The sequence below is a fragment of the Mirounga angustirostris genome, unplaced genomic scaffold (assembly GCF_029215605.1).
Source record: "Mirounga angustirostris isolate CCGP_5_RB_7025 unplaced genomic scaffold, mMirAng1.0.hap1 SCAF_11, whole genome shotgun sequence".
Taxonomy (NCBI): domain Eukaryota; kingdom Metazoa; phylum Chordata; class Mammalia; order Carnivora; family Phocidae; genus Mirounga; species Mirounga angustirostris.
In genome coordinates, this window is record NW_026991719.1 from 26,050,475 (window position 1) to 26,194,653 (window position 144,179).

The 144,179-nt window shown below is 41.2% G+C and overlaps 1 protein-coding gene across 4 annotated transcripts; it reads left to right on the top strand.

Moving 5' to 3' along the window:
* Positions 1–12,730: 12,730 nt before the first annotated feature.
* Positions 12,731–90,080, top strand: GK (glycerol kinase). 4 transcript variants are annotated; one of them, XM_045876057.3, is made up of 21 exons: positions 12,731–12,971; positions 23,782–23,855; positions 25,959–26,065; positions 35,495–35,572; positions 49,081–49,157; positions 51,103–51,240; positions 53,857–53,966; positions 54,418–54,484; positions 55,554–55,571; positions 57,269–57,304; positions 57,683–57,750; positions 62,732–62,774; positions 63,248–63,328; positions 76,867–76,945; positions 77,745–77,841; positions 78,373–78,457; positions 79,441–79,561; positions 79,673–79,816; positions 82,156–82,236; positions 86,054–86,140; positions 88,018–90,080. In XM_045876057.3, the coding sequence occupies exons 1-21, from the start codon at positions 12,894–12,896 to the stop codon at positions 88,026–88,028; spliced, it is 1,680 nt and encodes a 559-aa protein (XP_045732013.1). In that variant the 5' UTR covers positions 12,731–12,893; the 3' UTR covers positions 88,029–90,080. The 4 variants fall into 4 exon arrangements, with proteins under 4 accessions (XP_045732013.1, XP_045732026.1, XP_045732018.1 ...); XM_045876070.3 differs by lacking the exon at positions 86,054–86,140; XM_045876062.3 differs by lacking the exon at positions 55,554–55,571.
* Positions 90,081–144,179: the final 54,099 nt, after the last annotated feature.

The following is a 144,179-nucleotide window of genomic DNA, read 5'->3' on the forward strand; positions in this document are numbered from 1 at the left end:
ATTTTTACATTTATATAAATTTGAGTTTTCAGACTGCAGCTAGGGTTTGAAGGGTTGAGAAAGAGCAGGCAGATGGGAGTAATTCCAACTGGGTGAGAGGAAACAGGACTAGGAGGTTCAGAGTACATATTTAAGGTGTGGAGATTAGATAAAGCAAGCGAGACTCTTCTGTTCAAGAGCCTTGCCTTTGCCCTTCCCTGATCTCCAAGAGCGAGCTTAGATGTGTGTGACTCCTGAAACCTTAAATCATCTTTTGGCCTCTCAGTTTTGTTTTGGTGAAAGTAATTGGGATGTGAAATACAGATTGTTGTGGGAACCACAGGATCAATATATTTAAGAATCTCTCACGTACATCTAACCCCACTTATTCTGAAATGTTTGAATTCGGATCCCACTATACTGGTAAGCAAATAATTTGCTGTCCTCTTAGAATCTGAGAGTCAAAAGTGTGTGAGAGTTGGAACATGGTCACTTTTTTTTTGTTTTGTTTAAATGGATCGATGTGGCAGGTCTGGTGGCTTTCTTTTTACTGCCTTCTAGAATCAAGGAAATCCTTATCTATATCATTTAATTAATGCCTTTCATGGTGTTTAGAGGCAAGTTAGCCTACTTCCTTTACATTTGCCAGAATGCCTGTCTGTGTCTTCTTCCAGGAAATTCAGAAATACTGATTCATCTGCCCTTCTCTCCTAAGCAGGCCAGTTTATCAGCAGTTATTAAGTCCAGCATTTCTATAAGCAGGCCTCATGGGGAACACCAGAGTCTGCTATCTACAGAGTATAGGAAAATTTCCTTCCGGAGCAAGTATGGTTAAACTATAAACACAGAGATGGTGTAGAATAAGGACTAGAAGGGAAAAAATAGAAATGATGTCCCAGAACCCTGAGAGATTAGGGAAAAGGATGGAAGGAAATGAGAGATTGACAATAGTAGGGTGCTTTTGAAATGGACAGACAGCATGGTGGTTTACGTAATTAGTGATTTTCAATCAGCATCTTTTAAAAATTGGGGAATTGTGCACAATTTCTAGACACAAGAGACTCCCTTTTGAGGCTCCATTTTTCTGTCCAACTAAGGAACTATCGAACTGGGCCAGAGGCAATAATTCTTTTACAAGCAATTGCTCATAAAATTTCAACAGAACAAGTGGCATTCAGATTATATGAGGCCAGTCAAGCGAATTAATACACACCAGGGACAGCACCAATACAATAATCAATAGTATAGTAATCAGAAGCAGCTCCACCAGTCAGCACCAAATTAGCAGGGGTTTTTTTTTCTTTGTCTAAATCATGTAATTACCGCTTGCTTCTTTCTCATAAAAACTCCTTGCTTTCCCTACATGAACAGGACACTTTTCCCACTCCTCTGGAATCTGTGCACCCGAATTGCAATTCTGAGATCACAAAGGCCTGTCTTCTTTTTCAGTTTTGCCTCCTTTTCTCAGTTGACATAAATGGTGTGAGAATAGCATGGAATCCGAAGTGATGCACCCCTCTGACTCTGGACTCGAACATGGTACCTGCCTGAGCAGGCGGCTCGGGGTTCTGTTGGCGAGTTCTCTTGGTTCTAAACCTCACTGTTTTCATAATTTCGTTTTAAGTAAGCTCTATGCCCAACATGGGGCTCGAACTCACAACCCCAAGATCAAGAGTCACATGCTCTACCGATTGAGTCAGCCGGGAGCGCCACCCCCCGCCAAACTTCCTCTTTTTGGTTGAGGCTCAGGCCCAGGTTTGGGGTGTCTTTCCCGTGTGGGCTTTTGTCTGTCTATGTGTCTGCACTACAGAGTTACTCTCTTCTGTCTGGTGAATACTCAGTGGGGCTTTTGGTTTGGAAAATTGCTGCTCGACAACAGCCCCTGCCTGGCACCACAGCTGGGTGCGTGTTATGGGTCCATTTCGTGTAAGTTTCTGTCTTGTTGGCTCAATCTTACTTGTCATTACAGTGGTCACTCTGGGGATCTTTGGAGATTCCAAAATTAGTTTATTTGCATGCACAACTGGAAAAAGAAAAGAGAACCAAGCAGCTTGAGTAGGAAGCATAGTTCACTTAGTATTTGGAGGCCTCTGAGAAATTAAATCATTCTAAACTTGCTTCCTTACACAAAAATAACTAAACTTTCTAAAGCCGACTCTGACCTCCCTCAGAGATGATCTAAACCAAAAAAATTTATCAGAAACTGCTACAGCTGTTGCTCTTCTCTACCTTCCCCCTCCTGCTCTTCACCTGTATATCCTAGGATTTTCTTAAAGATATATTGCTTTATTTATTTTGAGAGAAAGAGAGAGAGCATGAGTGGGAGAGGCAGAGGGAAAGAATCTCAAGCAGACTCCCCGCTGAGCATGGAGCCTGACACAGGGCTTGATGCAGGGCTCCATCTCAGGACCTCAAGATCATGACCTGAACTGAAACCAAGAGTCAGAGAGTTACCCCACTGTAACACCCAGGCTGTCCTGTATATCCTAGTTTCACAAAACTTCCAGCCTATAATATCAACCTGGAGGTTCCTCTGGACCCTCCAGTCATCCAAACTCCTTCTAAACTTGAACCTAATGAAGGAGGTTCTAAGACTTCATCAGTCATTTATACTCCTTGAACCAAGGCAGGATTGTGAGCTGCTACCAAGGACCTTCCCAGCGCCCTTGAAGACCCTCTAGGGTTCACTAAGGAATTCATTTTAGTTATTCAGACCTGTAAACCTAGTAATTTTGACCTTTATCAACTTATACACATGCTTATAAGTGAGGAGAATATAGAGGGATGAATGGGCAAAGTAGGCTGGACAAAGCCTTTTGATGATTTTTCCAAGTGAAAAGCTATAGGTAAAACAGAAGCTTTTAAGCTAGCTAAAGATTTACATAAAACTATCCCTAAGATTTTTCAAAAGACTATAGATTGGAGAAGCAAATCAACAATGTACTCAATGGCCAAAAGCATCTGGTTTTGATTATTATGATAGGTTAGAGAAAAATTTTTTTATTTTTATTTTTTTAAAGATTTTATTTATTTATTTGACAGAGAGAGACAGAGTGAGAGAAGGAACACAAGCAGGGGGAGAGGGAGAGGGAGAAGCAGGCTTCCTGCCAAGCAGGGAGCCCGATGCGGGGCTCGATCCCAGGACCCTGGGATCATGACCTGAGCCGAAGGCAGATGCTTAACGACTGAGCCACCCAGGTGCCCCAGATTAAAACTTTTAAACAATACTTTGGGGTATTGACAAAATTAATTGTGAAAACCCTTTTTAAAAAAATTTAATTCCACCTTTGTTACCTAAAAGACAAAGTTGGCTCAAACAGCCTAAGAGCACTTTCCCCTCTAAGGACGTGAACAATGGGGGGAGCAAATGCTCATATAACAGAATAGGGCAGCTGGGAGGACAACAGGGGATCTTCCCGTTACTTCTACCCATACCTTAGGGGAAGTGGAGGTTAGTGGGAATGGGGTGAGATGAGGTCTCTCTCTTTTTTTTTTTTTTTTTTTGAGTGAAGTTGACACACAATGTCACTTTAGTTTCAGGCATACAACATAGTGACTCAAGTTTAGAGATGATGCTGTGCTTCCCACACATATAGCCACCACCTGTCACCATGAAAGACTGTATTCCCTTCGCTGTGCCTTTCATTCCCCTGTCTTATTCATTCCATACCTGGAAGCCCGTATCTCCTTGTCCCCTGCACCCTATAGACACGGGAGCAACAGTGGCAGTGTTAAGCCCCACCAACCTTCCTTTCCCCCTTCCTCGGAACACAGAAACCCCGTAAGTGGTGGGAGTGTCTAATAACCCATGGCAGTTTTGAAATTCTTAACTATCCCTTTTCAGCTGGGGCCCTTGCAAGGCACTCATCCATTCCTTCTGGTCCCTTCAGACCCCGTTCACCCGTTAGGCTGCAGTTTTCTTGAGATGTATCAGGCACACATCTCTTGCCCTCAGAAGGGGCAAATGTTTTTGGCAATAGCAGAACAGCACAGAGAAAATTCAACTTAGCTTCTGGATTATGACACTTCTTTAAGACTGAAGGGGGGCCGAGGGGGCTCAGAGCAAGTTTCCCCAGGGTGGGCCACTTCAGCATGTGAATTATTTTGAGCTGAAGGCAATTGAGACCCTGTGAGCTCAAGAGAGAGAGCTGTTACCTTCCTGCTCCAATCGTTTTGTCTGCCTTTCTGCGACATGCAGATTGTCAGTTCTTTCCTTTGGCTGTCTTTGGGGGTGACTCGGGCTCTTGGGAAGGTAGTATGTTTGCACGCTCTCTGGGGACGTCTTACACTCAAAGGGTAATTGTTTAATACTGTCAGAAATACTTACTGTTTGTCCCAGCTGAAAACTGGCAAGAATTTTAGAAAAAGTAGCTCTGTAGTCAAAAGTTGGCCAGATTAGAAGCTGATATTCAGCATCTGATAGGAATGTTTTTAAGTCCTCTCCCCTAAGTTAAAATTAGAACTAAATACCCACAGGGAAAGAAGCAAACTGAGGATAACATAGCCAGATGGGTAGATCAACCTATGATATCATTTAAGTTGCAACCCAATTCCTTGAGGGATTAAAAGCTACTGTCTTTATCCTACAAATCTTTGCAAAACTAGAAATAAAGCCCCAGAAACAACTGAAAATCCTTCAACCTCTCCTTTTCACCAGTCCCCAAACATCCACTCTTAATTTTTTTAAATTTTTTAAATTTTATATGTTATGTTAGTCACCATACAATACATCATTAGTTTTTTTTTTTTTTAAGATTTTTATTTATTTATTTATTTATTTGACAGAGAGAGAGAGAGCACAAGTAGGCGGAGCGGCAGGCAGAGGGATAGGGAGAAGCAGGCTCTCCACCAAGCAGGGAGCCCGACATGGGGCTTGATCCCAGGACCCTGGGATCATGACCTGAGCCGAAGGCAGACACTTAACCGACTGAGCCACCCAGGCGCCCCACATCATTAGTTTTTGATGTGGTGATCCATGATCCATTGTTTTCGTATAACACCCAGTGCTCCATGCAATACGTGCCCTCCTTAGTACCCATCACCGGGCTACCCAAACATCCACTCTTCATCTCAAAAGTCTTATAATGTCTCTGGGAACTCAGATGTAGATCAGCCTCTATTCCTAAAATTTGGGTGGGGGGGCAGGGGGGAGTTTTTTAAAATTACAAATGGCTATAGAAGCACCCTGGCCCAAAATCTAACCCACAGCTTCCATAACATTACTTGTCAAGGATAGATACAAATGATAAGTGCCTTCTCCACAAATATTAGTAGAAGAAGTTTTAGTTATCTGAGCAGGAAGTGTTAACTGATTCCATTTGCCAGAAAAACACTATGGTTCCAATTGTTCTTTTATAAACTAGTGAGTTCTGAATTATCCTACTTGTCTCATTGCTAAAAAATTTATTCTATGTTTTTAAAAGATTTTATTTTTAAGTAATCTCTACCCCCAACGTGGAGCTCAAACTCACAATCCCAAGATCAAGAGTCCCACACTCTTCTGAATGAGCCAGCCAGGTGCCCCTCATGGCTAAAAAAAAAAAAAAAAAAAAATTTTAAAACAGTAGCTTTAAGGTTACCATTTATGTCTGTCTTTATGTTCATAGGTGTTATACATGTATGGGATTTACTACCTCTGAATGTTATTGCCAGAATTAATTTTAAAAAGAGCTCTGTTTAATTGGCTTAAAGAAAATTAGTGCTTATATAAATTAAATTCTCAGAGATATAATAGAAATGAACCCAAATATGTTTCAAATTCATGTGATCTAAGATTAATCCTTAATATATAAAAGCTAATTGAAGTTGGTTGGTTTAATTAAAACAGGCATGTTTTTAGAGTTGCTAGCATTAAATATAAAACTTTTATTCTACCTAGGTTTGCTAAAAGTCAAATTAGCTCATGTTATCTCTGTTACAGAATTTGTCAGCAACGAATATAACTTAAAAGTGATGGCTAGCTGTTTAGTGTCTTGTGAAATTTTCATGACTAATCTAAACATAATTATTAAGAACAAGTGAATTAAATAGATGTAAGTAAGATAAAAGTTTGTAAATAAACTTTTCAGCAATATTTATGTCTACTTAAATAGTTTCCCCAAATCCTTTTTGGTAACTTAAAACCTTAGAGTTTTGTTAAGTTAAATTACATGATAGATAGTCTTTAAATATCTAGATCATTTCCAAATCAGATAAAATACTAAAACATTAATTACTAAAACATAAGCTTATTTAATTTTGACTTCCTGTTACAGAGAAACTAAAGATATTTAGGTCTACTGGTAAACATGTTTTGTGCCATTCTGAGAAATTTACTATAAGAAGGCATATGTTTCTAAAACTTATGAAATGTATTCATAAATGTACCAGTCTAAAGAATGCTAGTAGAGAGGCGCCTGGCTGGCCCAGTCAGTGGAGTGTGCAACTCTTGATCTCGGGGGTTGTGATTTCAAGCCTCACACTGGGTGCAGAGATTGCTTAAAAATAAGATCTTTAAAAAAAAAAGAGGGGCACTTGGCTGGATCAGTTGGTAGAGCACTTGACTCTTGATCTCAGGGTCATGAGTTCGAGCCCCACATTGAGGGTAGAGATTGCTTTAGAAAATAAAGAATAAATAAAATCTTAAAAAAAAAAGAATGCTAGTATAACAGTTCACAATTGCTTACTTCTTAGTTTTCATTAGAAATTGAGGTTTCCAGGGGCACCTGGGTGGCTCAGTTAAGTGTCTGACTCCTGATTTCAGCTCAGGTCATGATCTCAGGGTTGTGAGATAGAGTCCTACGTCCAGTTCTGCACTGGGTGTGGAACCTACTTAAGGTTCTCTTTCTTGGGGTGCCTGGGTGGTGCAGTCATTAAGCATCTGCCTTTGGCTCAGGTCGTCATCCCAGAGTCCTGGGATGGAGCCCGCATCGGGCTCCCTGCTCGAAGAGTGCTTCTCCCTCTCCCACTCCCCCTGTTTGTGTTCCCTCTCTCGCTGTCTCTCTTTCTGTCAAATAAATAAATAAAAAATCTTTAAAAAAAAAAAAAAGGATTCTCTCTCTCCTCTCCCTCTGCCCCCCACCCCCTGCACACCCCTCACTCGCACACTCTCTCTAAAAAAAAAAAAAAGAGGGTGCCTGGGTGGCTCAGTCGTTAAGCATCTGCCTTTGGCTCAGGTCATGATCCCAGGGTTCTGGGATCAAGCCCCTCATCGGGCTCCCTGTTCCTTGGGAAGCCTGCTTCTCCCTCTCCCACTCCCCCTGCTTGTGTTCCCTCTCTTGCTGTGTCTCTCTCTGTCAAATAAATAAATAAAATATTTTTTAAAAAGAAGAAGAAAAGAAATTAAGGTTTCCTGGGGTGCCTAGCTGGCTCAGTTGGTAGAGCATGTGACTCTTGATCTTGGGATCATTTGTTTGAGCCCCATGTTGGGTGTAGAGTTCACTTAAAAAAGAAAAATAAGGTTTTTAAAGGTTAGGAATTCTACTAAACATAATTAAGCTACTAGAAATAATAAGGAAACATTTTCGTATGCCAAGAAAGTAGGATGTTAATGTGTTCGGTAAGAAAAGATAAGAGAAATAGAGATGTGTTTCTTGTTGAGGGAAAAGAAAGTTTTGTCCTAAAGCAAGTCCGGTTATTTAAAGAGGGAAAACATAGACAAAATCTGAATGTAAGAATGAATGTTGTAGAAAGTTTGTGAAAGGGAATCTTTGAAAAAAATTTTATGCGTGGTCAGGACTACAATTGGAATGAATGAATCTTTTTCAGGACCCTGAGATAGAGAGTCGCATGCTCTACTGACTGAGCCAGCCAGGTTCCCCTAGAATAAATGAGTTTTAATGTCATAGGTTCACTGGTCAAGATTAGAATTGGTTTCCTCTCACTGTTAAAACAACAAAGTTTTCTTAGATTATTGGTCCACTCTTAATAAGAAATTATAAACAAAGATTTTTGTCTTTACCATACTCCAGGTAAGAAAACCGAAGTTTTGAGATGTTTTGTCTTTATCAGGTCTTTGATTACTTAAGGAAACTGAATCTCCCCATAACTAAAGAGCTAAGTTTTGCTAACGACTATGTAACCTTCTATATTTGCCTTTAGAATCTTTTGTCACCTTGAATAATAAATGAAGGTATTAAGTTTTGTAATTATCTGTGATCCTATTTAGACATGTGCTTTAAAAACTTCTGATATTTTTAACAAACTTCCCCCGACTCAAATTCTAAATGAAGTCTTTTTGAATAAATTGTCAAATTACCAAAGCACTGTCAGGTTAAGTGACGATAAACCTTCTTAGGTTATATTGTATGGGTGAATTGCTATTAATATAACTGCTCTAGAAATAATAGGAAATTCCTAAAGTTTTAATATGTTCTGGTATAATGTTATCACTTGTAATTCAAATTATTGAAGTGTTGTGTGTCACAGAAATAACCACATTTCTTTGTCAGTTGCATTGTAATGAACTCTCATCGGATCTTGAACCATGGCCATTTTGAGTCTTTTGTCATTTACAGTTCTTGTTTTATACTTAATGCTCTTGCAAATGTGTTTCAGCTTCAAGGAGATTCATGGAAAGGACTTTTGACAAATAGAGGTTTCTGATAACCTTAAGATCAGAAAACTGAACCGAATAAGAATGTTTGTAACTAGTGAGAAACCTGGATTCCAACAACAAGAATTAATAACATGGGCCCGAATAAACTGAGGAAGATGATCATAGTTTTTATGACTCTTGTTTGAAATGTTGCTGGTTTTCTAATGTTTGCTCTTCCAGATTTAAGGAAACTTTTTCTCTTAAGCTATCTATGACTTACAGAAATTTGATAAAATATTCCTTTGTGAATAAATATGAAACATTTGTCTTTTTTTTCCCTACCTGACCCCTCCAGAGTTTAGAAACTCTCGGTGAATATTCCTATTTTCATGGCAATTATAGTTATTTGCAAAATTTATTAAGAATCTGCTCTCCTTGTAACAGAACACCATTGCAAACGTTGGTTATATTACCAAGGCTTCGACTGGAATGTTATATTTGAGAGAGAAGTGCATAGACTAGATATGACCAAATAGCTTTAGGGAACTAAGGTTGACTTCATGGAGCCAATGAAGCCCCTTGGAACAGTAAGCCCGATACCTTGCTTACAGGGTTCCCAGCAGCCTTACCAGATGAGTAAGGAAGGTCACTTCCCTGGCACGGGCAGGAACCTCAGGATATTTGGGGGACCTCAAGAAGGGAGGATTCACCCAAATCCATAACTATTAATTACACAAAATTCTGATGGCAAGTATTTGGGTTGGCTTCTTAGCCTGAGGAAGCTGTTGAAAGTTCAATCTAAAATTCCTTACGAAAAGTTTCAGCAAAGCAGATTTAAAAGAAGCTATAGAATCAATCACTCTTCTTGCTACACTTTTGAAAATAATCAGGCCAAGGTGTTGAAATTGGACTTATTTCACAAACAAATTAGTATTCATTTGGCTATCTTTGGTGGAAATGAGGGTGATTTTAGAGAGTGTTAAAAAACAAAACCTAATTGAATAAATCTAAAGATATAATTGGTTTTATTAGCTGATTCGTGAATCAAGCAGCATCCCACCTAGCAAATAGAGGGAAGCTTTGAGAAATTGTACAAAATGGAAGGTGTTTATAGGAAAGAGGGTGGGGCCTGAAAGATATTAGTAAAAGAAAAGGATTGTTCTAGGCAAGGTCACTTTCCCTTCGGGGAAGAAGCAGGGGGTCTTATAATGCAGATTACTTCATCTTCCTTTGGGGGATGGAGAGGCCCCCTGTGACAGACTCTGGCGCTGATGAGGAAAATTCCTGACTGACCAGTTAAGATTACATTTCTGGATTTGCAACGAGGCGGATAGAACTAGAGGCTATTTTGCTAAGCAAAATCAGTCAGTCAGAGAAAGACAATTATCATATGATCTCACTCATATGTGGAATTTAAGAAACAAAACAGGATCATATGGAAAGAGGAAAAAAAAGACGAAATCAGAGAGGGAGACAAATGGTAAGAGACTCTTAATCATAGGAAACAAACTGAGGGTTGCTGGAGGGAAGGGGGGTAGGGGGATGGGGATAACTGGGTGATGGAAATTAAGGAGGGCAGGTGATATAATGAGCACTGGGTATTATATAAGATGAATGAATCACTGACCCCTACCTCTGAAACTAATAATATATATTAATTAACTGAATTTAAATTTTAAATACTACATTTCTGGGGGAGATTGAAACTGAAATTAAATTAGGTACTAAGTTCCAGTTTGAGAACTCGGCCTAAGTAACACCATTTCGGGCCTGTGGTTTTCTTTTTAAAAAGAGAAAAAAAATTATATTTCATAACACACAGTGTGGATGTTAGATTCTAGTTCTGATTGAGGGTTTCCCTATAAAACTAGCCTGGATCCTAAATTCTGGTATCCTCAAATATCTGGCTGTGACTCTCCAACTAAGGTTTCTAATTTTCTTTCCTTCTTTTGACTTGGAGTCACTCAGAACTAAAATTGCTGTTTTGGGGATGCCTGGTGGCTCAGTCGCTTAAGCGTCTGCCTTCAGCTCAGGTCATGATCTCTGGGTCCTGGGATCCAGCCCTGCATCGGGCTCCCTGCTCGGCGGGGAGTCTGCTTCTCCCTCTGCCCTTCCCCGCCATGTGCTTTCTCTGTCGCTGTCAAATAAATAAATAAAATCTTTTTTAAAAAATTGCCGTTTTTCCTGAAGCCCTGCACACTGAAGCTAGACAACTTGAGATAAACTTCAGAGAAATTGCCACAACAGCCCATGTCTAAACAATCTTCGTGCCTTTTGCTGTATGGGCCACTCAGAAAGATCACCAGAGATAGTCAGACTGCAAACCAGGAAAATTTATCAGATTACCACTGCCTGCTCGCACTCTCTCTGAAGATGCTATGAGCCTGACATCTAGAAATCTCAGTGGCTGCACTCAGGACCACACTGGGTTTATAATTTGCTCCAACCAATAACATTTGTTCCCTTTGTTTTTCTTTTTTTTCCCCGTAGAGATGCTTCTTTTTAATTACCTGATTGCTTGCACAATATGGGCCTAACTTTGGGAACCTCGTTGCAAGACCATCTCCTGAAATGAGACACAACTGTTTAACTGAATTGACCTATTTTCAAAAGACTAGTTCCTGAGATATGGAGCAGACCTCTTAAGATCCAGAACAGAACATTAAAACTCCGGTTAGCAGGGAATAATATTGATCTCTGACATTTTTCTAAAAAAAAAAATCTTGATCAAAAGGGGGGATTGTATAAAATTTCTGGACATAAGGTTCTCAATTTTAAGCTCCATTTTTCTTTCCAATTCATGAACTCTTGAACTAGGCCAGGAGCAGCAATCGTTTTAGAAACAGTTGGTCATAAAGTTTAAACAGAGGAACTAGCGTTCAGATCCTACGCGGCCAGTCAAGTGAATTAATACATACCAGAGACAGGTTTGTTTGATGGCACCAATCAAATAATAAGATAGTAATCAGAAGTAGCTCCACTGGTCAGCACCGAAGTAGCAGTTTTTTTCACTTCTTTATCTAAAGAATGTAATCACCCCTTCCTTCTTGCTCATAAAAACCCCTTGCTTTCCCTACATGACCAAGACCCTTTTCTGATTTCTCCAGAGTCTGTGCACCTGAATTGCAATTCTGAGACCCCAAATAAAGGCCTTTGTTCTTTTTAATTTTTTCCTCCTTTACTCAGTTGATAAAATGATATGCAATACAATAAGACAATGCAGAATGCATAGCATGGAAAGAAATTGTTTTGGAAATACTTTTCAATAATGTAAATATGCATAAAATATATTTATGTATAAATATATGTATTAAATATAAAATAAATGTATGCGCGTGCGCACAGACACCCACACCCACACCTGGAGTTGTCAACTGTTTCTCGCAGTGGGTCTTGATTCAAAGTTTGAAAAGCCCCTGAAACATAGGACTCAAAAGGATCCTGGCAAGGTAAATTCAAGGTCAAATGAGAACCCCTTTCCTCGTAGAGCAGTTAATGGAGGGAGAGGAAATTGCGTGGAAGGGAGGGGACACCCGAGTGAGGTCAAGCGAGGAGGAAGGGTGCATCAGGACAGGGAGGTGCCGGATGCCTAATTGTCAACTGAGGAACCCGGGAAGGTTGATTCTGCACCCTTCCCTTAAATGCTAAACCGAAAGAACTTCCGCGTTCCTCGTCCCTGAAAAGCATACAAAGATGGGGATTCGCCGTGCTCCCGGAGGTCACACTACATTGGACCAGTTCCCGCACAGGGAATTATTATCCAGGGCAAGGAGAGGGGAGGTGGGCGGGGCGTGGGAAGCGCGGGAAGGCCTGACCAGGTCAGTCTTAAGAGCGATTCACGTCGTGCTCTGCACAGCCCACCAGAGGAAACAGTTCTGGACTCTGGGACCCATTCGCGGGAGGGAGCCCCAGGGCGCGGGTTGGGAGTTGTGCCCTTTCCACGGACAAGCGGCGTTTCCAGCCAAAGGACAGCACCCGCCTCCGCCCCTGGCCCTGCAGCTGGATGGCTCGGCCGCCGGGTCGCAGGAGCCCACGTGACCTGCTGCGCGGGCCACCGCCTCCGCCGCGCCCAGGTCCCGCCCCCGTGACGTCACACCGCCCTCTGATTGTCGGAACGTTCCGCCTCTTTCCGCGTTCGCTAGTTGGCTGGCCCGGCAGGCAGCCACCGCCCCCCCGCCACGCCCCCGTAGTCGTGGGGGACGCGTTTGGGGGCGGGGCCTGGGTCGGAGGGGCGGGGTGAGAAGGTTCCGCGCGGGTAAAGGGGCTGCCTGGAGCGCGGTCCGAGCGTTCTGCCCTCGCACGCCGTCTCGCCTTCCCGGCTCGCCGCCTGCCCCTCCCCCTCCCGCCGCCGTCACCCGGGAAACGGGCCGCGATAGCCCGCTGACCCGAAGCTGGTTTCATGGCAGCCGCGAAGAAAGCAGTTTTGGGGCCATTGGTGGGGGCAGTGGACCAGGGCACCAGCTCAACGCGCTTTTTGGTGAGCCCAGGGTGACATTTGAGGAGGCGCTGAGCCGAGGCGGGAGCCCAGGGACTTCGGGGCTGGCTGTCGAGTCCCCATCCTGCGCCTTCTCCGACCCCGGGCCCCCGGTCGCTAGGCAAAGGGTGGAGGCCAAGGCCCCCAGAGCGGGACCTGCCACGCTGGAGCTGTCCTGCGTGGGCCTGGGGGACCTCGGCCTCTCGGGACCCCCGCGGCCGAGTTGAGCAGCCCCGGCCTTGGTGGTGGAGCCGGGTCACCTACTAATAGGGGACTCCACCGCCAAAGGGAGCTGGGACTCGCCTAGCATCCGTGCAGAGCGGCCCGCCTGCAGCCAGGGACAGGTGGCCACATTGACCGCTACTGCGGGCTTCCCCAGGAGCATTTGGCCTGCGGGGCGCAGGACGTCCTTGGATGGGGCGAAAGCTGTGTCAGGGCTTTGGTAGCCTAACACAGCGTCCTTTGGAGCAGTAGAACGAATATGAATATAGTATTGGCGTGATGATGCGTTGTCATCCTCTCCCACAGAAATTGCAGAAGGTGAAATGCCGGCATGGGGGGGTGGGGGGGGCACTGAACACATTAGGAAAAAGTCACACTACACTGCCTTTACCAGCATCTTTACTTAATTTCAGAGACTCGAAAATTTCAGTTCTGGATACTTTGCGGGTTACAAACAGATGGTTTTCTCCGTGCTTCACAGCATAAAGTGACGGGAAAATTCTGTTTCTCTTTTTATTTACCATGGATGACAGCAGTTTTATCACAACGGAGTGCTATTTAAGGGACTCTGCTTATTAGTATGTTTTGTGCAATTAGGAAACTTGCTCTTAAACTGATACACACCGAGTTTAGTAAGATTTAATTTACAAGTAATTTAAATAAGTGGTTAAGAACTCAAGCTTTCAGTGGACATTTGACTCATTTGACAGGTTGATGTAATTATTGAATGATTATTTAGCTCTGTCTTTACTTCAAATCATTTTTTCGTGCGCTATTTTGTATGTGTATATATATATGTACATATATGTATACATTATCTATAAAGTTTATATGTTTTTTCCAAGTCCTGTTGAGCTGACCACTTGACTAAAACCTGCATTTGTGCCTTCATTTTGATACTTGTCTCTCTTGTCTAAAGTGAAAAGCTTTCAGTCCAATTTTAGTTTGAATCTTCTTTAATGACTTACCCTGGTTTGAGCTGCCAAGATGTAGTTCTACTGTCTCTTACATTGCTTATCTTTTGATCACCCAGGGCAGGTTTCACTTTGTCTTATTTTCATATAAATGTTTGTAAAGTAATCCTGAATCATAAGATAGTCTAACTGGATTTGATTAATATATAAAATACACAGTCATCATTACCATCTCCCCAAATTAAGAAAGACCATTAAGACATGTGTGTTAACTGTGGGTTAATTTTTGAAATCCTATTAAAGAATTGCCCACACAAATGCCCGCAGGGGCCAGCCAGGTAGAAGTTGGAGAGCAGACTCAGGCCAAGGGGACAGCCTACCGTTGCCAAGCAGGAACACCAGCCCGGTGTTGCCAGATCTTCCAATTCCTTAAGAAAAGCTGATAGTCTAGAGTTTTCAGTGAAATCCTTCTATTCTTAAATGTTGGCAACTAGTTCATAAAGCACGGTGGGGGCCAAACTCAACATGGCGATTGTTCTCAAGTTTATACGGCTTTTGCCCTCTGTGAATATGGGTAAAATATTTCATAACTTTGTAGGCTTCCTTTTTAGGAGCCAGCCTTACTGTGCTTGTCTTTTGACTCTTCACTCTTGCTGTCCATGTAGCCCGCAATCTTCTTCATCTACTGCAGGTTGTTCCTCAGATTCTTCTGCCCAAGAGGCATCTTTCTGCATTGGTAGGGGAAGAATTCATCAACTTCATGTTACCACACTCATTTGTTCAGTGTGTGACATGAACAACACAAGCCCCCCGAAGTTGGGTTCTCTTTACTGGGCTCTGTATGGCATGATCTCATTGAGTAAGCTAAGGTGGCAAATTCAGAAGATTCCCATCCTGCTTAAAGAATGATGCATAAAAGTTGATCAATTAAGTTTTCTGTTTCTTGAGAAACAACTATGAAAGCATACCTCACAGGTACATAAAAGACTTAAAGATCATGTGTGAAGTCGAACAGAACTTAGGAACAGTTTAGCGAGGTGTTTTTCTTCTTTGGTTATAAGGAAAGCGGTTGCTAAACCACTCCCTGCAAAATGCAGGTAATAGATTTGCTGAATAAGTGCTTCAATCCCAAGGTGATTCCCAAGAATTGTTCCAGTCGTTTTGTTCCGTGTTATAATTATGACTCAAAACTCATTGCTTACCTTCTCAGGAAAGAATACAGGGATATGAACTGTCATAAGGAACCTTATAAAGTGAAAGGTGTTTGAATAATTTCCTGACCATTCATTAAATTTGCATACCTCATTCGACTTTTACAAGACCCATAACCTCTGCAAGCTTTCTTCTTCCTTTTTCTGTACTAACAATGTTAGCTTTCTCCCATGATGGACACAAGATTTTTTTATTCGTGCTCTTTCATCTGAGTGAATTGCCTCCTCCCCTGTTCCCCAGATCTGCTGCTTGAAATTCCAAATAATGCCTCAGCTGCCATCTCCTAGCAGGTCTTCTTCAAACCCTTGGAATTTCCACCCCTTCCTATACTACTTTTCTTACACCTCTAGTCCTAGCTCTTATCACTGCTCTGTATTATAATTACATACCTGTACTTTGGAGCAGGGACCTCTTTTGAAGTCTAGGTCTCTATTCCTTAAAACATCTTGGTCAACACCGCAAATGAATGCATGTTTTGTCTGCAGGGAGCACTTGATACATATTTATCGAATAGATGTTTATTTCTCTTTAATAGGTTAACTGAATTTTGATTCCAGGTTGTTGTTGTTTTTTTTTTAACCTTGCCAAAAAATCTTAAAACTTCCTGACTTGGGTATGTTTAATTATTTAAATTCTTCTATTTTAGTAGTAGACCTGCCATTTTAGAACATGTTCACTTCTAGTTGTCAGAGAGTACCCCCTGCGACCCTATACATAGGCTTTGTGCCAAAGGAAAAATTTCATACTTGTCTGATAGGAAAGTGAACTGGGGTTGGCACATGATTACTCAGATTACAGAATAGGAACTTCTTGGAAAAAGAATCAGTGTAACAGGTTTTAAGGATGGGCCGTTTCTTTAGATGCTGGAAGTTTCAGTTGAAACAGTCAACTTCCTTCTTTAATTTGGTAACTTTGTTTTCCCCCCATTAAGCTGGATGTTACAAAAAGCAAAGGCTTGGAATGTGTTGTGACTTGAAATGTGTTGGATGCAGCAGTTGAGGATTTTTTCCAGCATTATCTCATTTAATCCTCCTAACAACCGTGATGTAGGTAGTATTATTAAGCACCTTCCCCCAGGTGATTGGACTGTGCTGAAGATGGTGTCCAAGGTCACAGAGTAACCAGTGGAACTAGGATTCAAGGCCAGGTCTGTGACATTTCAGAAGCCTGTCCTCCTAATTCCTGCCCTAGGCTTCCTGGCTGGGGAAGGCCACTTACCCACCTTTCAGGTGTCTGTTCTGATTACAATCACAGATGAATCTTCACCAAGGCAAACATATGCAAACGTTGGTTTCGCAATACGTTAAAAAAAATTGCCTTTGAATAAGTCTTGCTGGTTTTGATCTTGTGACTCAGATTCAATGGGTCCTGGGCAGGGCTCAGGTGTAGTCACCATGGATAATGGTTGCACAACCATTTTGTTCCAATAGCCAGCATCTCCAAAGCATGGCTCGAACACAGCTGCCGGCTGTGCTTGCTTTGGCCGGAACCATTGTCTTGGCCCCACTTGTTCCATCATACTTCGAGATCTCATAAGGCTTAGGGACGGATTTCTGCTTTCCTTCTTTTATTCGACACATATTCATTAAGCACCCATGAGGGGCCAGGAACTAATGAACAGTAAATTTGGTAAAAACTAATCTGGCTCCTAGGTAGAATGAGGCCACTGTTGTGATCACTGCAGTTGTATTTCTTTTGTGTTTTCTTTTTTCCACTAGGTTGGCTTTTTTTCTAGCCCATCACCTTACACAAATGGCAAGAACACTATCTCATCATAGGCTGCCACCCCCCTATACTACTAGTTCTCTTGTCTCCCATAAACATTGCATGTTAAGAGCTTTCAGTTTTGAGCTCCTTAGAAGGCAGGACAGTATTTGTTTTTTCCTCCCCAAAGCCTAACACAGCACCTCGCATGTAGTGGGTGCTCATTACATGATGACAGCCGAGCCCTTCAGATGTGTTGACTAGAACTCTAGGATTGGAAGACTTAGGAAGGGTAAAATTTGTGGAGTCTTGGAAAAAGTCTAATTTGGGAACTATAGCTGTGTTAGATATAGTATATGCTATTTAATATGGTTTCATTTTTTAAGAAAAATATAATGTCATTTGCCATGTTTTCCTTCCTTTTGTAGCTTGTTGGAAGATGCCAGTATGCCTTTTGTGGTCAAGTTGGCAATATATTTGTAGCTAGTATTTTTATTTTAGGTCATTCAAATTTATGTAGTATCATAGAGTTCTAGAGAGGGAGTTTACATTCCTGAAAAATGTTTTATCACATAGTGAAGCTGAGTGGTGTAAAAGCGTAGGCTAGTGGGGAAATCACGTGAGGAGGGAAATGAATGTGCATGTTTATGATGGGCTGGCTGAATTAGTCATAGGATGAGTGAGCAAGGATAAGTGAATTCATTTTGGAACCCCAAGGGACAGTTTCTTAGTAAGGACAGCATGTCGTCCCTTTACTGGTCTCCTTCTAAGACAAGGAAGGACTGCAATGTTTCAGAAAGTCCTTAAATATTTTTTTATACAGATAATTTTCCTTGTGTCTTTGCTTTTTAAGCCATCCCTCTCCCTAAAGCTGGAACTGAGTCATGAATTAGGCTTAGCGGTGACTATAGAGCTGGTGACTATTCTACCACTTGAAGGTAATAGTAGTAGTAGCCCTAATAATAATAATAATAATAATAATAATAATAATAATAATAATAAGCATTAGTAGTAGCAGCAGCACTAGTGATGACATTTTTGGGGTGTATGCTATGTGCCTGCACTGCTAAATTCCTTTCCTGCATTCACTTCTTTCTTCAGCTTTTTTTATTGTTAAGATTTTATTTCTTGAGAGAGAGCGTGCACGCGCATGCACACGCATGCGTGCACAAAGGAGGAGGGGGAGGAGCAGAGGGGGAGGGAGAGGGAGGCAGAAAGAATCTCAAGCAGACTCCCTGCGAAACAGGGAGCCCGTTGCAATGGGCTCCATCCCAGGACCCTCAGATCATGACTTGAGCTGAAAACAAGAGTCCAACGCTTAACTGAGCCACCCAGGTGTCCCTTCAGTATCGTTCAGGACTTAGATGGTCACGATTCCCCTTTTTTTTTTTTTTGCCCTCTCTTCAGTTTGTAATTGCCCTCCCCATAAAACAACCTAGAACTGATCAGTGATTTGCGCTTAGAGATGAGCATAGCACGGGTGGCTTTGAACCCTCACTCCCACCAGTCAGTTGTGCTGCCGGCTGGTGGTGGTAGTAACAGCAGTAACGGGGGCGCCTGGGTGGCTCAGTCCTTAAGTGTCTGCCCTCGGCTCAGGTCATGATCCCAGTGTCCTGGGGTCCAGCCCCGCATCGGGCTCCCTGCTCGGCGGGGAGCCTGCTTCTCCCTCTCCCACTGCCTGCCATGCCCCCCCTGCTTGTGCTTACTTTCTCTGTGTCAAAAAAATAAATAAAATCTTGAAAAACAAACAAACAACCACAGCAGTAACAGTAATGAAAATAGTCATGGCAGCACCAGCAGTGGCCTCGTCATTTGGATGCATACTATGTGCCTGCCCTGTGTGAAATACTTTCCATAAATTCTTCCATTTAATCCTTTGACAGCTGGAAAAGTCGAGGTTCAGAGAAGTTAAAGTCAAACCGCTGATGCGAGCAGGACTGGAGCTTGACCCCGCACCCCCAGCTCTGTGTGCTTCCCAGGCCAGTGCTCTTTGCCTCCGTGTTACACCAGGCGTGAAGTTCTCATCCGCCTCTCTGCCCAACACAAAATTCTGTGAACAGATCTTTCTCTCTCTCTCTCTTTTTTAAATTAAAATATAACCAACATATAACATAGCATAAGTTTAAGGTATACAAGGTGTTGTTTTGATCCATATGTATTGTAATACAATGACCACAGTCGCGTTAATGCCTCTGTCATGTCACAGAGTTATCATTTCTTTTTTGTGGTGGGAACAATTAAGATCTAGTCTCTTGGCAACTTTGAAGTTTATAATACGATGTTGTTGGCTCTAATCACTACGCTCTGTGTTAGATCTCCAGGACTTACCTATCTACTAGTTCCAGGTTTGCAACCTGAACAGATCTCCTCCTTTAAGCTTATGACCTACAACATAAGCAACTGCCCACTGGCCATCTCTACATCTATGCCTGAATAACACCCCAAACAACACATTATCTAAAATGAGCTCTGCGATCTCCTTAACCCCTTTGTGTGCCACACGACTATTCCCACCCTGTCCTGTGTCTTGTAAACACTGCCTCTGCTAACCTGTCCCGTCATCCATGAATGTCCCTCCTTTTCCTTTACTCCTCCCCCTCCAAGCCCTTGATGCATCTAATTGCTTATATCCTAAATTAAATCTCTCTCAGCAATGCACTTAAGTTTCTTTGGATCCCCACTGCTGCTCCCCCTCTGACTGCAGCCCTCAGCTTTCTCACATGGATCCCCCCACACACGTGGTAGCTGCTCTCCCCGCCTCAGCCTGGGCTCCCATCCCTTCCCAGGCCCACACGCACTCCCTTCCAGTCCATCTTAAGTCTTAGCCTAGAACTTTCCTCTTTTGATAGCCCCTCCCTCTGACTCCCACGAGTCTGGGTGAGGTGTCCTTTCTCCTTTTATGTCCTAAAACTCCGTATTTGCTGCCACTTAATGGAGGATGAAAAGATCATAATTCGTATTAGCATGATTTTGTACTGGAAAAGCACGGAACTGGCATTTAGAAAACTTAGAGTTTAGTCCTATTTGTGAGTATTATCCAATCTTCTGGAGTTCACTTTGGAATGTATGAAAGCATTACATTAGGGCCATGGGTTTCAGTTTGTGTAATCATTTGTTTTTTGCCTTAGGACTCCATTGTTAAGCTCTTTTCTGAAAGGGCCTAAATCTGGAAGCTAAAGTCAATAAAGTGTGAACTCTGAGGTATGGCGTGGCCCAGAGGCTCAGCTGGAGCTCCCTGTCCTTCCTTCCCAGCTTCTGAAGGGTCCTGGAGATGCAAGGAGCACATTTTGAAAATGCTGACCCACAGGATCTCAAAGATATCTTCCAAGAAGCATAGACTCCTCGTGCCTTCAAATATGCCTTTTAATTAACTTTCTTAAAGAGAGCCTTCGACTCTGTGCTGTTGTGCATCTGAAGTTTTAACTGACTTTTAAATTTGGTGAATTTCAAATCTGAAAAGGGAGAAAAAAGTGAGGAACCTCTGTGTAATTTTGAGGTCTTCCTCCTTTGCCACCTAATGAGTTTTAAACAATGAGCATGCTAGAACTTTTTTTTTTCAATATTTTATTTATTTATTTGAGAGAGAATGAGATAGAGAGAACATGAGAGGGGGGAGGGTCAGAGGGAGAAGCAGACCCCCCACTGAGCAGGGAGCCCGATGCGGGACTCGATCCTGGGACTCCAGGATCATGACCTGAGCCGAAGGCAGTCGCTTAACCAACTGAGCCACCCAGGTGCCCGCATGCTAGAACTTTTATAAAACTATATAGCCACCGCCATCTTGAGTTGACAGTGGCTTTTGAAATCTGCTGGAAAACATCAGACTAGCATTCTCGCTACTGGGCACTGTGCTCTCATATAGAGTTCATAACCCTCCAGGCAGAAAGTATTGTGGAAGCATCATTAGCCTTCTTTGTACATTTGTCCATCTGCAGACAAATGGACAGCCATTAAAACTCTTCCCAGGAACCTAGATGTACGAGAAAAACAGTACTGCAGAACTTCACTGTCCTGTACAATAGCCACTAGCCACATGTGTCTATTGACCATTTTTGATGTGGTTAGTCCAAATTGAGATGGACCGTAAGCATAAAACATATACCAGATTTCAAAGACTTACTTCGAAAAAAAGTAGCAGGTCTCATTAATAGTTTTTGCTGTTGATCACATGTCAGAATGATAATTTTTTTAGATATATTGGCCTAAATAAAAGTTAATAAAATTAATTTCACCTGCCCCTTTTTACTGGTTTTTTTTTTTTTTTTTTTTTTTATGAAAAAACTTAGGGGCGCCTGGGTATCTCAGTCGTTAGGCGTCTGCCTTCGGCTCAGGTCATGATCCCAGGGTCCTGGGATCAAGCCCTGCATTGGGCTCCCTGCTCGGCAGGAAGCCTGCTTCTCCGTCTCCTGCTCCCTCTGCTTGTGTTCCCTCTCTTGCTGTGTCTCTCTCTGTCAAATAAATAAATAAAATCTTTTTAAAAAAAAAAGAAAAGAAAAAACTTAAAATTACATAAGTGGTTTGCATTGTGTTGGACAGTGCTGCAGTAAGAAAGTTGATGATTCTAAAAATACCTAGAAAGTGTCCCATAAACTTGAAAGTGTTGCACAGGGTCAGCTCCTAAAACTCTAAAGGTGGTGTCTATATTCTGCACAGTTTCAGAACTCTGAAAAAGTAAGGAGGTCCAGGCTCCATCCTGTTACATCCAAATGCTGTGTGATCACCAGCATCATGGTCTGATAAGCCAAACGGAATTCACCAAACTTCTTGCCTTTTCTCTGCCTATTCCAAAGGCCTACAAATCCATTATTAGTATAAGGGTCCTGAAGTTAGCCTAGTAAAAACTACCAGATGATGGAACAGGGATCCTACTCCATTCAGAGCCCCATAGGTCTGCTACTGAGGTGTTTATGAATCCAGCCGACCAGAAGGGACACCTTACCTCTTAACTCAGAGTCCTTTGGGGATTTGTGAGTAGACCCTGGAAGCAGAAGTAGTATGGATAAAAGTAAGACAACTGTGGTTTCCTATTAGAGATTTTCTGTCACATAACCATTTCTCATTTGATTTGACTTTTTCTCCCAATAAGTATCTGGTAGACCATATTTTTTTCAGACATTCAACATATTTATTGTCAGCCCTATGCCAGGCATTATTCTAGGCCCTAGCGATAATTAAAAATAGGACAAATGGCGTGAACATCCTAGAGATACACCCCAATGCTAAGTTGTAAATTGCGGGGGGGGGGCGCCTGGGTGGCTCAGTCCTTAAGTGTCTGCCTTCAGCTCAGGTCATGGTCCCAGGATCCTGGGATTGAGCCCCGCATTGGGCTCTGCTCAGCTGGAAGCCTGCTTCTCCCTCTCCCTCTCCCCCTGCTTGTGTTCCCTCTCTAGCTGTGTCTCTCTCTGTCAAATAAATAAAATCTTTAAAAGAAATAAATAAATAAATTAGGGGGATATTATTTGGGGTTCTGTCAAGTGCCTTTTATTTATGACATGTCAAGTTAACCTTTGACTTGTAAGATATTTTATCTCCTCCAAGGACTTGAGACTTTACCTTCTTCCTTTCATTATATTTATCACTTCCTCCGGAAAGGGAGATAGTGTGCTGGGGAGGGAGGGCGGCAGCTGCTCATGGTGTGTTTTCTCTTCGTACTTTCCCTTTCACAGACCGCATTGAGCAGGTAATTTTCTCCCACAGGAAACCTAGCCATGGACACACTTTCTTACCTAATTGGATGTAACTTTACCACTGTAATTACAGTGATTTCGGAAGTTGAGTTTAATTAAAATATGAATCCTGACTCTGAAAGCCTAAGGACTTTTGTACTCAAGTGTAGGTACACACAGGTGAAAAAGAATGTCTATGAGAAAAAGTGGCTAAGTTTTTTTTTTAAGATTTTATTTATTTATTCATGAGAAACAGAGAGAGAGAGGCAGAGGCAGAGGGAGAGGCAGAGGCAGAGGGAGAAGCAGGCTCCCCGCTGAGCAGGGAGCCCCATGCGGGGCTTCATCCCAGGACCCTGGGATCATGACCTGAGCCGAAGGCAGATGCTTAACCGACTGAGCCACCCAGGCGCCCTGTTTTTTTGTTTTTTTTTTTAAGTATTGTTTTAGTAGTATTAAAATTGTGGAGGATTGTACAGCACTTCTTTGGTAGCTGTCATCCATTGGTTTAAATGTTTTATACCAAAGGTCAACAATCCATGACACTATATGTCACAGGGAGCACACTCAGCCGGATGGATGGCAGGAAACACTTTCCCCTTGTTGATAGGGCTCTGCTTACCTTTAAAAGAGCTAGATGCATTGCTGCACTTCCCTCTGAAGGAATTTATGCAGGGCCCTTCTCTGCCTGGGCATCTATGACTCTTTGTGTCTCTATATCCAAGATGGGAGCAGAACGGAACCTTACACCATTATCATCAGCATTTTGCCGCCTCTCTCTCATTCTTGGTTTTCCTTTCTCTCTTGAGATCCGTGCTATTAATTGCTTGGTGTATTCAATTTTCTACACCTGGAGCCAGTCGTTTGTTGTTTTGTTTTGTTTTTTTTTAAAGAATAAGGAATTGTCCCTTTAGCTTCATGTTCAATAGATTTCTCTTTATCATGATTCTATGAGAAGAGAAGGTAGAACATCCTGTGTGGCATTTCATCTGATCGGACTTTTTCTGTCAGTGACTGAGAACTTAAGTTGCTGAATAGCTTTGAACACCTTTGCTCTCTACGTGCATTTTCACCCTAACGTTGCAATATGTTTTTCAGGTTTTCAATTCAAAAACAGCCGAACTACTTAGTCATCATCAAGTGGAAATAAAACAAGAGTTTCCAAGAGAAGGGTACGTTTCCTGATTTAATATGTAAAAGATACCTCATGTTTATTAATCCATCTCCCCTTACCAGCCCTCTGGCCTTGTAAAGCAAACTTCACCAAACCCCTCCTGAGAAGACTTGAGAGATAGGTTTTTAGTCAAGGAAAGAGGCAATACTTTGGTGGCTCAGCAAAAACGCGTGGGTGATTGATGGCTTGGGAATTCGGTGACAGGAAAGGAAGGGATAAGAAAGTAGTAAGGCAAAGGAGTATTAAATATCGGAAATTCCACATTGACTTTGAAGGCATTTAGTTCTGTGTCCATCCTTGGTGAACACTGCTTTGCTGATTGGAGTATAAGCATTCACATCTCTTACCATCTAATGCTAAAGTCATCCTTCTTGGGAATAATGTGCATATGTAGTAGTTGTAATTAAATAGGATGTTAAGTATATCATTTAAAATTTAATGACGTTTATGATACACCCACTTTGAAAAACTGTGGCAGTTTCTTAGGAAATCAGCCATGTATCTGCAGGTTCTGCTCTTAGGAATTTATCCAAGAGAAATGAAAGAAGAAAGCATATGGCTATAGAAAGACACACATGAATGTTTATAGCAGCTTTATTCATAATAGCCCAAACTGGAAACAACCCAAATGTCTGTCATCGTAGAATGAATAACCGTGAAATACCATGAGGCAGATTTTAAAACATGAACTGATGCATGCAACAACATGGTTGATTCGTATTAATACCATGAAATATGAAAAAAGCTGAACACAAAGGAGTACATACTACATGGCTGTGTCTGCGATATAAGAAGAGACGAAAGTAATCTAAGATGATAGAAACCCAAAAATTGGTTGTCTGTGGAGTATTTGATTCATTTGGAAAGAGGCATGAAAGAGCTTTCAGGAGTGACAGGAATAATACTACATCTTGAGTTGGGTGTTGGTTAGATGGATACATACATTTGTTAAAATTCAACAAATTGTATACTTTTGATCTGTTTATTTTACTTTAAAATTTAATTCAATTTAAGAAAGAGAAAAAAAAAAAAAACTTGATGCCCTACCAAGTTTTGGTATTGAAAAATGTTCTCCTGCATTTTAGAGAATTACTTTAATAATAAAAGCTATTGATGTGGTACTAGCATTAGAATGACTGTCCACAGGCCTAATCCCAGTGCAGTTTGGAGAGAAAGCACCTGGGTCTTGAAGGGACAGAAGTTAGAAATACGTGGAAGGAGGTTAGGTTTTTAGAAAAAGAATTTAGAGACAACTCAAAGCTCAGGAAAGCCAGTCAGGCTCAAGGAAGGCCGAGAAGAAAGGCATTTGGAATTCCCTTGTACTTGCAGATTGTAGGGTAGGACTTTTAAAATTTGGGTCCTTTCTACTTGTGGTTTTCTTCAGTTGCCATTTGTTTTTTCCACATTTCTCTTCCTTGTCATTTATTATGAGCCTTTGATCTTTCTGAGGTCCTTGTACCTTACCAAAATGGCATCAGGATTGGGTCTGAAAACTGGAAGCAATCCCTTGTCTACATGAAATAATTACTGGAAGAAATTTAAATTTTTTCCCTAAATTCTCACAAAAGAGTTTGGGAGAAAAATGGCAAAAGAGATTAGTATACTTCTTTGACTTTTCAGAATTCATTTTGCTTCATAAATAAGTACATACACAAATAAGTAAATAAGTAGATCAATCAGTCCATCCATCCCAAGAATAATATATATATTTCAGTCTACTTAGAAATAGCTAGTGACTAGTGAAGGCATGTGGATGGTTTATCAAAATTCATCAAAGCCACAGGATATAAAGAATTGGGGAACTAATTTCTTACTGAATTTGAAAAAATTATTTTAAAGTAGGTAGAGTATCTGCTACTTGTGGTCATTACTTGCCTTCTTTCAAATGATTAATTACTATATGAAGAATAAGAAAAATGTAAGGAAAATGGGCTTTTGTTTAAATCATTTGTTTAGAATATTGGCGATGCTTTCCTTTACTAATATAATTTTCTTTGATTTATGCACCAGCCACACCCTCATAAGTGCACATTTCTAGAGAAATAAATTACATTTGTACTGCTTTCTTGTGGACTAACCAGATACATTCTTTTGTTCAAAGATGGGTGGAACAAGACCCTAAGGAGATTCTGCAGTCTGTCTATGAGTGTATAGAGAAAACATGTGAGAAACTTGGACAGCTCAATATTGATATTTCCAACATAAAAGGTATTTTTAATAGAATATTTTTCTCCATGTATGATTATCTCAATCAAATTCACTCATTCCTTCATTCAGCACATAACCGAGTGCCTGTGCGGTGGCAAGCAATTCTATGTGAACCGAGGATGTGACAATAAATGGGAAGATTAGGTCCCTGTTCTCATGAAGCATTTATTCCGGTGGGTGTGAGCCCAACAATAAGAGCAGACAAATACAAGCTGATCTGAGATACTGAGAAGTACCATGCAGAAGCTAAAACTGAGTGATACAGTAGGGTGTGCCTAGAGAGGCTTACTTTAGTTTAGATGGCTAGAGAAGGCCTCTCTGAGGAGGTGACACTTTTGCTGAGGTCTCACAAGCCAAAGGGGGCCAGCCATGCAAATAGCTGGGAGAAGAATGTTTGAGGAAAAGGAAGCAGCATGTGCAACGGTCCTGAGGTGGGAATAAGCTTGGCCTATTTCTGGGTCAGAAAAAGGCCAGCATGTCAAAAGTGGAGTAAAAGAAGGGTGAGGGCGGGGGTGCATCAGGGGTTTCAGTAGGAGCAGAAATCAGGGAAACGGATAGGGCTTTGTCAGCCATAGTTAGGAGTTTGGGTGTTACTATTTTTAGTATTACAGGGGGCCGGCCGTGAGAAGGTTTTAAGCAAGGTGACAGGATGACAGGGTCTGACTTGCAGTTTGAAGACAACTTCCTCACTACGGTGTGGTAAAGTCGTGAAGGTCTGAGTGTGGACACAGGGAGACCAGTGTAGAGGCTGCCGTGGAAGTCCTGAGAAAGAGAATGGTGACTTGACTGACAGTGGTAGCGGGGGAGGTGAGGAGAGGGGGCAGAAGTTGATAGATTGGAAGTCAGGGTAATAGAGTAGTGCTGTCAGGGGAAGTGATGGGTCAAAGATGATGCTTGGGGTTTTTGCTGGAGCTCCCAGATAGACTGGGGAACAGCTGGGGGAGGGCGGTTGGAATCAAGGCGTTTCACTAAGAGAATCTCCCCCAAAATAATTGAGAGTGTTAGATTATTACAGATCTCTATTAATTCCAAGTAGTTTTATTGTTTTTAAAGATTTATTTATTTGAGAGTGAGAGCATGAGCAGGGAGAGGGGCAGAGGGAGAGGGAGAATCTCAAGCAGACTTCACCCACTGAGCCACCCAGGCGCCCCCTTAGCTAGTTTGACTCTACATAAGGGCAGCCATCAGTTGGTGGTGATGGTGCCTTGATTCACATCATAATTGGCTCTGAGATTTACCAACACTCCTGAGTTGAAACTTTGATTATTTATTTATTTTGGTGGAGATGCTGAGGAGAACCTTTGAACTTGTTTTCAGACTTTCCTCTATTTGTATAAATAAAACTTACTTAAAAAAGACTGGACCAGGGGCACGTGGGTCACAGTTGTTTAAGCGTCGGACTCTTGGTTTCAGCTCGGGTCGTGGTCTCAGGGTCGTGGGATCGAGCCCTGCTTCGGGCTCCGTGCTCAGCAGGGAATCTGCTTCGGATTCTCTCTCCCTCTGCCGCTCCTGCTTGTGCTCTCTCTCTCTCTCTCAAATAAATGGATACATCTTCAAAAAAAAAAAAAAGACTGAATGTTATCAAAACCTTTCATTCAGCAGACTTCACGTGCTGGGTATGCTGGGGAAACAATGGAGCACAAATAGGGTTGTGCAACTAACAGCCAAGTGAGGGAGACATGTGATAATGCAATGACAAATGAATGGAATATCCTACCCTTGTTTGTCCCTACATCTATGTGGAAGTGCTTCAGACTTCTTTTAGAGCTGCATTCATCAAGTTTTAGATGAGTCATGCATCAAAGTGGTGGTTGGTTGTGTCCTTGAATTGTTCTCACGGCTTTTGCAGCCTAAACCTAGCTGCAAATGAGGGAAAAGCACTTATTGGAGGTCAGGTAGCTATCTGTTTTTGGATAACATTAAAGCACAGCTCCCTGTCTTCTGGGCCAGTGTTCATTTTCCTGAGCCACACTGGTAACTTCACAAACCACTTCACTTCTTGTTTTTCAAACCACCTCACTTTTTACTTCCCGTGTAGCAAATAAATCAGATTTTCCAGCTGAAGAGCAATTTATTTATAGTCTTATCTGTTAATCATAAAGAGTTTAGGGGCACCTGGGTGACTCAGTCGGTTAAGCGTGTGCCTTCGGCTCAGGTCATGATGAGCCCCGCGTCGGGCTCCCTGATCAGCCAGGAGGCTGCTTCTCCCTCTGCCTCTCCTTGCTTGTGCGCGCGCACTCTCTCTCTCCCCCCCCCCTCAAGTAAATAAATAAAATCTTTTAAAAAAATCATTAAGAGTTTATCATAGCTGGTTGTATTTTTTTAAGATTTTATTTATTTATTTTTAAAGATTTTATTTGTCAGAGAGAGAACGTGCACAAGCAGGGGGAGCAGCAGGGAGAGGGAGAAGCAGGCTTCCCGCTGAGCAGGGAGCCTGATGCGGGGCTCGATCCCAGGACCCTGGGATCATGACCTGAGCCAAAGGCAGACGCTTGACTGAGCCACCCAGGTGTCCCTTATTTGTTTATTTTTTTAAAGATTTTATTTTCATTTTTAAGCAATCTCTACACCTCTCTGCACCCAGCATGGGGCTCCAACTCACAACCCTGAGATCAAGAGTCGCATGCTTCCCTGATTGAGCCAGCCAGGTGCCCCTAGCTGGTTGTATTTCTTTTGCAAATTCTAGTTTGATTGGTATTAGTTGTCCTGCACAAGAAGCTTTGTGGATTTCAGGTCTGGATGAACAGTGTCACCAAAACTAAAGTTCACTCTCCAGCTCAACCGCACACAGGAGTCCCAAGACAAGTAAATAGGCTGCTTCTTTCCTTAAAGAGTTGGGAAGCTTGGGGCGCCTGGGTGGCTCAGTCGTTAAGCGTCTGCCTTCGGCTCAGGTCATGATCCCAGGGTCTTGGGATCGAGCCCTGCACCGGGCTCCCTGCTCAGCGGGAGGCCTGCTTCTCCCTCTCCCCCTGCTTGTGTTCCCTCTCTCACTATCTCTCTGTCAAATAAATAAATAAAATCTTTAAAAAAAAAAAAAAAGTTGGGAAGCTGTGTTTGCCTGTGACTGGGCTGAAGGAGCTACAGAGTATATAAAGAATTAAAGTACCGGATACTCTTATTCATCCTCATGTGATAGAAGCAAAACATAACATACACCGCTATAATCCTGAGAACATAGGTGCGCCTGGCTGGCTTAGTTGGTAGAGCATGCAACTCTTAATCTTGGGGTCGTGAGTTCGAGCCTCAGGTTGAGTATGGAGATTACTTTAAAAAATAAATTTAAAAAACCCAAGAGCATAAAATTTTCAGTGATTAAATTCTCTTGTATCAAAAGTAGTTACCACACTGTTAGAGAAAAGGGAAACCCCCCACATCCACTACCTTGCCCTGCCAAACATATCCACACATATTTCTGTCTTCTGTCTACTCTCAGGGGGTCTCAGAAAGACACCTTGTTCTCCAGAATAGCTTCCCAGCTGTGGTGCATCTCATTTCCAATTGTTATAAGATTCCTCAAGCACACATTTTCCAGAGACTGTTTTTCTTACAAAGCTTTAGACCTCTTTCCACGTGGCATTTTTAATAGCCCCAGAGCCTCCCCACGGGGCTCTTATTATTTCGCTTTGGGTGATTTTAGGGTTGGGTTTTTTTTTTCCCCTAAAAACGTGTTCCAATTATAAGCTACGATTTTAATTTTTTAAGTGGCTCTAGGCCCAACATGGGGCTTGAACTCACGACCCCAAGATCAAAGAGTTGCACGCTCTACTTACTGAGCCAGCCAGGTGCTCCTGATTTTATTTTTAAATAAGGATACCTACCATCCATAATTCTACCAACAACAGTTATAACACCCTGCAGTATTTCCAAAGGCTTTTTCTGAGTATATTTTCTTAACTGCCATTATAACTTTTCACAGGCCATGTTAAGCAAAATTGAACCAGAGATTTTGAAGTTAGCATTTAACTAGTTAATTTTACTGGAAGTGCTCACTGCTGAGAAAAATACCTCTTGAGAAGGAATGTACAGGTGAAGCATGAACCTCCTAGATACAGTGTACTAAATTGGGTTTTATATATGTCAATGATGATAGTATCTATAACTAAAAGACTGTGGGGCCAGGAAATCATATATACTTTATGCATGTAACTCTCATATGCTCCTAAATGGGAGATAAACCCAGGGTGGAGAATTACAGAACCTCAATGTGTAATTCTGAGAAAGAGGGAATGAAAATTAGGCACTATTAAGAGAAGCATGTGTGCTGGAATCAGCAGTCAGAAAAGTTTTGTTTTTGTTTTGTTTTGTTTTTATCTTTTATTTAAATTCAACTTAACATATATTGTATTACTAGTTTCAGAGGTAGAATTTGGTAAAATTTTGTTTTTGTTTTTTTTTTAAGCACGAGCGGGGGGAGGAGCAGAGGGAGAGGGAGAGAAGCAGACTCCCTGCTGAGCAGGGAGCCCAACATGGGGCTCGATCTCACAACCCTGAGATCATGACCTGAACCAAAATCGGATGCTCAACTGACTGAGCCACTCAGGTGCCCTAGAAAAGTTTTCTTTAAAAACAAAACACAGGGGTACCTGGCTGGCTCAGTAGGTAGAGCATGTGACTCATGATCTCAGGGCTGTGAGTTCAAGCTCCACATTAAAAAAAAAAAAAGAAAATCTTAAAAAAATACAGAGGATTTTAGGGTAAAAATGACAAGAAGTTGGAACACTGAAAAAGTTCAGAGGTACCGCATAAGGCCTGTGTGCCCTGAGGAGAAACCAGTAATGGAAATACGTTTATGGCTGCAGGAGAACCCGGAGAAACTCTCTCGCTGGACTTTGTCTGCAAAAAAAGCAATTTACTTGGCACAAAGGAATCAAATTAAGATAGACGGGAAAGAAGGAGTGGTCAGGGAGGAACCTGTGACCAACGAGTCAGCTAGAAAATAGTCCTAGATTATATTCTGAATAGAAGTTAAAATGAGCCAATAAAGAAGGGAGCCCAAAGGGCAGAGGAGAGTGACTCCGAGACTGTAGCTAAGCGAGCAGCCGGTCTGTTTATGGAAAATTAATGTAGTGGGGAAGAATAGGAGATTTTACTGGACCATGAATTCATTGTGATCCCCCAGTGTGAAGTTGTCACTAAAACTATCATGTTCATGGTATTCCAATTTAGCAGTCCATTGCTGAGGTCCCACTGAGTTCTCTGGCCTCTGTTGTGCGCCCAGTACTGCTGGGCAATTCCTTTATGTGTCCTGCTTAGCTCAGTCCCATTCTCTGCAACTATTAGTCCACTCTGTCCTCAATAATATTGATGACAATGAGGGGCACCTGAGTGGTGCAGTCGGTTAAGTGACCGACTCTTAGTTCCGGCTCAGGTCATGATCTCATGGTCGTGGGATTGACCCTGAGTTGGGTTCCGCACTCAGTGTGGAGTCTGCTCTAGAGTCTCTCTCTCTCTCTCTCTCTGCCCCTCCTGCTTGTGTTTTCTCTCTCTCTAAAATAAATTAATTACTTAGAAATAATAATATTGATGACAATGAATGGAAGCAGAAAGGAACATTTATTAAGCAGTTACTATGTGCCGGGCACTGTCGTAGTACACATTAACTCAGGGATTCCTCATTGTAACCCTGTTAGGTGGGAACTATTACCTCCATTTTACAGAAGATAAAACAGATTGAGATCCAGGATCATGCTGCTAGGAAACAGGAATTCGAATTTGAACCCTAACAGTCTGGCTTCAGAGCCTGAGCTCTAATTGAATAGTGCCCCAAACTCATGATCCTATTTTGCTTGAGCCCATTTGAGCAGATAACCTTATGTGCTACTTCACAGAGAACGTTGAGGCTCTGAGGGCTTAATTCCTCATTTCCTCTTCCTGTACTTAATACCTAGAACTCTTACCCACTTCCCCACATCACAAGGAAAGCAATAGCCTTCTGTCCTTCTGGAGGCTCCTCCCTCCACCTGTGCATTAATCTCATCCCCTCTTGTCACTACAAGAATCAAGACCATGTCCCATTGATTTCCAGCTCCCCTGCCCCCTCTGCACATTCTCCTTGGTCTTGCATCTTTATTCCTACAAACATTAGTGTCTTCTGTTTTTAAGGAAATGCCCCCAAATCTCTTCCTTTTACCCTGTGTCTCTTAAGTTTCTTGAAGTAGACCATCAGTCATCTTTATACCTTTAGAAAAGGTGTTCTAGTAAGTAAATTTGCATTTGATAAAGGTTATTTAGATAAACTGTTAGACTCCCTAAGAAAAAAAAGGGCTCAAATAAATAAGAAATGAAAGGGAGGAAGTTACAACGGATACCAAAGAAATACAAAGCATCGTTAAGAGAACGCTATGAACAATTCTAGGTCAGTAAGTTGGACAACCTAGATGAAACTGATACATTCCTGGAAACCTACAATCTTCCCAGACTGAATCATGAAGAAATAGAAAATCTGAATAGGCCGAACATTAGCAAAAAGTTTGAATCAGTAATCAAAAACTAAACTAAAAAGCCTTGGCACAGCACAGGAAACCATCAACAAAATAGGCAGCCTACTAAATGGGAAAATGTATTTGTAAATCCTACATCTGATAAGGGGTTAATATCCAAAATTAAAAGAACTCCTACAACTCAATAGCAAACAGTCTGATTAAAAAATGATCACAGGACCCAAATGTCATTTTTCCAGAGAAGTCCTACAGATGGCCAACAGGCATATGAAAAGATGCTCATCATCACGCATTATCAGGGAAATACAAATCCAAACCACAATGAAATATCCCAGCACACCTGTCAGAATGGCTATTCTCAAAAAGACCGTGACAACTGTTGGCAAGGATGTGGAGGAAAGGGGAACCCTCGTGCACTGTCAGTGGGAATGCAAACTGGTGCAGCCACTGGGGAAAAAAACAGTATGCAGGTTCCTTAGGAAAGGAGAAACAGAACTACCACATGATCCAGCAAGTCCATGTTTGGGTATTTATCCAAAGAAAATGAAAACACTAATTCGAAAAGATAGATACACCCCTATGTTCATTGCAGTTATTCACAATAGCCAAGATAGGAGCAACCAAAGTGTCCATTGACGGATATCCGAGTGGAATATACAATGGAATATTATTCAGCCATTAAAAAATGAAATCTTGTCATTTGTGACAACATGGATGGGCCTTAAGCATATGCTAAGTGCAATGTCAGACAGGAAGACAAACACTGTAGGACTTTACTTTTATGTGGAATTTTAAAAAACAACACAAACAAAACTCATAGGTGCAGAGAACAGAGCCGTGTTTGTGGGTGGGAGGGGGGCAAAATGGGAGAAAGGGGATGAGGCACAAGCTCCAGTCATAAAATAGATAAGTCATGGGGATATACTGTACAGCATGGTGACTATAGTCAACAATATTGTATTGCATAGTGTGTAACTTTGTACGGTGACAGGAGAATACTAGATTTACTGTGATTACAGAGATCGTGTTATATACCTGAAACTAATGTCAATTATCGACCTCAAAAAAAAATACATATTGCTCATTTTCCATAGGCCAGTTTTCATTGTTCTCTATTACACATAAAATCTCCTTAAAGTAAAATCTTAAGTAATTATGTTTTTTATTTAGATTTTAATATATTGTTTTAAAAATAAACTGTTGTTTTGAGCTTTAAAAAGAAGATTATTTAGAACAAGGGAACTATTGGTCCCCCTCAGCTCTGTGCTGGTCAGAACATTCCTATTGTGTTTTATTCTGGGTGTACAATTTGAACAGTATGGACAAAGTTGCGTGTTCCTAGGAGGGGTGGTGAAGGGATTTTAAATCATGCCACATGGAAGGGTGCCTGGCTGGCTCAGTCGGGAGAGCATCTGACTCTTGATCTTGGGGTTGTGAACTTGAGCCCCATGCTGGGCATAGGGATTACTTAAAATAAAAATAAATAAACCATGCCATATGGTGGGAGTAGTGGAAGGAAACTGGACTGTTTAGCTTACACAGGGAAAGAGAAGACCCGGGGGACAATGTAGCTGCCTCAAGTTTGTGAAAGGCTCGCATGTAGAAGTATTAACCTTCTTCCGTGTATCTCCAAAGACTACAGCTAAGATCTGTAGGTGAAAGCTACAAGGAAGAGGATTTTTTTTTAAATAACAAAGTTGTGAATAAAGATTGGTCTGCCTCAAGAGAGGTAGTGAGTATTTTGTCACTAGAAGCGCTGTCTGAATGGTCATGTGATGAATGGTTTTGGGGGAAATTAAGTGGAAGACCTGTTATTGATTATATAGCCTTTAAAGTCAGTCCTCACCTTACATTCTGAGAGAAGAGAGTTCTATCCTTCAGGCAGGCCAGTGTGCTTGACCCAGGCTGCACGGTAGAATCACTTGGGGAGTTTTAAAGAAAAATACTAACGTTCAGATCCTACCTACCCCTGTCTGTTAAATTGGAATGTTTGGGTCATGGCCTGGGCACGGATACTTTTTTTAAAAGCTCTCCAGTTGCTTCGAAGGTACAGCCAAGTCTGAGAACCTCTGATTTAGCTGAATCAAGCTGTTGAATAAAATGGAATGGATTAGTATTTTTACCTAAAATAACTGTAACTACAGCGTTTGAGTCGTGTGAAGGTCAGTATAATGTAAATGCCATCACATATTGTATTTATGCCTTATTCAAATTCATATGTCTTAGAACATATTCCAATATGGAAACAAAACAATTTTTTTTTTTAAGATTTTATTTATTTATTTGAGAGAGAGAGAGAATGAGAGACAGCATGAGAGGGAGGAGGGTCAGAGGGAGAAGCAGACTCCCTGCCGAGCAGGGAGCCCGATGCAGGACTTGATCCTGTGACTCCAGGATCATGACCTGAGCCGAAGGCAGTCGCTTAACCAACTGAGCCACCCAGGCGCCCGAAACAAAACCATTTCTAAAGAACCACAGTAGGAGGTTGCCCAGCGTGAAGGATTTTATCTGTAGCTGTTTTCTTAAAATGCAGGCGCGCGTGTGTGCCCCCAGATGGAAATTGCCTATAGCAATTCGTAAATAAATGGATGAGGTGATTATTGGTCTCCAAAGAATTATAAATTGGGTATTGTAAATTTGGAACTAGTGCATTCCCTTTTTTATAAGGTAACCTGGGAGCCTTTCATTTGGGAGATATTGATCTGAATCCATGTTGTCCGTGTGCTCATAGTGAAGTGGGAAGCAGTCTTGCAGAAATAAAAAGAAGCACTCGACAGTGGGTATTTCGACAGTGGGTATTTACTTTTCCTGGAGCCACTCACAGACAGTATATTCAATACCACTATAAAAGTGCCAGATGTTTTTTCGAATTGTTATGTTTAGTTATGCCTGTAAAAAACAAACAAAAAAAACCATGAGAATTATTCTCCTGAAGTAGTTTTCTACTTGTTTGACTTGTATTCCCTTCTGTTTAATCTTCTCTTTCAAGCTATTGGTGTCAGTAACCAGAGGGAAACCACTGTAGTCTGGGACAAGTTAACTGGAGAGCCTCTCTACAATGCTGTGGGTAAGCTGTTGTTTGTGTATGTCAAATGCAAGGCCTTTCTCCACTTGCAAACATTGTCACCCTGAAATGTCTGGCTGAGAAAGCATGTAGTCGTGTTTCCTATACTCAGATGGGATGGCCAGAATAGTCCTCTAAGAAATTAGTTGTTCTGTATTTACCATCCTCATGTATTTATTCACATATTGAATTAAGTTTTTCCCTTGCTTTTTCCTTTTCCTGATTATTTGTATTATACAAATGGTTCAGTGTTGCCACAATTGTTTCATAGTCCCTGCTGTTTCTGACACCTAAAAGAGATCTCGCCGCCTCCCCTCAAAAATCAAAATTACTCGTGTGCACAGTCATCTCTCTATAAAGTACCTGGGTAGTTGTTCTTCCCATCTAGTAATTTGAATTGACTCATCTGAGGTTATGAAAATAAAATCTCAACATTTTAGCTCCTTCTGCTACACATTTGGCTATTTCAGCAGGGGTTCAAAATCTCAAATATACCAACATTAGGTATCACATCTTACTTAAATGTAAATGACCATGAGTATAATGTAGCATAGTCTTCGCACATGATATTTGGGCACTAAATGACACTGTCAGTTGCTAAAATATACAGTCACTAAAATGCATTGTTCTATTCACAAATGGCAAAACACAAGTTTTTGTCAATAAAATACCAGGTTGTGAGATGGGGAATGGAGGCAGAAATTGTCAGAGATGGGATGATTTCTAGAGTGAGCTATTTTTACTTGATAGTTATTTTAGTAGTATAGTTGCTTTAGTATTGATTGGAAGAAAGTGATATTCAAGCAGAAAATATACCAAAACGGTGCCTTGTAAGAGTAGCATGAAACCTTTGGAAATAATCTTTATAAAAAATTAAGGTAGTTAAAGTTACTGTGTTATCAGAGACCATTTAGTATGTCTTTTGTACTTGTGATAAAAAAAATTAAAGACTCAAAAAATGTCAAAGAATTGCAACCATAGGTCCTGTTACACAAAAGTACGTGTTTTAAATATTTATTTTGTTCTCATTTTCATGAGCAAATCATTTTGAATACAAGTAATGCAGGATATTACAGTTTTAATGACTGATACCTAGGGGGTATTCTTTCATGGATCACTATTTGCCAACTTCTTGAACTAGTTAAGGTTTTACATTTTTTTCCCCCTTAGGGAAAAGGAAGGACCTTCTCAAAGGAACCAAAAAGTTCCTGTTAAACTCTAACCTTTGAATTGTAAAAATGCAACTTTGGACTTTGAGTTGTCATTTTAAAATAATGCAACTAGGTTAGTTGAAGTTATACTTAAAGTAGAAGATTTAAGTTAATATTTTACCAGAAATACTTTCCTTTCTGATGTGCTTATATACTCATTTCCTTTTCTTCTACCTTTGTCCCTCTGTGCCCCATCCTATGTGCTTTCCAGTATTAATTTCTACTGCATCTATGGGATATGAAGAACTTTTTTCAATACTGAACCATGCACATGTCTTGAGAAGCTCTTATGTGTTTGGTGCTGTACTGAGTGTGTTATGGAGGATATGAGTTATTGGCCAGTTTTATAAACACTTTGTAATCTACTTTTGGTAAGAGACTAACACAGAATTAGGGAATCGTTGATAAACTATGCTGCTAAAATGAATAGGAATTAGAGCAAGTACATGTTAGTATGGATTTTGAATTTTGGGCATACCTTTGGGGGAGCTTGAACTCCATCTTAGGGCTTGAAGAATGTATTGGATTACATTAGGAAAAGGGAAAAATGAAGGCTAGTGTGAACAAGCTATGAAGGTGAAAATGTCTACACATCTTTCACCAAAGAGTGAAGAGACTGATCAGATTCGCAGATAGGGTGACTTATTTATTAGTTTTAATAGAACTAGCAGTGATAATAATGCTCAATAAGGGCTAACATTACTATGTGCTATGGATTGTGCTAAACACGTTGCTCATATTATTTAATCTCAATGATCCTGAAGCAGGTTTTACTTGCCTTATCTTACGAATGAATTATGGGGGGAACAGCTACATAACTTGTCCAACGCCATAGAGCTGTAAGTAGAGGTAAAGCCACAGTTTGAACATAAACCTCTCCAACCCCAAAGCCTATGTTCTTGTTTGGATAAAAAGGGGTTGGTGCGGATATAGAGAGCGCTGAAAGCTGTACACTGGGTAACATGGGACAAAGTGAGTAATAAAGGAGAGTTTACTTTCCCATATGGCGGAATGGATTGTTTCAAATGCACCTGTCTACTAAGAACAGCTCAAAAATTACAAAACAAAATAAAACTGTCTGAGGGACTAGAAGGCTACCAAGGCAGTGAAGAATTATGGGACCAAGATCCAGGAGAGAAGGAAAGCCCAGAGAAGTAAGCCTGGCATTCGGTGCTGCTTATTCCCTAGAAATACTCGTAGATTCTATGAGGAGTATCTGAGGCTAAGCAGCATTTTCATAGGTCCATGGAAATAGGGAGGCAAAAGGTAGTCAGGCTGCCAGGGGTAGAGATGAATATGGGCAAAATCCTAGACTTTTGATCGCGACTGTGTAGGGCCAACCCTAGAAGTGAGGTAAACTGAGACTACACTACCCATCACAGGAGTTAAAGCCCAGATTCAAGTAATTGAAAGCACTGAGTGGATTATGGCGATCTAAGATTGCTAATGCTCCTAGCCTGACTTTCTTTCAGAAATAAAAATGAACCCTTTCTGGAGGAAAATTATCTCTAGAGTTCTTCATATACGATTTCTAGTTTTCTATAAAAAAATAATCAAGCATACAAAACAAGACATGACTAAAAACCAACAGAAACAAATAACCTTAGAAACCAACCCATAGGAAATCCTGATATTAGAGTTATCAGACTTTAAAGTAATCATGATCAACATGTTCAAGGAATGCCTTGACAAGTTTGGTCACCTTAGCCAAGAGTTGGGAATTTAAAAATAGAAATTCTGGAACTGTATTAAAAACTCAGTTGATGAGGGCGCCTGGGTGGCTCAGTCGTTAAGCGTCTGCCTTCGGCTCAGGTCAGGATCCCAGGGTCCTGGGATCGAGCCCCACATCGGGCTCCCTGCTCGGCGGGAAGCCTGCTTCTCCCTCTCCCACTCCCCCTGCTTGTGTTCCCTCTCTCGCTGTGTCTCTCTGTCAAATAAATAAATAAAATCTTTAAAAAAAAAAAAACCTCAGTTGATGAGTTTTACATCAGATTAGACACAGCTGAAAATGAATTAGTGAACTGGAAGAGAGATCAGAAGTAAATACCAGACTGGAGCACAGAGAGACAAAGGTTTAGAAAACAGAAAAGAATCTGGGAGAAAGATGGGGTAACGTGAGGAGGTCTAACATATTTATAATTGGAGCCCCAGGAGAAAAGGAAAGAGAAATGATACGGTTTTTCAAAACTGATGAAAGATATCACAGATTCAAGAAGCACTGTGATTCCCAGGCAAGATAAATACACAAAAAGCCATATGTAAACACATGTGGAGACCCGAAGATAAAAAGAAAAATTTTTACGTAGCCGGAGGATATGACCTTCAAGAGAGCCACACTGACTTCCAGTTGATTTTTCAATGGAAACAAAGTAAGTCAGAATACAATACAATGAAATCTCTAAAGTGTTAAATGAATGTAACTTCCATCTAGGATTCTATACCCGTGAAAATATTCTTAAGTAATTAAGGTGAAATATAAAGGCAAAGACAGACAAAAACTGAGTTTTGATGGCATAAAACAACATCTTACGATGTTCAAAATTTATTAAGAATTAAAATACACGGGCGCCTGGGTGGCTCAGTTGGTTAAGCAACTGCCTTCGGCTCAGGTCATGATCCTGGAGTCCCTGGATCGAGTCCTGGATCGAGTCCCGCATCGGGCTCGCTGCTCAGCAGGGAGTCTGCTTCTCCCTCTGACCCTCCCGACCCTCTCCCCTCTCATGCTCTCTCTCTCTCTCAGTCTCTCTCTCAAATAAATAAATAAAATCTTAAAAAAAAAAAAAAGAATTAAAATATACAACAGCAGTTGTACATGAAACGAATTTAGAGTAGATGAGTCTAAACTGTTTTGAGGTCCTTGTATTGTCAAGGATGCATGTTGTAATAATCTCCAAGCAATGAGAGTAAAATAATGTATAATTAACAAGCTTATAAAGGGGGAATATTGAATGATTTAAGAAAAAAAAAAGGCAAGAAAGGAAAGAAAAAGGAATGTGAAACAGGAAGGAAGGACAAATAGAAGGCATTTAAATCCAAATATGTAAGTAAGTATATTAAAAGGGACGAGATTCATTTCTCTGCAGTAAAATCTGGCAAAGGTGTTGAGACTACTAATCAGTGGGTGGGATTAGTGCCAAGACAGTGGAGAGAAGGCAAACCGGAGAGACCTTTCAGAGGAAAGTCACAACCTGTATGTTTGTGAATCAGATAGGACATAAAGATAAATGGGGGTGGGAGGGGCGGAAACAGGGCTGCAAGATTTTTAGCCTCCAAGAACAGAAGGAAATTAAGATTTAAGGGGTGTCAGCCTGCTTCTTCGAACAAGGTGAGTATTGGACTTGTAATCAAAGCTCATTTCTGGGCAATTAGGCTTGTGGCTCTTGTATAAAGAGATTGTTCAAATGTAAGATGGAGACTTAAAGTTGGCACCAGAGAGGTGAGTCTCTCAGTTTATTATAGATGACTTCACTGTAGAATGAATGTAAATTATTCAACAAAAGTTCAAGTGCCCATCTGGGTACAGGTTCTGTGATGAGCCCTGGGCAGCTAGTGACGAACCAGGCAGGCACCGTGCTTGTCTTTGTGACTCAGAAGGCTAAGGAGAGGAATCTGGAAGTAAGAAGGAGGAAGGCGAATAGAAAAGTAGTAGAGAGAAGGACTAATTAGCTGAAAAGGGAAGCCACTTGGTCATGACAAGGATAGATTCTGCCTCCAATTTTATGTCACCCAGGAAAAGGCTCAGGTGTCATATCTCCATGCAAGTCGCAATTGAGACTATCAACATAATATTAAATCTTCAGCAGCTTTCTCTTAACACAGGGTAGGACTGGTGGAAACAATTAGATTTTCACTTACCTTTGTCTTTGAGCTTCTTTGTTTATGTCAAAGAATAAATCAAACCCATCAGTCTGTGGGTTTGATTCTCTCTCTCTCTCCACTTTGTCTCTTTCTCTTATAAATCTATCACTGTAGGCCTGTCCTCTTCATCTCTCTCTTTACTTACTCAATTATGTAACTAATTAGCAGCGTTTGTTATAGACAAGCCAATGAGAGAAGCAGTCTACACTTCTCTTTTTTTAAAATTGCTTTTTTATGTGGCCTGCTGGTTTATGGCCCAGGGGTCCTTAATAAGTAATCAGCTTACTCACCCCCCAGTACCCGTCTTGTTAGTGGACCTGAAATCCATTTGATGTAGAAGTTGAAGACTGAGAAAGGCAATTTTTTTCTTGCTTGCAATAAAGGTGTGTGTGTTTACTGATGTCTTTTGTAACACATACAATTACAAGCACAGAAAAAAAGTTTAAATCGGTCCATTGAGGCACAGATGGCCTGTTTCTTTTTTTTTATTCTTATGTTAATCCCCATACATTACATCATTAGTTTTAGATGTAGTGTTCCATGATTCATTGTTTGTGCATAACACCCAGTGCTCCATGCAGAATGTGCCCTCCTCAATACCCATCACCAGGCTAACCCATCCTCCCACCCCCCTCCCGTCTAGAACCCTCAGTTTGTTTTTCAGAGTCCATCGTCTCTCATGGTTCGTCTACCCCTCCGATTTCCCCCGCTTCGTTCTTCCCCTCCTGCTACCTTCTTCTTCTTTTTTTCTTAACATATATTGCATTATTTGTTTCAGAGGTACAGGTCTGAGATTCAACAGTCTTGCACAATTCACAGCGCTTACCAGAGCACATACCCTCCCCAGTGTCTATCACCCAGTCACCCCATCCCTCCCACCCCACCCCCCACTCCAGCAACCCTCAGTTTGTTTCCTGTGATTAAGAATTCCTCATATCAGTGAGGTCATATGATACATGTCTTTCTCTGTTTGACTTATTTCGCTCAACATAATACCCTCCAGTTCCATCCACGTCGTGGCAAATGCAGATGGCCTGTTTCATATAGTTTGAGAATGTATGTGTTGTATGGTGAGTGAGGTAAACATTGGTGTGGTACCTAAAATAGAGCAGTGTCACTTGGCATCACCACTTTGCTGTCACTGGGCCCTGATGTAGCCATTGACTCAGATGGGCCTCCCAACTGGATTGCAAGAACTCTGTGGCCCTGGGTTGTTTGGCTTCTCTCGCCTGGCTTCACTCATCCTTACCCCCGTGATGGTGCTTTTCTCTCCCCCTCTTAGTGTTCCCTTCATCAGTATTCTTTTTTTTTTTTTTTAAGATTGATTGATTGATTGATTGATTTGTCGAGAGAGAGACCACAAGCAGGGGGAGATGCAGGCTCCCCACTGAGCAAGCAGCCCGACGCGGGACTTGATCCCAGGATCGTGACCTGAGCCGAAAGGCAGATGCTTAACCGACTGAGCCACCCAGGCGCCCCTCCACGGACTTCCCTGTACCCCCAACTGCTGCCATTTTTCTAAGTCTTTTCCTTCTAAAACCAACTTTTATTATTAGTTAAGGTCTACACACCTTGCGGTCTCCTAAGTATTGAGTGAGAGAAAGGTTGAGGTTTACAAATACACCACAGAGGAAACCGAGCACAACTACAATGGCACAACCAAGGCCAAAGCACTGAAGTGGGAGGGAAAGGCTTGATTCCGTGATGTTTAAGATCTTCATGTTCACGTTTCACTGACAACACCAGTAGAACATTCTGGCCTAACGACAATGGCCCAACTGTTGCCCTCCTTCTTGGACAGGTTTTGTCACTCTCTGTTACAGTTGATGGGTGTGCGTGGCAAGCCTAGTGCCATATGACCCTTGCTCCAATAGCTTTCTATAGAGCACAATTCATGCTTTACTATAAAAATATTATTCATATTAAAGATTAATATCCAGGGAGGCAAGAGTCACTGATTTAAGACCTCTAGTATATGTAAGAAAACCACCAACAAAAATCATTTGTCTTCGATCCATTTTTCTTTATTTAAATGGTATGGCAAACATTTTTTTCTAAGATGTTGGATTTAAGGTTTCCTGTGGGGCTCCTCGCTGGCTCAGTCGGTGACTCTTGATCTTGGGGTTGTAAGTTCGAGCCCCACTTGAGTGTAGAGATTAGTTCAAATAAAATATTAAAAAAATAAAAATAAAAATAGGGGTGCCTGGATGGCTCATTTGGTTGAGCGTCCGACTCTTGATTTCGGCTCAGGTCATGATCTCAGGATCGTACTCAGCACAGTCTGCTTGTCCCTCTCTGTCTCTGCTCCTCTTCTCTCTCTCTCTCTCTCCCCCTCCTCGAATAAATAAATAAAATCTTCAAAAAAATATAGTTCCCTATGACATATAATTGTTTACGCACAGTATTGAAGTTGTAAACATTAATCATCCTCTTCGCCTTTTTTACTTTTTATGTACTGGTTAAACCCTGAGCCAGTGACTAAGCCTGTGTAATAATTTATCAAGATCTGAAGGAACCTTGAGCTCAATTTTTTTAACCTTTTCTGGGACTGGATTATATTTCAGAGTATCAGCACGAAAGAAAACCGTAAATGACAAGCTACCTAAAACTTGGAAGCACAATTGTCTTTAAACAACAAAAGTGTGGTTTTGTTTTTATTGTTTTGCTTTGGACGGGAGCAGGGTTGTTTTTTTTTTTTTTTACTTTTGTAAGATCTAGAATATTCAGCTTGATCCAGATATACTTAATTTCTCCTTATTTCAAGTCCTTTATTACAAGATTCTTTGAATGTCTTACATTTCCTTCAATCCGGGGTAAAAAAATTCTGTGTAGCTTGCAATTAATGAATTCTTCAACTCTGGCCAATTTAAAAAGAAACTGATTTTGATTTCAACTTTGAGGTTTCTGATCTTCAGTATTTCTTTATATTCCGTTTAAGACTTTGAATTCATCCTGGCTTACCTGTGTTGTAGGGGTTTCATGCTGGATTCAGACTCTGGGTTCAAATCATGGCTTTTCCACTTAACTACCATTCTGTGCCTGTTCCCTCAACAGTTAAATTGGAGAAATTAAAAGTGTGGACCTCTTAGGCATGAGGTAAAAATGAGTGAGTTAATACATGTAGAATACTTGGAGTGCCTAGCAGATTAGAAGGCTTCAGTAGTGTTAGCCATGGCCAGTGTTCTGAATGGGCTGATAGTCTTTTTTAATCCAGGAATGCCAGATGGAATGATTGATTTATACATGACAAGTGTTCTTAGGAGAAATGCAGAGCTTACCTGGGTCACACACACTCATGTGAATCATTGGCATTCTGGCATTTATACACCTAAGAGCTGAAATAGTTTTCGGCCCCCACATTGGGGCATATGTATGTTTTAAATCACCCCCCTCCCTAACTCTCCATTTTTCCTTTGGCCCCGTGTGATTTCTGAAAATGTCATCAGGTGAGGGACAGTCATCAATTATAGCCTCTTCTCCTTTGCCTCTTGACTCATTTGCAAGTGACCTCTTACCCAGCTTAATTAATAGCTTAACTTTTGGCAAGTGATAACACATAGCAGTGCAATCTGGTTGACTATTATTCTATCTCTTGTGGAGGAAGCAACCTGATAACACTTTGTGTAACTGTCAGCAGTCCTTGCTTAGGGTGTGCTTCGGAACCTGGGGCCTCGCTTTCACCTCCCTGCCAGCCCTGTAGCTGCTCACAATCAGCCCTCCCAGAGGAGATGTATTATTTGCCTTTGCTTCTAGTCCATTGAAAATAATTCTGATTATTTCTAGTTATTTTTAAATTTTTTTCTTAGGTACTTTTCCCTTCTGTTGTTCTGACTAACCAAAAATGATACAAATTTCTAAATATTCTCAAAATCATCTCCTCCTCTGGACTGTAACTACGTCACCAAACTGGCCCTGGTCTGTGGGCATTGAGGTAACCGCATTTCTCTTCACTCTTAAGACTTTGTTTTTTAGACCAGACCAAATCTAATGGACCTACATTGGATGTGACTTTATTTAATACAAATGAAAGTTTATCGCATCATCCAACTGGGTTTTTTTAAACTTACTTACTTCATGGTTTGAACCATTTAAATCAGATTTACTGGGTCTAAATAAGGGGCATGCCTTATAAAAGCAGGCTGTATAGTGTTCTGGACTCCCGAGCATCTGTTTTCCTTCTTCTTTTTTTTTTTTCCAAATGACTCTGGAACTTAGCAATCCCCTGTTCCCTCAGGACATGCTTCTCCCGTCTGTGGTGGTGGGCTTCACTTCCTGCCACCCTATCAGGAAAGTGCTTTCTTGGGGCCATGCCTTCCCAGAGCAGCCTTTTCCCGTCTTCCTGTAAATTGCCACAACAGAGACTGTGGCATGCTCCTTCGCATCCCTCTCTAGGGAAGGCTCACTCTCTACAGCGCACAGCCTTTTTCGATTCACGGGTTGGGTGAGCAGTCAGTAACCAGCTGAGCCACTTCTCTAAGCAGGGCGCGGATACGTGGCAAGGTAGGGAAGAGTCATCCTGAAGTAGAAGCATGTATTTCCCTGGCCTTTGTCCACATGGATGAAGTCCACCAAACCAGAGCCTGCCCTGTCTTCGTTTCCTGTCCACTCCATGTCTCTTCCTTTGCTCTTTCTGTGCTCACATGCGTAGAAAATGTTCGTTCTGGGGAACTTGCCCAAGTGGTCTCCCATTTTCCCAGTGGTCCACGAGAGAACACAGACCTTGAATCGGGCCACCTCTAGCATGAATTGCCATTATTTCTCCTAATGCTCCAGCCGCTCCAGTCTCTCCAGTCTCTCCTGGCCCTTCAGATCCAGTTGCCGTTGTTCCCTCTGGCTCTTCAGTTCCAGCTGCTGGCACTTCCTCAGGTATTGGTGCTCCGGCTCCTGCTCACTTCTCGGCCTTCCGACTCAGACACGATGGGGGAAATTGACCACCGCTGCTGGATGTGGATCTGGCACTTCTTTTGATTGTTCTCGGAAATTACCTCCGCAAGGGGCTCGTCCTCCAGCTTGGGGTCTTCTCTTTGGCTTTTGGTCTCTATTCCTGCAAATCTAATTCTGCCATCTTAGCTTCTTTAATGAGTTTTCTAATGTTTTTGTTCTTAATTCAATTAATTTTGAGCATTTGTGAATTGTTTGGTAGTGTATCAACCACTGACATTTTTCTCTTTGGCAGTTATACTAATTCCATTCCATGTATTCTAATTGCTTTAGTCTCTTGGGCTGTAAAAACAAAGTGAATCTGCCAGCCTTCTGTGATCATGGAATAATGGCAGGAGAGGGACTACAGAGACCATCTAGTCCAACTGCCTTATTTTATAGTCAGGAAATCTAAGCCACGAGGGGTGAAATGACTTGCTTGAGTCATATAGCTTGTTGGTGGCAAAATTGGAAGATCTAGAACTTTGGTCATCCCAATTTCACGTCTGGTGTCTTGACTCATTTTACTGAGGGGTTGATTCTGTGGATTCCACTGTGGATACTTGCAAGCTCTCAAGTGAGGAGGGAAGTGCCCAGTTATGTAAGTGGTCACTGTCCAGGAGCAATCGAGTCACAGAGCCACTGGGACTCAGGGGAGCCACCTGGTCATCAGTTTGTCTGTCATTTGGTTTTTAAAGAAATGATTGGAACAAATTGCATATCCTAAAGATCATGCCCTAGAAAAGAGCTTCTCAAGTTCTAGAATATGAATAACTTGGGATGCTTATAGCAAAAGTAGAAAGACTCGGGCCTTCCTTGCCTAGACCTGCAACCAGAATCCTGCAAGGTAGGGCTTGGAATGTGTGATTTCAGATTTTTCCAGGGGATTCTCATTGTGCTTTCTGGATAAGGACCACTGCTGTGGAGTATAGCAGTGTTTCTTAAAAGGCAGGCACCTATTTAATAGGTGTATTTCTGGGCTCCCTCCCTGGACCTTCTTAGTATTCTAGAATTTCAGGGAATGGGGTCCATCTTTAAGCTCCCTAGGGATTATTTACATTAAAATACAGAAAAGCCATGATCTAGGAGGCTTTGAGTCATTAAACAGCCCAGAACAATGACTTTCAGGTCCTTTGTTCATGTCCCTTGATGAGAAATATATTTTCCATCATGATTCATCAAACTCACATAACTAAAAAGTTTCACAAGTCTGTACTTACCTTACTGAGTTCAGTGAACTCTGTTATTTTCCATTCTAATCCATCCTATTTCATTTTTTAAGAGTAGGTAGTCAAAACACACTCAACTGATTTTTAACCCCCAGCCCAGTGTAGCTCGAAACACTGAGAATTGAGACGTGTTTGTTAATTCTACCTGTCACCGACTCAAAACTTCTCTCTTGAATTCCTCTGCTTTTCCCAATTACTGCTGTTAACACCTGCTGGGATTGCCTATGAGGAAGGTCTACTTTGATCACAGTCTTGCAGTACGCTCCTCTGTGAGAAGTGGACTGCCTTGGCGCCCTGGACAGGGGAGTTCTTGCCAACTCCATGCTGCTGCTGCTAATGGCTTATATCAGTCACAGTGCAAGAAACAGAAAACTCAGCCCTAATTAAATAAAGTGCAAGTTTTTTAAAAAAGTAATTATTTTGTTCATGGAACCAGCAATGCAACAATAGCTTAGTTCAGATGCTGTTTCACTCTAGACTTGGACAATATGACCTGGATTCCTCGCAAGTCTTCTGGGATGGCTCCAGATGTGGCCAGTTCAGCTCTCTCTCTTCGTGGGGGCAGCAGGCCCAGCCACACACTGCCTAGTGGTGCTGAGGAGAGGGGCTCTGGCAGATTGAGCACAAATCTCCGTTGGGCTGATTAGACCACACTGTCTCCTGAACCAGTCATGGGGATGGGGACGTGATCCTGGAGCTGGGGGTAGGGTCGAATCTCCGGCAAGCCACATGGCTGAGAATGAGGGAGGGACGATTTCCTGAAGAGAATTTGAGATACTGTTCCCAGGAGCACGAAGAATATGTGGCGGGCAGCAAATGCAGATGTGTGCTATGGGCCACGGATTCCCCTGCTGTTCCTCCCTGCCTCCTCTTCCCTCAGTTGTGATGAGCCTTTTCTTGCTGCTTTTCACACCTGCAGAAACCAGTCCATTGTCCTGAAGTAGCCACTGTCAAAATCAAGCTCAGGCAGCCCTCAGGAGAAATGACAGTTTAAGTAATTAGAAAAAACTGATTAAAATTCACTACCGAAAAGAACTGGTTTTTATTTTATTTTATTTTTTGAAGGATTTCATTTATTTTTTGACAGAGAGATAGACAGCACGAGAGAGGGAACACAAGCAGGGAGAGCGGGAGAGGGAGAAGCAGGCTTCCCGCCGAGCAGGGAGCCCGATACGGGGCTCGATCCCAGGACCCTGGGACCATGACCTGAGCCGAAGGCAGATGCTTAACGACTGAGCCACCCAGGCGCCCCAAGAACTGGTTTTTAAATGAACAGAAAGGAATAGTCTAAAGGGTGAACCAAACTTTGCAATGAAGTGGCCAGCATTCTCGTGTGTAGTGGACAAGCCTGTTTAATCTTCCCTGGTGCCCTTTAAATAAACGATGGGCCTGAAGCTTTTCAGGAGGCCTCTGAGCGCAGTCAGTGCCTAAAAATACCAAGTGACCACTAACAGATTAAAAGTGATAGAAGTTAAGCACAGAACTTAAAGCTGACACATAAAACTCAGCTGACCTATTGGTTACCTTTCGCAGTTGCTTTATGTACTATGTGATACCTTCTCTTTCTCAGGCCTTCTGTCCTGAAGCAGAACAGAAATATTTTCTACTAGAGGATCAGAAAGTGGACAAAACTTACTTAGTGTAAATAATGTTGATCTCTTAAAATAGATTTTTTACAGTCCAGCAGGGAGCAAGAATGGTGACCTTTAAACAATTCTTTTAACAATTCTGGCTTCTAGCCTGCTTTTGAAATGGAAGAGTTTAATGTACATAAGCATTTCATACATGAGAGGCTGAATCTTACTTTTTCCTTCAATAAATAGTACCAGGTTCTCTGCTTTGTCACAAATTGCTCCCAAGTTTTGTAAGGTACCTGCTTTATACCCAGTACGGTGATCCTGAGCGGTGTGTTCTGCCCTTGGCAACTGGCCTGCCGAGCACGTAGATTTTCTCTGTACTCATGTATTCTGAGAAACTTCTTATCCCAAACATTTTTTCATGGTTTTTTTTTTCTATAAAAAGGTTACAAATTAAGTGCCCTCAGGTTTGTATTGTTCTCCTAACTTGGTCTATAATTTTGCATAAAAGCTTTAAATTCTTCCTCATAAATTTATTCTTTTTTCTAACAATATGCCCATTCATTTCTAATTTTCTAATTTCAATCTTTTGAAAGCTCTAGCATTTTAATTGCTTATGGAAACTAATCAGTCTCCTATACTTGACAGTGATTTCATTAAGATCTGATTTTTTAAAATGAAGTTTTTCATATATGTTATTATATTTTGGTCTATAGTGTGGCTTGATCTGAGAACCCAGTCTACCGTTGAGAATCTTAGTAAAAGAATTCCAGGAAATAATAACTTTGTCAAGGTAAGAGATCTCTTCAAAAGTATACTGTAAGAATGCTTGTTTTTAAAAAAGGTTTAGAGATTTCACCTGAAAGACTATTCGGGCCTTCCATCCTATTGCACAATAGTTATTTGATATGTTTGATAGACTATTTCTCTGCAGACAACTGAGGACAACTCAAGTATTTACCTTTCTGTCAGAATTCTTGCCCTGTAGTGGATTAGAGGATTCATATTCTGAGGTTGATAGGCTGGAGGGGATTATAAAGTGTCCCAAAAAACCATACTCCCTCTTGTTTTCTCCTATCTGTCAAAGAAAGTTCTGGATGCTTTTGAGTTTTTAGGCATCTGGATTTAGGGAGAGAAATTAAAAGTCACTCCAGCTCCTCACTGAACTCTTTCTTCATATGAAGGAGGCTGATAAAAAGTGCCTAAATTTCAGTCCATATGTAGAGCTAGCTCTCTTGAGTTAAATGAAGGGAGACAGAGAATTTTTGAAACAGGCAAGGTATTTTTCTTATCAAGGTCAAGGCCCACTTCTCCTAGCATCCAAAGGAAGTTCTGTTTTTTTGGCATATCCCCTTTGTATTTGTCAGTGGGACTCTTAAAACAGTGGTTCTTGGTTCTGAAACTAGGGTTCAAATCCCATTAACTGTAGCAGTTTAACAAACCATTCCCTACCCTCACCCCCCAAATAACTTCTGGCTAGTCCTAAATATACCCTTACCCATTTCCTATTCTGTTCCTCTTTGTCGCCATGCACAACCCTCACCCCCACCTCCAGCTGCACTTTGCTTCAAGTGATGCATGTTTTTCTCTTCAGGGCCATTTTAGGCAACTTTCACACTTGCTACCTAAATCATTAAAATGAGATATTATCGACTACCTCACTGCTGGCTTTATGGGATGACCCTTGGTCCTTCAAATCAAAGAGGAATAATCCCATAAATTATTTCCTCTCATTATTTTTGAGTATTGATCTTACTTTTATTCTAAGAAAGCTAGAAAACCATGGGTTAGTCATAACTTACAGGGTGCAGTAAAGTATTAAATGGTTTGGTTTGAATTTTTTTACCAAACATATCCATAGCAGATAAGAAGGAAAAAGGTATCACTCTCTGTAGGGTAGGTGGTAAGTCAGGAAACTAAGGATTAGGGGAGGGGAAAGATAGTTGCATTATTTTGATGTATATATCATCTTAACCACTTTCATCAGCCCTTATAAATATATTTGGTATTTAATATACTAACAAAAATAGGAGTTGGATCTGATCCATTCTCAAGGAAGATTGATAAGCCCATATGTGTTTTATATTTAGCATTTATCCTTTATTCAGTACACCCTTTGTTTAATGTACTCACTGAGTTCTTAGGCAACTACTTTCTTAATATGGAGCAACTCCGTGTTGCTTCCTTCTGGCATGTCCTTGAGCTCTACTTTATTCTCCACTTATGTTATTTGAATATGTATGTGTGTATGTACATATTTATAGTATATTTTTTACACATATAAGTATATTGTTATTAAGTCTTACATGTTTTAAAACCTAAAATTTTCTGGTTATAGTTTGATATACTCTCTGATTTTTAATAGTTTAAAATATCACTTTCATGAAATATAAAGTGAAAAGGCAGAGTTTCAGACTAGGTTCTGCATGTAATACTCATCACAAAAGCTAACGCCTGCGTGTTCACCATCCAGATTACAGGATGTTGTGTCATTTAATTTTCTCTTTACCTTGCAACGTGGATGCTCTTTGAACTGCAAACATATCACGCTGATCTTTGTTCATGAACATGCCTTCCTGTGCCATGAGATAGGAAAATTATTTTTATCCATAATACCATGGGGTTGACTTTAGGGCCATTGAATATTTTGTGATTTATTGAGTTTCTCAGTTTGGTGTTTTATTTTTTAGACTAGTTGGTAACTTAATTTGCTGGCTGAATTTCATAACTGTGTTTAGTCCAAGACAGGCCTTCCACTTAGCACTTACTTCAGTGCCGTGAAACTTCGTTGGCTCCTTGACAATGTGAGGAAAGTTCAGAGGGCTGTTGAAGAAGATAGAGCTCTTTTTGGGACCATTGATTCATGGCTTATTTGGGTACGTTTAAATATAATGTATGAACGGAGAAAGTTTTTCAGAATTTTTTTAGACTGGCTTGCCTGCTCTCTATTTTCTACCAAGAGTTCCAACTTTTTTTTAAAGGTTTTATTTATTTATTTGAGAGAGCAAGAGAGCGCGTGTGTGTGCATGTGTGAGCTGGGAGAGGGTTGGAGGGCGAGGGAGAGAGAGAATCTTAAGCAGGCTCCATGCCCAGCACAGAGCTGATGTGGGTTCGATCTCATAACCCTGGGATCATGACCTGAGCCAAAATCAAAGTTTGTCACTCAACCAGCTGAGCCATCCAGGCACCCCGAGTTGAAACTTGTTAGTTGGCAAAATTATTAAGAAAACCCACTCGAGACAGCAGAACATTTCAGCCTCCCATGTAAGAGGCATTTTTGCCTACTTCCTCCTTATTTTTCTTGCTTTATTTCAATAAAAATGGAGGGTGATTACCAAAACCACATCTCATATTTATTATCTTTCGAATAAGTAATTTAGGTAATTTAATTAGTAATTAGTAATTTAGGTAGTCTTTTTCTCTTGCTTATCACATGCTCTTTTCCAGTGGTCATTTCTTAAAAGAAGTAACTATTTAACCTAATAGAACACCTGTGTGACTTTTAGCATGTGCTTTCAGCATGACACAGCTGTCTCTTATTAAGCCATAATATGAAAAAATCATAGTGGAATTTCGATGGATAATCTCTTTGCCTAAGCTGAACACAGATGAGTAGAAACTAACATTTTTGACATTTCCCGGAGTTATCTTAAAAGTACATGTTCTCTCTCCCCCTTTCTCTTTTTTGTTCTCTGTTATTTTTCTTATGGGCATTTTCAAATATACCCAGAAGGAGAGGGCCTAGTGTAATGAACCTCGGCAACAACATGCCAGCTACAGCAATCAACTGTGGCCAATCTTGTTTCAGCTAAACTCACATGCCCTTTCTCCCCACAGATAATTGTAAAGCAAATCCCCATACATACAATTTCATTTGTAATTACTTCAGTAAGTATGTGATTATCTTTTTCAACATTCAAGAGAGCTTCAGAGGAATGTTGCCCCATTCTCACTTGCCAGATCCACAGAGCAGATCTTCCAGAACCAGTACCAGGAAGCAGTACTTTCTTCACCCCTCCCTGTGCTTGGCCAGGGCACGCTGTGCTTGGTGCTCTCTTGGCCCGCAGTTTTCATACCTGTCACAGTTGAAATAGTTCTGACAGTAGTTCTGACAGGGTGTGGCACCTGTGAGCTGCAGGAGGGAGCTCAGTTAGCTGCGGGGTTGGGGACCTACTCCCCGGATGCTGAGATGCCTTTCCTCCACTGTTGTTCCTTTCTTACCTCTTATCACTCCCACACAAAAGAAAGCAGCAGTGCCCGAGGGTATTAACACGGGAGAATTGAAAACTCTGCTTTCAGGATAGTGCTTGGGTAGGCACAAGCCAAGGAGAATTGTTACTCCAAAAAACTAAATCACAAACAGAGAAACAGCTGCACAGAGTTCTGTAAGATCCTGAAGAGGCAGACATGTTGATATATTTCACTTTGCCAAATGTAATTAAGACTGCCTTTTCCAAAGATAACGGATGAAAACAAAACTGATTTTTGTTTGTTTGGTTAACGACCAGTTTACTAGAATTCTGTCTAATATGGTAGCCACTTAAGCACGTGTGGCTGAGCACTTCGAATATGGCTAGTGTGAATCAAGATATGCTGTAAGTGTAAAATATATACTGTACTTAAGTAGGTAAAATGTTGGGGTGCCTGGCTGGCTCAGTCAGTAGAATATGCGACTCTTGATCTGAGGGTTGTGAGTTCAAGCCCACGTTGGGTGTAGAGATTACTTACAAATTAAATAAATAAATACATAGGTAAGATGTCTCAGTAGTAATTTTTTATATTAAAAGATATTTTGGGGGTGCCTGGTTGGCTCAGCCAGTGGAGCATACGACTATTGATCTCGGGGTTGTAAGTTCAAATCCCATGTTGGGTGTAAAGATTACTTGAAAAGTTTTTAAAAAATAAATCTTTAATAAATAAATAAAAGGATATTTTGGATATATTGGGCTAAATAAAATATATAGTGTTATTAAAATTAATTTCAAGAGTAAAGAGTTTTACTCTTTACCAAAATTTACTAAAATTAATTTCAAGAGTTTTACTCTTTACCTGCTTTATACTTTTTAAATGTAGCTATTAGAAAATTTAAAATTATGCGTGTAGCTAGCATTGTATTTCTATTAGACACTGCTGAAAACTAGAAAATTAAGTGATTGACACATTCCATTCTCCTGCTTTATGTACTCTGCTACTGATTATGGCCCTTGACAACATGTAAATTAAATTGCAAATTAGGGGGTGCCTCGGTTGAGCATCTGACTTTTGATTTTGGCTCACCTCATGATCCCAGGGTCCTGAGATCGAGCCTGCATTGGGCTCTGCGCTTAGCAGGGAGTCTGCTTGAGGATTCTCTCCCTTTCCTCCTGCCCCTCCCCCTACTCACATACACTTTCTCCTTCTCTTTCTCGCTCAACTAAATTAAATCTTTTTTAAAAATAAAAATAAATAAATAGCAAATTAGTACAAATCTAACGTCCTTTTATTCCGTCTAGAGTTTGACAGGAGGGGCCAATGGAGGTGTCCACTGTACAGATGTAACAAATGCAAGTAGGACAATGCTTTTCAACATTCATTCTCTGGAATGGGATAAAGAGCTCTGCGAGTGAGTTGTGTTTTCCCCTAAAAAGCACTTCCCAATACGTTAGCTATTCATCACCTAAATCTTACTATTTTCAGATGTTGGTGGAGCACCAAACTTTTAATAGTTGATATTTCAACTATAGTATACAAGTCTATACTGTGTATTCAAAGAAGAGACTATTGTTGGATATGTAGCAAACAGGCCAAATTAATTGTCTTGATTAGGAAGATTAGGTCTCTTTAGAAAAGTACTTTGTTTTCTGTGTGCTTCTTATTTTTTATCGGCTTGTATAAAGTTAGAATGATAAATACCCAAACACACAACTATGTTCTGCTGGCTTATTTAACTCTGCACTCAAATACGTCCATTTTTTAATTGCTATTTACAATTTTGTCTTTAAATACATATAAATATTTCTAGATATTTATTTAAAATAGTGTTATATACCCAATATTGTCATACTGTTTTTCAGATTTTTTGAAATTCCGATGAAAATTCTTCCAAATGTCCGGAGTTCTTCTGAGATCTATGGCCTAATGGTAAAAAAAAAAAAATTCATTTTTGAAAAAAGCTTTACTATTCAGAATTCAAAAGTCAGTTGTGTTACATTTTCTAGTTTGAGAATTGACTTTTCTGTAAGTATTGGTAGTATATAAAATAAGAAATTAGTGCTGTTTAAATAGTTTTATAACTTAAATTTTAGAATCCTTCTTACCAGTTGGTTTTATATTTTATAAACTTTCATTGGCTGTTCTTTGAGTATTCTACTTTTAAGGTATTTATGCAATAATCTAACTACAGAAGGTGGCATGGGAATGTTTGAGCCTGTTTATTCTTTTAATTGAAATAACTTTAGTAGTTGTGGTATGTGCTTATAATTTATGGGAAGGACTCTTCACATGTTAGTGTTCTTTTTCCTGTTGAATCTCTTTTAATGGCTAAACCACGTTTTTATATTAGATTCTTTGTCAGCCTGAGCAAAACTTTAGCAAAGAAACTGAAAACAAAGAGTCTGTTTCTGATTTGTGATTGCTAATTAAATTGGTTTCCATAATGGACATTTTACTGTTGCTTTCACTGAAACGGAGAGAAAAAGTACTTTCAGCAAAAAGTGTGATTAGCATCACTGAGTATCTCTGATTACGCATCAGGGATGAAAACCTCCAGGAGGATTTGAACTGGTATTTGAGCACAAAAATCTAGAATTTATGATAAAATTTAAAAATACATCTAAGGTCAATTGCAAAAAAAAAAATATATTGTTTAGACATTTCATGACAAATATTAGAAACTACTTACAGAGTTAGTAATAACAGAGTTGAATACTAAGTGCTCTGGATAAAGCTTGAGCAGAGTCCTTAAATATTTCATTTATAATAAAGCCTTCTAAAGCATCATGGAAATTTTTAAGGGAAGCGCGGCTCATCTACAATGAATGTGCTTGGATGACTTCATAGCTGTCTACAGACTGCCTTGGGTCAGAGAAAAAAACTTATCCTTGAGAAACAGTTTTAGAGAATGGTTGAAAAAGCATTTACTGGCCTAGTTTTTTTCTTGCGTTTAAAATATTATGCTTCTGTCCTCCTTTTTCCCCCTTGCTGACTATAGAAAATCTCTCATAGTCTGGTGAGTAGGTTGCCCACCAATTATGCTACCCATTCATTTGGAAAAGATACAGTGCATTTCCATTTAGTTTTAGACAAGCAGAAGTCCATTTACTAAGCAGATTTGTCTAGAATCTCCATGACCCTCCAAATTGCTATAAGCTCTAGACAAGCTCTAGGTTTTCTTTAAACTCAGTCATGTCTGTTTGTTTTTAAGTTTCCCATAAGACTGAAAATGGTATTTCAAAATAAAAGACTAAACTAGTTTTCTGGAATGAGAAATTCTGATGTTCCCCATGACAAAGTACAGTTGTGATGTGCTTTGGGCTTTGGCGTAACAGGGAAATTAGGCGTAGTTTTTAAATGTCCTAAACACCTATCTTAAATGATACTTGACCAACCTTTCAGACTAGTTAGTTGGAAATGCACTGTCACTTTTTCTGCATGCTTCACCAGAGGACATTGCCAGGAATCCTCCAGAGACCCCTCCCTGTGAAGGAAAAGGAGCGCTTTATGTGCCTGAATGCACATTAGTAGATCCTGCTGGTAGTTTGATAAAACCTTCAATAGTGTCAGCAAAGGCTTCTTCTCATACTTAAGTATATGAAGATAGCTTCTCGGTTACCTACGGATTCACTTTCAGTTCCTTATGAAGTGTACCCTTCACTTATTATCCAGGTTCAGGTTTCCTAAGAGTATATCCAGTAAATAAAAAAGGCAGGTCTTGAATTAAGCAGAAAGCATGAAAGAAATAAAATAATATCCACCATCTAGAAGATGTTTTCTGTTTTGTACAGGGTTTCCACATATATGCTATTACTTCCTTTTCATTGTAGCCATGTGAGGCAGCTTCTATTCTTTCCCTTACTCTTCTAGATAGGGAACCTGAAGCTCCTAGAGGATCACAAATGGGAGACCAAGGGGGCACTCAGTGGAAAGCTTTTGTTTGGCCCTGTTCCTAGCACATCACACTACTTCACGGATCACGTTCCTTCCCCCTAATTCCTTAATACCAGTACAAATTGCTCTGTATTAGAGTATTTTTTTAATGAAGTTTGGTAAAATACACAGCCACTTAAATCTCGTTTTTCTCCCTAGAATGCTAGCCATATTCGTGACCTAAATTAACTCTTGCTTATCTAAACTTGAAGAATGATGTCAGCTATGAACAAGTAATACCCAGTACCCAAACGCTCTTGGGTTTCTTACTTCTCTTAAAAGCAGTTTGGGTAAGGAAGGATAGATGGTAAAATACCGCCTTCCAAAATGAGGCTGTTCCATGCCGGTTTGATAGCTATTGATATGTTTGTTTTAAAGGATGTGTTAGTTTTCCTTATTAATGGCACCGATAACAAAGAGCTATTAGACCTAGGCATTCATGTTACCTGGACTCCGTTTTATACATCAGGAAATTGAGGCATAGAGAAGTTTCAGCAGCCTGCTCAGTGGCTTAACACGAACTAACCAAGAGTAGACCCCTTGTCTCCCGATTCCCAGTCCAGTGTTTGATGTCCATTCTCCAATACCATGTGTCGTCTTGTCATTCTAGAAATATGTCTAGTATCTGTCTCTGAATCACATATGTAGTTGAAACACTTGCTTTGTCTTGTCTGCCCACATGCTCTGGCATGTTGCTATTCGTGTTCATTCCTGTTGCAGTTGTGTTAGTAGAAACAATAGTTGGTGATTACTCATAATCCTTTTTTAAAATTTTATTAGAAAGCTGGGGCCTTGGAAGGTGTGCCAATATCTGGGGTAAGTTTCATCTCCTTGCTACCTCCCCAGCCCTACCCGGTTCCATGTGAGGGGTTTCTTCCTCTATCTTAATCAGCCTGCCCCTTCCAAAACTATGGAAGAAAGGTAAAAGCAGCAAAATTGGCTGATTCTTGTTCTTAGGTGACACAGTGTGGGCCATTGAGAACCTTTTGACCAAATTCTAACTCTTCCTTCCCATACCTACTATCTTGTAGGGGATATTAAGAAATGGGGAAGTGGCCAAATGGAAGCAATGCAAAAATCAAGATAGTTCTTTCCTTGATAAATGAAAGAAAGGAAAAATAAATCCTATGGCTGTTCAAAAAGGGAAATTAATAACATTGTCTTAGTGTTCTTTATTGTCACTTGTGCTTTCAGTGTTTGGGGGACCAGTCTGCTGCATTGGTGGGACAAATGTGCTTCCAGGATGGACAAGCCAAAAATACGTGAGTTTAAGAAACAGACCCAAAAAACAATGGTGTTTTATTTGTTTCTCCCTTTGGTGCTTTGAATGAGGAAAATCTGTTGAAGTTCATCCAGGCTGAAAATCAATAGCTTAAGAGTTCCAATAAGTTTTTTGCCATTTAGTTTTCTTTCTCTCCTTCAAATAAATGTAAACACAATGCTAAGGCTTGTAAAGACCTTAATTTATAAAATTCAATACCTTTTCCATCCAGAAACTAAATTTTGGTTTGAAGTGTTAATGGTTTTGTTTGGGGGGGGGGGGAGTGGAGGAGGGCAGAGCAGATGGGAGGAAGAGCCATGATTTAAATTATGTTTCAGGGGCACCTGGCTGGCTCAGTCCATAGAGCATGCGACTCATGATCTCAGGTCATGAGTTCGAGCCCCAGGTTGGGTGTAGAGAATACTTTAAAAAATGTTTGGGGGTGCCTGGGTGGCGCAGTCGGTTAAGCATCTGCCTTCAGCTCAAGTCATGATCCCAGAGTCCTGGGATCGAGCCCCACATCGACTCCCTGCTCAGCGTGGGGGGTGGTCTGTGTCTCCCTCTGCCTCTGGCCCTCAAACCCCACTGCCCCCCCCCACCCAGCTCGTGCTCTCTTTCACTCACTGTCTCTCTCAAATAAATAAATAAAATCTTTAAAAAAATATTTCTTAATTGAAAATTTTTAAAAATGAGCTATATTTCTCAACATACTGTTCCTGCCTTAGACTTTCTCACTGTAACTGTAAAGTTATATTTTTGTGGGATTTCCAGTGCTGTTTTCCTGGCATTGTGCTTTCTCCTCATTATCTGGCATTTCTCCTTGGACAAGAAGTAGAAGGAATGATGAAAGTAGAGGTTTGGTGCATTTGTTTCCTAATCTTGTCTCCTTACTACTCAGACCTGGGGCATCTGTAACAAGCCCCATATCTAAGAGTGATGAGATTTCTTGCATTTTCAGATAAGAAAACAGATGTCAGAGTGGTGAAGCTAGTTAAGTGAAAGGAGCAGTCTTTGCCCCCAGATGCATCTGATTCCACTTAGCCGGGGCTCTGAAAATCTCTGCGTTACTATACCCTGTGTAGGAAGGAGTCCCATCCACCAAGTGGGAGACTATCTACATTTATTCTTTTCTAGAGGATTTCCTAATTCTCTCATCAGTGTTAACCTCAGTGATTAAATTCTTCTTTTGTGGATAATAGAATGTCTCCCATTTTCAATGACATGTTCTTGTGGCCCAGCATGGTCCACGGTCCTCATGCAAGAGTGTGACATCATCTGTGTGAGAGCAGGGGAGATATGTAATCTTTGGAGGTCATGGTATCCTGAGGTTATGACCAAGCGAGCTTGAGTGAGCATGGGTCTGGAAACAGACTCTTTGAATTCTAGCTTCCAGACAGCTGCACCAGGAGTCAAGAGAAATAATGGAAAACTAGGCTATTTCCCCTCCACCTTTCCTCCTCTGCCAGGCATGGTAGTGCTAGTAAATCAGAGGCTCTCTCTCTCTATTCGTCAAGTACCTAACACAGTGTAGAGCACATGGGACATTTCCAATAAAATTGTCGGCTTTTCCTTCTCTTTCGACTCCCTTCCCGCTTAAGCATTATCAGCCAAGTCCTGGAATGGTGAATTTAAGCCAAGCCGCTGTAGGTTGGAGGAGGGAAATAGAAAATCATAAGTTCTTTGGGCTTGTATTTCTCTTCCTGAGGGGAGAGAAGACAAATACACACTTAATCATCTGAGAAGTCAGAACTTATGTGCCATAAGAAACTTTGAAATACTGCTCTTGGGTTTCAAAGGATGGGGAGAAAAATCGCAAAAGATTATGTTAATAACGAGGTGTTTTGAAGAAGGAGCTATATTGGTGAGTGCACGGAACACTGAAAAACTCGCAAAGAGCGAAATGAAGACTTTGTTTAGAGAATGTAGAGAACATTCAGGTAGGGCAGTAGTAGGAAGTAAGGCTAGGATCATATCGTGAAGCCCTAAATTTCAGACTGAGGAGTTTTTTTCTTGATTCGGCAGTGGGACACTTCTGCGGGTTTATGAGCTGGTGTTCAGAGTGACTAGAACTGTTCATTAATAATACTGAAGTCCTTGGCCAGAGTGAGGAGAGACTAGAGGCAAAAACGCCATGCAGGCATCCTGGTCACAAGGACAAGGACTAAAAAGGATGGGGACAGAGAGGGAGGCTGTAGGGGGGTATTCATGGCACTGTGGAGGGACAAGAGACAGAAAGTAGGTATGGAGTCTAGTCACCTCAGCCCAGTGTGTAGGCTTAGCCCACTATCAGGAACAGGTCTGAATAGTATACTTTCTGTTTGGGACATGTTTGTGGTTCTGATAAGCTGTGTATTGCACACATTTGAAATATGGAATGAGTTCAGTATGAAAGTAGAGATTTTGCATTTCCTTATTTAGAGGTGATTTTTGAAGCAATAGGAATAGACACAATTACCAAGAAAAAGTTAGGAGAAGTAAGAGACACAGGGATGGGAAATTCATAAAAATGGACTGCAATTATTCATTCATGTGGAAATCCGGGGTAGAGACACTTAAGAGAGGGGGGCTTGGTCAGAGGTGCAAACTGCTACAAAAAGGTTATGGAGGCTGAGAATGAGAAGAGACCATTGTACACAGAAAGTAGGCCTTCAGTGGTAACTTCTCAGAATGAAGCTTTAGGAGAATGCTCAAGATGAAAGCCGGGTTGCAAATGGCCAAAAGAGATGTGAGCAGATAGAAAACAGAGACAGCGAGACAGAATGTACTTTGCAAAAATGGCCATCCAGAAATGGTGAGCCAAGTAGGCAGTTTGTTAAGTTGACAGGATCATGCCAAGTGTGGGGGATTTTGTTTGTGCTTTTAAGTTACAACAAGAGCAGAGAATGTTTCTTTGGAGTCCGAGCAGAGACCAGATGGGAGTTGTACAATGAATGAGAGAGAAGTGATGGGCCGGATGAAGTCCTAAGAGGTTGGAGAGGGTGGGACTGAGAATTGGTCAGTCTCTTCAAAGCTCAGCAGGGAGCACATGAGGGCCAGCTCAGAATTCAGCGGAAAGCCCGGCTCTGTTTTGGTGCCGAGGAACAGATTATGGGTGATTCTCATTTTTCTTTCAGCTTTTCTATATTTTCTGATTTTTCTTGAATGAACATGGATTATTTGAGCATTTAATTTTGCTTTTAAGGACGAGAACCTAAGATAGATGCCCTCTCTCCCCAGAGGCATGAGGTATTCTAAAGGAGGCCTTGACCTTCACGGCTTCGGCCGGGGCCACTCACACTCCTCCATGTGGGATAGTGGGCAGCCTTCACCTTCACTGAGATTAGAAAAGTCCGGCAACCTTCCGCGATGTTCAAACACAGTGCAGTCTTGAGAAAGGATAGGTCGACCATATAAACGCTGAAAGCCCCATATATGTTTGATGTATGGGAAGAAAAAATAATAAAATTTCAGAGGAAAATAACTGCCTGTATACTGCTTTGAAAGTTGTGGCCTGTAGGTAGCAAGAGTCACTTCATACATTGATAATGCTCATTAATTACTTGTGAAGTATACTCACTTAAGAATTCACTTTTATTAAATGCCTTGAGCCTCTGTGTCAGTTTGCTACTTTTAAGATTCGTACACTACTCTTCGGTATGCAGGGTGTTTATATGGGGGCTAAATTGGTACAGATTTCTCCTTTAAAAAGCGGTGAAACGGGTAATAATTAACTTTTTAAAGCATGAAACAGGTAATCCATTTTTAAGAATATTTATTAAAGGAGATTAACATAAAATATATAGCTTTTTCAGCATTGTGAAAGTAAAAGGGTATAGTGATTTATGTGTTTTCATTCATAAATGTGTTATTACCTGTACCTAGTGTTAGTTGACTGTTATCTTTAAAAACGTAGATATTCGTTAATCACGTGCTCCCTGAATGTGTTGGCTGTTTGGCTACAGGCAGAGAATATATATTTGAGTGAAGAGAGATAGGATGTCTTGGGTTAATTCTTATTCACAACAGTGGTGCCTGGAAAAATGTTTGCTAGAGGAAAAAATTGCCCTCGGTTTCTATTTGCTTCACACCCACATGATGGGGCTTGCTGCCTTCGTGCTTACTGGTAGTGGCTTCTGCTGGGATCCTTCTGCCTGCCCCTGAACTGAGTGCTCCCTGTTCTCCCACCTGCCAGAATATCAAAGAGCACAGCAGCAAGGCCCGTGGGGAGGGAATCCCAAGCTTGGGCAGAACGGTTTGTAGAGAGCCAAGGGGGACAGTCACAGCTCACAGTGGAAAACTGTTTCCCTGTGACCCTTACTGGTATCACTTTGGATTACTTCTCTGCCTGGCACATGTCAAAACTCCTCACTCATGTCCAGACTTGTTGCAAAGTCCAAAGCTTATACTTTTAAGGCTGCCGTAAAATAAATCCAGGTCTTCTGTGGAGGCCATGTTCCATTCTCGCTCTGACTCTCCCACCTGGTAGAATAGCCTAGCCTGCAGAGAGAACAGGAAAGCGAGGCCTTCAGTAGCTTTCCCCTCGCCAAGGTCCATCTCCAGTTTCCCGCATTCTGGACCGAGCCTCCCCTCCATGCCAGAAGATAGCAGTGTTTCTCAGTTCATGATTGGACTAATGATAGAGCTAAGCAGCCTGCCCCATCAGTGAAGTGCTTCATTCCATGTGGGTTAGTAGCAATGTGACTGGACGTAGAATTTGTTGTCATTTGGTGGTACTTTATAAACACAGTCCTGGGCTGTGACTAGGCACTAAATACCATGCTTGCATTTTTCCTTTAGGATTGCACTAAGTACGTTTTCTTCTAGACTTAGTCTTTAAAACGTTATTCCAAAAGGAGTGTGTGATGCTTGTTAACTTTTGGAACTTTTCTAAAACTTTAAGATAATGACTTATTGTATGTCAGTTTAAATGACTTGTATTATTGATGTTTCGTGATTTATTTTTAATAAAATTGTCACACTGTTCATTCTTCCCCCAACTATAGGTATGGAACAGGCTGTTTCTTACTATGTAATACAGGCCGCAAGGTTGGTTTTTCCTAATTAAAAGATTGAAAGTCGTCTTTAACTTCATATAAATAATGCTTGAGCATAATTTGCTATTAAGTTACTTATGATTCTATAGATTTTATTTAATCTTTATTAGGGTTTAATTTAGAGCTCACCAAAAATGATGAAGATCACTAAATTTAAGTGGCTCTAGTAAGAACTATTTTAGGTTCTTTGAATTTTTTCATGTGTGATTTTGATAGCTGGTGGGATATCTATGCTAGGACCATGTCAGATTCTTAATGCAAATCTAATTTGGAACAAGGGATAAACATTTTGTACTGTTTAAATGTATTGTCCTTAATACTGGTAATTTTGACTTAAGATTTATTTTTTAATTGTTACATATTTATTGAATTATTTTTGTACCTAGGTCATCTTAGCTTTAAAAAATATTCTTCCGCTATCTTTTCATTTTCCTGGCTACTGAAATATTTTTGTCTTTCCTACAGTGTGTATTTTCTGAGCATGGCCTTCTGACCACAGTGGCTTACAAGCTTGGCAGAGACAAACCAGTGTATTATGCATTGGAAGTAAGTACTTTTCAATCATTATGGGTAGTATGGCAAACAATCAAAGCCAGTGAAAATCGTGGTGCTTTCTAACACCTTTTCTGGTAAATCTTAATACATAGGACTGAAAAAACTCAGTTTTTTTCTTGGCATTTGGTTGAGTGGAAGGAATCCGGGACTGAGCTGGGGTCAGGACTCCTAGGAGATCTTGAGTGTATGGGCTCCTTGGCTCTTTACCAGTCCCTTGTGGCACCTTGTAGTCGCTTGGCAGTGTAAGGTTTTCTATCTCTGAAGTTTAATGAAGGTGTTGACTTGCTCTCCCAAGTATTTCTGTCAGCTGGAAAATTGTGTTTTTATAACTACAGTACCCCAGTGTTCCAAAGAGAACCACTGGGCACAAAAGCAGAGGAACTCTCTTCACGTGTCTCCCCTTAAAAATAAATTTTGTGTCCAATTTTGGTGTGGGGAAGAAAGTGAGGAGATTTATGCCTTTTTTCAGCAGAAGTATTTGTTTCAAACACATTTGTAAATTCTAGTAGGAATATATCAGTCTAAGTCTGTAGGGCATGGTGAATTTATATTAGAAACATTACTAACTTTTATTGGTAAGATCAAAGAAGCAGTATTCTTTTTATCAAATCAGATACATCCTTTTTTTTTAAAGATTTTATTTTTAAGTAATCTCTACACCCAATGTGGGGCTCAAACTCAACCCCAAGTCACATGCTTTACTGACTGAGCCAGCCAGGCCCCCCGCATTCTTTTTGTTGTTGTTGTCGAGTATAGTAGACACACAATGTTACATTAGATTCAGGTATACAGCTTAGTGATTTAGCAAGCTTACACATTGGACTCTGCTCACCACAAATGCAGCTCCCATGTGTCCCATACAGAGCTATTACAGTATCGTTAACTGTATTCCTTATGCTGTGCCTCTTATTCCTGTGACTTATTGATTCCATAACTAGAAGCCTGTGTCTCCTTCTCCCCTTCATGCATTTTGCCCATTCCCTACCCCTCCCCTTAGATACATTTCTTAAAGGCATCTCTTTACAATTCATTTTAAATGGTTCCCTTCGATCTGAAGGCTTACTGAGGCTTGTTTCCTAAAGTATCGAGAATAATTTGGTCATAAGTATTAGACTTCTGTTTATAGTTCAGACATTTTATTAGTTGCTCTGCCTAGAGTATGAAGAATTTATTTCCATTTTTTTCTTGACCCCTCCTGACATAAGCACTGTGTTCTCTCTCCCCCAACCCCTTCTCTATGGATAATAGAAGCATTTGGGAAACACTTGGTCTGTGTAATAATGGTATCATATCATTTCTCAAAAGGTGAATTCCTATAAGCCCTGTCCTGCTCTCTTTCCCCCTGTGGAAAGTGCTTAGTACAGAGCTGGGCACGTCGAATATGTACCGTCTGTTAAAAGTTACCTATAGCAATTGAGGAAGCAGCTCTCTTTTTTCCTTATACTGGAGACAGTCAGTCGTTTAGAATTAGAGATGCCTTAGACCTGGAAAGGGCTTCTGGGATTGGGCTTACCAGGTCTTAACTTCCCTCCCAGTACAAAGAGCCTTCTCTTTCCTTCACCGATAGCCCTACAACTTCTGTTTGAAGATAGCACCAAAAACTGCTTCTTAACACCTCTACCACTAGACCTGGATCAGCTGTCAAGAGCATTCAAATACTAGGAGGCGGCTATCACTTTTTTTTTTTTTTTGAAGATTTTATTTATTTATTTCACAGAGAGAGATTCAGCGAGAGAGGGAACACAAGCAGGGGAGTGGGAGAGGGAGAAGCAGGCTTCCCGCGGAGCATGGAGCCCGATGCAGGGCGCGATCCCAGGACCCTGGGATCATGACCTGAGCCGAAGGCAGACGCTTAACGACTGAGCCACCCAGGCGCCCCGCGGCTGTCACTTTTTCTGGGTCTTTCTACTCCAGGAAAAACTTCCCCAGGGCGCCTGGGTGGCTCAGATGGTTAAGCGTCTGCCTTCGGCTCAGGTCATGATCCCAGGGTCCTGGGATCGAGTCCCGCATCAGGCTCCCTGCTCCGTGGGAAGCCTGCTTCTCCCTCAGCCTCTCTCTCTCTCTCTCTCTGTCTCTCATGAATAAATAAATAAATAAAATCTTTAAAAAAAAAAAAAAACTTCCCCAGTGCCCTGATGTCATATGGTTTCTGGATGCTTTCTAGTTCTGGACTCCCTTCATTAGATGCATTCCAATTTGTCAGACTCTTCCAGAATGGAATAGAATATTCTACATGTAATCTGACTTGTACTTACTAGTGTGATTTATTCCTCTCTGACCACAAACACTGCTTCTGCTACTCTAGCCTGAGAGTTCATTAATTAGTCTAATAACCCCATCATATCATTGGCTCTAGAAGCAGATGTTAAAATATCTGGCTGTTTTTCAAATGACTCACTGTCATGCCATGTCCTCTCCGCTCCGTATTTGTGCAGATCTTTTTTTTTTTTCCTCTTAAGTAATCTCTACACTCAAGCTGGGGCTTAAACTCATGACCCCGAGATCAAGGATCAAGAGTCACATGCTTTACCAACTGAGCCAGCCAGGTGCCCCTGCAGATCTTTTGTTAATCTATATTCAGGTCTTTGCTTCTTCCTGTCAAATTTCATGATAGTGATTTCAACCTACAGTGACACAGTCTAGATTCTTTTTCACGCTTTACTCTGTTACTTTTCCAGTTTTGCCTCATCTGGAAACTTAACAAGCATATGCTTTAAGATTTTGTTTCAGTTCATGTAATTTTTTAAAAGATTCATAGAATTTAAAAAAAAATGTAAAAATAAAAAAAATAAAAATAAATAAAAGATTCATAGAATTTTAAAGCTGAGAGGGACAGTAGATAAGACTGACAGTTTTCGCTATGTCCTCACAAGGCATTTGAGAGTAGGAAGTGAAATTGGAGTCACTTGGCCATGGTAACTTTTGACAGCTAGTTAGTAGCAGATCCAGGATGCAAATTCAGGTTATTGGACATCAAAATCTAGACACCTGGCCACCCCTCTGCCATCTCCAGTCTCCCGAGTCCATTTCTTTTCAGTGCATCTCAGATTTGTCCCTTGCTTCTTCGTCTGCTAACCTAACAGCCTGCCTGAGTCACAACATACACACTTATACACACACACACACACACACGTTCACAGTAGATGAGATTCTTTATTTTTTTCTGTATCTTCTCACTTTCTGTTTCAATTAATAGACATGTAAAAAACTTGAACCAAACCAAAAAAGAGGGCAAAGCATAAAGCTACATTGGTAAAACTTTTTCTCAGTCAATTCCTGGTAATCCCACATGGTCACACCACTTCCATTTTTTGTAAGTGCTTACAAAGTGTATATTTAATAATCATTTCTTTAATTTGACAAATTGTTAGGATTGGCAATCTGAGGTATTAAAAATTTACTCTCCATTTTTTAAAAACTGAAACTGTAGCAGCACATCTTAAGTCTTAATTTTGCATTCTCCCTCTGCTGATTTGGAAGCAAAATCATGCATTTCCTGTTGTTGTTGTTGTTGTTGTTGTTGTTGTTGTTGTTGTTTTGGGCTTCTTTTCTTTTCTGGGTACCTTTAAGTTTTGAAGATACTATTTTAACCGTAGGGCGCCTGGGTGGCTCAGTTGGTAGAGTATCCGACTCGATCCCAGGGTCATGAGTTCAAGCCCCACATTGGGTGTGGAGCCTACTTTAAAAAAATATATTATTTAACTATATATTTTCTTAGCACTGTTGATAGTTGTTTAGTAATTTGAATGTCCCACCCATGATGATAACCTCAAATACTTTTCCTCTATGACCTCCACCAGCAATCCTGTCATTGAGTTTAAAGTTTTCGTTTCCCCTTTTTCTTTTTCTTTTTTTTTTTTAAAGTGGGCTCCTTGCCCAGCGGGGAGCCCGCAGGGTTCAAACTCCACCCTGAGATCAAGATCTGAGCTGAGATCAGGAGTCTCAGCATAAGACGCACAAGACACTTAACTGCCTGAGCCACCCAGGTGCCCCTCCCCTTTTTCTTAAGCAGGTGGTAATTAGTTCTGTTTTCTTATCAGTAGATAGTAAATCATACTTAATGGCTTATTTTATCATTTTTTGTGTCCAGTATCATTTCTTTGGGGTCAAACCTTTTATGGCTCTACCCCCATTTTTTTCTTGCAGACGGGCATCCTTTTGTGGTTCTCTTATAAGAGCCTCGGGTAGTAAGCCTATTCCTTTTAGATTTGTCTTTATTTTGCCCTCTGTCTGGGGTGGGTATAAAATCTTAGGTGAAACCATTGTTTCTCCTACATCCCTTCTGGCCATTTTTTTAAAGGTTTTATTTATTTAATTGAGAGAGAGAGAATGAGAGAGAGCATGAGGGGGGAGGGTCAGAGGGAGAAGCAGACTCCCTGCTGAGCAGGGAGCCTGATGGGGGACTGCATCCTGGGACTCCAGGATCATGACCTGAGCCAAAGGCAGTCGCTCAACCAGCTGAGCCACCCAGGCACCCTCTTTTGGCCATTGTTTATGCTAATGAGACCTCTGATCTAAATGTGGTTTCTCTTACAGATAACCTGGCTTATTTTCTGGGGATGGGGGGGGGTTTAACATGTTCTTATCAGTGATGTTCTACACTTTTACTATGATGTGCCAGGGTTTAGATTTGATTTTACTTACCCTGTTAGATAAATTGGATATAAGTCTGTCTTCAATTCTAGAAAATCCTCAGCAGTTATTTCTTTAAGCATTGCTACTCTACCATTACCCCTGGCCTCTTCTACAATTGCTATTGTATGAATATTGGCACCTTTAAACCCATCCTCCCCGACTCTGAACTGTTCTTTTATATATTTTCATCCCCTTGCTTCTCTGTCCTGCATCCCTCACTAGTTCCTCCCTACCTACCTTACATTCCAAATTCTCTCTTTAAAACAAGCAAAGCAGCGACACCTGGGTGGCTCAGTTGGTTAAGTGCCTGCCTTTGGCTCAGGTCATGATCCAAGGGTCCTGGGATCGAGTCCCGCATTGGGGTCCTTGCTCTGCAGGGAGCCTGCTTCTCCCTCTGTCTGCCACTCACCCGCTTGTGCTGTCTCTGTCTCTCTGACAAATAAATAAATAAAATCTTTTATTTTTTTTTAAGACTTTATTCATTTATTTGACAGAGACACAGCGAGAGAGGGAACACAAGCAGGGGGAGTGGGAGAGGGAGAAGCAGGCTTCCCGCGGAGCAGGGAGCCCGATGCAGGGCTCGATCCCAGGACCCTGGAATCATGACCTGAGCCGAAGGCAGACGCTTAACAACTGAGCCACCCAGGCGCCCCAATAAATAAAATCTTTTAAAAAAATAAAACAAAGCAAATCAAAACTTTTTTTTTTTAAGATTTTATTTATTTATTTGAGACAGAGAGAATGAGAGAGAGAGAGCACATGAGAGGAGGGAGGGTCAGAGGGAGAAGCAGGCTCCCCGCTGAGCAGGGAGCCCGATGCGGGACTCGATTCAGGGACTCCAGGATCATGACAACCAACTGAGCCACCCAGGTGCACCAAAACTTTTTTATTGTGAAATATAAAACACCTACAGAAAGATGCATAAAACATCAATGTACAGCTTGACAAATGATTATAAAGGGAAGACCCATGTATCCTCTACCCAGGGCAGGAAACAGAACAGGGCCAGCAGCCAGGAACCTGTGCGCCCCTCACACTCACAGTTTCTCCCTCTCCCCTAAGGTCATCAGTGCCCTGGCTTTTATCATTTCCTTACTTTACTTTATAGTTCCAGCACTTAATATGCACAACCCTCAGGGTGACTGGGTGGCTCAGGCCGTTAAACACCTGCCTTCGGCCCAGGTCATGATTTCAGGGTCCTGGGATAGAGCCCTTCATCAAGCCCCACGTTGCCCCGGGGGGGGGGGGGGGGGGTTGTTCCCTGCTCAGCAGGGAGTCTGCTTCTCCCTCTCCCTTCCCCCTCCCCCGACTTGCCTGTGCATGCTCTCTCTCAAATAAATAAATAAAATGTTTATTAAAAAATAAGTGCAACCCTCAACACCAGAGTTGAGTTTTCATGTTTTTAATACTTTGTATATTAAAAATAGACAAGGGGCACCTGGGTGGCTCAGTCGTTAAGCGTCTGCCTTCGGCTCAGGTCCTGATCCCGGGGTCCTGGGATCCAGCCCCGCATCGGGCTCCCTGCTCTGGGGAGAGCCTGCTTCTCCCTCTCCCACTCCCCCTGGTTGTGTTCCCTCTCTCGCTGTCAAATAAAGAAATAAAATCTTTTAAAAAAATAAAAATAAAAATAGACGAGAAAGTGAGAGAGACTGAGTCATACAGTACGTATTCTTTAATGTGGCTTCTCTCTCTCACCATCACATCTGTGAGATTCTCCGTGTTGTTACGTAGAGCTTTGACGTCATTCATTTTCATCACCATATGAAAATGCCACCGTTTGGTATTTATGCAACTGTTGGTGACCTTTTAGTTGTCCTCTCTTTTCGTCTCTGATGAAAAATGCTGCTCTGAACATTTTTGTGTGGCTCTCCTGTACACATGCTGCTGTAGGAGTAGGACTTGTACGCAGCTGATTATGTGTATCTTCCCTTTGGAGCGGATGACGCAAACCACCTTTCACAGTGGAGGCAGCAAGTTACAGTCACCTGCGGTGTATGTCTCCTCATCTTGTCTCTTCTAGAGTTGGCCCCACCTATTAACACTCTTAAATTTCACTCTGTGACTTCATTTCCACCAGTTTTAACTGGCTATTTGTTCGTATCCCCCCGGATCTTGTTTGATTTCACTTTTCTTTTGATTCATAATTTCATGGCTTTTTTTTTTTTTTAATGGAAATCATGCCTTAATTTCTCTCTTTGAATTCTTCCAGCACTGACTTATTTTAAACTCCTTGCCAGATTGGAGTGAATTCTCTTCCATCTGTTAAGTTTTGTCGGCTGATTTCGTGATGATGGAGTTCTTCATGTGTTTTGGAATTTTCACTTCCAGTCCCATCTTCTATTAAAGCCACAGCCTTTGTCAGCAAATAGTTCTCCGCACAAAGCAGGAGAGCGCCACCTAGCCCCCGCCTGCAAGCACTGAAGCTGATTCTATCCCTTGTGTCGCGCAAGCTACTTTAGACCCCTTTCCTCTTGGGGAGCCCCCACTCCTGCTTCCTGATGCATACGGAGAACCAAAGCAGAACCTCCTAGGCTTGTGGTCTCAAGCCCTGCTCCGTTGTGCATTTCTGTTTCTGTCCACCTCGACCGCTGCTCTGCCTTTGAGTCAGCAGGTGTTGGTTTAGTGTTCCCTTTTTACATTTGCCCTCTCATCCTCTGTGTCTCAAACAGAGAGAGGGGATTTTTAAAGCGCAAACTCATCATTTCTGATGTGGACATCACCAAGAGAATTCTTTTTTTTTTTTTTCCCTCCTTCCTCCCTGGCATGTGATTCATCCGGGCCTGATAGGTTAACCTCTCTAGGTTCCTATTTTCATTATCAGTAAAAAGGAATTGGAACACATGATCCTTGAGTTGTTCTAAAACTTTAATGTCCTATTAAACTGCTTCAGTTTGTCCCACTCTTTCACGAGGAAATTTTCCTTTTTTTCTTTAAAGATTTTTTTTTTTATTTTTAAATAGTCTCTACACCCAACATGGGGCTCAAACTCACAACCCTGAGATCAAGAGTAGCACGCTCCACCAACTGAGCCAGCCAGATGCCCCCACTAGAAAATTTTTCTTAGTGTGGAAGAGGTTGACGCAAAACAGAGCAGTTGAGTAGGTCTGCATTTTCTCTGCCATCTGTTAATAGGATGCCATCTTCCTTAAGCTGTGCTTCTCCCTTCTGTTGTTTATCTTTTTCTAAATATTATTTCACAAAACAGAAATCCTTTGGGGGCCTTTAATTATTGATGAAGTTGAGATTACTTAGGATTTGAGACTTCCATGTTCTGTATTGTGGCACTGAGATGCAAGTTGCCTGAGGCCATGCTACTTGTCTGTCCGCTTCACCACTCTGTTGGAGCAGGCTGGTGTTGGAGTAGGTACTCAGTAAATACCGTTTACATACCCAATCTTATGCCATTTTTGTCTTTTTAAATAAGAGTTTCAAAGAGGTCTTCTGTATAGGCCCTCTTAGTTTCTTTAAATGCCCCTTCTCCCATCTCTTCTTTGGTATGATTTATGATGATGGTGTTGACATTTCCTTTTTAGAGTTTTTCATCCTTTTTTAAAAAAGATTTTATTTATTTATTTGAGAGAGAGAGAGTGAGGGAGAGGGAGAGGGAGCACGAGCAGGGGGGAGGGTCAGAGGGAGAAGCAGACTCCCCGCAGAGCAGGGAGCCTGATGCGGGGCTCTATCCCAGGACCCTGGAATCATGACCTGAGCTGAAGGCAGACACTTAACCGACTGAGCCACCCAGGCGCCCTGAGGTTTTCACCCTTCTTAAGCCAGATGTTCCATTTTTGGTATAAGCCTATGTGTTAGTTATCTACTGCTGTGTAACCGTTTTACCACAAATGTAAGTGGCTTACAACCACTTGTCTCACAAGGCTGCAGTCAAGGTGTTGGCTAAGGCTGTGGTCTCATCCAACGCTCCATCTCCTTCCAGGCGCACTCACTCAGATTATTGGCTGAATTCAGTTTCTTGTGGTTATAGCACCGAGGTCTTCAGTTTCTTGGTAGTTGTCAGCTCAGAGGCTGCCCTCAGCTCCTCGAGGCCACCCGCAGTTTCTTCTCACGTGAAGACCCCAACAAAGGGCCCCCTCTATTTTCTCAAAGCCAGCAAGGAACGGAGAGAGTCCAGACAACAGCCATGATAATCTTACGTAGCTTAATCATGCATACTTCATCACGTGCATCCCTCGCCTTTGACTTGTGCTGTTGCTTGGCAGCAAGTCCTAAGCCCCACCGTGCTCAAGGAGAGAGGATCCCACATGGGCATGAACACCAGGAGGTGGGGACCATGGAGGCCACCTTAATTATGAATCTGTCTGCCACAGCCTTTGTGAACGTTGTTCTTGGACTTTTGTAATGTACTTTCCTGGAAAGTATACTTTCTGAGCAGTAAATGCTTTTTATCTCAATTCCCTAACTTATTACTGAAGTATTGATAATATAGATTACATTTTAAAAATAATGCTCCCCCAATTTAACTCTAGGTTTCTGTTCTCTCTTCTATGCCATTAAAAATGCTATGGAGTTAGATTTTGCATTTGTAATCTTACACAAATTAAGTACGGTATAAATTATATACACAGAGATGCATATTACTGTCACATACACAAAGCTATGTTTACCGTGCCTAATAGATGATTTTAAGCAATTTGAGGATAATCTTAATTTTACATAATTTTTCTCCATACCCACTGATTTTAACCATAACTGCCTTGTATCATACAACTACCCCACATCCTGAAATGTCTCCTTTACATGGATACTGTTCATGGCAAGGAGCTCTTGAGGAAAAGTGTATTTGTCTTCTATGACATTACATCAGATCTACTTTATTATTTATTATTTTTTTTTTAGAGAGAGAACATGCACAAGCATAAGCAGGGGTGGGAGGAGGGGCAGAGGGAGAGAAAGAGTCTTTTTTTGTTGTTATTTTATAAAGATTTTTATTTATTTGTGTCGGGGGGGCACCCAAGCAGGGGGAGCGGCAGGCAGAGGGAGAGAAGCAGGCTCCCCACTGAGCAGGGAGCCCGATTCGGGACTTCATCCCAGGACCCTGAGATCATGACCTAAGCTGAAGGCAGATGCTTAACTGACTGAGCCACCCAGGTGCCCCCTACTTCATTATTTTTAATCTCCTCTTCCCATAGCCTGTTTCTTAGCCTTCCAATTACCAGGCTATGTATTTAGTTGGGGTTTTTTTAAAGATTTTATTTACTTATTTGTGAAAGAGAGAGAAAGCACGAGCGGGGTGGGGAGGGGCAAAGGGAGAGAGACAAGCAGACTTCCCACTGAGCAAGGAGCCCGATGTGTGCCTGATCCCAGGACCCTGAGATCATGACCGGAGCTGAAGGCAGCTCAGCTAAGCCACCCAGGCACCCCTAGTTTTTAAGTTATTTACTCCTCTTGTCCTGTTCATCATTTCATTTATTTTTCTTTATACCTTCTCATTTCTGTTATGTCTTTCTTAGAGTACAACTATTCAACTTGCATGCACCTTTCACATATAGGTCATGCCTTGGAATGAGAATTCATTCATATGTGTAGACGATACACTGAAGTATTGGATCTTTATATTTAGGATATAATTGACAATAACTTATTTGATAGCAAGTAGACCATCACCTTCTATCATTTTAGGTTTCTGTTCCTGTACTCTTTCCTGCCCACTTTGAAAGCATTATGCCATTTTCCACTTTATCCCCTGCCTCTGAATTCAGAAGACCACATCTTTTGTGAATTTGGAGGTTTCTTTCACTTTTATTAATTTTTTAGAAGGCTAGCTAATACCATGTATTATATCCGGGTACCAAAATTATATTCTTATTTCAGATGAATGTTTTTAATCTATCTTTTATTTTCTTAATATTGAATTTATTTTTTCACTTACAACGAAACACTCCTATATACTCCTGATGACCACATTTAAAATAATTTTCTTCTGGAGCCTTGAGAGTGGCTTTGTATTTTTTTTTTTCTTTTGTTTCAATCAAAGTAATGCCCTCTGGCTCACAACCAGTTACTTTTTCATGAAAATCCTGATACTCCCTTTTGCTAAAACAATGTTGTTTCCTCTCCAAAAAAAAAAAAAAAAAAATTATTATAAGCCTGTAACATACTGCCTTTTCAATGGAAATGAGGTTCATCAGCATCTGGTTTCCCAAAGTATAAAGTTCCACTAGCTGACAACCACAAAACCATTCCACTAGACTTCTAGCCCAGCAGCTGTTTGAAGGTATCAGTTTACTCACCTAAAAATATTGAAAATATTTGCATTTCTTGGTTAGATGCAATTTAGGCCCAGTGTCTTTTGAGAATATAAGGAGAAAGGGACACCTGTTTTTTGAATTAGATCTAGAATTGTGCTCTCCAATATGGTAAGCCACTAGGAACATGTGGCTAGTCCCAGTTGACATGTGGTGTAAGTGTAAAATATACTCCTGATTTCAAAGACCTAGTACCAAAAAATCAAATACCTCAATAATTTTTATATTGATTACATGCTACACTGATAGTATTTTTAATATTTTGGAGTAAACAACAATATATTGCAATTACTTGTCTCATTTTACTTTTTTAATATGATAACTACAAAATTTAAATTACATATGTAGCTGACATGATATTTCTACTGAACAGTGCTGGTCTAGAACATCTTACACATTTACTTGTTTTTAACAGCTACCATCTTTTTTTTTTTTAATATTTTTATTTATTTATTTGAGAGAGAGAATGAGAGAGAGAGAGCATGAGAGGGAGGAGGGTCAGAGGGAGAAGCAGACTCCCTGCCGAGCAGGGATCCCGATGCGGGACTCGATCCTGGGACTCCAGGATCATGACCTGAGCCGAAGGCAGTCGCCTAACCAACTGAGCCACCCAGGTGTCCCTTAACAGCTACCATCTTTGAATTGTTTGCTTCCAAAGGAAATTTGAGAGTAAAATTCTAAAGTCTTTAATTTTCCTTGATGGTTCCACTAAGTACCTAAATACGTAACATATCAAAGTTAGGAAGTGTACTGAAAACTTCTCCAGAGAGAGACAGTGGGTTTAGAGTCCCTTCAAGGTATTTGTTGAATTGGTTTTTTTCCCATTTTTAAAGCCTGATTAAGTTTGCCCAGTGATGTCAGATCTCTTCCTTAGTAATTTTTTATAGCTAAAAAGCTGCTGTATAAAGAGAACGATCGTGGTAGTCTGCAGCTTTCCAGTAACATATAGTGACTTATTCTCATAGAAGCTATCTATGAATGATAGAATGAATCATCATATTCCACGTCTAGTTATATCCTGGAAATGGACAGCAAGAAGGGGTGACCATCTGTAATTCAGTTAATTGAATTGGAGGCAAGGAGGTAGGCAACAGATTAAAAAACATTCTGCTTTCTGTACTTAATCTCACCTGATGTTTTGGTTTGGGGTGACTCTGGAAGTAATTTACATTAATAATCTGTATGAATAAAGCATCAGAACCAAATAACTTTTTTTGAAATTCCTAATGGTTTGTGCTGGTACTTTTTTTTTTCTCCTCAGGATCTTTTTATAATAGCTTTATTGAGATATAATTCACATATCACATGATTCACCCTGTTAAAGTATACAGTTCAGTGGTTTTCAGTATATACAGAGTCATGCAACCATCACCACAGCCTAACATTAGAACATTTTCATCGCCCCAAAGAATAACCGCACCACCCCAACTCTAAGCATCCACTAATCTATTCTTTGTCTCTATGGATATGCTTTTTGCAGACATTTCATATAAATGGAATGGTGAACTTTATGGTCTTTTGTGACTGGCTCCTTACACTTAACGTAATATTTTCAAGGTTCACGTTATAGCAGAACTTCATTCTTTCCTGTGACTAAATAATATTCCATTGTGTGAATATACTATATTTATTTGTCCATTCATCAGTCAGTGGAATTTGGATTATACTTTTTTAACACAGAAAAAACTAATGAAGCTAATACTTACATTCGGTAATAACCTTCCCCTCCGTGCTCATATTGAGCCTCATAGTACTTTAAGTAGGTGTTGTGATAGTCACCACCGTTTGTTTTTTTTTTTTAAAGATTTTTTTTCTTTTTTTTTTAAAGATTTTATTTATTTGACAGAGAGATAGAGAGAGAGCACAAGTAGGCAGAGAGGCAGGCAGAAGGAGAGGGAGAAGCAGACTCTCCACTGAGCAGGGAGCACGACGCGGGGCTCGATCCCAGGACCCTGGGATCATGACTTGAGCCAAAGGCAGCCGCTTAACCGACTGAGCCACCCAGGCGCCCCATAGTCACCACCGTTTTATAGGTCATGAAATGGAGACTCACTAAGCCTAACTAATTGGCCTAAGATCACATAGCAGTTAAGAACTAGGACTTGGACTCAGCCTGTTTATCTGACTCCAAATCGTCGTTTTCTTCCTTATTGCCACAGCCTCCTCCCTGCCTCCCCATCCCTTGGTGATTTTGTTTAATAATTACTTTGTAGTTAGCTTCTTCGCTTTTTTGTTACTGTTGCTTGATTTAATATGCTATTAGATACAAGAAATGGTTTTGAAAAAAACTTTTAATGTGCCCTTTCCTGATAACTTGGGAGATAGGGCGGGAATGTTTTCTGGGTGATAATCTACCTCATAGTTCAGCCCCAGTCCATAGAACAGCAGATTGGATAGGTCCAAGGGTGTGCTGGAGGGTTCACTTCTTTGCCCGGTGTCATGAAAAAACTTCTCTAATGACCTAGATAAAACTATGTTTGCATTAGTAGACCTCGTTTATGATATTTGTAAAAGCCCCAAAGTTGACATTTTTAAATTGTGTCCATCTTGGAGTGTCATACATTGAGAAATGCTCAACAAAATCTTTTTATAGTGATAACGTATATTCTCTCTGGGCTTCCTTTTCCTTCGTAGGGCTCTGTAGCTATAGCTGGTGCTGTTATTCGTTGGCTAAGAGACAATCTTGGAATTATACAGACCTCAGAGGAGATTGGTGAGTATGTTCTAACAAAGCGTTAGAATCTAAAGAATGAAAATTTTTAATGTTTTACCTCTGCAGTCTGTTAATAATTGTACTTTGAGCCATATGTGACATTAAATGATATGGATTCCTATTACGAGTTGGATTTATATAAAAAAGACTATTTTGTGAAGATTTATAAACCAACAAATTGACATAATTAGTGGTAGCCACCACTTAACAAACTGGCAAGGTAGGGCATAAAAATTACCCAGGTGTAAAATCGAACAGCAAAGATGGCCAGGATCTGCAGGTAAAGTAGTTTAGTTACATTTACCTGATGAGAAAGAACTTTAACTCTTAGAGTGAGCATTAAAACCCCAGGGCCTATCATTTAACTATTAACATGACTATTTTCAGTACAGATAATTATTTTTGAACTCATCTACCCACTCTTTCATCTACTTGTTTACTTCAGCCTGAAGGTGAGACAATCAGAAGCACATTTCTTATTGGGGACGCACTGGAGGCTACTTTTTCATCTCGTCGTCAACCACCTTAGAAATAGTGGAAATGAGTTAAAATACCTTAATGAAACTAATCCAGTTCCTTTATTTCTTGGCCTGGATTACATTGTAGTGAGAGGTATTCAATGTGGGGAAGTTTGTTTCTGTTGCTCCCAGCTTACATCTTTAATTCGGAACATTTTGCTCTACTAGTAAATAAGAAATCAAAAGCCCTATCCTAATTTTTTATACAGATGTGTTTATTGACTAGAGTAATAGAATATTTTAGAATGATTTTTGTTTCTCTCTTTTCTTATTATTATTAGAAAAACTTGCTAAAGAAGTAGGTACTTCTTATGGCTGCTATTTCGTCCCCGCGTTTTCAGGGTTATATGCACCTTACTGGGAGCCCAGTGCGAGAGGGTAAGAATTGAATATGAGGTATGCTTTTACGGGTCTTGATTTTTTTACTAAATTAGCTAATAGCTTATAGTTTCTAGCTTCCTATCTATTTTCAAATGATCTTAAAGTGTTGAGGAAACCTTTTCTGTTTGGAGAGTATTAATTTCAGAACCTTTAAATTGCATTAATTTCAGAACCTTTAAATTGTCATCTGACAATAAGCCCCTGCCACATCCATGTCAGTGTTAGGATCTTTTATCTTCAAGGCCTCTGCCAATTATGTATCCAGGGGACATCGTCTAGATGAATTCTGATTTGGTGTTACATTATTGTCATCTGTTCATTTGGATCCTGGACTTTTCCCTATGTGGATGCAGGATTGTGGACCATAAGGACTTTCCAAGCTGCTCATTGTTTATGTCCAGTTTTTTTTTTTAATACGCATTTTTCCCCTGAACTTCTCTGTCTACCAAGGTCAACCTTTCCATATTTAGGACATTTCAGATTGACTCGTGTACTCCACTCTAATCTTAAAAATCTTTGTGTTTTTAGGATCATCTGTGGGCTCACTCAGTTCACCAATAAATGCCATATTGCTTTTGCTGCATTGGAAGCTGTTTGTTTCCAAACCCGGGAGGTAATAATAAGGGCTTTTTTTCTTGTACTTCGTCCGCTTTTATCACTTTCAAACAAATTATATATTAATGCTGAAAATTTATTAAATGCTTCATTATTAAATACCTAATCAAAAATTAAGCCTGCCTAAGCTCTCTTCTAATAAGTACAAGTTTCTCCTCTTTTTGTTAATTGTCATTACCTTCTGAGTTCCTGTCATCCGCCAGGCGCTGAGTGTTTTACAGTTGGGAAGATGTTGAGTAGAACATGTTAGGTAAAGCATAGGCATCAGGGCAGGAAACCAGGGTGCAAAGTTGGGGTATTTGGCATGGCTGGTTCTTCGGGTGAGGGCAGAGGTGTAGTGAGAAGAAAGGTTGGTGTGATCCATGAAGGAAGGCTTGGAAGATGAGAATAAGAAATCTAAATTTGAGGGCGCCTGGGTGGCTCAGTTGGTTAAGCAACTGCCTTCGGCTCAGGTCATGATCCCGGAGTCCTGGGATCGAGTCCCACATCGGGCTCCCTGCTCGGCGGAGAGCCTGCTTCTCCCTCTGACCCTATCCCCTCTCATGCTGTTTCTCTCTCTCTCTCTCTCTCAAGTAAATAAATAAATAAAATCTTTAGAAAAAAAAAAAAAGAAATCTAAATTTGAGGGGCGCCTGGGTGGCTCAGTCGGTTAAGCGTCTGCCTTCAGCTCAGGTCATGATCCCGGGGTCCTGGGATCGAGCCCTGCATAGAGCTCCCAGCTCAGCAGGGAGCCTACTTCTCCCTCTCCCTCTGCCTGCCACTCTGCCTACTTGTGCTCTCCCTCTCTCTCTCTCTCTCTCTCTCTGTGTCAAATAAATAAATAAATAACATCTTTAAAAAGGCATTAAAAAAAAGAAATCTAAGTTTGATTCTGTAGGCTTTGGGAAACTCTTGAGGGTTTTTGAGTAGAAGACTGCCATTTTCAAAGATGTCATTATGGAGTAGTAGTTTAATTACGTGCATTGCATTGGTTCATTTAAGATTTTGGATGCCATGAACCGCGACTGTGGAATTCCGCTCAGTCATTTGCAGGTAGACGGAGGAATGACCAACAACAAAATTCTTATGCAGTTGCAAGCAGACATTCTGTATATACCAGTAGGTCAGTAAACCTTCATTCCTTTGCATTCTGAGAGGAATATTTCTTTCAGAAGAACTGGTATTTTTAGGCATATGTAACTGCAAAGATCTTGATGTTGCCGTCTTCCCTCAGTGAAGCCCTCGATGCCCGAAACAACCGCCCTGGGAGCTGCCATGGCCGCAGGGGCCGCAGAAGGAGTTGGCGTTTGGAGTCTCGAACCCGAGGATCTGTCTGCGGTCACAATGGAGCGCTTTGAACCCCAGATCAATGCTGAGGGTATGTTTAAAAAAATGAAAATTTAGGGGCATCCGGCTGGCTCAGTCGGTAGAGCACACATGACTCTTGATCTTGCGGGCATCGGTTTGAGTTCCACGTTGGGTGTAGAGATTACTTAAAAATAAAATTTCTTTAATGGTATACCATGGAAAAGAGAGACAGTTTGCCTTTCTGTTTATTCGTAAGTTCAGAAACTAAGCAAAATAGCAAATGCTACTGTTTTAGATTGGCTACTAAGCATGTTGGGGTGCACTGAGTCTGAATGAGGGAAAAAGTTCCTTATTATAAGAAAAAACCTTCCAAAATCACTTTTTTTTGCCATCCACTTCTACTGTTCACAGTCCTTTCATGCAAAAGGATAACACTGCTTCTAACTTGCTAACATAGCCTTTTTTAAAAGTAAGAAGGGAGGGCGCCTGGGTGGCTCAGTTGGTTAAGCGACTGCCTTCGGCTCAGGTCATGATCCTGGAGTCCCGGGATCGAGTTCCACGTCGGGCTCCCTGCTCAGCAGGGAGTCTGCCTCTCTCTCTGACCCTCCCCCCTCTCATGCTCTCTATTTCATTCTCTCTCTCAAATAAATAAATAAAATCTTTAAAAATAAATAAATAAAAAATAAAAGTAAGAAGGGAGATAGATCAGCCATGGAGCTGACCATCTGTGGTGCCAGTGGTCCAGTTTTAGGACATGATTAGCTGGCCTAAGGGACATCCTGGTAACTTTTAAGCCCAGCAGAGCTAGCCTGACAAAAGCGGCAACAGTAAATAAGCGAGCCTCAAATACCTGATTCACTGTCCTAACCAGCTAAGCTAAGCCACAGGCTCTGACCGACACCTTTATAAAATACAGTGGTGCATCTGTTAAATTGAAATAAATGTGAGTACAAAAATAAGGCTTTATATATATTGAATTTGATTTTATAGCCTTTCAAAAACCTATGTATAAAATCGCATCAAAGTAGATTTTGCACTACTGGGAAATAAGCTTTCAAATGCATTTCTCTTTAATTTTCTGGAAGACTAAGCCAGCACTTCTTAATTTTATTCCTTCCCACGTACAAGAAAATGGACTATAACACTAGTAATTTTATAGTCAGACAGTATACCACGTAACTTGATGTAGAAATGTGTTTCAAAATCTGATATTCTATCTGTAGGTAATTTTTATTTGTTAATATTGGATTAAGTGGGGGCTCGAAAAAATTTCTACATCTGAAAAAAATCAATTTTTTAATAAACAAATAACGTTCAGAGTGAGTATATGGTCTCGAGATGCTAATCCCACTCTTAAAGCAAGGAAGTTCTGTGCAAAGGGTTTCCTGTTTTCTGAGGACAGCCTTCTTTGCCATTTTTTAAGGCCTCAGCCCAGAGTTGGTCGGTTATGTCAGCTGTCCTTCCCTTCCCCAACCCCACGCCTCCCCACACGACACAGACGTGCGCACATGTGTAACAGGCATCTAGGTATAAATAGTTCCTTCTCCAGCAGACTTTTTTTAGAGCTGAGTACAGGCCAGAAATTGTCCTGATGTGGGGATATAGAGATGATTAAGACGAAGTCCTTGCCCCTCAGGAGACTCACGTATGTTGGGAGAGGCAGACAAAGCCATGACAGTTCGCTGTGGTGGCTGGTCGCCTGAGATGTGTGGGAAGTGGTGTGGGAAGATGGAGGAGGGGCATAAGTGGGGCCCTGGAAAGCTTTCTGAAGCAAGTGATGCTTGAGCAGTGTCACTCAGGTGTCACAGGCTTCAGGTGCTGTGGCAAGGCCAGGAGGCCTGACAGGGACACCTTCCTGCAAGCCTCCGCATTACTAGGAGGAGTGCGTGTGGGTGGACGCACCAGTGGTGCCCATTTTCGTTTAGTCCTCTTACTGTGGATTTCCATCGTAAAAAAAATCCTGTATCACAGGAATGCAATTTGAATCTTATGAAGAATCAATACTTGTTAAATCCTTTGGCTAGACTGACTAACAGTTCTCCTTCTAGTCTTTCCACATTACAGTACACCCCTTCCCTATATCTGAAGCTTCCCCCCGCTTCCTCCCCACAAGAAAGACAGAACAGATCCAATGGGAATCCCTTTCTAATTCATCACCACTTGTTTGTGAATGGCCTGGTCTTCATAGGTAGCCTGGCTCCCAGTCTCCCTTCACCCTGAACACCATGCTGAATTTCCCCTCCACCTTCCAGCAGGTATCTCACCCAAATCCAAGTTCTGGTAAAGCCCCATGCCAGTTGAATATGTGTCACAATTTGTTGAAAATGCTGAGCAAACATAAGTACAGTGCTTCGACTATCTCCATAAACTACTTTTCAGATGTGTGTTTTTCCTACCTTCTATTTCTAGAAAGTGAAATTCGTTACTCTACATGGAAGAAAGCTGTGATGAAGTCAGTGGGTTGGGTTACAACTCAGTCTTCGGAAAGTGGTAAAAATGTTTTTATTCTTCTTGCCGCTTTGCCTTAGTATGTTAAATAACTTAATTTAAGTATCTAACTATTTACACTTAGCAAGGCTGCTCTGAAGAAAAGCATTATCATATGTCCATAGTTTCTAACATCTTGAAAACACTTTAAAGTTCTAAACATAAAATGTAAATTATCAGATAGATAACGTACTTAATTCTATCCTGCCCTCTCTTTTCCTTATTAGTTTTTTCCTGGTACTTCAGTGGGTAACTGAGCTTTCTAAAAGTAAAATTATTTCTTTCTTCTCAATGAAAAAGAAAATCAACTAGAGTCTTCCTTTTCTTTATTTTTTTTAAGTGTCTCCTTTTACCTTTTTGGGGGGCTGTCTTCATGGCCTGAACCAACCAAAACTTATGTTAATTTCAGAATCTGTTTCTCTACTTCCTAGGCTGATTCCAAGTTCTTAGTGAATGTACATTTTAAGAGCTCATTGGAATCAGAGAGGAAGAAATGTACCAAATAGTAAATTAGAAGTGTCATAATCGATTGGGAAATGCTCTTGGCAGAAAATAGAAAACTTAAGTAAGAAGGTATTGGGCTTAAGTAAGCCATTCAGTCATAGACAGCCTTAAGCTGCCTTTACTATGCACTTGATAATTAAACAGACTTAAACGTGCCTTTAATATGCCATAATATATTAATTCTTTGCTAAATGAAGATTTAGAACATAATAAATAGAACAATGTCCAATAATATATTGAAGCATACACTTTAATGGAGAAGAGTTTATAAATGAAATATTACCTGCCTTCCAACCCAAAAGTGAATATAAAATTACTTTTAATGTATCTGGCTTTTAGGAGACCCTTCTGGAACCATCCATTACCACAGATCACTGATCTGTATTTTCAGTCCTGGATGTTCCTACCTGAAGCTTTTTTACCTCCTAAATAAGCTTAATATCCTTTTTCTTTAAATCTTTTGTTCTGAGACTCCGTTTTCTTTCCAAAATGGTGGCAAAGCTTTTCTTACTAAGACCTTTTATGATTTTGAGACCCTTTATAACAAAACTTCTCAATCATAAGTGTTTTCCTAGCCCGGTGCTAGTTGCTATGCAAGATATAACAACATGGACCCTGATTTATTTTCTGGTTGCCCTTAATCAATGGCTAATGAGCAGTTGAGTCCTATGTTTTCGTTGACTTGTTGGATTTTTTTAAATGGCACAGTCGTCCCTTTGTCCCTCCCTGCACCGCACAGACACACACACACCTTACTAGCTAGCAGTTGAAGATCAAATTTTAATTGCAAAGTTCCCATAAAACCAACTGATCATTTTCACTTTGTTTGAATACCTCACTGTCAGTGAATTTAAAACATAAGAAAAAGTTGATGAAAGAAAATTGCATGATTTCTTTAGTTTCTGCTATTGAGAGGTTTAGATTTTTCACATTCTGTTTTTGTTTCAGACTGCAATGCATTTAAGAGTTTGAAGATGATTTTCAGTAGATTTATGAAACACACTCTAATGTATAACACTGAGTCTCTAAGCTGTGTAATAAACTCAGAATTATATTCAGTTAGTGACATGCCAATTGTATTTATTTAAGCAGTATAAACTATATATGACTATATATCAATAAGCTCTATAATAGTCGCAGTACAGATAGAATCCTATTTTAATAATCTTGAAAGGATATTAGAATTGCTACCTGGTCTTTTATGCTCTTTAAATTGCTTTAGTTTATGGGGAAAATATATGTTAGCTTCATCTCCAAAGCAGTTTGGCACTTTTGAAGCAGTCATATTTATTTTCTTATTTCTAACTATATTTGACTATATTATAAATAATTTTTAATATACATTTTGACATGTGTTTAAAATGTTGTAGAAGTGATTGGGAGTCTGATACTTTTTAGAGAGAGCTTATCATAAACGATAAGCTTGGCTTTGCACTCCAAACACACCGAAACAACATTTTGAAAACAGGTCAAATTGGTTTAAAATGCACAGCTATCAAATAACAAGTAAGTGTGTGTGTGTGTGTGTGTGTGTGACCAAAAGGGATATATTTTCATTAAATAAATGCCACCTGTTGGCTAACTGAACATAATAAAAATAAAATAAAATAAAATATAAATTTAAAAATAAATAAATAAATGCCACCTAAATTGGTAAGGACTTGTAAATGCAGTTAGTCCTCAGGGTCTTCTTTGCATACTAGAACTCACTGTAGCCATATCAGGAAATTAGTGATTAGAACTTAGCCGAACTGAAAAAAAAAAAAAAGAACTTAGTGTAACTGATGGCTTGCTCTAAAAGAACAAGAATATATGTTCCCTTTCCTAAAATCAAATTAAAATGTGGTCTCCACAAATATGGAAACAAAAAGAAACCTTGGTTTTATCTGAAAAATAACATAAGCAGTGGTAAAATGGAGGAAAATGGTTTGTACCCCTCTTTTAATCTACCTTCTAAGGGAAAGAAATGTAGGGTGCAGGGAAAAAAAAAACAATCCTTTCCCAAAAAGGCAAATAAATGACTGTTGTCAGTTTATTATATCAAAAACTATGCCCATAGCAAATATTTAACTAGCTGCATTTCAATGAAGCCCTTTCATCCAGTGGTTGCATATTCTTAAAACTTGGAGGTTAATTTTGAATATGTTTCTTTTTAAAAGAGCATTAAATAATAGAGATACATAATTTTTAAATTCAAGAAAAGCATATGTAAATAAAGAATTTTCTTTAAAGGAAGGGATTTTGACAGAAATTAGTTAGAAAATACCAACACAACCATATTCTCGGGCAGTTTTTTAAAAATGTGGATTCACAGGGCACCTGGCTAGCTTAGTCGGTAGAGCTTGCAACTCTTGATCTTGGGGTCATGAGTTTGAGCCCCATGTTGGGTGTAGAGTTTACATACATACATACATACATACACACATACATACATATATAGATTAAAAAAAATATGGGGCTGCCTGGGTGGCTCAGTCATTTAAGCATCTGACTTCGGCTCAGGTCATGATCTCGGGGTCCTAGGATGGAGCCCTGCATGGGACTCCACGTGGGCTCAGCGGGGAATCTGCTTCTCCCTCTTCCTCTGCCCACCCCCGCTTGTGCTCTCTCTCTCAAATAAATAAAATCTTTTAAAAAACATACGGATTCATACAGTTTATTCAAGATTTTATTTTTAAGTAACCTCTGCAATTAGCATGGGGCTCAAACTCACAACCCTGAGATCAAAAGTCCCACACTCCACGGATTGAGCCAGTCAGGTGCCCCTTTACAATTTAGTTTTTAAATTAAAGTAATATTGATTGGGAGGTGCATTTCCTTACATAGCAAATTCTGTTTAAAAAAGAAAACAAAACCAGTATCTTAGCAAAAATAGGGTTTGAAGTTCATTTTTAGTAGACCAGCATAACTCTTCTCTGATAACTAAAGGATCTCTACCTTGAATCTTGGGGGAATTGGATTGCTCATTTAGTATCTTTGGGGTAAGAATCAAAAAAGCTAAAATCAACAGCCTCCCAAAAAGTTCTCCATCAACTCTCTTCAGCTTTGCCAGTGGAAGGCTTATGTGGGTTTATATATGTATTATGTTCTTGGCTACCTGTGGCATGCTACCCATATTGTTCGTTAACTGTCATAAGCCTTCAATATTGATTATATTTTTGATTTGAAGTAATAACTCTGCTAGCTTTTATGAATATACTATTTTTATAACTTAATTTTGTTTTGCTGTCATGTGATTCTTAACACAAATATTGTAATTATGTGTCTCTCTTTTGGTTTGCTTGACTGGAATTCCCTTCTACTTGGATGACCACAGGTGACCCTAGTATCTTCTGTAGTCTACCCTTGGGCTTTTTTATAGTGAGTAGCATGGTAATGTTAATCGGAGCAAGGTACATCTCAGGTCAGTTACTCTTTAAATTAGACAATTTTATTAGTTAGCACTAATGTATTTGTGTATAACTTGGCAGAAAATGTTTAGAGTTTTTCATTCTTCCTGTGCTGAGGAACCTGGCAAATCCATGAAAGGTCTAATTTGTGAGACCAGTTAATCTTTCAGAGCAGTCAGAATTGAGGACTGTGGCTCTGCTTAATTCTCTTATTGTTGGTAGATGACAGTTTCTTTGAGGGGCCACGTTCTGCTGTCAGCCGCAGCAGGAAGCAGAAGTGAAAGTAGCGTGCTGTGAAAGCTTCCATGAGAGGACTTTCAGGGTGACAGGTGGACACTAAAGTCTAATTTTTGACAGTAATTCAATTGGCTTTCAAACGTACATAAGTTCTTCATACTCAAGAAAACTTGCCACGTGGGTCTAAATATTTCAATTCTGGTAAGAGTTTCCACCAGAATATGTTAGCAGAGTCTCTGGAAAAACTCTAAAATTGGGGAACATGTATAGTCGCTTTTATTTTAGTTAAAAGAATATATTTTGTGAGATGAAGTTTTAAAAATTACTGCTAAAATAAGGGGAGTCAAACTTAAAACCGAATTATTTTTTTGCACATTAACTTCTGCTTATTCTTAGAAAAATAAAACTGCTCAGCATGTTATGAAATACATTGCATAACCTGTGATGATTTAAATGTAATAATCGTTTTGGGGAGCTATTCCTGATGACAGCTCGATTTTTCTTCCAATTGAGGCTTAAGGGACTGCATGGCAATGACTTGTTCCATATGTTACCAAGAAAGTGAAATTTTTTTTAAATCTTCATAACAAGGGAAAGAGTTAAATTATTTCTTGTAATTAATCAGATGTTGACCTGGGTTTAACATGTAAAATGTAAACTTTATTGATATGGAGGGAGCATCTGATTGTAGAAATCCAACAAGCCTTAACTCAGCTTGACATCATTAGCTTAGCGCTATATATAAATATGGAATGAAAAGTGTTTACATCAGCAGAACATTAGATTATCTTTTAATGATAAAATATGAGTTACTTGCATGAGAACTTAAAACTAGGCTACCATTTTCCGTATCCTTCATATTTGGGATGTTTATTCAAATCTTCTTTCATAAAAACAATACCTTATCTTGGTATTAGTGCTTTCCACCTTATGAAGGGCTTCTGTATACACAAGTCTATACAGAATTCACAGATGTCTGTTTTCTTTCTGCTTCTTGGGAATGTTTGGTGGAAAAGTCCAAATATTATAATTTTCCAAAATATCCAAAATGGGTATCCAAAAATATTTTCCAAATACTGTGATAATCCAAAAATAAGTCATTTAGATTTATAAAGAAACTTATGAGTTGTTTGAGGAAAAGTTATATCATTTTTTCATTATCCTGAGGTGTTTTTTTTGTTGTTTTGGCTGCATGACGATGATTTGGAAAAGGAGGGATAATACTGCACCTGAATGTTTTCATTGATTTTTTGTTTCTCCTGTTTCCCCCTTGGTACTGTGAAGGAGGAAAAGGCCTACTCTCTATCAAAATGAGACATACAGCTTATCTCTAAGCTAAGGGATACATTATTTGTCTGAATTCCTAGGCTCCCAAAGGGATATGGTTACCATCTTTAGGTTCTCTCTCTTGGTAACATATGCTGAGATTTGAGAACAGTGGGAGTCACTTGCCTTGGTAAACAATTAGCAATAGTGTTAATATTTGCTAATTTTGGAATTGGCCTAGTTATATTTGTTGCATTTTAACTGTGAAGCAGTATTTAGAAATCATGTGGAATGTGTAGCTCAAATGATTAAATAGTCTTCGTTGCCTTAACTCCTAAATTGTGTGTATGTTGTTGCTCATATATGTGGTTTTTGTCCCCCGTTTTAGGTATCCCATAAATGATACCAACTCATGGATTCCAAAGATGCAAGCTCTTTGCCTAATGAAAGAATCCAGCGATTGTCTCTTAATGTGATGACACTATTCGTAGACTCTGATTTTATTTATAAGCCACTTGCTGCATGACCCTCCAAGTAGACCTGTGGCTTGAAATAAAGAAAATGCAGCAGAAAGAATGCTATAGAAACATTTGGTGTGTTTTTTAACATCAAGAGTTAAGATTGGACCAGCCACCTTGGGGGCTGACCCCTCCTTTGCCATCGCGTCCTGCCCCATTCCCTCTGAGATCTAGGAAGAATTCAGGTCCTTCATTGGAATCTTTCATCAAACACACTCAAACGCTGATGGTCTAGGATTTGATTCTCTGAACTGCACACACTTGACTAAGGGGTGATTACTAACCAGCTAAAAATGAGTGGCTTTTTGTTTCTCTTTAACAGACCTTAAAAGTCCCCTTTTCTGCATATTAAGGAGACCACAACATCTTCCCTGAATGTTTAAATGGACACCTCGACTAAATCCTTAAAATGGAAATTTAGTACTCTCAAACTTAGATATTTTCCAGAAATGTATTTGCCAAAACTGAAATCCGTCGGACATTTTACATGGTCTCACTAATTCACTGAATTGCTGTCTGGGTCTTCTAGGGAAGGACGCTTTTTCCTTTCTTTTTCATCTCTCCTTTTTATATTTTTCACTTTGTATGTATAACATACATGGCTATATATATATTTTATATACTGAGGGCAACCCATTTATAAATTAAGTATTTTACATGATCTCACTAATTACACTGAATTTCTGTCTGGATCTTACAGGGAAGAACCCTTTTTCTTTTCACCTCTCCTTTTTATATTTCTTACTTTGTATGTATAACATACATGCCTATATATTTTATATACAGAGGGTAGCCCGTTTATAAATTCAGAGCACATTGTATTCAGTAGGTTATAATGGGGCTGGTCTTAACTGGACCACTATGTGTATAAATATTTTGGGGAAAACACTGTATACATTTTTGGGCAACGGTTATGCATATTTACAAGGAGAAACTTTTTCTTAAAGAGCCAGCATTTAAAGCTTAAGTATATGTTCCATGTCAATAAAAGAAAATGTACTTTATTGTGACTTCAACTATATTTCTTATACCTTATCTTTTTATTTAATTGTTTTAGTTGAATATATGTCTTTAAAAAAAAGGAAAAAGACAAAACTGTGGAATACTATGGTAAATATTGTTTTCAAACAAGCACTAGTCCATATAAAGTTGCCTTCCTTTGACGTAATTTAGACATATTAGGGATCCTTTTGAGGGAATAGCAAAAAAGGTTAAACACTTAAGTAGAAGAAAACCTTAGGAATAAAGCCAAGAATCTCTTTCTATCCAAATATGTTATTAATTGCTGGTAAGCAAGTATAATTTCTATTTGGGATCACAGACAATTCTCTCCACTTACTGTCCTAGTACAACTGAAGAAAGGTTTGTAATTAGAAATGGCTTCCAGTGAAACCAAGAATTTCTCAAAATGGTTAGTATTACATGTTATAAAAACCTACCTAATCTAGCATCTTAATGTCAATTTTTTTAAATCTTAAAATTAATTTCTGTTCACTACAAGTAAGAAAATACTGCCTCCTAATATTTTCTTCAACCAGGGCTGACCATGGAAAATATTTATATATTATTATAAAAGGTGTTGTTTTGTTTGGAATTAATGGTAGCTTGCAAATTGCATTTGCAATTCTGATTGTGCTGTTTCTAAATTATTCAGTCTACTTGGGTTTTATTGATGCAGCTGCCGCTTGCGTGACAAAAATATTACAGAAAGGTACTGTGAAATTATTACTTTGTGTTGAGGGTACTTTTAAACATAATTATGTTTCTACAAAAGTAGGTTGAGTTAATTGTAAATAATTGTTAAATCACTGTTCAAAATAATTTTAAGACTCCATTAATTTTCTATAAATTGCGATATTTATAAATGTTTGAAACTGTGCACATTGGTATTTAATGATAAATTGACTTAAAATAAATTGACCCCTCATTCTTACTTGCATTTCTCATTTATAGACTAGAACTTAAGATCAAAGTTAAATCCAGAAGGGTGTAACTCAGCTGTTAGCACTTGATCAGGCACACTCTGAAGAATTAACCAAGAGCCTAAGAAGTAGTTTCTGAAATGATGAGCACCTTAATCATTCTATTGGATAAGACTACACTGTTCCATCTCAGCATCCAGAAAATACCCGCTGAGGTCAGAAATCATGATCAATTAGGGTCTCTCATGGCTAGCCATGCCTTCCTACTGGTTTCTCTCTGTTCTTTCTATCTGGGTTGCCTGGTGGAGTCAAGTGTGCCATTGTTCTCTCAATTTCATGCCAGTACCTCAATCTTTTGTTCTTTAGTTAATCAGTAAAAGAAGTAAATGCATTTAGGGGTGCCTGGCTGGCTCAGTTGGTTAAGAAGTAAATGCATCTTTGCTTCTGTAACAATATCTTAGAACTTTTAGTGTTTCTTTTGAAGCGCCCAAACTTAAGTCTTTCGTTTCTGAGTGTTTTGTATCATGTTGGGAATGAAGAATGATGGCTATTTATGAGAAACCAGCAAAAGAAGATGTCATAGCACAGAAACTAACAGCATTGATGGTAGGTAGTGTTTAGCTCATAGTGTCTACCTAATAGTAAATAGAAGTGCAGAAATTATTTTTTACAGCTTTAATGAGGTATAAAATTGATAACACAGAAAACTGCACATATTTAATGTAAACACTTAGAGGAGCTGGGACATATACAAACACCCATTATACCATCACCACAATCATGGTAATAAACATAGCCATCCCCTCCACACGTTTCCTTGTGTCCCTTAGCTTTGTGTGTGTGTGTGTGTGTGTGTGGTAAGAATGCTTAACATGAGATCTACCCTCTTAACAAATTTTTAAGTGCACAGTACCATGTTGTTAACCATAGGCAGTACATTAGACAGCAGATCTCTTGAACTTATTTTTCTTGTATAACTAAACCCATTGAACAGCAACTCCCCATTTCCTCAACCCCTGGTAACCACCAATCTACTCTCTGTTACTATGAGTTTGACATTTTTGTTTCTTTTTTAGATTCCACATATAAGTGAGATCATGTAGTATTTGTCTTTCTGTGTCTGGCTTATTTCACTTAGCATAATGTCTTCCAGGTCCAGTGATGTTGTTGCAAATGGTAGGGTTTCTTCCTTTTTTGAGACCTATTTCATTGTATGTATGTACCACATTTTTTTAATCCATTCATCTGTCGATGGACTTTTGGTTTGTTTCCATATCTTGGATGTTGTGAATAGTGCTGCCGTGAACATGGGAGTGTAGATACTTCTTTGAGATCCTGATTTCCATTCTTCTGTATAAATACCCAGAAGTGGGATTATTGAGTCATGTAGTAATTCTGTTTTTAATTTTTTAAGGAATCTCCATACTGTTTTCTGTAGTGACTGCACCATTTTACATTTCTACCAACAGTGTACAGGGGTTCCCAAAATTATTTCTTGACTAATTTTAATAGCTTATTTTGACTAAAAATATTTAAATAATGAAGTCTACTTGATCCTTTATTTTGCAACCTAATAACTTTTTTTTTCCTGACAACTTTCATAAGGTCACATAATAGTTAGAAAACTGGGTGACTTTCAGGGTGCCTGGTTGGCTCAGTTGGCAGAGCATGCAGCTCTTGATCTCGGGGTTATGAGTTTGAGCCCCACGTTGGGCAGAGAGCTTACTTAAAAAAAAAAAAAATTGTAAGACGAACCGTGAGAGACAATGGACTCTGAAAAACAAACTGAGGGTTCTAGAGCGGAGGGGTGTGGGAGGATGGGTTAGCCTGGTGGTGGGTATTGAGGAGGGCACATTCTGCATGGAGCACTGGGTGTTATGCACAAACAATGAATCATGGAACACTACATCTAAAACTAATGATGTAATGTATGGGGATTAACATAAGAATAAAAAAAATTGTAAAAAAACACCTTTTTTTAAAGATTGTATTTTTTTTAAGTAATCTGTACACCCGATGTGAGGCTCAAACTCACAACCCTGAGATCAAGAGTCACATGATTCACTGACTGAGCCATCCAGGCACCCTGAAAATGGACCTTTAAATCAACTTCATTGCTACTTGGCCTGTACTTTATATAGGTACATATCTTTTTTTTTTTTTTTAATTTTACTTATTTATTTGACAGAGACATAGCGAGAGAGGGAACACAAGCAGAGAGAGGGAACACAAGGGAACCAAGGAGAGGGAGAAGCAGGCTTCCCGCTGAGCAGGGAGCCCGATGCAGGGCTCGACCCTTGGACCCTGGGATCATGACCTGAGCCGAAGGCAGACGCTTAACGACTGAGCCACCCAGGCGCCCCTGTAGGTATGTATCTTAATTCTGGTTTTATGATAAAATATTAGATGTGCCAAACACCATAGAGAAAAAACTCAAAAGTATTTCCTGAAGTTTTCCTTTCATCACATTTAGTGAAAATGACCCATTACATTACATGTGGGGACTATAAAGATAAATACTCTGAGAAGCAGAAGGTAGGTTCAAAACAAGTTGCTCAAGGGGTGCCTGGCTGGCTCAGTTGGTGGAGTGTGCATCTCTTAATGTTAGGGCTGTGAGTTCGAGCCCCACGTTGGGTATAAAAATTACTTTAAAATGTTTAAAAATAAATAAATAAACTGGTACAACCACATAACAGAAGATGTGTGGCTTTAGAAAAGAATACTGTAGAAACATGGAAGCCTATCTAGGAAAAATGAAAGAGCAAGGTGCAGAGGAGTGCCTAAGTGTGCTCTCTTTCTATTTAAAATAAAAAAGAAAACTAGGATGTTTGCCTATGCTGCGAGGACACCTAAGGAGCTGTTAATAGTGTTTACTTAGTGGGACAGAAAGCAGTGATAATTGGGCATATGGGAGACAAGGGTGAGAAAAACCTTTTCACTGTTTATATATATTTAAACTACATTAATTGTTAGCGTATGTAATCTTGAACCGTGTTAATGTATTAGCTGTTTATAAATCTAATTTTAGGGGTGCCTGATCTCAGCTCAGGTCTTAATCTTGGGGTGGTGAGTTTAGGCCCCGCATTGGGCTCCATGCTGGGTGTGGAGCCTAACTAAAAAAATCTAATTTAAAATTTTTGAATTTAAATTCAAAGGTCATTGTACATGAATGTTCATGGCAGCATTATTCATAATAGCCAAAAAGAGGAAACGATCAAATGTCTATGTTGATGAATGGACAAACCAAAAGTGGTATATCCATACAGTAGAATATTATTTAGCTATAAAAATGAATAAAGCACTGATACATCCATGTTGTAACATGACTGAACCTTGGAAACTATACAAAGTGGAAAAAGATAGACACAAAAGCCACATATCGTATGATTCCATTTATCGGAAATGCCCAGAATAGGCAAATTCATAGAGGAAAAGATGTTTGCTTGAGTCTAGGCTGGGAGGGAGGGGAAATGAGAAGTAACTGCTAATGGATATGAGGTTTTTGGGGGGTGGTGATTAAAATGTTCTGGAATTAGTGGTAATGGTTGTACAACTTTGTGAACATACTAAAAACCACTGAATTATACACTTTAAAGGGGTGCATTTATGGCATATGTATTGTATCTCAATAAAATATATAACTTTAAGAACTCAGATGTCATAAGTTAGTTACCCACAGGCCAAATTCAGCCCACAGGCTTGTTTAAAATAACAATATTATTTTTAATTTGCATTAATGTAAAGTCAGCCTATGACCAGTCCCTGATGGCATGTGAGTTTGTAATCTCTGAAATGAGCCCTTGGAAGGAAGGCTCCTTGAAAAAATGGAGATTAATAAGTTTAACTCCTTTTTATTCCACTTTCATTAACTTTTTTTAAGCATCTAATACTGGATATAAGGGAAATGCTTTAGTCACTAATACATAAAAGACTATGATGGAACGAAAGATCTGGCCTTCCATTGACCTTCCCAGAGGTTTCCATGGTCTGTCCAATAGAATATACTCTATACTAATATTAAAGGATGCATCTAACCTGTTTCCCCTAAAGCAGTCTTCCAAAAGTGTTACCCAAAATATATTACCATAATTATCAGTAACTTGATTTTTCTCTAAGTGGAACCCTTTGTGTCATTTCTTAAGGTTCTAAATAGTTCTTTAAAAAAAAAAAAAGGTTTATTCGAGAAAGAGAAAGAGTGCAGAGGGGAGGGGAAGCGGGGAGGGAGAGTCTTAAGCAGACTCTGCACTGAGCTCAGAGCCCAACCTCATGGCCCTGAGATCATGACCTGAGAGGAAACTAAGAGTCGGATACTCAACCGATTGTGCCACCCATGAGCCCCAGCTTCTACACAGTTTAATTTCATATGTTCATTATCCTCTTTCTCTGCAAATTTTAAAGCTTCAGCCCTTTACTAATGTACCACCATATTTTTCTTAAAGGAAGAAACAATAGGTCTGTTTGTAATCTACCTCTTCAATTAATTGTAAATCAAATTCAAAGGACAGTGAATATTTGCCACTTCACAGTCTACATCACTGGTTTCCCAGCTCAGGGAGCTCTTTTTTTAAACTAAACTCTACGCCCAACGTGGGGCTCAAACTCATGACCCTTGAGATCAAGAGTCACGTCCTCTACTGATTCCGCCAGCCAGGTACCTCCCAGGGAGCTCTTTTTAAAATGACCATTACTTGGGGCGCCTGGCTGACTCAGTTGGTAGAGCATGCGACTCTTGATCTCAGGGTCCCAAGTTCAAGCTCTAAGTTGAGCCTAGTACTTGCGTTTAAAAACAAAACAAAAACAGGTGCCTGGGTGGCTCAGTTGTTTAAGCGTCTGCCTTCGGCTCAGGTCGTGATCCCAAGTTCCTGGGATTGAGCCCTGCATCAGGCTGTCAGGCTCCCTGCTCAGTGGAGAGCCTGCTTCTCCCTCTCCCTCTGCCACTCCCCCTGCTTGTGCACTCTCATGCGTTCTCTCGCTCTCTCTCTCAAATAAATAAAATCTTAAAAAACAAAAAAACCCGGGCGCCTGGGTGGCTCAGTTGGTTAAGTGACTGCCTTCGGCTCAGGTCATGATCCTGGAGTCCCGGGATCGAGTCCCACGTCGGGCTCCCTGCTCAGCAGGGAGTCTGCTTCTCTCTCTGACCCTCCCCGCTCTCATGCTCTCTATCTCATTCTCTCTCTCAAATAAATAAATAAAATCTTTAAAACAAAACAAAACAAAAAAACCCCGAGCATTCCTGTGCTTTTTTTTTTTTTTTCAGATCAAATAGTTATTTTTGGAAATAGGTAAGAATAATACTGCTCTGGGGCACCTGGGTGGCTCAGTCGGTTAAGCGACTGCCTTCGGCTCAGGTCATGATCCCAGGGTCCTGGGATCGAATCCCACATCGGGCTCCCTGCTCTGCGGGGAGCCTGCTTCTCCCTCTCCTACTCCCCCTGCTTGTGTTCCCTCTCTCGCTGTCTCTCTGTCAAATAAATAAATAAAATCTTAAAAAAAAAAAAAAGAATACTGCTCTTAGAAAAATTGGAAAATAGCTTAGAAAGAAGAGTAGAAACTAATACATAATCCTGAACTGATGTCTGTGGTTATTTTTATTTTTTTCCCAAACTTTAAGGGAGTGTTTTCATAGATCTTGAATGTTCATAAACTTGATGTAAAAACGTTAACACACAAAACAACACGAGGTGTCATGTGTATGGACACATACAGGTGAACTAGAAGTATAACATTTGCATAAGGATGATAAATACCAAGTTTAGGATGGTGGTCACCTCTGGAAGGGAGACAGTGCAATCAGAGAACCTGAAAAGTTGTGTTTCTTCAAAAAATTAAAAGAGCTAAAGCCAATATAGCAAAGTCTTAAGATCTGACACTTCTGAATGGTGATACACATGTATTTACTGTCTTCTCTGTGCTTGAAATATTTCATAATAGAAAGATAAGGGATATCGCTCTCCTAATTGTGCATGCTTAAGCCCATCCCTCACCGTCCGTTAGTACAATTTTGTTTATCCTGGAAGACTTCCCACTTAAAAGGGCTGAAGTCTTACTGATCTTCTGGCACAACTATTCCAAGCCCTTTTCTTCCCTCGGAGAGAGGCACAAATATATGCCAGGCCTGGACAGGGCCGTGAGTATAGTACACGGGGCTTTGTATGCTCTGAAGCCTGTGGCAGCTTATTACTGCTTCCTAATTAACTTCAGTGACTCTGGCTAATTGAACTGCACTCCCTGGTAACTGCATGGGCGTCCCAGAAAGAAGGTTGCCTTTCAAAACCAAGGGAAGAAAATCCTGTCTTCATAGGCAACCCCAGGTTCTTTGGTTGAGCCAAGCAGTTGTTCAGTTCAAGGCAAAGATTTGTTTACCACAACTGGAATAAGAACTGGTGAGGCTACAAGTGTTTCACCTGATCTTAGTAGACAGGATTTCAAATATAACGAGTTTTTACTGAGTTATATTTTAGACACCATAATGCCAACATTAAGTGATTCTAACACGGATAGAGGCTGAACCATTTCTGCTGAAATGTTTCAAACATCCAATCACAATTTACGAAGCCATATGTACCATACAAGATTCCTTTATCTCTTCCAAGTCCATCACTTGTAGGCACGTCTTTCATCATGTTGCTAAAAACCATGTAGAACAGGATCCAGTAACCTGGCTATCTCTTGCAAAGCTGGTTTCTTTTTAGAAATAAATTTAACCACTAGGTGGCGCTGCTATCCACAGTCAGGCTTTTCTGTCTTCACCGGCATCTTTCCCATCTGTTGTAATGTACTGCCCAAGTTGCTGGGGTACTCGTTGCTCGTAATCCTAGTTAAATAAAAGCATTGTGGTGACCTCGGGAGATGTCCATGATGCCTTCATGCAAGGATCATAAAAACCAAAGGCTTAAACGAAGCCATAAATCCATTTACACTTGCCTGCAGTTTTGATTTTCCTTAGTTTTTTCAGGTCATCATAAAATTAGATTTATAATTCCCTTCACAATCTATACTTTAACATTTATCAATTATTTAAAAACTGGAATAGCTCTGGTAATTACACATTATATGCTTTCCTAAATTTATTCGAAAAAGATCTTAGGTTACAGCCTGTTTTCTTTAAAGGTATTTTTTTTTTTAGATTTATGTATTTATTTTAGAGAGAGCCCAAGCTTGAGTAGGGGGGTAGGGGCAGAGGGAGAGGGAGAGAGAATCTCAAGCAGACTCCCCGCTGAGTGTGGAGCCAACACGGGGCTCGATCTCAGGACCCTAAGATCATGACCTGAACAGAAATCAAAGAGTAGGTCGCCTAACTGACTGAGCCACCCCGGTGCCCCTGAAAGCTATTTTTAAACACATTGGTTCATAATTGACTTTTGGGATGACATGGTAGAAGCAACCAATTCCCAAACAAAATTGTGCCCCCTTTCCCAGTACCAACCAAATTACTTTTTTTTTTCTATTGTTTTACACCTGTTTGGTTCTAGAAAAGTATAAAGAAATAATCTCACAACAATCCACAAACATGATCAAATCAAGACAAAATTTTGTTGATTGTGCCATATGTTGATATGATTATTGTCTCAATACCAAACAAATCTTTTTTAACTCTTATGGTTGTCATTAGCTTTTTACATATTGAGCTTTACAAACTTATGAAGAAAATTATCTTACTACAATCCGTCAGCATTTAGATCATATGTCCTAAGCACCATAAGCACTTTAGCATCCAAATAAAACAAGTAATTTAGAAAATTGTGAAAAATCTAATTTATAGAATATTTTGTAGCAAAAAAAAAAAACTTTCCCAAGTTGTATGAGACAAAGAAAAAATCACAATAGATTCATATCAATGTTAATCAGCTACAAATAGGATTAAATTTCTTTAATCACAAAACATTGAGCCAACAATCTTATTTTTTTTAAGATTTTATTCATTTGGGAGAGAGAGAGAGGGCATGAGCAGGGGAGAGAGGCAGAGGAAGAAACAGACTCCCTGCTGAGTTGGGAGCCTGATGTGGGGCTCAATCCCAGGACTCTGGGATCACGACCTGAGCTGAAAGCAGACACTTAACCATCTGAGCCACCCAGGCGCCCCGAGCCAACAATTTTAGCATCCTAATTCCTTGACATCTTTTGGTAAAGTGTATTTTGTTGTTGTTGTTTTAAATTTTATTTATTTAAGTAATCTCTGCACCCAGTGTGAGGCTTGAACTCAGGACCCTGAGATCAAGAGTCTCATGTTCCACTGACTGAGCCAGCCAGGTGTCCCGAGTAAAGTATATTTTAAATTGAAATATTTTTATATAAAATAAGGCATTTTTAGTTTTTTTTAGTAGGATGCACACACAACATGGGGCTTGAACTCAAAACCCTGAGATTAAAAGTCTAATGCTAAAAAAAAAGTCACATGCTCTACTGACTGAATCAGCTAAGTGCCCCTAAAATAAGACATTTTTAAAAGAAATTTCTGTGAATATACTACTCTAAGAAGAATCATAAACAACTTTGGAATCACATAATCCAAATTAATTTTTAGCTTCGAGAAGTAATGGTATTTTGCTTTGCGTTGTCCTATTAGAAACTTAGTTGGGGGTGTATAGATGCTAAAAATGCATAAGCAGGAAAACATAACAAAAGACTGACGCCAGCACTCTTTTTTGGAGCTCTGCTATAGAAAGACATTAAAAAGGTTTTAATCCAAACCAGGTGAGTAGAATGTTAACTTGAAATAAAGTGAATGGCCTTAGAGCTATGTTATTCCTACTCTGCACTCAGGTTTCTAGGTTAAGGAATAATGAGTTTTGTTTCTAAAATTGTTTTTAGTGGAGCTCACTTTAGTACCCTTGGGGAAAGGTGTAGAGAAAGGCAGGTGTGGTTTTTCCTACCAGGCTTGAGTCATCTATTGACTTTAGAATAAGCAGGTGAACTTGGCCATTCTAACCACATAGGCTTAAAGATGTTTCTGACATCAAAGGGAAGAAAGAATTCAAATCCAATTATGCCATTAAATATTTGATTACTAATGTAAAATATACTTAGATTATTACCAAAATGTACATGAATATCTTCTCAAAATCATGAATAACAATTCAGTTAGTGATGTTTTCAGTGTGAATATTTCAGTTAGGGTAGTTGCAGGTTTTGATAGTGAGCTGGGTATATCAGTTATCCATGGCTGCATGGGAGACTACCGAAGAGGAAATCCAAAAAGCTATACTCTCTTTTTTAGGGAAGCATATAAAGGTAGTAAAACTTAAAAATGCAAGGGAATGATTACCATAGAGGTCAGATTAGTGGTTACTTCTGGGAGGTGTGGAGAGGGTATGGTTGAGCAATGTCTTTAGTTCATTCAGGCTGCTATAACAAAAATATCATAGACTGGTGACTTCAACAACAAACATCATTTCTCACACATCATTTCTCACAGTTCTGGAGGCCGGGAAGTCCAAGATCAAGGCACTCACTGGCAGAATCGGTGTCTGGAGAGGGCCTGCTTCCTGGTTCCTAGATACTTCTCACTGTGTCTTCAAGGGGCAGAAGGGGCAAGGAAGCTCCTGGATCTCTTTTATGAGGGCACTAATCCCATTCATGAAGGCTCTACCCTCAGGACCTAATCACCTCCCCAAAGCCCCTCGTCCAAACACCGTCACACTGGGGGGCAGGCTTCAACCTATAAATTTGGGAGGGACACAAGCATTCAGTGTATGGCAGATGGTATGATACGGGAAGCTTACAGGATGATGGCCATTCTAGCTCATGATGGGTACATGGGTGTTCACTTTATAATAATATGTAGCTACTTCGACTACATATTATGTTTTATATACTCTTCTGCATATAAATCATATCTCACAATAAAACGGGCTAAACATATAAAATATCTAACAGAGACCGTGGATGGAAATATCTTAAATGAGGAAGAAAAGTACAAGAGCAAAATCACAAGCCTAGCCAACACTCTCACTCTCTTCCCTGCTATGTTTCGTCCACCATCTGACACATTATGGATTCTATGAAATGACTTTGTCGTCTAGTTCCCTTACCTGCATCTGGAATATATTTTTCATGAACACAGGATTTTTTTTATTTGTTTACTTTTTAATCCTCCGTGCCTGGAAGTGTATAGCACATAATGGGTGCTGAATATGTATGTGTTGAATCAGTGAATGAATGAATAGCATTCTAAGAATTAACCTTTTGCTGCAAGAGAGACTGTTCTGGTGGTTTGTGAATGGCCATTTTAGAATGCCACTTTATGAATGATGGGCCTCCTAGTGGCTTAGATAATGATTTTTCATCATGTATCTGGTGATCAGTCACTGGAGTGTTGAGCTTCCCACGGAGTTTGGTGAGAAGGACGGCCCGTTGGCCATTTTATATCCTAGGAGTTGCCTTTGCTGTCACTTTTCTGCTTATGCATTTTCCTTAAAGGTTGAGGTAAAGTGAGAAAGGTTAACAGAAATTACCACAACTTAGAGCAATTCTGGGACATAGCTCCAGCATATTACAGTTATCCTCTTATAAACTCCGTGATACTGATTTTCTCCTGCTGTGACCATGTGAGAATACTATCGAGGTTCCTAGGAAAGGTCTACACTACACTGTTTTTTAATAATTTTTTAAGATTTTATTTATTTGGGGGGGGGGGACATGAGCAGGGGTGGGGGCAGAGGGAGAAGCAGACTCCCCACTGAGCAGGGAGCCCGATTCGGGACTCAATCCCAGGACCCCGGGATCATGACCCGAGCCGAAGGCAGACGCTCAACAACTGAGCCACCCAGGTGCCCCCTATTGTTAGACTTTTTAAAAAGGTTTAGTAAAGAATTACAGCTAGAGAACAAATTGAAAGCAAATCAAAATTTGCAGGAATCTTGAAGAAAAAGAAAATACATTCTGAAAATATCAGAGGAAATCAATGGGGGAAAGAACATAGCGGCTAGGGTCTTGGGCTCTCTGCCTGGGTTTGACGAACAGTAATGAGTCGTGTGGCCTTCGTCTCGTTGTCTAACTTGTTTGCATCATTCCCTCATCTAGAAAATAAAGATAACAATCCCCACTTCCTAGAGTTATGAGGATTAAGTTAAATAATACATACACATTGCTTAGAACAAGGGTGTCACAGAACGACTGCACAATAAATGTTAACTGGTATGATCATTTATTTTATTTTTATTTTATTTTTTTAAAGATTTTATTTATTTATTTGACAGAGACAGAGACAGCGAGAGCAGGAACACAAGCAGGGGGAGTGGGAGAGGGAGAAGCAGGCTTCCCGCTGAGCCGGGAGCCCGATGTGGGATTCGATCCCAGGACCCTAGGATCATGACCTGAGCTGAAGGCAGTCGCTTAACCAACTGAGCCACCAGGCGCCCCTATGATCATTTATTTTTAAAGGGAAAATAGTAATGATAAGATGTTACAAAAGCAGGAAGGTCTACAAGAGAAGAGGGTCCCTTCATGCCCTGTGCCCATCTCAAAATGTCAAATGTCCGCAGAGGTCAGGCAAGAAATATAAAGAGGGAAGAAGGAAAGCAAGCTGGGAAAGACAGAGCTCTGTAGAAAGACTACGGACGTTGCCTGAATGGGGGTTGCTGCCATAGGGGAATCGACAGCCCCTGTTGCAATATCTTCATCAGCATAATCCGACTCACATGAAAGAGACACCGGGGACCTAAGAATAGACTACTTTAAATTCAGACGCTCTTGGAAGGTGGGTTACCAAAGCCTGAAAAATATTGCATGTCCTTAAAAAAAAGAGGAGCCAGAATTTGAATCTAGATCTGTCTTCCTTTAAGGCAAAATGCCTAAGAGGTTTAATATAAAATATTGACCTTCTGGTTTATAAAATGTTGCTCACATGGGATGATGATGACAGGCAGGCAACAAGAATGATGATGATGATGATGATGATGATGATGATGATGATTGAGTTGTTACTATATATCCGGCTTAATAAGTGCTTTACATCTTTTAGCATACATTATCACATTTAAGTCTCAAAAATACTCTTTTAAGTTAGTATATACTACTTCCATTCTACTAGATAATTTATTGAGCTATCAGAGTGTGTTTCCTCCCTGCTGTATGCTTTTTCCTTTTAATGATTGGAGGGCTTTAGCCTCGGGAGGAGGAGAAAGATCTAAGTGCTTCTAAGGCCAGTGAGGAAAGAAAGGAAACCTAGGGGGCCAAGCCCCAAATCTCCACAAGAGGGGAGACTCAGGCTCTTCTCCCTACCAAGACTTGGGGAGAAAATTTCAGAAGCCTTGTGAGCAGGTGTGCAGGTGAGCAGGTGTGGCAAGGAGCAGGTAGTGAGGTGGTGCTCAGGGAGGCTGATCTTAGGACTAGAATCTTCCTCGGGAAGAGACAAGCTTCCCAAATCCCTAGAGGCAGCCAGAGATGTTGAATGCTTTGCCCAAGGTCAAAGAGCAAATGTGTAACAGAACTGAGATTCAAGGGACGCCTGGGTGGCTCAGTTTGTTGGGTGTCTGCCTCCGGCTCGTGTCGTGATTCCAGGATCCTGGGATCAAGTCCTGCATCCAGCTCCTTGCTCAGCGGGGAGCCTGTTTCTCCCTCTGCCCCTCCCCCCCGCTCGTGCGCTTTCTCTCTGACAAATAAATAAATAAACTGTAAAAGAAATGCATTCACTTCTTTAAAAAAAAAGAACTGAGATTCAAGCCCAAATGTGTCAGGCTGCAAAGCCAAAGCTCTTCACCACTCTACCAGACTTCTTAACATCGTTGACTTTCTTCCAGTCATGAGGAACTGCTGTCCTGCCATATGCATTTCTGGACCCCCAAACTGGTTAATGTATACATTCAAGAAATGGTACCAAGAAATGGTAGTGGGACAGAGACAGTCATGTGTAATTCAGCTGTCTGCCCTGAACTCCTACTGGGTTAGCTTTGATTCCACATTCTAATCTATGACACAGGCTTGTTTCCACTTTCACTCTATAAAGTCGCCATGATGACTATTTTCAAGTGTATTTACTTGCAAGCGTTTATTTTCTACTTCAGTAACCTCTGCCATTAATATTTATTATTAATCCATAAAGCACACATAATTAGACCTAAGTAGGTGACCCTAAGTTAGCAAATTCCTAGCCCATCAACTGCAGATTTATTGGTTCCAGGAGTAATTCATTTTTTTTATCACTGATTCTCTGGGGGGATTTCAGAGCCTCTTTTCATGGCCATTGCTTCTCAGATAACTGGCAAAATAGCCTGAGCAGCCTTTGAAAGTGCTGAATATTTGATAAATGTCTAGAACTTTCATTTCAAGTTAAGGACAGAAGGTGATCATTCCTCTGTGAATAATAATACCAGAAAAGGAAAGAATGTCTTGATATACTTGGGATAAAAAGGGCACAGTGAGTGATCCACTTGATAACTTAGTTTGGTGTACAAATTTCTTACCCACCTGTTCTGGCAAGTGATGAGTGTGGAAATAATAAACAAGCTAAAATATCTCTATGAATTTCATAAATATAAGAATGGATCAAAAAAAAGCATCTCAAATAAGCAACAATCATTCAGGGGAAAAAATGAAAATAAAAAGCCAAAGAAATAATTTACTGTGTCTTAAGACTTTAAAAACCACATTTTAAACACAGAAGGGAAGAGAGGGAAGGAGAGACAGAGATTGAGAAAGAAAGTGGGAGATAGAGAAGCAAATGAAAACACAAGCAGGGGCACCTGAGAGGATCAGTCAGTTGAGCATCTCTTTTTTTTTTTTAAGATTTTATTTATTTATTTCAGAGAGAGAGACAGAGAGAGCAAGCATGGGGAGAGGCAGAGGGAGAGGGAGAAGCAGACTCCCCCCTGAGCCGGGAGCCCGACGGGCTCAATCTCAGGACCTCAAGACCATAACTCAAGCCAGAGGCAGGCACTTAACTGACTGAGCCACCCAGGTGCCCCTTGATGATTTTAAATAAAAGTTACTGAAGAGACAGCCTATGCAAGAAGGACACTCAGACCCTCCTCTGTCCCAGGAAAGCAGGAAATAAGTCTCCCATGTGAAAGGTGCCACCCCTGTACCGGGAGGTAAAGAGACATCCTTATTGCCAGACATGGGGAATTTAGAGCCCAAAGGCTGTATAAACAACCCTGGTTACTTTGTACTAATTTACTACCGCAGTCCAAATTCTGTTTGGAATTCCTGGCTAATTGACACTCCCAAAGTTAAGCTTTCTTTGTTCTGTCAATTTCTCACAGATTGTGTCTTTCTCTACAAAGTATAAAAACTGCCTGCCTTGGTCATTTATTTAGGTCTCAATTTCATTCTTGGGCCTCCGTGCACACTTAATAAAACTTGGGGTTTTTTTCCCCTGTTAATGCATGTCGTGTGCATTTAATTCTTACTACAGCTGGAAGACCTTGAGGGTAGAGAAAGAATTTCTCATTCCCTTCCAAACCGCGTGTAGCTGTCTGTTTCAGGCCTTGCCGCCAGCTTGGTTCCAGCTCCCTCTATCCACGCCCCTGAGTGATCCTCTTGGACCAGGACTCTGGGCTTGATATGTCACTTCTTTCACCCATGAGACAAGAGTAAATGGGGAGCAAGTAAAAGCTCCCAAACTGATAGCACCTTGGGATATCTTCTCTTGTTTTGGCTTGGGCCCTGAGACTAGCATGTCAACAAGGCGGGTTCGCCTATAGGAGAGGAGAGCACGTGGGACTGTTAGCAAGTCCCCTCAGCTGAGGGCTCTTAGTTAGCTGACCAGCGACAGCCCAGACCCCAGCAGGAGAGGAGCCACCCATCTGAGCATAGCCCAGACTGCCAAACTTCAGAATTGTGAGTCCATACACGATTGTTGTTTTAAGCCATTATGTTGGGGGTGGGGGGGGGGGTTTATGACCCAGCAGAAGCTAACAGATACACCACGTCAGCCCCCTCCCGGATTGCCTTGGCAAGTCTTATGTGAAAGAAAGTGTCTTGTTTCCCTCTCTCACAAGTCAGTAGTGTGATATTGTGATTTATAATAAGACAAATATGTTTGGTTCCTGGCACAGAGCTCCTAAAACCCTTGCTGTGAGGAGAGTGGTCAAGGTCTTTTGTTATGTTAATGAGGCAATTTGGGGGAAAACACTTGAAGATGGGGTTGCCAGTGGAACCAATCATGTTCTTAGAGGGTTGGAGCTCCAGCCCCACCCCCAGACCTCGGGGAGGGGGGCGGACTGGAGGTCGAGCTCCATCACCAATGGCCAATGATTTAATCAATCCCACCTGGGTCCTGAAGCCTCCACAAAAACCCAAAAGCCAGGCACGGGGAGAGCTTCTGAGGTGGCGAACAGTTGGAGGTGCGGGGCGAGAGGCACGCTCCAAGAGCCTGCGGGCCCTGTGCCCCTTCCACATAGTTGGCCCTGCCTGTCTCTTCCATATGGCTGTTCCTGAGTTACATCCTCTTCTGATTCGCCAGTGACCTGGTAAGTAAATTGTTTCTGTGGGTTTTGTGAGCCGCTCTAGCAAATGAATTGAACCTGAGGAGGGGACTCTCAAAACTTCTGATCTATAGCTGGTCCGTGAGAAGCTCTATGGCGACTTGGATTTGTGATTGGCATCGGGGGGGGGGGGTTGGGGTCGGGGGATGACAGTCTTGTGGGATTGAGCCCTTTACCTGGGGTATGTCCTGCTCTCTCCAGGTAGATGGTGTCAGAATTGAGTTGAATTGTAGGATGCCCAGCTGGTGTCATAGAACTGCTTGGTGGTGTGTTGGGGGGGGTAACCCACACATGGGAACTGGGTGCAGTATCACAAGTAGAATCCTTATTACAGGTATTATTGAACCGTTTGGGGAGCTGTGCGTCAGCTTTGATGCCTTCCTCTCCCTCAGCCTGCATATATCCATCATCAAAGTCTCTTGTTTTTACTTCCTAGAAATCTGAAATCCCTCCCCTGTTCTGTGTTTACAGAGGTTGTACCTTAGTCTAGGCTCTCTCTCAGAGGAAATGGGGATATGTCCTCCTCCTCTCCCTGCTTCGCCCCTGGCCCCATTCAGATCTGTCCAATGTAAGAGAATGAGCATTTTCAGGCAAATGTGACCATGCCCACCCCCCCCCCCCCCGCCCTTCCACTTCCCCTTCTTCAGTCGCTCTCATTTACCTTAATGGAAAAGCCCCTGTTTTTCCCTTTCCCGGCCTGGGCCGCTCCATCCCCCACTTCTGGCCTCACCTCCACAGCCCTCTCTCTGCCCGAGCTCTTCCTTCAGGTTGCTGTCGCTTTGACCACGAATTGTGCTGTTTGACCCCCGCGGACTTTTTTTCCAACCTTCTCCTTTTCCGGCATCGCCTGCTGAGGGAAGGCTTTCCCACTGTCTTAGGGCAGGTTCTACCCTCCTTGTCTGTACTGACCTCCTGTCCCATTTGGTGGGTGAGTATGCCCATGGTCGTGTGGTGCCTAAGATGAATGTCTGTATTCCCAACTGCACTATAAACGCCAGGAAGTAAAGTGCTGAGCTTTGTTCACCCTTGGCACCCCAAGGACTTAGCACAGTGCCTGACACATAACTGACACCCCGAATGTATTTGTTGATTGGATGACTCCGATAGGCAGAATTATGATTGCACTTGGCATATGAAATCACCAGATAGTCCCTGAATGAGGAACTCCTGAACGCATAAGCCTGGGACAGGAAGGGCATAGCAAATGGGAAAACCCTATCTGACCCGAATTGCGTTTTTTGCGCATCATAAGCTAAGTGTTTTTGGAATGAATGAGTAATCTAATTAGAGGATTTTGAAGAGGTAAATAAGACTATGGACAAAAAATCAACAATGTTTCCTTTATACTTGTAATAATCAATTATGTGGCTTCCTTTCTGTAGCTATGGCACTAATTTGTAAACAGAATTTACATAAGTACTTCCGTGGATGTACATCTATAAACAGTGGTGAAGTTCTATGGATAATACCTTGTGATCACAATTACTGAACATCTCTGTACAGTCTGTAAAAAGATTTCTCTTGGTTTGTATAACCCTAAACTCTTACCAGTAGCAAAATGAGCCTAAATTCAAGTCCACTTTTCTTAAACATAAGTAGCAATCAGAACAGAAGATATATATTATTTTGTCCTCTGATCCTTATTAACCTTCTTGAAAGCCTCTTCATCTCAAATGTATACAAGTATAAAAAAAAAAAAGTGGTGTCCTAGAAAATCCACAGGTTCTGAAGTGCCTCACAGATGAAACCGACCTCCCGCAGTACATAGCTGCAGGAATGGTCCCCAAGTTGCTCACGCCTTTCCGTATGCACACCGGTGGACCCCGTGTGCACAGACTGAGTGCTTGGCCATGTGACTTGCCTCGCCTACAGAATGAAGAGCATAAAATGATGGCTATTTAAGCCTGTGTTAGGGGGTTGTTTTTGTTTTTACACAGCTAAAGCTAGTGGCCCCAGTCTTGCTACTCTAACCGTTTTCTAAACATGAGCCTGATCTGTCAGTCCACTACTTGCAGGCCTTCAAGATTTAGAAGTGGCCTTGGGGCACCTGGCTGGCTCAGTTGGAAGAGCAGGCAGCTCTTGATCTCAGGGTCATGAGTTCGAGCCCCCTGTTGGGTGTAGAGATAACTTAAATAAAACTTAAAAAAAAAAAAAAATTCAGTAATGGCCTTGAGGAAGGAGTCCTCAACTCTGAGGAGTCAGGTGCTGGATGAGAAGGCTTCTCAGAAGAAAAGTAAAGATTCATTGAGGAGGTGCACCTGGGTGGCTCAGTTGGTTAAGTGTCTCTTGATTTTTTTTTTTTTTTTTTTTTGCTCAGGTCATGATCCCAGGGTCCTGGGATCGAGCCTTGCATCAGGCTTCCTGCTCAGCAGGGAGTCTGCTTCTCCCTCTCCCTCTCCCTCTGCCCCTCCCCCACCATGTCCCCTCTCTTCTCTCTCTCTCAAATAAAATCTTTAAAAAACGATTGATTCAGGAGTGTGTGTCTGGGTGTCTGTTTCTGTCTTTCAGTGGATCAGAAAAAGGCCCAGTGTCTGTGGAATTACATACACTTCTGTAGAGTCTGATTTAGGAGCCACTTCTCAGTGTATTTTGAAATTTCACCGACTCTAAAATTAGGAATCCTGGATAGGGGATCTTTGGCCACACATGACACTGAGAGCTTTAAGTCTTAGGGAAGGAGAGATGTCAGCAGTCCTTGTTGAATTTCTTTCTAATGCACACACAGCATCTTAATGCGGTACTCCGGCTAGGATGCAATGCTCTTCACATTGTTAAAACAGTGATAAATAGGTCCAGATGCTTTACTTTAAAAAGACATTTTAGTTAATGTTCCTTGAGGAGAAGCAGTAGTAACCAGTGTTGCCATTTGTCTGGTCATCCTGGGCTCCAGATGGCCTCATCAGTGCTTGAGGAAATAGGAATGTTTTGTTGAGCTGGAAGATTAAATACGAGCTGAGCCACTTCTACCGCTTTGGGCGGGTTTTAAATGGAAGCCACAGGCATTTCTGGTGAAACGCACACCAAGTGTAACCGAGTAATGAAAACTGCTCTCTCTTGCAACAGGATGAGTGAGCTGTGAGTGTCTGTTTGACAAACAACAATTGGCTAGAACTGTCCCTCTTTGCTTCCTAGAAGAATCGCACTTGGGAGTATTACTGACTTTACAGAAGAAATAGTTTCAGGACTATGTATCTCTAGGTCTCTAGGATGATTAAATACCTTCACTAAAGATTTTGGAAACGGGATCACGCTGATAAAATGCTAGTAGGCGATTGCTTGGAAGTCACTGTTGGTTCTTCAACTGGAAATACACTTCCTCCAAAGGATGTCCTCGGATTAGTTATGTGATGGTTGCATCAAGGAGATAAGATTGTAAGCGTTATTCCACGTTACCGCTTAATAAAAACGAGCTTCCATTGGCACTCGACCACACCAGTGATAGCTAGGAACCCAGTTTAGATGCTGGAAACAATGTGAACTAACTGCGGGAGATGGCAAACCTGGCCAAAATCGTAGCCTTCGTTCCCAGCCTGTAGCTGATTTATCCGCCCCTTGAATGTGGGTTGGCTATGTGACTTGCTTTGGCCAATGGGACACTAAAAATGCGATGCAACCACACTTTGGGGAAGTGTTTGTACAGTTTGGGTTTGCCCTCTCGTGCACCTCATGGTGAATGCCTGTGAAGAACTCCAACTGTCCTGCAGAGGACAAGGAGCCACGTGGCCCTGTCAGTAACACAGCACCCCGGCCAACAGCCACCAACCTGCCAGACATAAGGGGCTCATCGTCTACATCATCCAGCTGACCGCAGGAGTGGTCCATGCGTGAAAGCAAGTGACGTCAACACAAGAAGCCTCACCCAGAGTCTGCCGGCTCACCCATGGTCCCGTGAGCTCATAAATGCTGGTTTTAAGCTGCTGACTTTATAACTGCTACATAGCTTCAGCCAGAAAAGATTCATTGGAAGACTTGTGTGTTTTGAGGCTGAAGGAAGTTGAGGAAAGGACAAGATAAACTTGAGCCTCAAGAACAACCCATCCCGTACCCAAGGACTTGAACATCAGCACAAAATAAAACTGACCGCCATCTGGGATGAAGAGAACTTTCAAAGGCGCATGTAGCTGGTAAGCAATATTAATTTTTTAAAAAGCTGTCCAGTGTTTACCCAAATAGAACTCCAGATCCACCTTTAAAAACATTCTCTGCCTGCGGCGCCTGGGTGGCTCAGTCCCTTAAACATTTGCCTTCAGCTCAGGTCGAGATCTCCGCATCCTGGGATCCAGCCCCGAGTCGAGCCCCTCATTAGGTTCCCTGCTCAGCAGGGAGTCTGCTTCTCCTCCTCCCTCTCCCTCTCCCCACCTCGCTCATGCTTTCTCTTTGTCAAATAAAATCTTCAAAAACATTCCCTGCTTGACTACAGCAAAAGAAACACTTTGCTTTAATGCAGGAACTGCCTGAGAAGAGCAAGCAAGCATTTGCAACTTTAACCACTCTGGGGTCCTGATGTTGGCCTGGGTTTTCATCAAAGGCAAATACATGGTAGGTGCAGAAGCTGTTGGCCCATCAGAATGTTTCCTCTGGATCTTTATTACTAAGTATCCGTCACTACATGTGCCATGTAGGCTGCTAAAAACAAAACAAAACAAAAACACGGTCTCAATGGAAAAATAAAACTTATGTTAGTAATAAATGTGAATGTTTTGAAGAGTGAAGGCTCCTGTATTTTTTAAAGTATATTTTTGAGATATAATTGATACAACAGTGTATGTTTAAGGTATACAACGTATTGATTTCATACATTTATATATTGCAATATGAATAACACGATAGTATTAGCTAACTTCTTGATCATGTCACATAACTCTTTTTGGTGGTGGGAACAATGAAGAGCTAGTCTAGTAACTTAGAGTTATAACATGACATGGATGAGTGTAATCGCTACCAGTTGCCTTGTGCCCTTAAATACCGTCTCCCTGAATTCCACTCCCCCACCCGCACCCCCGATAAACACCGTTCTACTCTGATTTTACAAGTTAGGCTTGGGGCACTTGGGTGGCTCAGTCGTTAAGCGTCTGCCCAGGTCATGATCCCGGGGTCCTGGGATCAAGCCCCGCATCGGGCTCCCTGCTCCGCGGGAAGCCTGCTTCTCCCTCTCCCACTCCCCCTGCTTGTGTTCCCTCTCTCGCTGTGTCTCTCTCTGTCAAATAAATAAAAGAAAAATCTTTAAAAAAAAAAAAAAAAAGTTAGGGTTTTTTAGATTTATTATTCAAGTGATACCGTACATCATTTGTTTTTGATCTGACTTACTCTGTATGATGTCCTCAAGGTCTGTCCTTGTTGTCCTAAGTGGTAGGATTTCTTTGTCATGGCTGAATAATCTATTGTGTATATATACATCGCATCCTCTTTATGCGTTCATCCCATTATAGAAAGGTAAGGTGTTGTCAAATTTTGATTATCTTGAATAGTGCTGCAATGAACATGTGAGTGCAGGTAATTCTTAGATACTGTTTTTGTGTATTTTTAAGAAAAAGTGTTTTTACTTCCATTTTGAATGCTTTTTGGGGGGGGTAAGCTCTATGCCCAATATAGGGCTTGAACTCTTGACCCCGAGATCAAGAGTTACATGCTCTACTGACTAAGCCAGCTGGGCATCCCTCCAATGTTCTTCCTTCAGTACTGAATATATTTGACCTACAGAAATGTGTAAATGTAAGGTGTATAACATGGCAATTTGATAAATTTACATATTGAAATTGGACTCTAATTGTAGCAATAATTAACTGTCACATTATATACTTTTTCATTTTAGTGGTCAGAACAGTTAAGTTCTAGTCTCTTAGCAAGATGTTTTCATTTTGCTTGGATTTTTACCCAGGAGTGGGATTGCTGGATCACGGGTTAGTTGTATTTTTAATTTTTTGAAGAACTACCATATGGTTTTCTGCAGTGGTTGCACCAATTTATGTTTCCAGCAATTGTGTGCAAGGCTTCCCTTTTCTGCAAATGTTTGCCAACATCTATTTCTCATCGATGATCACCTTTCCAGCAGGTATGAAGTGATGATAGCTCATTGTGGTTTTGATTTGCATTTCCCTGATGAGTGATACTCATCTTTTCATGTATCTGTTGGCAACCTGTACATCTTTGGGAAAAATGTCTATTTAGGTCCTCTACCCATTTTTTTTTATTACGTATTTTAATTATTTTTTAAGTAGGCTCCACACCCAGGGGAGTGTGAACTCAAGACCCTGAGGTCAAGACCTGAGCTGATAACAAGAGTCAGACCCTTAACTGACTGAGCCACCCAGGTGCCCCTCCGTTTTTGAAATTGAATTTTTTTGGGGTGTTGAGTTCTATGAGTTCTTGATATATTTTGGATATGAAATTCTAATCTGATCAATGGTTTGCAATATTTTCTCTCAGTAGGTCGCCTTGTTTTGTTACTCAAATATAATTAACGTAAAGTGTTGTTAGTTTTAGGTGTACAATATAAGAATTCAGGAATTCCATACATTTGCTCATCAGGATAAATGTACTCTTAATCCCCTTTATTTATCTCACTCATCCCTCTATCTGTCTCCCCTCTGGCAACCACCAGTTTGTTTTCTGTATTTAAGAATCTCTTGGGGCACCTGGGTGGCTCAGTCGGTTAAGCGTCTGCCTTTGACTCGGGTCATGATCTCAGGATCCTGGGATCAAGCCCCACATCAGGCTTCCTGCTTAGTGGGGAGCCTGCTTCTCCCTCTCCCTTTGCTGCTCTCCCTGCTTGTCCTCTCTCGTTCTCTCTCGCTCTCTTAAATAGATAAATCTTTAAAAAAAATAATCTCTTAATGGGTTTGTCTTTCTCTTTGTTTCTTCAATTTCACAATGAGTGAAATCACATGGTATTTGTCTTTCTCTGACTTATTTCAGTCAGCCTAATAATCTCTAGCTCAGTAGCCAAGATATGAAAGCCACCCAAGTGTCTATCAGTAGATGAATGGATAAAGATGTATTGTGTATGTGTACATAAATGTATACACATACAAATATTATGTACAATGAAATATTAGCCATAAAAAATTAAATCTTGCCATTTACCACAACGTGGATAGACCTCGAGGGTCTAATGCTAAGTGTAGGCTGCCTTTTCATTTTTTTGTTTCTTTTGCTGAGCTGAAATTGTTTTTATTTGATACAGTCTCACTTGGTGGTAGTGGTGCTTGTTGCTTTTGGTGTCTTACCTGAAAAAAATCATTGCCAAAACCAATGTCAAGAAGCTTTTTCCCTTTGTTTTCTTCTAGGGGTTGTATGGTATTAGTTTTAAGTTCTTAATCCATTTTGAGTTAATTTTTGTGACTGGGGCAAGATAGGGTCCAACTTAAATTTTCGACATGTGGTTACCTGGTTTTCCTAATACCATTTGTTGAAGAAACTGTTAAGTGTTCTTGGGTCCCTTGTGAAGTATTAGTTGACTGATAAATAGTACCCAGAAATAAACCCCCTCGTTTACCATGTATCTGTTTTTTTGTTGTTGTTTTGTTTTGTTTTTTACTGCTGGCACCATACTGTTAAAATGGCCATAACTTTATAATATAGTTAGAAATCAGGACATGTGCGGGGCGCCTGGGTGGCTCAGTCGTTAAGCGTCTGCCTTCGGCTCAGGTCATGATCCCAGGGTCCTGGGATCGAGCCCCGCATCGGGCTCCCTGCTCAGCGGGAAGCCTGCTTCTCTCTCTCTCCCACTCCCCCTGCTTGTGTTCCCTCTCTCGCTGTGTCTATCTCTGTCAAATGAATAAATAAAATCTTTAAAAAAAAAAAATCAGGACATGTGAAGTTTACAGTTTGGTTCTTGGGCATGATTGCTTTGACTACTTGGGGTCTTTTGTGGCTCTCAACAAATTTTAGTGAAGTTAACTCTATTTTTTGAAAAATGCCATTGGCATTTTAATAGGGATTATACTGCAGTTATAGGTGGTTTGGGGTAGTATGGACATTGTGACCATATTTTTCCAATCCATGAACTTCTGGTATCTTGGCATTTGCTTATCTAAAATTTCTTTGATCAAAGTCTTACAGTTCTCATGGCACAAATTTTTAACTTCCTTTAGTTAGGTGTATTCCTAAGTATTGTTTTTGGTGCTTTTGTAAATGGGTTAGTTTTATTTTCTGATGTTTCACCCTTAGTTTATGGAAACATAACTGATTTTTTTAACTTTTATATATAAATAATATATATCATGTAATATTATATAGATATGTTGTGCAGCTCTGCTGAAATTGATTCGTTCCAACCATTTTTTTGTTGCATCTTAAAGGTTTTCTGGTCTCTCCTCTGCAAATAATGACCATTTTACTTACTTTGCTATTTGCATGATTTTTATTTCTTTTATAATTGAAGTATAGTTAACGTAGAATTAGTTTCAGCTGTATGTCATAGTGATGGAACATTTCTGTACATTATGAACTACTCATCGTGGTAAGGACAGTTATCTGTTACCATGCAGTTAGAACAGCATTATTGACTGTATTCTCTAGGCTGTATTTTTTCATCCCTGTGACTGACTTTAGAAGTTTGTACCTCTTAATCTCCTTCACCTATTTGACCTATCCCCCCACTCACCCTCCACCCCTCGGAAAACCACTAGTTTGTTCTCTGTGTTGGGATCTGTGTGTGTGTGTGTGTGTGTGTTTTAGATCTGACAAAGAAGTAAAATCATACAGTATTTGTCTTTCTCTGACTTCATTTAGTATAATACCCTCCAAGTCCACCTATGTTGTTGCAAATGACAAGATTTCATTTTTTTTTTTAATGGATGAGTAATCCCACATTCTGTATATATACGACATCTTTATTCATCTATTGATAAACACTTGGGTTGCTTCCATATCTTGGCTATTGTAAATAATGTGGCAGTTAACATAGGGGTTCATAAATCTTCTCACAGTGTTAGGTTTATTTTAGGTAAATACCCGGAAGTGGAATTGCTGGGTCATGTGGTATTTGTATTTTTAACTTTTGGGACCCTCCATACTTTCTTCGGCAGCGGCTGTACCAGTTTACATTCCCACCAACAGGGCATGAGCACTCCCTTTTGTCCACATCCTTGCTAGCCCTTGTTATTTCTTGCCTCTTTGATAGTAGCCATCTTGATGGGTATATGGTGATAGCTAATTGTGATTTTTTTCAAAAGATTTATTTATTTGAGAGAGAGTACACTTGCATGCGTCTGAGGGGCAGAGGGAGAGAGAGAATCCCAAGCAGGCTCCCCGCTGAGCAAGGAGCCCAATGGGGGGCTCGATCCCAGGACCCCGCCATCAAGACCCCAGCCAAAGGCAGATGCTTAACCGACTGAGCCACCCAGACGCCCCAGTGTATATTTTTCTGATAAGTAATATTGAGCATTTTTTCATGTGCCTATGCTGGCCATCTGTATGTCTTCTTTGGAAAAAAAAAAAAGTGTTACAGTTCCTCAACCCTTTATTATTTTATTTTCTTCAGTGAAATATAATTAACCTACAGTGTGATACTAGTTTTGGGGGTACAACCTAATCCAACACCTGCTAGGTGTGGTGGGGCGGTAGTCACTGGGGGGACGAGGAGGAGACCGTTGTAGTGACAGAGACCGGGTATGGTGGTGCAGAAGCTGCTTTAGAGAGTGGGAGGGTTGGGTGGGGTAGGGCCACAGGAGAATGCTGGGGTGGGGCAAGCCGTGTGAGCAAGGTGGAACGAAGGCGTCACCTGGTGCTTGTGTCTGGCCAGCTAGGCTGAAATCGGGCAGGAGAAACACCATCTGTCAGCACTTCTGTTCCTAGATAAAGCTGCTGCGCATCTCTGTTCCTCCAGCAAACATCCTAAAATGGGTCCCTAAGTCTCCTTCACATATAACCCAGGTTCTCTTCAGACTGCTCCTTCTGTGCCGCGTCTTGGACCAGGTCCTAGAGTGTACTGCAGGTCTCCCGGAGTTCAGCGCCACTGATTCTCAAAGCCAGACTGACAGGGCCACATGTGCCTGGTACAAGACCCCCAGGGCCGAGGGATCCTGGTGTGGAGGCCTGACCCCTTGGTCTTCTGCACTTGGGATGTCCGCCTCCCCTCCCCCTCCTGCTGGTGGGTTGCTGTGCCGAGGTTTGGTTCCCCACTGCACCTCGGCCCCTTCTGCCCTTACCACTGGGGCCTTCTCTTGATGTCCTCAGCTGTAGGAGAGCTGTCGGGTCAGTCTTCAGTCCTCTGCAGAGGGAGCTGAATTATGTGGAGTTGTTGGCTCTGTGGGAGGAGGTGAGCTCAGGATCCTCTGCCATCTCCCCCTGCCTCCCTTTTATTTCCCTGTCTTGACTAGTTACTCAAGCTGAAACTCCCAGCACCGTAAGCAGTAAGACCGGTGAGGGGGGGCATCCGTGTTGTGCTCCTGATCTTAGAGGACAAGGTTTTAGTCCCTTACCCTTGCAGTATGAGGAGCTATGGGTTTTGTCTTTCATGTCCTTGATGTTCCTCCTATAATCAGTCCGTGGAGGGTTTTTACCATGAAAGGACAGTGTATTTTGTGAAATGGTTTTTATGTTGGCATTAAAATGATTGGATTTTTACCTTTCATTCTATTGTGCTGAATCACATTTATTTATTTGTGTATGTCGAACTAGCGTTGCATCCCAGCAATAAATCCCCCTTGGTTGTGCTGTATACTCCTTTTTTTTTTTTTTTTTTTAAGATTTTATTTATTTATTTGACAGAGACACAGCGAGAGAGGGAACACAAGCAGGGGGAGTGGGAGAGGGAGAAGCAGGCTTCCCGCCGAGCAGGGAGCCCGATGCGGGGCTCGATCCCAGGACCCCGAGATCATGACCTGAGCTGAAGGCAGCCGCTTAACGACTGAGCCACCCAGGTGCCCCTGTATACTCCTTTTTATGTGTGTGTTTGTGGATATCTTGTTGAGACTTTTTGCATCTGTGTTGACCGGGGATGTTGGTCTATATTGGTAGCATCCTTACCTGGCTTTGATATCAGAGTAATGCTGGCCTGGTAAAATGAATTAGGAAGTTTTCCCGCTTGAATTTTTTGGTAGAGTTTGAGGTTTAGCATGAGTTCTTTAAATATCAGGTAGAATTTACCAGTGAAACCATCTGGTCCTGAGGTTTTCTGTGCTGGGAGATCTCTCACTACTGATTGAACCTTCTTCCTAGTAATTGGTCTGTTCAAACTTTGTTTCTTGCTGATGTAGTCTTTGTAGATAGTATGTTACTATGAATTTATCCATTTCTTCTAGTTTGTCCTCTTTGTAAGTGGGTAAGTTTTCATATTAGGATCCTTTATATTTCTGCAGTATCAGTTGTAGTCTCTTCTTTTACTTGTAATTTTATTTGAATATTTTTTTTAGTCTAGCTAAAGGTTTGTCAGTTTTCTTTTTGAAAAACCAGGGTTTTTTTCTATCTTTCTGATCTCTTCTTTTTCTTCTTCTTTTTTTTAATCTCTTCTATTTCCACTCTGATCTTTGTTATTTCCTTCCTTCTGCTAACTTTGGTCTTTGTTCTTTATCAGTTCTTTGAGGTATAAAGGTAGGTTGTTCAAGATCCTCCTATTTTCTTAATATGTGCATTTAGCACTATAAACTTCTCTCTGAAAACTGTTTTTGCAGCATCCCATAAGTTTTCTTGTATTTTCTGTTTGGATTTGTTTTGTTTAAATGTATAAAAAGTTTTAAAAAGTACTCTTTGCCCCACAGCTTGCTGGGGAGTGTGGTTAAATTGCACATACTGGTAGATTTTTTTTCTAGCTTTCCTTTCATGATTTCTAGTTTCATACCATTGTGGTTGGAAAAGATAGCCTGTATGACTTCACTCTACTGAAATTTGGTACACTTGTTTTTGTCTTCCTATGGTTTATCGTGGAGAAGGTTATGTATGTACTTGGGAAGAATGTGTTCTGTTGGATATAATGTACTATAAATGTCACGTTAATTTGGTCTAATGGATCATTCAGGTCCAGTATTTACTTTGTTTTCTGTCTAGATGATCTATCCATTGTTGAAAATAGGCTACTGAAGTCCCCTACTATTACTGTATGTTTATTTCTCCCTTCAGATCTGGTAGTATATGCGTGATAGATTTCTGTGTTATGATGTTGGATGTCTATATACTTATCTCTTTTGGGGGGGGATGATTGACCCTCTCTTTCTCTCATTAGCATTTTTGGCTGATAAGAGTATAGTCATTTCTGCTCTGATTTTTAGTCTCTACTTGAATGGACTATCCTTTTCTATGCCTTCACTTTGGGCCTTTTTGTGTCCTTAAAGCTGAAGTGAGTTTCTAGTAGGCAGCATATAGTTGGGTCTTTGTTTTTTTTTATAATATATCTAGACACTCTGTCTTTTGATTGGTGAATTCCATCATTAGTGAGCTGTAAAAACTTTAATAATGCTCTCAGTGTTTTCTGGTTGTTTTGTATTTCCATTGGTTTTTTTTGTTGTTCTGTCTACATTTGTTTTCTTTTTTGTTTTAAAGATTTTATTTATTCTCCAGAGAAAGAGTGCAAGAGAGCACAAGCAGGGAGTAACTGCAGGCAGAGGGAGAAGCAGGCTCCCGGTGAGCAGGGAGCCCAATGCAGGACTCGATCTCATGGGATCATGACCTGGGCCGAAAGCAGACGCTTAACTGACTGAGCCACCCAGGCATCCCTGTTCTGTCTACATTTGTAAATAAGTCATGTTTTTCCCCCTTGGTGGTAAGGTCTGTTTGCCCTTTATCTTGTATGCATCTACTTTAAGTCTTGCTTTGTGGTTACCTTGAGGCTTACAGAACACATAAATAAAACAGTTCATCTTAAGCTGACAGCAACTTAACTTTATCTACAAAAGCTTCACTCTTGGGATGCCTGGGTGGCTCACTCATTAAGTGTCTGCCTTCGGCTCATGTCATGGTCCCAGGGTCCTGGGATTGAGCACCGCATTAGGTTCCCTGCTCCGCGGGAAGCCTGCTTCTTTTGCCCCCACTCCCCCTGCGTGTGTTCCCTCTCTCACTGTGTCTCTCTCTGTCAAATAAATAAAATCTTAAAAAAAAACAAACAAACAAAAAACTTCACTCTTTCACTCCCCTTCTTTATATTTTTGATGTCCTTATTCACCTCTTCTATATTGTTTATTCATTAACAAAAATTTCTTTAAAGATGTCATACATTTATTTGTCAGAGAGAGAACATGCATGAGTGGTGGGGAAGGGCAGAGGGAGAGAAAAGCAGACTCCCCACTGAGCAGGGAGCCTGATGTGGGACCCCATCCCAGGACCCTGGGATCATGACCCGAGCCGAAGGCAGATGCTTAATCGACTGAGCCACCCAGGCGCCCCATTGGGAGAAGTCTTTTGCATTGTGATAATGGGGTAATCTACTAGCTTCATAAACTTGGATGTCCATTTCTCGCCCTAGGCCTGGAAAGTTCTCAGCTACTATTTCTTTAAGCTTTCTACCCTCTTTTCTCCCTCTCTACTCCTAGAACTCTGACTAGTCTCACATATTCTTTTGGTGGAATGCCACAGATTACATAGGCTTTCCCCCCCTTTTAAAAATTGTTTTCTCAGGGCGCGTGTGTGGCTCGGGTTATGATCCCGGGGTCTTGGGATCAAGTCCCGCATCGGGCTCCCTGCTCAGCGGGGAGTCTGCTGCTCCCTCTGCCTGCTGTTCCCCCTGCTTGTGTTCCCTCCCTCTCTCTCTGTCTAGCTCAAATAATCTTTAAAAAAATAAAAAATTTTTCTGGGGCACCTGGGTGGCTCAGTCGATAAGTGTCTGCCTTCGGCTCAGGTCATGATCCCAGGGTCCTGGGATCGAGCCCCGCATCGGGCTCCCTACTCGGCCAGGAGCCTGCTTTTCCGTCTCCCACTCCCCCTACTTGTGTTCCCTCTCTAGCTGTCTCTCTCTCTCTCTGTCAAATAAATAAAAATAAAATCTTTTAAAAAAATAAATAAAATTTTCTCTTATTTCAAAATTCCTATTTTCTCAATTATTCTGGCTTGATTTTGCTACACTCTACTGCAGATGCTTTACATTGTATCTTTTACTTATTGAGTTTTTCAGCTCCAGAATTTTTGTTTGGTTTTTCCTTATGATTTCTATCTGGTAAATACTTCATTGTGAACATGTTTATTTTTGTGATTTCATTGTCTTTCTGAGTTTCGTAGCCTGAGTTTCTTCAAAAACAGCCATTGTGTGTTCATGATCATCTAGATCATTAAAATCCCTTGCCTTGGCTATTGAATTACGTTGTGGCGATTACTTATTTCCTTAATTTGTTCGTGCTCCGTGTAGTTTCATATCCCTGCTTTCACATTTCCAATAGCAGACACGTTACATCCTTGCTAGTTGCCTTTGGGTGGGTTATTCTGTTGGATGGTCCTGTTACTTGGCATTTTCTCTGCTTTTATATGAATATACCTGACCTATTCTTGCTCCTTCTTATAGCAGAATTGTTAAGTTTTCCTGTCTTGTGTTCTTAGAACTCACTAGGCTGGCGATTGGTAATCCCCCTGGTTTCCCAGAAGGTGGCCCTGTAGTTCAGGTTTGTGGTTTCTCCCTCACGCATTGACCCTATCTACCGCAGCTCCCTTGCATTACTGCACTCCGGACTGCACACAAAGCCAGTTGCAGAGCGGGGGAAGGTGTGTGTTTGGCTCTCAGGACATTGGGGGTATCCTGACCTGGTAGGGAGACCCCCCAGGTGTGAAAATCCCAGAGGCTCAGGCATGCACTTCTGATGAATGTAGTCCGTAGAAACAGTGTCTGTTTTATGCTTTCAGATCTTCTTACCTGCCTTTTTTTTTTTTTTTAAGATTTTATTTGACAGAGAGATGGGGGGGAGAGTGAGAGAGCGGGGGGGGGGGGGTGCGGCAGGCAGAGGGAGAAGCAGACTCCTCGCAGAGCAGGGAGCCCCACATGGGGCTCAATCCCAGGATCCTGGGACCATGACCTGAACGGAAGGCAGACACTTAACTGGCCGAGCCACCCAGGCTCCCCTCTTACCCGCTTCTTTGCTATATTTACCTTGCTCTCAGGCGGGGAGGTTCTGCTTGCGGACCCTCAGTACTGCTGGAGAGCCCCCGATTTTCCATCTGCCTCCCGTGCCACTGGAACACCTGGGCACCACATCACCACTCCCCTCCCCCATGAGAGGTGGGGAGAGGAAGGTTTGCCTGATAGTTCAGCCCTGTGGAGTGTTGCCTGGGAGCAGTGGGAGGGCTAGGGGGAGGGAGGGCACTGGTGAAGCTCTTACTGGTTCCCCTGATCCAAACTGGTCTTGTTTGGTTTTTTTCCTCTCCAGTGGCATGCTGGAATCTCCACAAGTTCTCTCTTGTCTGTAGGAATCTGCCTGGGTCAGCATTCTGGGTGGTTTTCCGGAACTGCAATGAGAAGAATTGTGGCAACTGGGCTGTTCCCCTTGTTCGACAGCCAGTACTGAGGTGTGTCTTCCTAGTCCTGGATGTGCAGGTAGGGGAGAGTTGTCCTCGGCCCTTGGGGTGTGGTGCTGGATCGCGCAACTCGCACAACGGCACAGTGTGTTCACGGATGCACATCGACTTCTTGGAAAAGGGCAACATCTTAGCTAGTTGTCAGGCTTTGAAATCTCTTATAAAAATTAGTCTAACTGGGGAGAACATAGAAATGCATTTGTCGGGGCGCCTGGGTGGCTCAGTCGTTAAGCGGCTGCCTTCGGCTCAGGTCATGGTCCCAGGGTCCTGGGATCGAGCCCCGCATTGGGCTCCCTGCTCCGCGGGAAGCCTGCTTCTCCCTCTCCCACTCCCCTTGCTTGTGTTCCCTCTCTGTGTCAAAATAAATAAATAAAATCTTTTAAAAAATAAGTAAATAAAATTTAGAAATGCATTTGTCAGGCACCTGGCTGGCTCAGTTGGTAGAGCATGCAACTCTTGATCCAGAGATGGTGAGTTCAAGCCCCACTTTGGGTGTAGAGATTGCTTAAAAATAAAATCTGGGAAAAAAAAAAAAAGCATTTGTCTTCAGTTTGGAGATAGACAGGTCTAGGTTAGGTTGCTATTTAGAAGACGATAATTCAAGTATAGGCTCTAAAGTCAGATAAGGCTGAAGATGACCTGTGGTACTGTCAAATTCTGCAACCCTGGGCCTTGTACTTAACTGGCTATAGCCGAACTATAAGGTACTTAGCAGAAGGCCCTGAAACAGTAGATACCCAGTACATTGAGCTACTGTTGTAATTAGGGCATTCATAAAGGAAGTTTTGGTCTTTGAAATTAAGTAACAAGGAAACCTAGTCTACGAGAATATACGTTAAGGTATTTCAGAGAAAAAGGTAGCTGCATTTCTCTGTGATTTATTTCCTTTGGAGTGAAAGGACTGTGTCTACCTCAGTAACGGACCCGCCTGAACCTAGGATGGCCGGGAAGGCGACACTTGGGCTCAGTGTGAAAGCTTTCGGTTGTAAGCAACAGAAACTGCCTGTGCCAAGAGGACAAATGTATTTGTTGAGAGAACCTTAAGTTCTATCTTGGACCCCAAGGACTGGAAGGTATTTTGGCCTTAGGGTTATGTTGTTGCCAAACCTGGATCACCCTCAGCAGTTGGTGGCTCTTTCATACCTCTGTAGTCAAAGAACACTGCATATCATCGCTTCGAATTCCGGGGGTGTAAATGAGGACTACCGGCAAAGCCCAGGTTTTATGTTACAGTGTCTACCACCAGCCATTAAATGAATCCCTCTTCTGCCCCTGCTGTAGTGACTGTAGAACCGAGCATCCTGAGGAAGCATCGCTCAGCCTCAGTAGAGGCTGGAAGTGAACTTGGGTTGTGTCGGGCTGCTACCATGTAGGGCTTGTCAGCACATCGTAACCTAAGCCGTCCTGGCTAATAATACCTTTGCGAGTCACAGCCTTTGTAGATCCTCTCCTTAGCCTTTGATGATAGAAGCGCATGAGCAAGTTTGGAAAAGAGAACTTAGGCCCCCCCCCCCAAAAAAGTCCTTTATATCAAAGCTTACTTTCTTACTGATCTTGATGCCCTGAATAGCAAACTCAGAAGTAGAATTAGCTGAAAACTGGTAAAAGGAAAAACAATCTCTTTTCAAAAATGAGTTTTCTTGTTGGTTATAGAATATTATTTCTAGAGCATTTTCTTGCCTATTAAAAAACAGTACAGGAAGGGGCGCCTGGGTGGCTCAGTCGTTAGGCGTCTGCCTTTGGCTCAGGTCATGGTCCCAGGGTCCTGGGATCGAGCCCCTCATCGGGCTCCCTGCTCGGCGGGAGCCTGATTCTCCCTCTCCCACTCCCCCTGCTTGTGTTCCCTCTCACTGTGTCTCTCTGTGTCAAATAAATAAATAAAATATTAAAAAAAAAAATAAAGGCAAACTTCAGATACTATGGGTTTGTTTCCAAGACCTCTGCAATAAAGCAAATAATGGAAAAATGCTAGTTCAATTTTTTTGGCTTCTCAGTGCATATGAAAGTTATATTTATACTATATGGTCATCTGTTAAGTGTAATAGCATTAGGTCTAAAAAAACCATGTGCATACTTAATTATTGCTAAGCAATGCTGAATGTTATCTGAATTTTGTAATCATTCAACATAGACTACCATAAAAAAAGTGATAGTGGAAGTTAAAAGTATTGCTACAATTACCAAACGTAACAGACACAAAGAGAAAAATGCTGTTGGAAAAATCTCACTGATAAGCTCGATTGATGGAGGGTTGCCATAAAATTGCAAGTTGTAAAAGAAACAAAAACAAAGTGTAATTTCTGCTAAACAAAATAAAGGGAAGCACAATAAAACAAGGTGTACCTGGGGTGTCTGGCTGGCTCAGTCGGTGGAGCATGCGACTCTTAATCTTGGAGTTGAGAGTTTGAGCCCCATGCTGGGCGTAGAGATTACTGGGGGGGGGGGTGGGGGGGGGGGAAGGTGTGCCTGTATCTGGAAGCTCACACAAAAAGAAAAAAAATGAAGTTTGATTTCATACATTTAAGATTTGAATAACTTAATGCAGGTGTTGCTTTAAATGGACTATAAATAACAAATTACCTGTATTTCATTGGTTTCAGTTTACTTAAAAGGACTAAATGGATGGAAATGACCAGGTTTAGAAGCCCTTCCAGGTCATGTATTTGACTGAACTCAAAGCAATACTCCACTCTAGCTCTAGTCTAGCAACTTGCTTCTCTGGATCTCCTTTCTCTTGAATTGAGATAAAATAGAAGGCTCCTCAAAAAAGGGCAGGGAGAATGGGATTATAAGCAAGAATCATTAGAATATGACAACCAAGCTCATAAATCTGTGGTCCTATACCATGACCATAGATAAGAAAATATCTTTCTACCACACATTTACCAAGGAGTCTTCATTTCCTTTAGTAACTTATTCTTGATTTTGCTATTGTGTGTTAAAAAGAAAAATCTTTTTTTTTTTTAAAGCTGTTATTTCTTGATTTAGAGAGATTGTGTGCTTGAGTGGGGGGGGGGTCAGTCGTGAGGCAGATGGAGAGGGAGAGAGAGAATCCCAAGCTGACTGTGCACTGAGCGTGGAGCCCGACAAACTACCTTACTTGGGGGAGGGGGGGGGGGGAGAGGTGGAGCAGAAATTCATCTCCTGTAACCAAGCAACAGTGGAGCCAGATTCACGGACACATAGACATGAGTGAGGTGGGCCTTCCCACCTGCACACACGCATGTGCACGTGCACCCTTATGTTGCTGCTCTCTTCCTGCTTGTCTCATTCTCTGCTAGGAGAATGAATTCTCCACAAAAGGAACTACCGGACAGAGAAGTCCTAGCCACCCATCTGTACAGTGTTTTGACTAGCAGGGGAGGAAACTTCCTCTTCAGTTGCCATCCAAAAAGTATGGAGAGGAACTTTACCCCAGCTGGGGCCATTTGCCTCTCCGTCAGACTCCCAAGTGTGGACAAGGGGAAGGAGAGACTACAGTTGGCAGGTTTAGAAACACCTGGATATACTGAGGGAGGAGTACCTCCCCAAAATGATCCTTGTTCTAGCAATATAGATTTGATCTGGAATACATTTATTATCTATGGTGTAGTTGTGAGCCAAGAGATCTAAACTCACAGAACAGAGTACAATGCAACCCCCCCCCAAAAAAACAAAAAAAACCCCACCTTTCCAAAGATTTAAGTGGGCTCCATGCCCTGTGTGGAGCTTGAACTCCTGACCTTGAAATCAAGAGTCATATGTTCTACCGACGGAGCCAGCCAGCTGTCCCCCAAAGGTGGTTTGTTTTTTTTTTAAATGATCTTTATAAGTTTTGGTATGCTAAGGAGTCATCACTATAATTTATATGCATTTATTAATAGAATCCAAATACATAAAGCAAAAATTGACAAAAAGCTCATAGCCAAATCTACATGCATAGTGGGAGATATTAACTTATTCTAGTTTAATATATCAAGAAGATAAAAATCATTAAGGATACAGACAATGTGGGGGCACCTGGGTGGCTCAGTCGTTAAGCGTCTGCCTTCGGCCCGGGTCATGATCCCAGGATCCTGGGATGGAGCCCCACATCGGGCTCCCTGCTCCGCGGGAAGCCTGCTTCTCCCTCTCCCACTCCCCCTGCTTGTGTTCCCTCTCTCGCTGTGTCTTTCTCTGTCAAATAAATAAAATCTTAAAAAAAAAAAAAAAAAAGGATACAGACAATTTGAACCATGCAATCACATTTGATCTAATAGAAATAGTACACTCAGTAGGGGTAAAGTACATTTTTTCAAATACAAAATTTATAAAAATGGGTCCAAAAAACTGGTCTGTAAAACAAATACCAACATAACCCAAAAATCAGAATCATGGAGGTCCTGGTTTTTGAGCAAGTGTAGTTGAGCAGGAGTTCACATCCCCTTTTGCTAAGTAGGCTCATCATAAAGTGACCCTTCAAAAGAAAACTAAAAACTCACGACAAAATAGGAGGGGGAAAACCTACCAAAAAGCTCGAGAGAGTGAACCAAATCAGGTATATTTTGGATGGGATTAAAACTTGGAGGAAGGAGGGCGCCTGGGTGGCTCAGATGGTTAAGCGTCTGCCTTCAGCTCGGGTCATGATCCCAGGGTCCTGGGATCGAGTCCCTCATCGGGCTCCCTGCTCCTTGGGAGCCTGCTTCTCCCTCTGCCTCTCTCTCTCTCTGTCTGTCTCTCATGAATAAATAAATAAAATTAAAAAAAAAAAACTATTAAAACTTGGAGGAAGGAAATAGCATATGGGTTTTCACTTCAAACTGGTTTTTAAAAACAACAATGCACAAAAGCTTTGGGAAATGCTCCTCACTTCTTCACAGATCTCTTGATGGGGGAAATTGATTAACTTAAAGTCAATATTTGGTGACTATTTGGCAAATGTCTTTGTGTTATGAAAGTTTATGACTAATTTTGCCCCATCCAAATAATACATATGGTGGCCACCCCCCACCCCAATTTTTTCTCCATGCTTTCTAAAATCAGTCTGACCTATGATCCTACACCTTAGCCTGTCTGAACTCCTTGGACTCATTCTGTGATGATTATTACACTGAAATTGAAGAGTCTTCGCTCACTGGCTTACTTTTGAGAATTGATAGCAAAAAGATGCTTATTGACATAGATGATATAGAGAGATGACCTGGAATCTCACGATACAAAGGTTAGAATTCACTTGCTAGTCCTTCCTTCTCTTCTCCTTTCATTAAATCTTCCCTTCCCGTGAGTAACAAATGTAATGCCTTTGCTATTGTTAGGTAAGCAGTGGGTCACTACCTCAATGATGGATTTGTAATTAAAGTTCTTTTTGCCCATAACACTTTTTTTTAACCATGTGTAAGGTTTCTGTAATGAAGTAGAAATCTGGTAAATTGAGACCATTTGAATTGGATTTGTGTGGCTCATGTGTATTTGTAGCAATTTTAAATGCGAAAGACCCCAAGGACAGACCGATGCACTTGGTAACAGTTCACTAAGAAAGTGCATTGGAAGGTGATCAGGACAACCAAGAGCTGAAATAGGTGCGCTTGAAAAAAACTAAAATTGCTGAAAGAATAGAATATAGCCTGTTATTTTCTTTTTAATCTCTTATAAAAAGTGAAGCTGCTTTTCTGTCTTGAATGCAAGAGGTACTCTTGGCTAAAGGCCCTTGTAATGAGTCAAGTAAAGGAAATGTTTTTGATTATATGAGGAATTTTTTTTTTAAGAAAGAAAATAGGGCATACTTATTTATAACTTGTCAGTAACTATGAGTTTTATGGCGCTGACTTCTTGTTAGCTGCCAACCAAGTATGTTTTTTCTGTCTCCTGGTGATCTCTGTCACCATTCCTGGAACCCTATTAACAAAAATTAAATGGTATGTCAGTAAGTTTGTTTTTATTTCAACACACAAATGTTTTTAATAAGTTTTTAAAGTGGGGAATAGTTAAATCCGTTTGCTCTTGTCAGAAGACATTTTAACTTAAAAGTTAACAAGATTGAAATCTATAGGAAAATCACAGAAAACCAGGTTGAACTGGAGTCTGAGATGTTGAGTGCTTCTTTCACAAATGGGATTCAGCTAATTTTACTTTGCTCTTTATACTCACATTTTTCTACCATGAAGGTAAATTTCAAAATTAGAAGAGAAAGATGGTAAAATGGAAAATATCTTTGATAAAGGCCATATTTAAACCAGTCCATACCTCAGAGCAATCATTTCATTTATAAAAATAGATACTTAGGGGCACCTGAGTGCGCTCAGTCGGTTAAGTGTCTGCCTTCTGCTCAGGTCATGATCTCAGGGTCCTGGGATCGAGCCCCGCATCGGGCTCCTGTTCAGTGGGAAGCCGGCTTCTCCCTCTCCTGCTCCCCCTGCTTGTGCTCTCTGTCTCTCTGTCTCTATGACAAATACATAAAATCTTTAAAAAAAAAAAAACAACAGATATTTATTGACACCCTTTGTTTATATTCACCATAGGTCCTAAAGTAGCCTGAGAAAGCGTTTAAGTGTAAGGCACAGGAATAAAGCACTTCTAGAGAAAGAATTAACATGTAAATACTGGTAAAGAATTGAACTATTCATATTTACAAGGACTTGGATATAGTTTTTAAATTTTATTGGGGCACCTGGCTCGCTCAGTCGAAAGAGCATGTGACTCTTGATCTCGGGCCTGTGAGTTCAAGACCCACATTGGGTGTAGAGATTACTTAAAAAAAATTTTTAAATTTTATTTTTAACTTTTTTAAAAGTAAGCTCTACACCTAGCATGGGGCTGGACCTTTACCACCCCAAGTTCAAGAGTCACATGCTCCACCGACTGCACCAGCCAGGCGTCCCCTGATAGAAATAGTACATGTATTTTAGTGATTAAAGAAACTCAGGTTCAGTGGGGTAAATGACTTGACTAATGTCACATAACCAGTTAAGTGGCTGGGCTAGATTGTTGCAGTATTGGCCCCAAAAAAACATTATCTCCTTTGATCCATATTGACTCTAGGCCTTGAGAGTTGCTGGGCCCTATGGGACATGAGCGGAGAAACAATCGGAGGCTTGAAAGGCGGTTGTACAATGCGGCTTATCCTCTGCTGCTCTTTGGAACCATGAGTCTACCGTGGGAAGAAAGCTTGGGCTAACCTAGTGGTAGAGAAGCCAACATGGAGAGCAGGGCTGGGATTGCCCCGCTGATGCCTGTTACCCAAGCTGCTCTGACAACAGCCGGACACGCACGGCCATCTTAGGCCCTCCCGTTGAACAGAACTTCGGGCTGAGTGCAGACAGCCAGTGAGTCAGCCCCACCATAGCTATCCAGCAGCTCCACAGAATTGTGAGAAAAAATAGAAGCTCATCTTTTAAAAAACGATGAAGATTTGAGGATTGTTTGTTACACAACAAAAGCTGATAGAATGACTTGGGGTGCCGGGCTCAATCGGTAGAGCATGCGACTCTTGATCGCAGGGTTGTGAGTTCAAGCCCCACATTGGGTGTGGATCTATACTTAAAAAAAAAAAAAAGATATAGTGACCAAACATGAATTTGATACTTCTCCCTGTGAAATGGTGATCTTTCCTATTATATGACTGCCTATCAATATTCCTGCCAGTTTTCACACAGATGAAGGGAATATATATGATTCAAGTAATTTCGTGCAATGGGGCCATAGGTAATTACACATAAGTAATTAATATTCGACTAAATCCATGTGGCAAAAAAAGTGGGAAAATCCCTGGTGTGGACGATTGCTGTATACAGCTCAACGTGTTCCCTCTGAAAAGAAAGACTGCTTTTTGGTCAGAGTCCACAGGAAGCTTAACCATGGGTTGGGGGTCAGAAGAGAAAGGGGGAGCAGTTTGCTTTGGAGCTAGCCTTTAGGTATGAGTAGAATGTTGACAGAGGAAGGTGGAGTAAAGAGATGAGATCATGAGGTGTGTTCAGCACAGGGAAGGTGGTAGACAATGGCTGAGTTTAAGTCAGTCCACCTGAGGCTAAATCCTGTATTACCTGCATTACCCTTGACAACACCGTAGTAGGTCCAGGTAGTGGCAACAGGAATTGCAAAGGCCCGATGGGCAGCAGAGGATGGGCTTGGAGAGGTAGCCACGGCTTTGCCGATCATGATTGAATAGCTTTGATCAACAAATGTAACAAAATAAGAATGGGATTTTATCTTAAAAAAAAAAAATTCTAAGCAAAAGTACAGTAAGATGGCTCAAAAGGCAGAGGAAGGAAGAAAAAATAAGGGGTAATTGTAGCCATCTAGAGAAGAAGCAAGGCGGTGGCCACATTGATGGAAAAGATACATCCAATTCAAAGCCTGCTACAGAATCTGAATTGTCAGGACTTAAAGACCAGGTAGATGAGGAGGGTGAAATCCAGGGAAGAAACATAGATGACTAATGCTTTGAAAGTATATGGAAGAAGTAACTTTTTAAAAGTAATCTCTCTGCCCAAGGTGGGGCTCAAACTCACGACCCTGAGATCAAGAGTTGCATGCTCTACTGACTGGGCGAGCCAGGTGCCCAGGAGAAGTAATCTTTGATACCAGCTGTATGCCAAGCACTTTATACTCCATGTCTCCTTTAATTTTTTACTAATCCTAAATGGCATAAATATATCCTTCCCATGGTACAGAAGAGGAAACTGAAGCTACAGATGGTTCAAAAATGTGCCCAGTTTCAAGGGGTGGTAAAGTCAGAATGTGAACGGAAGCTCATGTAACCTCTGGTTGGCTGGGGGGATAATGATGTCATAAACACGGGGCAGAGTGGAGGGAGGGATGGATGAAGTGGAGGTTGAAATCTGCATCTCAGGCACTGGCAAGCATTTGTGGATGGATATCCAACCATCAGGAGGAATGGGGACTTGCAAGGGTCTTGGAAGAGATCAGGAAGCAAATTGGGATCAGCTACATTTGACTTCCCTCAGTTTACTTGCTTCACATAATCATACATGAGTAAATCCCTTTTTTCCCCCTAGGCAAAGAACTTTATTAACCTTGTTTCAAACTTTATTCCCAGGCTTCTTCAGCTTAATTAGCTGCAACAAATGAATTGTGTATAAGCAAAAACTGAAAAGGGCTGCAGTGTCCAAGGGGCTTGGGCTTAAAAGTATTAGAGATCTAGATTTTATCAGACCCATGAACAGAATTTTAAAAAGCAGTCCTAATATAAAATAGCAGCTCCCAGTAACTTCTTCAAGTTTTATCTTCTTCAGAAGTTGACTCAATTCAGTTTGCTTCATTCTTGGAAGCTTCATCAAAATTCTCCACAAGATCTGGAACTTCATCATCATCCTCTCCGATGGCAAGTGGTGCTTTTCCATCCACAGATTGTTTGGGCAGAGCTTCAGCCAGTCTTCTTCAACTAGTCAGACTGTCTGCACCAAGTTGGTTTTACTGGGTAGCATTTCTGTCAGCTGCTTTGTGTCAGCATGGCCTGGAATGGTGAAAGTGTTCCCTGCCAGAGAGATGCCTGAACTTTGGGGTTGTTGAAGTGGATCACTGTTCCTTGGTTTGTGAACATACTCACTTCAATACCAGAGATATTGTTTACCCCTAACTTATTTAAGGAGAACTGAAGTTTTTTTTATCATCTGCTGTAGCCATTCTATGAACCACCACCTTCTTTCGGCGAGCAGTTCCTTTCCCACCAATGCGCACTTGTGCTTGCACTTTGGCGAGTTTCTCCTGGTTTGTGATAGTTTCTTTCATCTTGTTGGAGCGGAAATGGGACCGCGAGGGGGAATAGGGTTGGCGCTCAGGGGGTCTCGGGCGGACCAGCTGAGATTAGGTGCACACACGCGGGGATGCAAGATGGCAGCTAGAGCGAGTAAATCCTTTTTTTAATAGGCTTTGCTTTTGCTTTTATTCTTTTGAAGATTTTATTTATTAGAGCGAGGGAGCACACGAGTAGGGGGAGGGCCAGGGGGAGAGGCCGACTCCCCACCAAGCAGGGAGCTCCACGTGGGGCTTGATCCCAGGACCCTGAGATCATGATCTGAGTGAAAGGCAGATGCCCAACCGACTGAGCCACCCAGGCGCCCCAAATCCTCTATTTATTTTTTTTTAAGTTTATTTATTTTAGAGGGAGAGAGAGCTAGGAAACGAGCATGAGCAGGAGGGGCAGAGGGAGATGCAGAGAGAACCCCAAGCTGACTCCGAGGTGAGCTTCATTTCAGATCCCCAAGATCACAACCCCAGGTGAAATGAAGAGTCGGATGCCCAACTGACTGAGCCACCCAAGTAGCCCATACATGAGTAAATTCTACTGAAACGAATTAAAGTTTAATTCTAAATAAAACGTTGCATGTCAGTTTGGATTCTTCTATGTATGGAAGATCATCCCATAAATTTCATCTAAGCCAAGCAAGTCCAACCTTGATCACCTTGAACAGAATGATTTATCTCTCAACCAAAAATAAACATCTGTTAGTTGAAGTGTTCTTTTAATGTTTTCAAGGCAACAGTAACACAAGGGATCAAGGTCTTGGATTACTGATGTTGATTTACTGTCCACTGAATTTGTAGGAAGCCAAGAACCAGAGAGTCAAATGCAGGTAAAATATTTGGAGAACTTGATATAAATACCTGTTATTTAATATTTTATGTCCATATTTTTTCTCCTTAGTATATGTGCTACCGAAGAGAGCACAGTATTCATTCTCCTTGGATAACGGGTTGGGAAATGGTCCAGTAGTGAATATGCTAGACTTTGCAGGCTTAGACGGTTTCCATCGCAACTATTTAATTCTGTTACAACTACTCTGTCACTGTAACAGGAAAGCAGTCATAGAAGATATGTAAACAAAAGGGTATGGGTGTGTTCCAATAAAACTTCATTTGTATCCAAACAGTGGGCTGGGTTTGGCCCACAGGCTGCTCTTTGCTAACCTCTGCCTTAGATAATTATATAAGCCAGTAATGCTTTTTTCTGATTTACATGTATTTTGCAAACTTTAGCTTGGAATGGGGGTACTGTAGTCCTTTTGTTTAGAAAATTATTTTGTGATTATGTTATCTGAGAATCTGGAATATTGGAGATCATTCAGATTTTGAAGGGAGTAACCATTTCTTGTTTATCTTTGTATCTCCTGCCCGGTGCTCAGTGCCTGCAATGTATACATTGCAGTTCCTGGCCATTTATACATTGCTGAATGAATTGCATGTTATTAACTGCCTTGTCTAAGAGGCAAGGATATGGTACCTTTGAAGAAGCAGTGTGGCTAGTGGGGGATGCTCAGAACTGCACAATAAGAAGGTATAGTTTCCAGATTCTGGCCATAAGACTGAAGTGGTACAAGTTAACATCCCTTCTCTAGACCCATTTTCATCATCTGTAGAACCAGGGAGTTGGATTTTGGCAGACTTCTGGCTGCCTAGCTGACTGCCATTCCCAACTTCCCCTTCCTTGCCTATCTCCTTATAGAGGCTGAAAATGCCAAATCCTCACTTAATCCAGCCTCCTTTGCAGTCAGAATTGACCATATGACCCAATCTGGCCAATTGGGTAGAAGGGAGATGATAGGAGCTCTCTGGGAAAGATTGGCTTCCCCCACCCCACCAACCCATGAAAGAAGCAGGCCATGTAAGGAGAGCTCCTTTTCCTTGCTCCCTGTGGACACCCTGTCATGTGAGGACTTAACGCCAGAGCTGTGGCAGACATAGCCTATCATAAGGCCATAGGCCTTTAGGAAGCTTTGGTACCATTATTTTGCAGCCAAATGCATTTTAACCAATACAGTGAACTTTAGGGTACCTTTTATTTTTTTTAATATTTTATTTATTTATTTGACAGAGAGAGCGCGAACAAGCAGGGGGGAGCAGCAAAGGGAGAGGGAGAAGCAGGTTCCCGACTGAACAGAAAGCCCAGCACGGGGCTCAATCCCAGGACCCTGGGATGATGACCTGGGCTGAAGGCAGATGCTTAACCGACTGAGCCACCCAGGCACCCCTAGGGTACCTTCTAGATCTGTGACTAAAGGGCACCTGGATGGCTCAGATGGTTAAATGTCTGCCTTCGGCTCAGGTCATGATCCCAGAGTCCTGGGACCGAGCCCCGTGTCGGGCTCCCTGCTCAATGGGGAGCCTGCTTCTCCCTCTCCCTCTGCCTGTCCCCACTGCTTGTGTTCTCTCTCTCTCTCAAATCTTTAAAAATCTGTGACTAAAGTACATGTGCAGCTAATCAAAGATCTCAGCCTTGAACTTACTGACCTTAATTGGCTTTTACTGAAACTAGTCTACATGGTTGTCATTCTCCTAGGGAGACATTGATACCCACATTTACATGGATGATATCAAAAAGGACATGCACTCAACTGAGATATGCTTCAATAGAGGTTGAGGGTTGGGTGGTTTCTTTTTTTTTTTTTTCCCCCAGATAAGTGATCAAATACAAAATATAAAATGATTTTTTAAAAGTTGGAAAACGTTGAACAGTATCATTTGATGCTTGATCAAAACCAAATGGTTCATCAGAGTTCTAATTAAGCCAAACAATACTTGCAGTTGAGCTGAAACAAAGTTGCTGTGATGTCAAAAAGAAATATGTAGTCTTAGATTGTACCAGAAGCACTTAGAAGCTATATGCTAATCAAAATTTATTAAGTTGCCTTCAATTCAGAAAAATTGTTTTTCATTAGATTTAAAAAAAAGATTTTATTTATTTGAGAAAGGAGTGCACGAGTGGGGAGAGGGGCAGAGGGAGAGCGAGAACCCCAAACAGACTCCCCACTAAGTATGGAGTCCTACATGGGGCTCGACCTCATGACCCTGAGATGATGACCTGAATTGAAACCAAGAGTTGGATGCCCAACCAACTGAACCACCCAGGTGCCCCCTTTAGGTATTTTCTTTATTTTCTTTTTTTCATAATGAGATAAACTACCTTTGTATAACAGTGAAACATTTGAGAACAAATATTTGGGGAAGATGGATTTTTCTGCATCTAATGTACCAGAGAGGATTTTAGAAAACTAGGGATAAATCTGAGAGTTGGAGGGAAATTAATAAAAATCTGATAATCTAGGCCATTAAAGGCACAGATGGGAATGTCGGGAAACTAGAATATAAAATACTGTTAAGATACTGATAACAGGGGTGCCTGGGTGGCTCAGTCAGTTAAGCGTCTGCCTTCGGCTCAGGTCATGATCTCAGGGTCCTGGGATAAAGCCCCAAGTCAGGCGTGTTGCTCAAGGAGGGAGCCTGCTTCTCCCTCTCCCTCTGTCCTTCCCCCTTCCTCGTGCTCTCTCATGCTCTCTGTCTCTCTCAGATAAACAAAATCTTAAAAAAAAGATATTGATAACAATTTAGTTAATGACAAAATGCTATCACAGAATAATTACACAATTATAAGAAGTTTATGAAATAGAGACTAAAACTGAGGAAAAAGGAAGGTAACAAGTTGATGATGTACGTAGGAATAACAGGTTAAATAATGCTTGTTCTTTCTAAAGAACAGAATTTTTAGGCAAAAATTTTTTTTAGTAGAGAATGACTTTTTGGTGACAAAAATATCCTAGCCAGTCTTTCAGAAATGAGTCCTTTTTATAATTATAAAAAATTGTTAAATATTTTTAATATTCCAATTTTGTATTTACGGTCTGCCAAGGTATGATTTTGGGCCTTCATCTCCCACATCATTTGTATTGTTGTAGAATGTCTCACTTTTGGGACGCCTGGGTGGCTCAGTCAGTTAAGCATCTGCCTTCAGCTCAGGTTATGATCCCAGGGTCCTGGGATTGAGCCCCGCATCAGGCTCCTTGCTCAGCGGGGAGCCTGCTTCTCCCTCTACTCCACCCCCCCATTCTCTCTCTCTCTCTGACAAATAAAATCTTAAAAAAATAGAATGTCTCACTAACCCAAAGTTGCATGATGGACTAAAAATTTTGTTGACCTTGGTATTGAGTGTTACACCTATTGGTCTGTGGATTTACATAGAGGGTTTCTTCTTCAAAATTTAGCATATGACTTTTTTCTTGTAATTTAAACTTTGATTACCTCCACATAGTTCTCACAATGTAATGGTAACTTTTTGTTACTGGTGTATATACTTTAATTTTTCATAAAGATTTTATTTTTTAAGTAATGTCTACCCCCAACATGGGGCTTGAACTCACAACCGTGAGATCAAGAGTCACATGCGCTAACAATGGAGCCAACCAGGTGCCCTGGGGCTTATATACTTGAACAATACTAAATGAAGACCTGTTTTGTCTGCTAAATTCAGGTGATGCTGTTACACAAGTAAAGCTCCATATTGCTACAGATTTGTTTTTATTCTGCTGTACAGCTGTGGTAGATTGCAAAAATGTCCACAATACTCTGTAACTCTGCCTACCCAGCAGTGAAGTCTACTTCCTTCCCCCTTGTGTCTGGGCTGACCAGATGACCTGCTTGGAGAACTAGAATGTAATATAAGGATACACAAAATTCTGGGCATAGAATGAACGAGGTCCTACAGCTTTTGTTTTTTTTCTGGCTCTTGGAACCCTTTCACCACCATGTGATCTAGCCAGGACTAGCCTGTTGGAGGAGACAAAAGAGAGTAGAGAGAAGTTGTCCTAGCTGAGGACCCCAAGACCGAGGAGCCCCCAGCCAACCCGGCGGCCACCTTGAGTGAACCCAGCCAAGACTGCCTCAGAAGTTCCCTCTTGGGGCGCCTGGGTGGCTCAGTCATTCAGCATCTGCCTTCGGCTCAGGTCATGATCCCAGGGTCCTGGGATCGAGCCCGGAGCCCCGCCCTGGGTTTCCTGCTCAGCAGGAAGCCTGCTCCCTCTCCACTCCCCTGCTCGTGTTCCCTCTCCCGCTGTGTCTCTCTCTGTCAAATAAATAAATAAACTCTTTAAAGAAAAAAAAATTTCCCTCTTGAGCCCAGCCCAAACTGCTGACCCATAGAATACTGAGCTAAATGTAGATTGTTTTTTTTCTTTTTAAAAAAAGATTTTTAAGTCGTCTCTACATCCATTGTGGAGCTCGAACTCATGACCCTGAGATCAAGAGTTGCATGTTCTACCCACTGAGCCAGCTAGGTGCCCCTGTAGATTGTTCTTTTAAGACAGTCAGTTTGGGACTAGTTACACAAGCAATAGTTAACAGATGCGATCTGCCTCTAACATGTTAGTGCATTTTTCCACTTTTATGTGTGTTTCTCACATGTTTATTCTTTTATAATTTGGTAAGCCTTAAAGATGCTGTAGGTGATAGAATTTAAAAATTTATAGTCGAGTATGACAAAAAGAGATGTGTGTTAGTTTGAGAGGGATTGATCATAACCTCCTTCCCTTCCAACTTCCACTCAAGTTTAAAATTGATTAAGTGACAGACCCAGGAGTAAGGCAGAGGAGAATAAAGTATCATTGTAATGACTGGTTAGGCCTGGCTTGGAGGAAATGGCTTAGATTATGAGCTTTATGCTACTGAGTTGATGGAATGAGAATTATACCCCCACTCCGAGGCCCTGGCTGAACTGAATGACTTCAGGCCCCTCTGGGAGGTGCGGTGAGGGCAGGGAGAAGCCAAGTGGACCGTATTCCCTCTGTAGGCAGGAAGTGCCTGAAGACCGAGAGGAAACATTGGGTCAAGAGGGACAGTCCCTTCTCCCACTTTTACCAACAGATCAGTCACTGCCCTCAGCAGAGGAGCAGAGAGAGGCCAGGTGTCCTGTTTTAATGGACTGTTTCCCCAAATGTAAAGCTACATCCGGAGCAGTGGACGAGTATCCCTGCTAACCACCATCACAAACTGGACATGATATGGGCAACCTGTACATGACTCAAAAGTTAGTAGATTTACGGTAAGAAATGCAATGGAAAGGCAAAACTCTTTGTCATAGATAAGAGTAGTGATAATAGCTCATGGTTTTTGAGCATTTATTATGGCCGGGCAATGCCCTAAGGAAAGTACATCATCATAGAAGCCTATGATATAGGTACCTTTGTTAGCCCCTTTTTATAGATAATGGGGTTAATGAGATAGCCTGGTACCAGCCCCACAGTAGACAACATGGAATGGACTAGGGATCTTTTCTGGATTGTTTCCACCCACGAGTAACAAGTGTATTTTGAAAGTCAGGTAATAAATGTTGGTGGGTATGTGGAGAAATCGGAAGCTTCGTGCGTTTTCAAAAAGATTTTAAGTAAACTCTACACCAGCGTGGGGCTCGAGCTGACAACCCCAAGATGAAGAGTTGTGCGCTCCACCGACTGAGTCAGCCAGGCGCCCTGCCTCATAGATGTCTGATGAGAATACAAGTGTTGTGATTTCATTTCTTCCTCATCGACACCTATATGTGGGGATGCTGGATCACAGGGCCGTTCACTTTGTAAGCTGCATCCGAGAGCTTCCACCCTATGTAAAACCCTGGCCAGCTGTGAGCTCTGCTGGGTCCAGAGAAAGTCCTCTGGGTTTATACTCCCTGGGCCTGGGCAGGGGGACTTTGCCCTTCCAGCTCTCTCCAGGCTCCCCCCATGGGGAGGCCCCACTGAGTATGCTAGTGGGGGGATATAACTCTGCAACCCCGAGGGGGCAGTCCTCCGAACCTATTGCTCTGGCCCAATCTGGCTTTGTTCTTTCTGTCTAGCTTGGAGAGGGTGCTAGGGCAATTGGCAATGAGGGCAGGGGGAGGTGAGGCTGCACGAAGAGACAGGTGGGAACGGACCACGTTGCTCCCTCTCAGGTCAGGGGCTGCAAGCATTCCAACTTCTCTCAGCTCTCTTTTCTTCATGGTCAGTCCTGTCCCTACCGTGGTCTCCCAACCCTGAACCTTTGGAGGAGGAAGTGGGGCCTGCGGGCCTATCACGGCCCCTCACCTAGCCCTCTGCGGATTGAGACCTCCCACACGGGGCTTCCTTACCTCCCCAAGGCCTAGAACACAGGAGCTGAGAAGATCCTTGTCCAACTGGCTCACTGCACAGATACGCTACGGGGAGGCGAGGACTGGGTGGATGACTTGTCCAAGGTTACCCAGAAGGTCATTGGCAAGGCTAGGACTCAGGCCTCCTAGGCCTCACAGGAGCCCTGTTCCCAGCTTCTGAGTCCCCAGGCCCCCAGCCCATAAGGGTGGGTGGGGCGCTGTGGCAGAGAAGTGCTTAGGGGCCTCGGGGCGGTGGCTCCCGAGAGGCTGGCAGAGCTGCGCTGGGGGTGACTCCGTGGGCTGGCGGTAGTGGCTGTGGGGGGTTGCTGCTGTTGTTGGTGCTGCTGCTGGTTCACGCCGCGCTCCTTTGGCCCCGGGTTTTGGAGCCTGATCTTCGGCTGCACTTCGCTGAGCCCCAGATTGGCGGCCAGCTCCGACTTCTGCCAGACGGTGACGCCGTGGCTCTAGGGGCCGCTCCTTTTCCAGCTCCACGTACTGGTCGTCTGTGTAGACCACTCAGTACTTACCCCGGGTCCCAGTCTGCGTAGCTCCACCAGCTTTAACTCACCGGTTTCCAGACGCGTCAGCACGGCACACGCTCCAGGAGTTTGTGAAAACGCAGCTTCCAGGGCATCCCTGACGCCGGGAATTGTCTGTGTGGTTTTGATTTGCGTTTCCCTGATGATGGGTGACGTTGAGCATCTTTTCCTAGACTTGTTGGCCATTTTTAGCTCTTTGGGAAAATGTCCAGGTCCTTGGCCCATTTTTTAATTGGGTTCTTCTTTTTTTTTTTTTTTTTTTTTTTGCTATTGAGTTGTGGGAGTTCCTTGTATGTTGTGGATATCAATCCCTCATTGGGGGTCCATCCTTCAAGCAGCAGCTTTAAAAGTTGGAGCATTGGATGTGTGGTCCAAACCCCTCCCTCTTTAGGGAGAAGCTGCAAGTTGGGGATTCCCTCCCAATTGCATGACGTTGTGCTGGAGTAGGATTTATGGTGAGAGCATGTCTCAGCCTTTCCCGATTACTTATTTCCACGTTGGCATTTCCTCAGTTGCCAACTATGTAGGAACCACTCAACTAGTTTCTGAATTTCGGAGGGATTTGGTCTGTGTGAGCTGTGTACTCAGGGCTTCTGTGGGAGTAGAGAAATTCAAGAACATCTTTCGTTGCCGTCTTTCTCTAGAGTCTCCTTTGTGCTCTAAGCAGTACCATCAAGTTAATGATTTTGAGGTATCCAGTTGATCTATTTTTCCTTTGATGCTTGTGCTTTTGGTGTCCTATCTGGAAACAGTGGTCTACTCCAAAGGTAGAAGGTTTACTCCTGTGTTTTCTTCTAAGAAGAAAGTTGCAGTTCTTACATTTAGGTCTTAGATCCATTTTGAGTTAGTTTTTGTATATGTCATAAGGAGGGGGTTGAAGTTTATTCCTTGGCAGATAAATATCCAATTGTCCTAACACCAACTTATTGAAAAGACCATTTCTCCGCCATTCAGTCGTCTCGTTTCATTGTTGAAAATCAGTTGGCCGTAAATGTAAGAGTTTATTTCTTGACTCTCACTTGTATTCCATGGATCTACATGTCTATCTTTATGGCAGTACCATGCTATAGCTTCATAGGAAGTTTCAAAATTGGAAAGTGTTGTCCTCCAACGTTGTTTTCTTTTCAAGATTGTGTTGGCTTCTGGTAACTTGCCTTTCCATAAGAATTTTAGGATCAGCTTGTCAATTTCTACAAAGAAATCAGCTGTGATTCTGATAGGCATTGCATGGAATCTGTAGGTCATTTTGGGGAGTATTGTCGTTTTAACAATGTTAAGTCTTCCAATCCATACCCAATGGCATGTCTTTGCATTTACTTAGATTTATGATTTCTTTCAACCATGCCTTTTAGTTTTCAATGTACAAGTCTTTCACTTCTTTTTTAGTCCTAAGAGTTTTATTTTTGATGCTGTTAGAGATGGAATTTTTTTTATTTTGATTTTTCATGTGGTACATTGCTAGTATATAGAATGCAATTGATTTTCCATATCGATCTTCCACCTTGCAACCTTGCTGAACTTACTACTTGTAATAGCTTTTTTCTTGGATTCCTTAGGATTTTCTATATACAAGATCATGTCATCTACAAATACAGATAGTTTTACTTTTTCCTTTGTAATAGAGATGCCTTTTATTTCTTTTTCTTGCCTTAGTACCATGGGTAGAACCTCAAGTACAATGTTGAGTAGAAGTGGTGAGTGAGAATCCTTGTCTTGTTCCTGGTCTTAGGTGGAAAGCATCCAGCCTTTCAACACTAAGTATAATGTTAGCTGTGGGTTTTTCACAAATGTCCTTTATCATGTTGAGGAAGTTCCCTTATATTCCTATTTTGTTGAATGTTTTAACCACAAAGGTGTGTTGGATTTTTGTGAGCTGCTTTTTCTGCATCAATAGACATGATCATGTGGTTTTTGTCATTGGTTCTATTAATGTGATGTATTATATTGATTTTCAGATGTTAAATCAATCTTACATTCCTGGGATAAATCCCACTTGGTTGTAGTGTATAATCATTTTTATATATTGCTAGATTCAATTTGCTAGTGTTTTGTTGAGGGTTTTGGTATCAATATTTGTAAAGGATATTGACCTGTAGTTTTCTTGAGATGTTTTTGTCTAGTTTTGATATCTAGGTAATACCAGTTTCATGGAATGAGTTGAAAGTGTTCTTTTCTATTCTGTTTTTAGAAAAGGTTGCGAAGGATTGGTAATAATTCTTTACATATTGAGTAGAATTCTCCAGTGAAGCCATCTGGGCCTGGGATTTTCTTTGCAGGATGTTTTTAATTATTAATCTAATTTTTTCCTTACACCTCTATTAAGCTTTTCTATTTCTTTTTGAGTCAGTTTCAGTAGTTTATTGTTTCTCTTGGAATTTGTTTCATCTAAGTTATCTAATTTGTTGGCTTACAGTTGTTGAATAATATTCCTTTTTTTAAAAAAGATTTTATTTCTATATTGAGAGAGTGCACGCATGTGCACTCACAAATGGGGGGGAGGGGCAGAGGGAGAAGAAGAAGCAGATTCCCTGCTGAGCAGGGAGCCTGATACAGGGCTCAATCCCGGGACCCTGGGATCATGACCTGAGCAGAAGGCAGACACTTAACTGACAGAGCCACCCAGGCACCCTGATAATAATCCTTTATAACCATTTTTATTTCTGTAATTTCAGTAGTGATGGCTCCTCTTTCATTCCTGACTGAATAATTTGAATTCTCTTTCCTTCTCTTTTTTTCATTTATTTTTTTAAGATTTTATTTATTTATTTGACAGAGACATAGGGAACACAAGCAGGGGGAGCGGGAGAGGGAGAAGCAGACTCCCCACTGAGCAGGGAGCCTGATGTGGGGCTCGATCCCAGGACCCTGGGATCATGACCCGAGCCAAAGGCAGACGCTCAATGACTAAGCCACCCAGGCGCCCCTCTTCCCCTCTCTTTTGAAAAAGTACTTATTTATTTATTTGAAAGAGAGAGTGGGAGGAGCAGAGGGAGTGGAGAGAGAGAATCTCAAGCAGACTCCCTGCTGAGCGTGAGCTCAGCAGGGGCTGAATCCCGGGGCCATTAGATCATGACCTGAGCTGAAATCGAGAGTGGATGCTTAACTGAGGGAACCACCCATGCGTGCCTCTCTTTCTCTCTTTTTATTTTGGTCAGTGTAGTAAAGGTTTATCAGTTTTGCTGATCTTTTCAAATAATCAACATTTCAGTGGTTTTTCTTTATTGTTCTATTCTCTTTCATTTAATTCTATTCCAATCTTAATTATTTCCTTCCCTCTGTTTGCTTTAGGTTGAGTTTGCTTTTCTTTTTCCATGGTCTTTAGGTGGAAGATTAGGTTATTGATTTGACAACTTTTTTTTTTTTAATATAGGTGTTTACAGCTATAAATTTCCCTATTGGGGCACCTGGGTGGCTCAGTTAGGTAAGCGTCAGACTTCAGCTTAGGTCATGATCTCAGGGTCCTGGGATTGAACCCTGCATCAGGCTCCATATCTAGCCGGGAGTCTGCTTGTCCCTCTCCCTCTGCCCCTCCCTGCCTTGTGCGCTTTCTCTCTCTCCCTCTCTCTCTCTCTCTCAAATAAAATATTTTTTAGTCATTTGTGCAAGCAAGAGTGAGAGAGAACGCATGCATGCACAGGGGGAGGAACAGAGAGAGAGGGACCAGCAGCCACTGTGCTGAGCGGGGAGCCCAATGCAGGGCTCATTCTCATGACCCTGCGATCAAGAGTGACCGCTTAACTGACAGAGCCACTCAAGCTCCCCTCAAAGAAATAAATATAATCTTAAAAAAAATTTCCCTCTAGGCCCATAAGTTTTGGTATCTTTTGTCTTTGAATGTGTTGAATTTGATATGTTAATGGAATGTTTAGATGAAGCAGTTTTAATAGGAAGTTGAAAACAGTCCTGGCATTTAAGAGAAAGTTCAAGAATAGAGGTAAAGGGAGAAAAGAGTCATCAGTGTCCAAATGACGATTGAGAGGAGTGAGTGGTTTTCTCCAAGGGGAGGATATGGAGCAAAAAAGAAAACAGGGCCAGTGGTGAAACACTGTGTCAACAGCATGAATAGGGTGGGCGGGGGAGGAGGCATCTAAGAAGGAGACTTAGAAAGTCATCAATAGTAGAAAGAAACCAGGAAGGTCCTGAGATATTAGAGGCCAGCCCAAGAGAGGACAAGAAGTAGTTAACATCACAAGGTCAAGTGAGATATAAGGCTTGAGACCACATCATTCTTTTTTTTTTTTTTTAAGATTTTATTTATTTATTTGAGAGAGAGAGTGAGAGAGAGAAAGAGCACAAGAGGGGGGAGCAGGAGAGGGAGAAGCAGACTCCCTGCTGAGCAGGGAGCCCGATGCGGGACTCGATCCCGGGACTCCAGGATCATGACCTGAGCCGAAGGCAGTCGCTTAACCAACTGAGCCACCCAGGCGCCCTGAGACCACATCATTCTTAATTTAAAAATCCATTTCAGGGGCACCTGCGTGGCTCAGTAGGTTAAGCATCTGCCTTCGGCTCAGGTCATGATCCCGGGGTCCTGGGATTGAGCCCCGCATCGGGCTCCCTGCTCAGCGGGAAGCCTGCTTCTCCCTGTCCCACTTCCCCTACTTGTGTTCCTGCTCTCGCTCTCGCTCTCGCTCTCTCTCTGTCAAATAAATAAATAAAATCTTAAAAAAAAAAATCAATTTCAGGGGCGCCTGGGTGGCTCAGTCGTTAAGCGTCTGCCTTCGGCTCAGGTCATGATCCCAGGGTCCTGGGATCGAGCCCCGCATCGGGCTCCCTGCTCAGCGGGAAGCCTGCTTCTCTCTCTCTCCCACTCCCCCTGCTCGTGTTCCTGCTCTCGCTGTCTCTCTCTGTGTCAAATAAATAAATAAAATCTTTTTTTAAAAAAATCAATTTTAGGGGCGCCTGGGTGGCTGAGTTCGTTAAGTGCCCAGCTCTTGATTTTGGCTGAGGTCCTGGGATCAAGCCCCAAGTTGGGCTCAGTGCCAGGCATGGAGCCTGCTTAGGGTTCTCTCTCTCCCTCTGCCTCGCCCCTGCTCACATGTACTCTCTCTTCCAAAAAAAACCCCCCCAAAAACCCCGAAAAACAAAAAACATTTTCAGCAGGCAGTTTGGCGCCGAGTCTGGTCTATGGCAGAGGAATGCGTAGTTGAGAAAGAGTAGAAAGCTAGTATAAAGTTATAAGTGTCCCTGTGAAAGGAACAGGGGAGAAAGAGGAGGAATTTTTTTTGGGAAATCAAAAAAGTACAGTTAAAAAATTGAAGTCACGGATGCACATAGTTCAGATGATACAGAAGGACTACTACTGAAAAGCAACCGTCTTCTACCCCGAGGTAAACACTAACTCTCTGCCCAGTGTCATGTTGGTAAATCATAGGTTTATATAAATTCTTAACTTACCAACTTTCGATAATAACTAGTGACTTTCTGCTTCCACAGATGAGGATTTAACTCATTCACACCCACACCCCTTCTCCCCTTTCCTCCCAATATAGTCCTATTAACGACTGTAGTTACCTTCCTAGTTGCCTTTGAGACTTTAGTGATAGGCTTAGAGCTCTGCTTCTTAGCTTATCAACTATGGCCAGTGTCCTTTGTCTCTCCACTTGATAAGATTGGGACATCAATGCTAATGCCCTCTTTTTGTCACTACTCCCGCCTCCAGGCTGAGGTCCTGTGTCCTTTCACACTGACCACATTGATAGCATTTATACTCTTTTCCTTAACCACAGTGCGCCCCTGATTTGGTCTCCAGGTTGATTCTAAAAGGTAACAACCAGTAGCGTTCATATTGCTCAGACTTTGTTAACTGTAGAACCAAAGTGGATATTGATGTGTTACCTCCTGGGGTTTCTAAGAAATTAGAACACTTCC

Coding starts and splice junctions, on each gene's coding strand:
- GK (XM_045876057.3), top strand. CDS start 12,894: ATGGCAGCCGCGAAGAAAGCAGTTTTGGGGCCATTGGTGGGGGCAGTG. Junction 53,967..54,417: donor TGGGATAAAGAGCTCTGCGA/GTGAGTTGTGTT, acceptor ACTGTTTTTCAG/ATTTTTTGAAATTCCGATGA. Junction 62,775..63,247: donor TATGTAATACAGGCCGCAAG/GTTGGTTTTTCC, acceptor TCTTTCCTACAG/TGTGTATTTTCTGAGCATGG.